Source organism: Leopardus geoffroyi, chromosome A1, assembly GCF_018350155.1.
Source record: "Leopardus geoffroyi isolate Oge1 chromosome A1, O.geoffroyi_Oge1_pat1.0, whole genome shotgun sequence".
Taxonomy (NCBI): domain Eukaryota; kingdom Metazoa; phylum Chordata; class Mammalia; order Carnivora; family Felidae; genus Leopardus; species Leopardus geoffroyi.
In genome coordinates, this window is record NC_059326.1 from 6,991,351 (window position 1) to 7,119,820 (window position 128,470).

General features: G+C 49.6%; 2 protein-coding genes and 3 long non-coding RNA genes across 10 annotated transcripts; 4 read left to right on the forward strand and 1 right to left on the reverse strand.

Moving 5' to 3' along the window:
- Positions 1–28,169: 28,169 nt before the first annotated feature.
- Positions 28,170–31,072, forward strand: LOC123590537. Its single transcript, XR_006708847.1, has 2 exons — positions 28,170–28,478; positions 28,779–31,072. It is a non-coding gene; the product is annotated as an uncharacterized LOC123590537 (long non-coding RNA).
- Positions 31,073–46,226: 15,154 nt separating this feature from the next.
- GTF3A (general transcription factor IIIA) lies at positions 46,227–58,577 on the forward strand (the record flags this gene model as incomplete). The annotated part of the gene is made up of 9 exons (XM_045464318.1): positions 46,227–46,427; positions 48,618–48,718; positions 52,541–52,637; positions 53,025–53,113; positions 54,834–54,907; positions 56,106–56,186; positions 56,706–56,935; positions 58,024–58,083; positions 58,315–58,577. Coding segments are annotated over 9 exons (1,098 nt in total), but the record flags the coding sequence as incomplete, so codon positions are not given.
- On the reverse strand, positions 58,521–75,577 carry MTIF3 (mitochondrial translational initiation factor 3). Of its 5 annotated transcripts, none has more exons than XM_045463986.1 (6): positions 75,475–75,567; positions 67,421–67,496; positions 66,213–66,313; positions 62,762–63,222; positions 59,726–59,883; positions 58,521–58,780 (listed from the first exon to the last, which is right to left on the reverse strand). In XM_045463986.1, exons 3-6 carry the CDS (start codon positions 66,272–66,274, stop codon positions 58,562–58,564), a joined length of 900 nt encoding a protein of 299 aa, XP_045319942.1. In that variant the 5' UTR covers positions 66,275–66,313; positions 67,421–67,496; positions 75,475–75,567; the 3' UTR covers positions 58,521–58,561. The 5 variants fall into 5 exon arrangements, with proteins under 5 accessions (XP_045319942.1, XP_045319853.1, XP_045320093.1 ...); XM_045463897.1 differs by having other exon boundaries at positions 66,213–66,325; XM_045464137.1 differs by lacking the exon at positions 66,213–66,313.
- Positions 75,578–75,686: 109 nt separating this feature from the next.
- Positions 75,687–81,143, forward strand: LOC123590843. Its single transcript, XR_006709006.1, has 3 exons — positions 75,687–76,390; positions 77,569–77,667; positions 77,989–81,143. It is a non-coding gene; the product is annotated as an uncharacterized LOC123590843 (long non-coding RNA).
- A 13,263-nt stretch (positions 81,144–94,406) lies between these two features.
- Positions 94,407–98,367, forward strand: LOC123596215. 2 transcript variants are annotated; one of them, XR_006711871.1, is made up of 3 exons: positions 94,407–94,553; positions 95,999–96,088; positions 97,875–98,367. It is a non-coding gene; the product is annotated as an uncharacterized LOC123596215 (long non-coding RNA). The 2 variants fall into 2 exon arrangements; XR_006711678.1 differs by having other exon boundaries at positions 95,999–98,367.
- The last annotated feature ends 30,103 nt before the right edge of the window (positions 98,368–128,470 follow it).

The window sequence follows — 128,470 nt, forward strand, 5'->3', positions numbered from 1 at the left end:
GAACCTCCAAAGAAACGTGATCAAGGTTGCATGGAAGCAATATATTGAGAATGTATGTGCTGACGGATTTGGAAAATTTAAATATCACACAAGAGGGGGCTCAGCCATCAGGTTTCACAGCACTTTTTTTGGCATTTGTTTTTATTTTATAACTCTCTTCCTTTATCATAACACAAAGGAGTGCTTGGCAATAAGTCATGACTGCCTTAAAAATATTTAAATCTATTTTTCACATTTTTAAATTTTGGGTATTTTACACAACATGTATTCTATATTTATTTTATATATTAATTCATTCAACGTTCTTACTAACTCTGTAAGATATGTTATTGGCCTCGTTTTTAAGAGGGAACTAAATTTCACATAAATAATAAACAACGCTGAAAACCATGAGGTACAGAAGTGAATATTTATTTAGAATCAGAAAAGAAATCATAAAAATTGTAAAATAATAGAAAATCAATACCATAAACACTTCAAAAATCCAGGAAAATAACATAATGTTTAATGAACGAACTAGCTAATATACCTCTATAACACTTCTTCCTTCATTTAAAAAAATTATAGGGGCGCCTGGGTGGCTCAGTCAGTTCAGCGTCTGACTTCAGCTCAGGTCATGATCTCGTGGTTCGTAGGTTCGAGCCCCGTGTCGGGCTGTGTGCTGACAGCTCAGAGCCTGGAGCCTGCTTCAGATTCTGTGTTTCCCTCTCTCTTTGCCTCTCCTCTGCTCTCTCTGTCTCTCAAGATAAACTTAAAAAAAAAAAAAATTGCAGTAATATATGCACAAGATAAAATTTACATTTTAACCGTAGTTAAGTGTATGATTCCGTGGCATTAAGTCTTTTCACACTGTTGGGCAACCGTCATCACCATCCATCTCCAGATACTTTGGGTCTCTGTGAATTTACCTCCCCTAAGGACCTCCTAGACGTGGAATCGTACAGTATACTGGCCTTTTGTGATTGGCTTATTTCAATTAGCATAACGCCTTCAGGGTCCATCTATGTCATAGCCGGTGCCAGAATTCCCTTCCTTTTTAAGACTGAGGAATAGGGGCGCCTGGGTGGCTCAGTCGGTTAAGCGTCCGGCTTCAGCTCAGGTCACGATCTCGGGGTCCGTGAGTTCGAGCCCCGCGTCGGGCTCTGGGCTGATGGCTCAGAGCCTGGAGCCTGCTTCCGGTTCTGTGTCTCCCTCTCTCTCTGCCCCTCCCCCATTCATGCTCTGTCTCTCTCTGTCTCAAAATAGTCCAAAAAAAAAAGACTGAGGAATATTCTGTTGTAGGATTGTCTATTCATCCAGCCATGGACATCTGGGTTGCTTCCTTTCGGCTGCTGTGAATAATGCTGTTCTGGACTTCGGTGAACAAACACCTCTTCCAATGCCTGCTTTTACTTCTTCTGGGTATACACCCGAAAGCTACATTGTTGGGTATATTCCTGAGCGGAGAGGACTCTTATTCAGCTCGGTGTCTCTGCGAACCAACTTCTCCATTGAAAATGTTATGTGCCTGGTGAGCAAAAGAATGTTTCACCTTTGCGTCCTGATGCTAAGCACATAAATACAGTGGGAAGTGAACATATCGTTCAAAGCCATTCTTGAACCAGGAGAGCCAGCAAAAACTTACGCAGAAGTAAGTACACAGTACTGCACACAGAAGTGACTGGGAACCACAGAGATACATCTGGTAAACCCAAATAAAGGTATCCCTACTCAACTTCTCCTTAGCAGGACCCTCAAAGTGCCTGTCCCTATTCCAGTGCTACCCTACATTAGGGGGCCAGACAAGTGGTCTGTCTCTTCTTGTTGATCCGTGGGAGTTCTTTATATATTACGGATACATGTCTTATCTGTTATTTGCTTACAAATATCATCTTATACCCTTGGCTTGTTTGCTTTTTCACTCTCCGTTATGTTTCGATGAACAGAATTTGTTTTTTTTTTTTAATGTTTATTTATTTTTGAGACAGAGAGAGACAGAGCATGAACGGGGGGGAGGGTCAGAGAGAGGGAGACACAGAATCTGAAGCAGGGTCCAGGCTCCGAGCTGTCAGCACAGAGCCTGACGCGGGGCTCGAAGTCACGGACCACGAGATCATGACCTGAGCCGAAGTCAGACGCTCAACCGACTGAGCCACGCAGGCACCCCAAACGGAATTTCTTAATGTTAACATAGTTCAACTTATCTATTTCCTTTATGGTTTGTGATTTTCCTTTAGGGTGTCCTGCTTACAATTTTTTTCCCCCTAGCTCAAGGTCAGGAAGATATTTTCCTGTTTTCTTCTAGAAACTTTGTTTTATTTTTCACATTTAGACAGCCAATCCATCTGGAACTGATTTTTGCGTATGGTGTGAGACAGAAGTGAAATTTGTTCTTTTTTTTTTTTTTAAATATAGATATCCAGTTGTCCCAGCACTGATTATTAAGAAGACCATCCTCTCCACTCTTCTGGGCTGGACCTTTTGACATAAATCCAGTGACTACTGATGTGTAGATCTTTTTTTTTTTTTTGGACTCTGTTCTGTGCCATTGGCTAGTTCTCTATTGTCCCATCAATAGAGTCCCACATCATCTTAAATACCGTATGTTTACAATAAGTCTTGACCCTTGGTAGCGTAGAAACTCCAGTTTTGTTCTTTATCATTGTCTTAGCTATTTGGGGGCCTTTCTATTTCCACACGAACTTTGGAAACATCTTGTCGATTTCTAAAAGAAAATGAACCGCTGGTGTTTTTGTTTCGATTATACCGATCTATAGATCCGTTCGCGGAGTGACTCGTTTGCCTTTTCTTTTCCCAGATCCCTCTTCTACAAAAACAAAACCGAAAACCAAAAACCAAAACACAAGCCAACAATACTCGCGGAGCAATCCTGAGCGTGACAGGAGACCATGCATTCGCCAACTGAAAACAACAAAACTACTACAGAAATGCAGGGCTTTTCTTATACCAAGAGAAGAAACGCATGCAGGCACTGGGGCAAAATCAGCCTACATGGGTTTCAAAATGTTGGAGCAACTCTGGAATCTGGTCACGGTAGGCTCCTCCTTCCTTGACGCTGGCTTCCAACTCAGGGGCCGCAGTTCAGGGAGAGGGTGAGAAGGGGCCGCAGAGACGTTCGTGTGTTCGCCTGCTCACATCTTTCACTTCGTAGCCTGGACACTGAGGACGGAATCGCACGACGATTTAGTTTTCAACCACGCCTGCCGTGTGCCGGGCCCAGTTCTGGGTAGATCTGTCCTCGCACGGGTTCCGTGGAGAATGTCCCAGCCGGAGAGAAGGGGACCAGGCGCTGCCCGTGGGGAAAGGACTCTCTTTTCCCACGTGACTGTCCCTCTTCTGTTCCCTGGAGCGTGTTCTGAGTTGAGCGGGGGCCGTTTGTGTGTGTTCGTGGGACTGGGGCCCACACGACACAATCCTCTTTCTCTCGGGGTCAAGCTTGGTTAGAAACCTTGCGGGTCTGAAGCCTCCTCTCCATACCCTCACCACCCTCAGCCCTAGACCCTTCTTACAAACGCCCTCTTTTGGACTCTCTTGAACAAATACTTTCTGCTAAAGAGGAATCCCCAGGCTGAAACAAAGGGAGGTCGGTGGGACCCTACAACATTTCCTTTTCATGGGTCGTTGCCTTTCCTTCCGTCTGCATCCTTGGGGCCCCGGAGGCCCCCCCCCCCCGCCCCGCCATCGGCATGGTGGGAGGTGTCCCCCAGAGCCACAAATGCTACCCAGGTCCACTCTCCCAAGTGCTGGTGAGCCCAGTGACCCCAGGGAACTTTCACATCCTCCGACCCTCAGGTTCCCTCAGTACCTTCTGTCCTTTCCGCCTCACCAAGAGGCAGCCCAGGAAAGGGAATTCGCACTGATCTGAAAGCAATCGTTAAGGCCAGTTCACGACTGGAAGGATGGCCGGCTTGGAGCCAGTTTGCAGCTCACTCCGGGGGGAGCCTGTGCCAGTGTCTGCGACAGAGGCTGGGTGTCCCCACCATGGGCACAGTCCCCAGCTGACCTTGGGGCAAGCAGCTGAGGGGAGCGTGGGTTTGCTAGGATAATGAGGGGACCGCGTCGGGCTGGGATGTCTGTTTATGCAGGCACGTCTGGGCTCCCCCAGGCAGCGGGCAGAGATGCCAGAGGTCCCCCCCCCTCCCCCACCTCGACTGGGGGCAGGGCGTGCTGGAGCCTGACCTCGGAAACATTCAGGCTCCGGGGCCTTTTATCCGCCACGTCCTGTCACAGCCGCCAGCCTGCAGCTGAGGGGAACCAGACGGGGGTGGTGGGAACCCCCTGGCCAGCAGCTGCTGGAGGCCTCTCCTTAGAAGACCGGGTACCTGGCGGTGGGGGGTGGGGAGGAAGGAAGCCGGTGGGGGGAAACTGAGACAAAGGAAGGCCACCATAAAACCAGCAGCATGCCTATAATCACGAGAGCCCTTTGTTTAGAGCTGGTTTAAACAAGTTGCGGTCCCTTGGAAAGAGAGGCCATAAACCGAAGTGAAAATAAAAGTGTTTACAGCGAGGGAGAGCGGAGGGCTGCGGGGCTTGTTTGGCCAGGGCCGGCGGGGGGAGTTGTGGCCTGGGCGGCCTGGCCTGCGCTCAGAGAAGGGGCTTCCGTGGGCCCCTTCCAACATCACACACGGGAACGCCAGGCAGATGCTGGGGAGGGGGCGGGTGCTCCTCTCCCCCCCCACCCCCGCCCTGGGGGCCGGTCCCCCATTTCGACCTAGGGGAGCAAAGAGGGCAGGGTGCCGGGCCTCTGTGACCTCCAGAGAGTCATCGCCTGGGGCCAGGCGAGCTCAGTCAGCTTCTCCACTCCTCTGCGAATTCCTTTATAATGGACTCGAGGGGGTTGCATTAATAAGAGGGTTGCAGGGCAGTTCTTTCTGGAAGAAATGCCTCTTGGGCCCAACGTATCAGGCAGGAAAGGCGTAAGGTGGGGAGTGTGGCCCCAGGGAACGACATTCCTCAGGGCAGTCTCTCGCAGGCTGTGGGCCCTGAGGTCCAAGCAAGACGTGTTTGTGAAGGCAGAAGGTGGTGATGCCTGAAACGGGCTGAAGGACCTCGGCCCGGAGCGGGCCTTGAACGCCTCTTACCGGCCTGCATCCCCCGCTCTGTGTACCGGCCTGCAACACATACACATCTTGTAGTCATTCATTCACCAAATGCAATGGCACACGAACCTTAGGCCAGGGAGTCGGGGCGGGGGCCACGCGGGTATAGGACGCGGTCCCTGACCTGAGGTGGGCCATCCCCCGCCCATATGCATCCCGGGTTTTTTCGCCCCAAGAACACTTGCGTCCCTGTCATCTTCTTTTTGGAGAATGGCAGTGCTAGACAAAGCCAACACGATTCTTGGCGGTCCACTGTGCTGTCACACTCACAAGGGAAGGCTGCCCGACTCTTCTGCAGAAAAACCACGCTAAGGGGGTGCCTGGGGGCTCAGTCGCTCGAGCGTCCGACTTCGGCTCGGGCCGTGATCTCGCGGTCCGTGAGTTCGAGCCCCGCGTCGGGCTCTGTGCTGATGCCTTGGAGCCTGGAGCCTGTTTCCGATTCTGTGTCTCCCTCTCTCTCTGCCCCTCCCCTGCTTGTGCTCTGTCTCTCTCTCTCTCACACAAATAAATGAACATAAAAAAAAAAAATCACACTGAGGTCCCCTTCATACTAAGGGAAATGAGTCACCAGTAAGATCCATTGGGTGGGTCCTTTTTCCCTTTACACGTTTGTTGTAACCCTTCAGCTGACAGCATGTGTTCAAGCTGGGTCCCCCCGAGAGCAAGAGGCCGGCTGAAGAGGTCTCTTCTGACCCTCGTGTACTTTCTCCTCCATTCCTGGCTCAGTCCTGCCACTTCAAGAGGGGAGCCTTGTTCTGTGACGCTCAGGACGTTCTCCCCATCAGGGGAACCGGCAAAGAAAGTGGCGACGAAGCGTGTCCTGTCTGCCGCATGCCTTCATTTTCTGTACATGGAGTTCAGACGCTGCGCTGTTTTCCCCAGGACTGCCTTTCTCACTTGTAAACTTGGCTGTTCTATGATCTGTGGGTTCCCTTCCAGGAAACAACCAAACCGAGCAAGGAAGATTCTGAGTAAATAAAGGAGCGAGACTGACTGTACCGGAGGGGGGGGGGGGGGGATCACCGTATGGCCACTTGGAGGAGGCATTTCACACCCTCTGGGCATTGGGTAACACACAACCGTCCCTGGGGGCCTGGCGGAAGCCGGACGGACGGGTCCCCACGTCTCAGGGCTTGACACAAATTGTTCTGCTCTCCCAGAAGTCAGCTACCCCCGGGGGGACAAGGCCCCCGAGACCCTCCCTCCCTAAACTGCGAGGTCCAAAGGGTGCCGGCAGCGGTCTCTCCGGAGGGCACCGTCCGGTGGGTTTCACGAGGGGCGGCTCCCGCGGGGCCTTCATCCACGAGGCCGAGTCATCGAGGTTTCCTACGAAAGGTGTGCGGGGATCCAGGACCAGGTGGCACAGGCGGAGAGCCGCCGACCAGGGAAGGACGCCACCATCAAGAGGCCCTGCTGGAGGTCGGCTCACCGGGCTCAGATCTTAAGAGAAGCGAGTCCGTGGGGATCGTGCCCCCTCAGTGCCGACAAATCAACTCTCTGTTGGAGGAGGACACAGCGCAGGGGAGAAAGGCAGGGGCTTTGACATCAGAGAGCCGGTTTTGAATCCCATCCCCTGGACTTAGTAATGGGACAAGTTACTTAACATCTCAAAGCCTCTGTTTTCTCATTTGTACCAGGAGGGCAGTCATACCCTCCTCCGGGACCCAAGGTCTCATGAGGATTAGGTGAGATGATGTAGGCGAAGCTCCTGGCGTTATGGCTTCTCCCTTCCCTCCTGGTTCCCTCCCTCCCTCCTTCCCAGTGAAGGAAAACTTAGTGTCCCTCCCCACAGATGGTAAAAAATGAAAAATGATGGCAATCGAAGTACCAAATGCAACGGGTGAGCCCTTCTTGTCTGTTTAGGAACCCTTCAAATTCCCTCATCAGTGAGATCGAATTTCACTCTCCAGTAAAATCCGAACGGAATTGGTTTGGGACGTTGGTACCTACCTTGTGCTTGTCCTGATGTAGAAAGTGGAGATACAGAACCCTGACACGGCCCCTAACCACAAGACAAATGAACGCAGAAGCAAAATTTCTTTAAAAAAATTTTTAACATTTATTCATTTTTGAGAGAGAGAGGGAGCATGAGTGGGGGAGGGGCAGAGAGCGAGGGAGACACAGAATCGGAAGCAGGCTCCAGGCTCTGGGCTGTCAGCACAGAGCCGGATGCGGGGCTCGAACCCACGAACCGTGAGATCATGACCTGAGCCGAAGGTGGACGCTTAACCGACTGAGCCACCCAGGAGCCCCAACAGAAGCAAATTTTAAAGGCACAAAGGATTTTGGAGGAATTGGAGCAGAGGGCCACTTTTCCTCGCTTGGGGGTAAAACTGGGGGTGGGGAGAGGGGGCTCCTGGCTAGGAATCTTCTGGAGAAAATGATGCCTTCCGTGCAAAATAAATCTCTAGGGATGCCTGGGGGGCTCAGTCGGTTAAGTATCTGACTCTTGCTTTCGGCTCAGGTCACGATCTCATGGTTCGTGAGTTGGAGCCCCGCGTCAGACTGCGGTGACAGCGCGGGGAGCCTGCTTGGGTTTCTCTCTCTCTCCCCTTCTCTCTGCCCCTCCCCTGATCACACACTTGCTGTCTCTATAAATCAATCAATTACTTACTTACTTACTGAAAAAAAAAAAAAAGAAAAGAAATCTCTAAAATTTCAAGGTGTGTCAAATGCATTATCAGCAAGACTAACTTAGGAACACTTATTGGGAGATTGGGTAGGAATTATTTCAGTTGTAAGTTCGCTTGACAAACCTTAGCCGGATTCCCCTTTTTGAAACTGCCCAGATGTGGAGATGTGGTGCCGAGAGAGGGAATAAGAAAGTGACCTTTTTCTCATCGGGGCTTGAGTTCTAATAAATAAGTAAAAAGCTGACTGGAGAGCCAAAGCTGCTGGTGTTGTGTTGGCAGCACCTAAAAGGCATGGCGAGGATACGCGACTTCTCATTTACAGAGCTCCTAGTGTTTGAGCCACTAAGTTATTTTAGGGGGCACCCTCCTTTGCAGGCCGGTATTCTTCCGCTGACCCTACATATAGACCATCAGGGCCACAACATTTGGGTCTCGTGAGGCAGCAGCGACCTTTCTCTGGGGAAGCTTTGGACTAGTGCTTAGCAGAGCAGTGAAACTCTCTTCCTACAGAATTGACGGGGGAGTGGGGTCAGGATGAGCAGGTTAGATGACAACTTCTGATATTCTTCTTTTTTTTTTTTTTAATATTTTTAACGCTTATTTATATTTGAGATAAAGAAGGAGGGAGACACACACACACACAGTGTGCGAAGGGGAGAGGGGCAGAGAGACCCGGACAGAATCCGAAGCGGGCTCCAGGCTGAGCTGTCAGCACAGAGCCCAACTCGGGGCTCGAACTCACGAGCCGTGAGATCACCTGAGCCAGAGTCAGATGCTCAAACAACGGAACCACCCCGGCACCCCCGATGTTCTTTCTTTTTTTTTTTTTTTAAGTTTATTTATTTATTTTGAGAGAGAGTAGGGCAGGGGGAACTGGCATAGAGAGAAGCCCAAGCAAGCCCTGTACTGTCAGCACGGAGCCCGAAGCTGGGCTCGAGCCCACACACCGCGAGATCACGACTTGAGCTGAAGTTGGATGCTCAACCGACTGAGCCACCCAGGCGCCCCAGCTTTTGATATTCTCAAGGAGGCTCGAGACCCAGAGGCGTTGCCTCACGTTGGCCAACTTTCTACCATGTTTCGCATGGTGATTTCTTTTCTTGAGCCTCCTCTGGGGGTCCCGACCTGTGCTTTGACCTCCGATGAGCTGCAGGGGATAGAAGGAAACAGAGAGATTCAAGATTTAGTGAGATCCAATATCTACCTCTGGCAAGCCAGATGCGATCCCGCTTAACTGTCACATGGACCCTGGCGATGGGGGTGGGCCTTCCTATAGTCGGCGAAGTTGGGGCTTGGAGAGAGCTGTCCCCAAGACCTGGTGTGTGAGGGGCAGCTGGGGAGCCAAGCCCAGACCCTGCCTGCACAACCTGCCCAGTGCTTCCCGAGCGGGGCACTGTCTACTCCTCAGGATATTTGTGCCATGGGGTACTGTGCCGGGGACCCAGAAGCCAGCCGGCTAATGACGGGGTGAATTTCCACGAAGGATTTGTAAAATTAACTTTTGATTGATTCTCTTTCCATTCTGGCACATGATGTAAACTTACATTTTATACGAAATCACACATACCTATATTGCAGACTGGAATGCCACGTGAACGTGACTGTTAAAAATGAAACGTAATCTGGGGCGCCTGGGTGGCGCAGTCGGTTAAGCGTCCGACTTCAGCCAGGTCACGATCTCGCGGTCCGTGAGTTCGAGCCCCGCGTCAGGCTCTGGGCTGATGGCTCAGAGCCTGGAGGCTGTTTCCGATTCTGTGTCTCCCTCTCTCTCTGCCCCTCCCCCGTTCATGCTCTGTCTCTCTCTGTCCCCAAAAAAATAAAGGTTGAAAAAAAAAATTAAAAAAAAAAAAAATGAAACGTAATCTTTCAAAGACAGTTCGAGTTCTCCTGGCGCCCTCCCAGGCTGTATCCTTCTCTGTACCCGAAGTGTGTTCCTGGTCCCCCGCTGTGGGACCTCTGAGTCAGAGCCATCGGCCCACACGCTCACTGGGCCTTGAGCATCGCAGGACACACACATCAGCAGGGATCAGGCGTGGAGGTGACTTAATCAAGAGCTGAATGATGTGAGAAACATTAGCAAACCCCAGGGGACTTTGGAGAGCAAGAGATCTGGGGGTCAGCAATCATAAGAGCACTCCCCAGGGGAGGAGGGTGATGCGAGGACAGGCGGGTGGGCATTCTGGGTTGGAGGCAGCCTTCTCATCGTGTAATGTGTGCCAGGGACCGTAAGAGGCAGGCTGCAGGGGAGAAAGGGCTGTTTTGCAGGGGATGGGGTGGGGGGACGGGGGGAGATGAATGGCTAATGGCCAAGTGGGGAAGCCGGGCACGGAGCTGGATTTGGTGAGGGCGGCAGTGGGGACCCGCCTCTGGCCACGGGAGTAGCGAAGGGCTGGGAGCATGAACTCTGGACGAAGCCTGGTTCAAACCTTGGTTCCGCCACTTTCTGGCCATGCGACCTTCCAGGACCTCCCTGGGCCTTACTTTCCTCGTTCCTCAAAGGGTCCCTCAGCGGCAGGCTTGTTGTGAGAATAATGAGTGCTCATTGCTCTGTGGGTTAGCAATTCCGCGTAGTTTACCGAGTTGTCCAACGTCGTCGAAATCACAGGATGTGTCGCCAGCTTCGTGTCAACTTCCGAACCGTGCGTGGCCGATGTGTCGTCGTATTAGCCGGCTCGGGCTGCCGTCACGAGGTGCCACTGGTCGGATGGCTGACACGACGGACATTTGCTCTCTACACAGTTCTGGCGGCTGGAAGTCCAAGATCAAGGTGCTGGCATGTTCTGTTCACGCGAGGCCCGTCTCCTCGGCTTGTAGGTGGTTGTCTTTTCGCCGGGTGTCGTGAGATCGTTTCTTGGCTTGCATCTGTGCCCTCGTCTCATTAAGACATGAGTCACATGGGATTGGGGCCCCCTCGTGACCCCATTTAACTTAATCACCTCCTGAAAGACTTATCTCCAGATACAGTCACATTGTGAGATACCGGGGGATAAGACTTCAACGTGCCAACTTTGGGAGGACACGATTCAGCCACGTAACCATAAGCTCTGTGGGTTGCAGCCCCCAGTGTGTGACGATCAAGGAGCTGGGGCAGGGGAGGGGGGGAGTGTCATGTGGGTTGTTTTTTTAAAAATCTTGATTTATTTTTGAGAGAGACAGAGAGAGACAGAGCACAAGTGGGGGAGGAGCAGAGAGAGAGGGAGACAGAATCCGAAGCAGGCTCCAGGCTCCGAGCTGTCAGCACAGAGCCCGACGCGGGGCTCGAACCCACGAACTGTGTGATCATGACCTGAGCCCAAGTCGGATGCTTAACCGACTGAGCCACCCAGGCACCCCTGTTTTTTTGTTGTTGTTGTTTTTTTTAAGCTGCTTTCTGCCTCTGCCCTGCCTGGCTCCTTCTGCATTGACAGCAGTGGGTGTCTGCGGCCCAGAAGCCAAGGGCGGTCTTGGGGACACATCCTCACGGCCTCACGCTGCTCCCTTGGAGCCCATAGGGTTCCACTCCAAGTCCTGAAGCATCTCAGCGTGGCTTTCCTGATAATTTGTAACATGCCCGTCCCAGCCGCAGTAACACCAGTAGCTTTAAACGCACACTCACACACACACACTGGAATACTACTCAGCGATGAAAAAGAATGCAACTTTGCCATTTGTGACAACATGGATGGAACTGGAGGTTATTACGCTAAGCGTAATAAGTCAATCCGAGAAAGACAGGTATCATAAGATTTCACCCATATGTGGAATTTGAGAAAGTCAACAGATGAACATAAGGGAAGGGAAGGAAAAATAAGACAAAAACAGAGAGGGGGCAAACTATCAGAGACTCTTAACTACAGAGAAGAAGCTGAGGGGTGATGGGGGGCCGTGAAGGAGGGAGGATTCAACGGGTGACGGGCATTAAGGAGGGCCCTTTTCGGGATGAGCGCTGGGTGTCATACATAAGTGATGAATCGTTGGGTTCTATCCCAAAGGCTACACTGTATGTTAACTAACCTGAATCGTAAAAGAAATAAAAACAAAAATAAAAAGCGGGCGCCTGGCTGACTCCACCGGAAGGGCACCCAACTCACGATCTCAGGGTCTTGAGCCGGAGCCCCACGTGGAGTGTAGAGATTACTAACACAAATGAATAAACTTAAAAAAAATGAATACATGAAATAAAAAGGGGAAGGAAAGAAAAGGGAGACAAACAGATGCTGGAGCTGAGGGGCCGAGGCACCGTTCCTGGACAGCAGAGTCCTCCCCTTTGATCTTGGACCCTCAGTGAAACATGCTAAGGAGAAACAGACACACAGAGAGAAAAAGGCTGAGGAACAGAGACCTGCTCTCGGGTTTGTAAAAAAGGTCCTTGAATATCTTTCCCTGCTGCCATCTTGGCTCAGGACCCGGGTGTGAAGGAAGGAGGGGAGGGGGCCGGGCTATGGTGCCCCTGCTGATGTGGGCAGGGGGTGTGAGTAAAGACTGGGGGACAGAGAGAGGGGAGAGGTGAGGTGGGGGAGAAGGGGAGGAGGAGAGAGAGGGGGAAGAGGAGGAGAGGGGAAGAGGAGGAGAGGGGAAGGCGAAGGCATAGTGGGGAAGACTGGGAGTGGGGAGAGGGGGAGGGGGAGGGGAAGGGTGGAGGTGGGGGGTGGCAAGCACAGTGGAACAGAGGCAGAAAGTGCTGTTTCTAGCACCTAAAAGCTGAAACCGAGTTTTTGGTAGCTATTTCTAAGGCAACTTTGACCTATTTTACCTCATCTGTAATCAGCTCCCGTATCTAAGTAACGCATCTCAGTGGCTGAGCTGAGATTGTTATCCGAGCAGTGAAGGCTCTGTTATCTCTTGATTGAAATATGCTAAGTGGGCTTCCCATCTCCAACCGCCCCCCCCTTGAAGGTCATTCCTTCATTCAATATTTGTTTGTATGTGTATCGATCAGGCTCTATGCTGGCCCCCAGGGAGCTCATCGTTTGTAAAGATTTTAATAAGTATTTCTAAATCATAAAGACTCTCCAAGAACATAGCTACAGTAATATTATATCTACATCGTGAATAATAATCCCCCAGTATCTTTCAAATAGGCAGTCAGTGTTCACATTTCTCTGACTCCTTGAAAATTCGTTCACAGTTTGTCTGGTTTGGGATCCACGGGAGGTCAGTGCATGGAGATACCTCTCTTAAGTAGCTTGTAATCCGTAGGTCCCCACAACCTCTCCTGCCCCTCATTTTCTTTTCCTTGTGAAATGTCACTAACCATCGATGACCACTGTCTAGACTTATTAACTTATTTGGAGTTGTAAAACGCTGTTCAAATGCTGTCTTTCCTTCTTCTTGGCGTACTACGAAGTGAAACCTCCCCCATCAACTCTTTGGTTATCCTGAGGTCCAGCTTATGTAGGAAATAAAGGACAAATGCTTGGTTCTTTCGCAGTTCAAAGGTGAATAAAGATATGGTTCCCTAATGTCATCCAAAAGTAACCACTGGAGTAGTTACTGCTTTGGGCTTTTGTGACTCTGTGAGCTCAGGGACTTAAGCATATGGGACCTACTTCAATCCACTGCACTTTTCATCCTTACCAGAAATATTTAAACTGTCCGATCTTTGGCCAATGAGAGCCTTTTCAACCTTGGTTCCAAGCACTTTGATGTCACCTGAGTAGACTTTGATAGCTTCTTTGCTTTCTGATATGAAAGAATAGGGTCCATTTTCTGTCCCAACCCTGCAGTTGGGTTCCTCGAGGATTCGTGGTTATTTTTAGTGGGTGAGTCTACGTAGAGATTACAGTCTGAGTGCTGGGAAAGCTAATTCCCCCGGGGCAGGTTTTTGTGTCCAGTCCTTTCCTATGGACAGAGCTGGAAGACTTGTACTCTTTATTAAAGATTAACCACAGGGGCGCCCGGGGGGCTCAGTCGGCTCAGCGTCTGACTTCAGCTCAGGTCATGATCTCATGGTTCGTGGGTTCGAGCCCCGTGTCGGGCTCTGTGCTGACGGCTCGGAGCCTGGAGCCTGCTTCGGATTCTGTGTCTCCTTCTCTCTCCGCCCCCCCCCCCACTTGCACTCTGTCTCTCTCTCTCTCTCAAAAAGTTTATAAACATTAAAAAAAAAAATTTTTTTTTTAATGACAGCACTTAAAAGTCCCTTTGGTCCTCGTTCCCTTTTACCTTCAGTTTCTCAGCATTGGTTTTTGATTTGTTTTGTAAAATTACATAAAATATTTATAACTCCAAAATAAGTTTTGTAGAACTTGGCGTATGAAAAAAGTCGACGTTTATCCCTGCATTCTACAGCTTATCCTCTCCCTGCCTTTATTGGTAAACGTTGAAAATTGATGGCTTATTCTTCCATCAAAAAATTTTTTTAAATGTTTACTTATTTTTGAAAGAGAGAGACAGAGCGAGAGGAGGGGAGGGGCGGAGAGAGAGGGAGGCACAGAATCCCAAGCGGGCTCCAGGCTCCGAGCTGTCGGCACAGAGCCCGACGCGGGGCTCGAACTCACGAGCCTCGAGATCATGACCTGAGCCGAAGCCGGACGCTTAACCGACTGAGCCACCGGGACGCCCCTATTCTTCCATTTTTACATGCTTTTATGTGTATTTTTTGGTTAGAGCTGTATTGAGATATAATTTACATACCACAAAATTCATTCTTTTATAATATATGTGCGTCGCCTTTTCTTAAGCGGCGCCATATAACAAACACTTCTCTCTGCCTTGTTTTTTGTGTTAACGATGCACCCTAAGGATCCTTCTGTGGTGGTAGGTACGGAACGTCCTCTTTCGTTTGCACGGCTACACTGGCCCAGGGTACCATAATTCCGTCAACCAATCTCCCACTGGTGGACATTTGAGTCATTTTTAGATTGTCGCTGTTACAAATAGTGCATATATATTTTCGTTTTTTTGACCGGTCTGCTGTTGGGATAGATTCGTAGAAGGGACATTGCTGGGTCAAAGGTAAACGCGTGTCATTTTTTCCCCACACATTTCCCGAGCCCCTCCCACCGTGAGTATAGGAGAAGCTGTTTCCTCACAGCCTTGTTAGCATTGCATAGTGGCAAATGAACTTCTGCTGACCTGCTGGCCGAGAGATTATATCTCAGCACCACTCAACTTTGAGGTTCTCTGCATACGAGGGAGGTTGGGGGCCGCTGGATGACTGAGAGCCTCTTGAGGCTCTTGGGAAACGAGTTCTAATTTCCCCTCCATTTTCCCATAGACTTGTTGGCCTCTAAACCCTCTGGGATATGGGTGTAAATGTTTTTCCTTTTGTCTTCTTACTTTATGACAGGGTTTCATGTGACGTAAAAAGGATTTTGTTTTTGCTGTTATTTTGTATAAGCAAATTTACCAATCCTCTAGTACTTCTGGGTTTAAATCAGAGTTAGGGAACTTTCTGGCTTGTGGATGTGAGATGTCTCCATCACAGTTGGCTAAGTTCTCTTATGCAGTTGGATCCGTGTCTGAATTTTCTTTCCTACTTCTTTGGTCTGCCCACCTATTCTTGGCCCCAAGTTAAAACTGTTTTATGATAGAAGCTTTATAATATACCCTACTATATGGTCAGGCTACCCTTGTCTTCTCCCTAGTGTGGATCTTTTCCAGTGTTTTCCCAGTTATTACTGCCTGGGTACAAACCATATTTTTAAAAGTTTTAACAAGGATTTGCATTATTGCCATACACGGATCTTGGTTAGACCCTCACTCAAACAAAAAAATTATTTAAAAAAAAGGTTTGTATCAAAACCAGGGGAATGCCCATGCTGTGCATTTAATTAAGTTAAGAAGTGTGTGTGTGTGTGTGTGTGTGTGTGTGTGTGTAAGTGTGTGTGTGTGTATGTGTTTGATAATGGTTTTGAGAAGCTATTTTTTTTTTTTTTTTTAGTTCTTTTCCTGTGATGACAGATTAAATCATGATTTACATTGGCTTCCAAGGAATCCTGGTGGTGGTGGGAAGGGAGATAGATGAATTAAGATGGCCATAAACTGATGCTTATTGAAGCTGAGTGATGGGTACTTGGAGCTCACTTTATCATTCTATTAACGTTTATGTTTGCTTAAAATTTCCCATAACAAAAAGCTTTAAAAAGAGAAAGGGGTTTCAAGTTCTGAATTTTTTGAAGCGTGGAACAGTGTAGGACTTTTTTAGGGGCGCCTGGGTGACTCAGTCGGTTAAGCATCCAACTCTTGGTTTTGGCTCGGGTCGTGATCTCACGGTTCGTGAGTTCGAGCCCCACATGGGGCTCTGGGCTGACAGTGCGGAGCCTGCTTAGGATTCTCTCTCCCTCTCTCTGCCCCTCCCCTGCTCATGCTCGCTCTCTCTCTGTCTCTGTCTCTGTCTCTCTCAAAATAAATAAATAAACTTAAAAAATATATATGACTTACAAAAATCAGATTTAGCAAAGAGTGGGCACTTTGTCTAAGGAAATTTGCAGTCAGAAGTGGGTAGGACAGAAGTCGCAAGAAGAGAGGAAATGCTTTGCAGTGGGCAGAGTACTAACATGGCCCAGGGTCAGGTACATTTGCTAGTTGTTCTCGCCATTAAACATTTACCTGTAACTGAACTACATCCTCTCCTGGGACTTAAAGGTCCAATACAGGCCTGCCAGAGGCACACACCCGATGGGCTCCCGAAAAGCTGGGTTTAAATATTCTGTTAGCCTAGCATGTGGCCCAGACGTTTGCTTTGGGTGGTCCTTGAAGTTTGTAAGTGTTTCAAAAGGACAGAACAAATAAGATGTCATAAGTGTCACTTTTATGGAACTCCTTTTACTTTTCAGTGACGTATTTTTTCAAAACAAAGAGCTATCATAGGCTGTAGACCGTATACCTCCTAATTTATCCTTTCCACACTTCAGCACTTAGGTGATTTTTGTTCAATGTTTTTTTTTTTTTTTTTAATGCTTATTTATTTTTGAGAGAGAGAGACAGAGTGCAAGCAAAGAAGGGGCACAAAGAGAGGGAGACGCAGACTCCGAAGCAGGCTCCAGGCTCCGAGCTGTCAGCACAGAGCCCGACATGGGGCTTGAACTCAAGAACTGTGAGATCATGACCTGAGCTGAAGTCGGGCGCTCAGCCGACTGAGCCACCCAGACGCCCCAATTTTTGTTCACTGCTTAAAACCAGCATTTAATCCCACTGATTGGTACCCTCTGTCCACTGCATAGTCTGAGGACTAGGAGATTGAGGTCTTAGCTCGCCAGAAGTTAGCACTTTGCCAGTCCTTTTCAAAACTTAAGAGATTGTGTGAGGAAAAAAAAATACAGATGAAACTGGATGGTTGGAATTAGGGAGGAGGGAAATAAATACATTCCCTTTGATTCCTTTTTAAATTTAATCCTGGCTACATATATTACCTGTTAAACAGGAATAGATATAACTACTTTGAGAAATAGCTCTGTATTGCCTGGTAGTGAAGACAGAGATACGATGACCCACAAACCCAGCTCCTGAAACACACTTTGAAGATGCAATATAAATGCAACGAAAAGGATAAATACATACTTGAATATTGATGCATTGGATGAACGTGCAGCAATGAGGATGAATAAACCATGGCTACACTCAGTAACACGGATCCATAGTACAAAAGTGATGTTGGGGGAGGAAGCAAGACAAACAAGAATATAGTTGAATTATTTCTGGACCAAGTTGCTGGCGGATCACGCAGAGATGTTACAGTAGGGAAAACAGTGATCAGAATACTGAGAAATAGAAATGTGTTAAACTCTATAAGTAACTACAAAGGATGTGATCATCATAGAAGACAGGATAGTGGTTGTCTTGTGGGGAGGGGGAGAGAAACCAGAAAGGACACATAGACACATCTGGGGTTCTGGAAAGGTCCAACGGATCATCCTGGTTGGCAAAGGCATGGGTCTACAATGTAAAGAGACTTATTAAACTGAACATTTATTTATATGCACCTTTGTGGATATGGTTTGCATGTCTCAATTAAAAAGTTAAAATAGGCAGTAGGGGCACCTGGGTGGCTCAGTCGGTTAAGCGTCCCACTTCGGCTCAGGTCATGATCTCACAGTTCACAAGTTCGAGCCCCGCATCGGGCTCTGGGCTGACAGCTCGGAGCCTGGAGCCTGCTTCGGATTCTGTGTCTCCCTCTCTCTCTGCCCCTCCCCTGCTTGCACTCTGTCTCTCTCTCTCTCTCAAAAATAAACATTAAAAAATTAAAAAAAAATAGAAGATGAAAAAGCCAGCTACAAAGTGGGAGAAAATATTTACAAACCCTAGATCTAAACAAAAGACTACTATCTATAATACATAAAGAGCCCCTACTACTCAACGGTGAAAAAAGCAAACAATCTCCTTGAAATGTGGACAAAAGACATTGCACTGAAGGCGTACAGATGGCAAATAGGCCCACGGGAAGATGCTCAACATCATTAGCCGTTAGGGAAGTGCAAAGTATAATCGCAGTGAGATCCCACGCTGCATTTGCCAGGACGGTAAAAACGAAACGCAGTGCCAACACCCAATGCCGATGAAGTTGCAGAGAAACTGGATCATTCACCCACTGCTGGCGGGAACGTAGAATAGTACCACCACTCTGGAAACAGTTTGGCGTAAGAACTAAACGTGTAACTCACCTATGACCCAGCACTTGCACTCCTGGAAATCTATCCCGGTGCAATAAAGACTTACGTTCACGCAAAACCCCATACGCCAACGTCTATCTGTAACAGCCCCAAACTGCAACCGACTTGGATGTCCTTCAATAAGCGAACAGACAAACCGGGTACATCCGTATCGTGGAATTCTACTCGGCAATAAAAAAGGAATACACACAGCAACTTGGATGGAGCCCCAGAGATTCATCTTTTTTGGTCAGTGACCTACCCGGCTTTTTGCCACTTCCCCGGGCTCACTGGACTTCTCCAGTCCTTCCTTCTCTGTACGTCATGTGTCTCTGATTTCAGGCTTATTTTCAGGCTTTGGCTGTCGGGAGCCTGAGGAGAAGTTTGAGGAAACGTGCCACGGTTTTGTCCACCGTCTTAAAAATGGAGATGTAGAGCAACGAGCCACGTTTCCAGTGAAATGTTCTCGAGTCTTTTTCGTGCGCAGTGCTGAAACTATTTGGTCTCGGGACCCCTTTAGATCCCGATAGGTTACTGAGGACCCCAAAGAAGTTTTCTCTCTATTGGGTTCTGCCTACTCATATTTACCATATTAAAACAAAAACCAAGGCATTTAAAAAATATTGTATTAATTCGCTTAAAACTAACAGGACTCAATCCCTTACAATGTAGCGTAAGTATTTTTTACCGAAAAGAGTTCCATTTTCTGAAACAACCTAACGTTTAGTGAAAAGAGTAGCTCTGCTTTCCATTTGTTTCCCATTTTCCATTTTTCCATTTTTCCAAGTCTCCTTAAGTGTCTTGCTTTCTAGTTTGCAAATCTCTTTTAACAGCTGGGTTCTCGTGCCTGCGTCAATCTCTTCTAATCTGTTGGTTGGGTTGATATATGTAAGGAAACCCAACCTCCCACTGCCATGCCGTTGGAAAAGGGGGGACACCCGGAGGACTCCCCAGAAGTGAGGGCTCCCCCAAGGATCCGTGGACCTCACTTTGAGAACCACGGATCTAGCGGCTTTCCTCACGTCTCATTTATGTTCTTCTTTCCTCCAAGTTGCAAGAGCGCACGAGAAGCTTGACTTTTCGCTCAGGTCTTTAGAGGGCTGTGTCCTCTTAGGCAGCGCAGGGGATAGCACACCGAAAATACGGTGATGAAGGAAAATGGCACCTCCTTAAGGCTTTTTTGGTGGGGAGAGGGGGTGATGTCTGTTTTTCCTTAAAAAGAATACTCTGAAGACGAGGTCTGAGTGAGCCCAGGAGGCCCCAGCATTTGGCCGAACTGAACAATGCCACGAAACCAGCCCGAGCCCCCGAGGGTGCACAGGTGACCCAGTCCTGGGAAAACGGGGCGTTTTAAGCAGCTATGTAAAAGCAGCGTCTATCTTAGCTTTCCTTTTAACGAGATTAGTCTTGCTTTTCCCCTCCTCTTTATTTCACTGTCGGCAGGCCACCTCTTGGCTCTCACGGTAATGTGATTAGCTGGCCTGTGGCCCACACCGGGACCACTGTCACAAAGATCTCTGCTTACTTGAGTGCACCTCTTTCCTGAATGCAACATCTTGGGTTTATAGTCACAGGGGTATTGTTAACTCTTGGATTCCAATAGAATGGGATATTTACGACCTCCTCTTACCTCCCCCACCCCCATAAAAGTCGATTCAGGGAGACATTTCGGGAAGAAACAGACAGAAGACAGATGTGTTTCCTTCCCCAGATGCTGAAGAGCCTCAACTGTTCTGCATACGTAATGACTTTTTATGGCTCCTTGCAAATGCCTCTTCTGACTTTTAAAAAGGTGCCAAAGTCAAAGTCAGATATAGGTGGTTACTGAGAACATTTTAGCCATCTCACCGGACGCTCCAGCTGGCTAGAACCCCTCTGGCTGAGGATGTGTAATGAGCGTGCGTGCCTTTCACATTTTCCCAAGGTTAACTGTGATTTCTTCGCGTTTATATTTAAGACTGGGCACGTCACCGACGAAACGGTACGGCGCCTTATTCGGCCACCAGCTCTCTTTCGTAAACGTATCATGGGTTCCGTAGTTGTTTTAAAAGCCGTTTATGTAAGTAAAGCAAAAAGGAAAGGAAATTAATGAATGTGGACCCTCACGTTTGTTTGCTTTCACAGATAGGTTATTATCGTGGTTCTGATTTTGTATGGCGCTTTACAAGTTGTAACTCTCTTTGACGTACGGTCAGCTCACGCGATCTTTGCAACAGCACTGTTTTGAAGACGCTTCTTTTCTTTTAATGCAAATCGTTAAATCCGATCATCTCTGAAGGGAGAGTGTGGTTTTAGTGATTTTGGTAATTTGGGTTGAACTGAACGGAAAATGTCCAGGAGCGGGAGAATTTTTTTCCGTCCGGAGCGCTGCATTTTTTATCAGCTCTTTGCTGTGTTCCTCTCACCTTCGAGACGGTCCGCTCATAGTTGAAAGCACTTTGATCCCAGCGCACAGGGTCTTCAATGAGCACTTCTGGCTTGATTTCAGAGGGATACATACAAGAGTTTTGGGTGCTCCAAGATCTGTTCCTACTGGCATTTCTCCTTCAGAGCCGAATCAATCAAATCCATCATGGATAAAAAAAAAAAAAAAAAAAAAAAAATGGCAAGAGAGAGCAGAGTCCATGAGTAGGTTTCGCCAAGAACACGTATCATTCTGCCTACAAGATGCAGTTCAAATATCCTGTCCTCGGTGAAAGTCCTCGATATCCCCCAGTCCAAAAATGCTCTTTTCTGATCTCTTCAATTACGTGTGCTCACTGGTAGGCTGACAAATGTCTAACAACCAGATCTTGGCGGCAGTGGGGGGGGGGGGGGGGGGAGGGAGGGGGATGGGTAGAGAATGAGCCCTGATTTGTAGTGTTTGTGATTCTCGTGGAATAAACACTCTGGCTGACTTCAAACCACCACTGAGACGTCGCCGAACCCAGAGTTGATAAGATGGGCTGTCGCCCACCCAGGCCCTTGTTCCAGCACATTTCTGCGCGTCCTTGTGTTTCTCCTGCTTAAATTATGAGTTAGATGCCCACAAGTTTGTCTCCCGGGGAGATTTATAGTTAGGGAGAAGACGAAGAGAGTGCCCTATGTTTTTACACGATCCATTGTGCCTGGCACGGTGCCCCACAATAAAAACTCCCTGTAAATTGTCCCTTAATTGCGTCTTTACTGTTTTTAGTGTTGCTGTTGTTATTGTGAGTTCATATGTATCGACTTTAAGTTTACTCTTAGGAGACCTTCTTTCGTGTTATCTCATTTGCTGCCGATGAATACAAGGATGTATGAGAGACTCCGAAAAGCGGTATGGTCGTTTCTCAAAAAATTAGAGACAGATTAACGCTACTGACCTGTATACTTAGAAGTTGTTAAGTGATAAATTCTATGTTATGTGGATTTCTTTTTTTTAACCACCATTAAAATTTTTTTAAATAGAATTACCTTATGATCCTAGAATTGTACTTTAGGGTATATCCCAGAAGAATCGCAAACATGGGCTTGAACAGATATTTGTACACCCATGTTCATAGCAGCATTATTCATAAGAGCCAAAAAGTGGACATAAGTCAGTTGTCCGTTGGCAGATGAACGAATAGACAAAATGTGGCACATACACAATGGAATATTTATTATTCGGCCTTAAAAAGAGCATTCTGACACACGTACCTCATGGATGAACCTTGAGGGCATTATGCTCAGTAAAAGAAGCCAGTCACAAAACAACAAATTCTGTATGATTCCACCGCTATAAGTACCTGTATACTTTTTAAATGTTTATGTATTTTTGAGAGAGAGAAAGAGACAGAGCGAGAGTAGGGGAGGAGCAGAGAGAGAGGGAGACACAGAATCCACAGCAGGCTCCGGGCTCCGAGCTGTCAGCCCAGAGCCCGATGCGGGGCTCGAACCCACAAACCGTGAGATCGTGACCTGAGCCGAAGTCAGACCCTTAGCTGATTGAGCCACCCAGCCGCAATCTATATAGGTGTCCAAAGTAGTCAGAAAGGAGAATGGTGATTGCCAGGGGCTGGAAGGAGGAGAGAATGGGGGACTTCGTGCTCACTAGACGCGGGGTTTCAGTTTTGCAAGATGAGAACGTTCTGGAGGTGGTTGGTGGTGATTGCTGCCCACGATGTCTGGAGCCCAGCGCGTGGTGTGAATTTCCTAATCTCTCCTCCTCTTGCTCTTTCCCACTCCACAGAACATCTCTCCCTCCCCGCCCCCCTCATCTTCCGCGGCCGTCACTCTCCTCCGTTCCTTGTTATGTGTGTGCGCACGCAATCCCCGGCAAATACTTCTCAGTCACCAGGGTGATAAAATGCATCATCTCAACTACAGTGATCAATGGCTTCCTTCTGCAAAAACCCACCTTTTGTGGGTCCCGTTTTCAAGGAGTCGGGGGTAGCCCCTGTAACTGTCTCCGGTGAAATCCATTGCCCTCCTGGCTTGGATTCCCAGGACAGCGGACACAGGCTGAGTCAGAGGGGGTGCGGGGAGGACCACATCTCTTTCGGGCCCCCACCTGCCTGTGAGGGATCTCGGGGGAGTGCTTTTGAAGCACCCCCGAGGCAGAGTGGGCAGTTCAGCGAACCGGAAGCCGGGAGATGCGGGTTATCATTTCGGCTCAACCACAGAATTGTGTGGCTCCCGGCAAATCATTTCCCCTACATTCATTCAACATTTAAGAAAACCTTCCGTATCTGAACTTATTTATCTATAAACCAGGAATCATACAGGTTCTCTAGTTTGTCTTTTTTTTTTTTTTTGTATAAAGTGCAAAGGTATGGGGTTGTGCATTAAAAGCACAAAGCGTGATATATGCCCACATATGTAGAGAGTGTGAGAGCCCTATAGTATATCCTGTAGACACATCGATGTGAAGTATTATATTTCTTTGCACCTTAAACTGGTGATCTCGTGGCGGCTAGAGACCTATAGGTACTTTACCATGCTGATCCGAATGTAGAAACACTTATTGTTATCATTAGCATGAAAAACGCATGTCAAATATTTATTCAACTTCCATTTTGGTTGTGTGCTGGTCCTGGTAGTCCGGGTGGTTATTTGTCTTTGAAAACAGGGTGGCTCAGTCGGCTAAGCGTCTGACTCTTGATTTGGGCTCGGGCCATGATCTATCTACTCCTAATGTCACAGGAAAGGCTCTCAATTCCAAGTCCCGGAGGTGATGTCTCACCTCACATCTCCCACGTTTCTGAGTTCCGAAAAGTTACAGAAATCTCCGGTGACCCTTCAAGTTTTCTCCCCCATTTTTATCCATCCAGGCCGTTGTGGGTATAATACATCGTCTTATCCTCAGAGGTGAAGTCTGGCTAACATGTAGATGGGAACATTTCAGTAAGAATTTTCTTCCAACTACTTTAGCCATTTGATCTATAATTATTGAGGGCATATGTTCAGAGGACAGGTTTCTCCCTCGGGTTAAGGATTATCGAGTCAGCAACTTCTTTCTCTCTTTCTTTCTTTCTTTTTTTAATGTTTATTTGCTTTTTAGAGAGAGAGAGGGCGAGCAGGGGAGAGGCAGAAAGAGCGGGGGACAGAGGATCCAAAGCGGGCTCTGTGCTGTCGGCAGAGATCCTGATTCGGGCTTGAACTCAGGAACCATGAGATCATGACCTGGGCAGAAGTCCAACGTTTGATCAACTGAGCCTCCCAGCCAATGAGTCAGCAACTCCTCGTTAAACAAATGATGTTTTAGGATTCACAGCTAGTCCCCCCAAGGCGCTGTTAGTAGACTGTTCCACTCAGTTCCACAGCTGGGGAAGGAGTTCCAGCTTCCCCCTCCTCCTCCTTACCCACCAGCCTCCGAAGGGAACTTGACTTCTGGTGTTTAAAGACAAACATACTGGGCGCCTGGGTGGCTCAGTTGATTAAGCATCTGACTTCGGCTCAGGTCACGATCTCGCGGTGGTCGGTTAGTTCGAGCCCCGCACCAAGCCCTGTGCTGACAGCTCAGAGCCTGGAGCCTGCTTTGGATTCCGTCTGTCTGTCGGTCTGTCTGTCTCTCTCTCTCTCTCTCTGTCCCTCCCCAACTCGTGCTCTCTCTCTCTCTGAAAAATAGATAAACATTAAAAAATAATAAAATAAACACATAAAATGTTAAAAATAAAAATGAAAAAATAAAGACAAAATACCAATTGGGGCCCAACACTAGACAACTGCATAAGCTCACGAGTCCTTGTTCAACTAGCTAGTTTTCCGTTCTTGGCCAGTTGTAGAACGCCCCCCACCCCCGCCTGGGCTGGGGCTGCGGGAAATCCAAGAAAGAACGGAAGCCATAGTTTGTTTCAGATGATGCATGCCCACACACCCTCTCCTACGGGTCTCTCACAGCCTCTCCGGGAACAGGAGGGAAGCGACTGCTGTGTTCGGGTTCCCATCAAACAGATGACACAGAGGGGGCAGACCCAAGTGGGTCAAGACAGGGAGGCCCAGGGAGATGTGTGCCCTACAAAACCCCTCACTGCCTGTCCCCTGCACCCTGCGCGCTGGTCACTAACAATAGGACACGAGTTGAGAGCTAGATGTACTAGGAAAAAAGGGGACATTTAAACCTCATCAATTAAGCCCAATGAGGAACGCTTCCTCCTAAAACCAAAATGCTTTTGTCGTCAAAAGACCTTTTCGTGAAAGCGGTTATGTCAATACGCCATCTGGGCACAAAGAAACGAGTTCATCCGAATGTACGTAAATGCTATTCGTGTTACAGTTATTCAAACTGCAGGTGACAGTTGTGTTCAGCCAGTGCTGCCTGCATTCCAACCTCTCCGGGTGCCTCTTGGAAACCAGATCATTCTATCTCAACATTGCCGTTTCCCCTAATAAAAAAAAGGAAGTTTTGAGGCTGCCTACTTTTCTCCGGGTTCTTGGGTCAAGTAGAGTTTGCTCTTATTTTCGTTTGTCCCACCTGTTACGAAATATCAGTTCTGGGGAGAAGGTGCTTATAGCATAGAATTACTTATTAGCACGAGTATCTCAATATATTTTTCCCCTCGTGCCTTTCAAAGGGCAGAGTTTAGTGCTCAAAACTCTAGGATGGCTTCCAAATCAATAATTTGTTTCTTTGAACTTTTTTCTCCCAAGAAGGTCAGGGTGAGGGTTCTTCTGAGAAGAGAACAGTTTCTTTTTTTTTCTTTTTTTTTTTTTTTCAACGTTTATTTTTGGGACAGAGAGAGACAGAGCATGAACGGGGGAGGGGCAGAGAGAGAGGGAGACACAGAATCGGAAACAGGCTCCAGGCTCCGAGCCATCAGCCCAGAGCCCGACGCGGGGCTCGAACTCACGGACCGCGAGATCGTGACCTGGCTGAAGTCGGACGCTTAACCGACTGCGCCACCCAGGCGCCCCGAGAATAGTTTCAAAGTCTAGGATACTTCCTTACCGGAATGGGGGTAAGAAGGGAGAGTGGGAGCAGATCTAAAACGGTCCCAGATGGGAGGAGGGCAGGGATATAGCCTCCGCTGGGATCCCCAGAACCCTCGTTTGTTTCAACAAAAAATCAGGGGTGGGGGGGGGTGGAGAAATGCTTTTGTCTTGTTATCTTTTTAAGCGAATGGACCCTTTTCGAAAGGCATTTCAGGTCATCACTGAGAATTAGATATTGTGAAAAATGAAAAGCAACAAATTCCACACTTGACCGATAAAAGCATTTTTTTAAAAAAAAAGAAGGACATGTTTGGTGATTTGATAAAGCCTTACAAAAAAAACGTAGAAGTCATCTGTGTGACTTCTGTCATATGTAGAAGACATATCCTCAGACATGTCCCCCGACACTGGAATTTGGGGTTTTACGATCTGCCTGTAATTGAAGTTTTTGGTTCAGTTTTTAAGGGAAAGAAAATTAAACACTTTAAAAGCCAACACCTTGTTTCTCAAGACATAACCCGGGGCAGATTTTTATGGCGGCACTAGGCTCTTAGTCACTGGCTGGCACTCTCTTCCTAATTCTCAAACTGCTTCTAACACTTCCTCTTTATGGTGGGGGGCTGGGCTTCCGCCAGGGCGCCAGTGCGGACCTGCCTGGGCCCATGTCCCTGCAGAAGGGTTGGCTGCAGCCCTCGGGGAGGGGGGGGACCCAGGGCCTCCAAGTGGGGGGCTGACGCTGAGGGGCGGGGTGAGCCCAGGCCTAGCTGCTGGCCAGATTACAAACTGAGGGAAGCGAGAACGAAAAATACAATCACTGTGTCTGAAAACAATAACTAACCTTCCTTAAGTCACAGCCGTCTTCCCGCAGGACATTCCCTGGTGCGCCAGGACGGCTGGTGGAGGCTCGCAGGAACCTTCCGGCTATCAAACCGGTTATTGAACATAACCGATATTGGGGACTAAAGTACGTACAAACAAAGGACAAACAATACTCAAAGATCATCACTTCCTGGTTGGCTTTTGCTACATTTTACTATCATCTGTGTCCCCCAGGTTGTTTGGGTCGCTGTGGCTGTACCGTAGACACCTTCTGAGGGTGGATAAGCGGGTATCTTCCCACCCGCTAGTTCAGTGACGTCACGGCACCGTCGATCGAAATCAGCCACGATGGGAGCGTTTTCGCCATAGAAGTCGGCTAAATGCTGTAAATCAGAGCTTGGTTTATTGTTTCTTTGATCCTCTAGGCTTAAGAAGCTGACGGAGAAAGTGCCAATGACGCAGATCAAACTTAAAAGTGTGTCAGTGGGTTAGCCGTGCAGCTGTGGATAGCTGAAAAATTAAAAATCTGTTCTTCCGGTATTCGAAAACGTCACCTGATGTAGCAGTCACACGCATCCTTGGTAAATGACTGACACTTTGACAGTCTTTGTTGTTTTACTCCCGTCTTACCCTTAAAGCCTATCAACCAACATGTATGTTGGAACCGCCTTTGTTCGGTTGCGACTACAGCTTGGCCCCGGGTACAAGAGTTCAAGAAACATCCACTGAAAGCTTTCTGTGAGAACCCACCAGCTCTGTGGAATTTCCGATGGAGAGTGCTGTGTGTTTCCTTATTTGTACGTTGGGGTTGTGTACCACACGTCTTCTACATCGGTACCGTTTGTGATAAAGCCATATGTGGAACGTAGGACGCACACCCGTGCACGCACACACACACACATACACACACACGCACACTGGAGCAGTGTGACTCCGGACTCCCAGGACAGTGGCTTGAGAAACTTTTGGACAGCAGCCCACTTTGACAAGCGAAAGAACGTGGCCCGCCCACTTCAAACCGTTTCCGCACGGTATAGAAAAAGATCTCCTCGAGTGCGGTCGGCAGAACTATGCGCATTTTTGATTTAGCAATCGGGACATGGGTGGTTTACATTTGAACCTCAGCGCATTGACGTGTGTGCGTGTAACTACTGGGAAAGTAGAGAAGGATGCTGAAATACGCCCACCCCACACAGCCCGGCTCATCAAACAACCCACAACGAGCCAAGTTGACGGTAAGGAGGCGAAACCAACAGCGGGTTATAATTGAAGAGCAAGAAAAGTGCGGCACTTGTAAAGCCTGACCGACTCAAGACATTGCTGATAACAAAGCGTGCGTCCCCCAAACTGCAGGAATCCCAGCTATGCGGCCCATGCTAATCCCTGCTGGGCAGCCAGAGCCCTGGGGAGGAGCCGAGGGGACCTGTCAGTATATTCCAGTCCTGTGCTAATTTTGGTTCGTGAATGACAAACGATGCGCGCTCCTCGTGACCCGTGGCGTAGATCACAAATTATCAGGCGTTAGTCATCTATAAAAACGTAAGTGTCTTGGGGCGCCTGGGTGGCTCTGTCGATTAGCCACCCGACTTCGACTCAGGTCATGATCTCATGGTCTGTGAGTTCGAGCCCCGCGTCGCGCTCTGGGCGGACAGCTCGGGGCCTGGAGCCTGCTTCCGATTCTGTGTCTCCCTCTCTCTCTCTGTCCCTCTCCCGCTCATGCTCTGTCTCTGTCTCTCTCAAAAATGAATAAATGTTAAAAAAAAAAAAAAATCCAAACTGTAAGTGCCTGTCATTTACAAGTGAGAAAGGAAGGGACAAAGGAACTGACTGGTCACCTCAGTTCCTGGCTTAGCACAAGGGCCACGTGACAAGGTGAGCCCAGACGTCCCGCATCCTAGGGAGCCCTGTGGCGTCCGAGATCATGCTCTGTCCACCAAGGGCGACTCAGACTTTGGAGTCCTCGTGCTCTGTTAGGATCCTTGCTGGTAGTTACTGGCAGGGCGTGGGGATCTCTGTGGAAACATCAACTCCGTCAGGCCATCAGAGAGTCAGCTGGTGCTGGGGCCAAGTCCGAGAGGCCACCCTCTTCCCCAGGCAGGCGGAAGGGGACCCTCGCTCCGGTCACCACAAAGGCCCGGGTCCGTGCCAGGCGCTTGGGCAGACAGGCCCCTATCAGATGAGGGCCCAGAGGACGGTTATCTCCTCTTGGGAAATTCTGGGTCTGCTTCATTCATGGTGCTCTTTAAAGAGCTTATCTTTCTGTTTATTTGTTCTCCTGATGGAAGGAGCACTGGCCCAGTGACAGACAGCACCCGGAACTGACCCAGCGGCCCGATCTCCTCAGCCTCGGTCCCGGGTTGATTTGGGGGTTAAAGGTTATACTTTTTGAGAAAGGTAGTAAAACATTAATGGTGAGTAAAGTTCTTTCTCTTTCGCCCCGTAAGTTAACTGGGTGATCCTGTTTGCTCTATAAAGTGAACCGTATTTGCCAAGGGTGATGTGAACTCTGAAGCAGAAATGACCTTGATTTCCTCCTGCTGCTGGGCTGCTGGGTCGAGGTGAGCGCCGCAAGGTGTTATCCGGCTGCCGGAACAGCCCTGTCATGCCCAGGACCACTCTCATCACATCCCTCCGGTAGGATGATTTGAGACCAGAGGACCCAACACGTCAGCAAGGCACTGACTTCCCAGAGCCCATCCCTCGCTGCCAACGGGCTGATTGATGCGTGTACATCATGCACAGTGGTGCCCGCTGAGGTTGAAGGCTGACTCGCTTTCATCATTTGGAGGCTCTGGCGTTGTTCCCGTTGTCTGGCCCCTGGACTCTCGGGTGTCCTTGGACCGCGCCTCGGGTTCTACATCGTGGTTCGTCGTCTTCCCACTGGAACGGAAACTCCGTGAGAGCGGGACGTTGGCCTGTTTTGTTCATCACGGCCATCCCAGCGCTTAGAGCGCGCCTGGCACAGAGCGGGCGCTCGGTGAGGACTTGGCAAATGACCAGATGAATCCTCTCACCCGTTTCACACTTGTTGCCCCCCTGTCTTTGCGGCACTCACCACCCCCCCCCCCCCTTCCCAGGCAGCCACGGGTGTTCCGGGGCACTCGTGAAACAATGAGACGGCAGGATGAGACCAGCAGAGCCGGGAGCTAACACATGGGCTGGGCTGGCACGCCTTGGCAGGAAGTCCTCGGGCTCAGAGGCCCTCGAGGGCCAAGGGCTGAGGTCAGGCAGGCGCCTGTGTGTCTGCTGGGCAAAGATCAGGTCGGTGCGGGGTGGCGGCTGGATGAGCTCAGATGAGCAGAAAATCCATCCTAGGTTGTCCTGAGGACATGGGGAAAAGTGCCAGTTTTAAGGATCGCGCCGAATTCTGTCTTCGCTGACGTCAAGAGCGCGGCCAAAGCCATTTCTAGAAGATCATCCCCCATCTGGTCGGGGGCTGTTCCATAGCGCCTGGAAATGTCTCTCACCATGCTGAGGCTCTTATGGTGCTGCTGTGTGTGGTCCTGAGTCTTGGCTTTCCTAAACACAGCCCAGAAGCTGTCCTTTTCCCAACGCCGGGCAGGCTGCCGAGACATCGCCCAAATCGGCGGAAGCACGTAAGCAAGTTGAGACAGACCCTCATCGATCATCGCATTAAAAAAATAAAAAAATAGTCTCTCTCTGTGTCTCTCTGTCTCTCTCTGTCTCATTGAGCATCCAAGATGGGAGCATCCCCCCCGAGCTTGGGCAGGAGGCTGGTTGCTTCCACGGGGCCTGAGGTTTGAAGGCGGAAAAGCGCACGTGCGTCCGCAGTCACAGCTGATGACCCGGCGAGGAAGCCCTTTGTCGCCATCCTGGCCTGTTCACAACAGCCCTGGAGACGCAGGTGAGACTTGCAGCCGCGGGTGGCCGGGCTCAGGAAGCACCTGCTTGGCCGCCCACACTCCGAAAGCCCATCCCGGCTGCCGGATGTCGCGCTCCACGCGCTCTCAGAAGGCAGCCGTGCGTCGCTGCTGTTCGCAACGTGACAAAAGGCCCGCATGAGATGACCGGGGCGTCCGGAAGAGGCAACAGGAATCCAGGCAGCCTACAAACGGACACCCGTGCCGTGCAGCCTCTGACAGATTAGGCTTATCCTTGGCACAGAGGGGTGGCTGCACGGCGTTTGGCAGGAATCGGACTAACCTCTTATTTCCTAACAATATCAAAATCAAAACCGCATGGCTGAGGCTGATAGCCAACCTTTCAGGACCGCGATGACGCGATTTGGCTGTTGACTCTAGTCAAGGCACAAACTAGTGATCAACTTTGGATTCGATGATGTGCCTGTAAAGATAACCGAGGAGCCGTCGCAAGTGACGGTCCGTCAAAGGCTTTTCGGACAATAGCTGGCATTACAACATGCCAATTACGTTTTTATCAGGTAGTTAAGATAATTACCTGTGGTCACTGTGCTAGCGGGACAAGTACAGATTGCTGTAAACGTCTGCTGACCGCGTTAAAACGCTGCCTGCCCGCCTGGGAGCGATCAAGGGTACAGGACTATGCAGGTGTATTCCCACCAGCTGATGTCATAAAATCCGGTGGTTTTTCACCCGGAGCCTGTGTGTCTTTTCTCCACCACCAGATGGCTCTGTACCGTTTCTCCTTAGGAGCAACACGAGCTCCAGGGCAAAGTCAGGGGGGCAAAGAGGGCGAGCCCTGGGCGGTGGGTACCATTATCAAAGCTGGACAGGCAACTCGAGCCAGTGAGTGACCTCAGCCCCCTTCCTGGGCGAGTGAAGCCCCATCAGAAATCCCTCACTCCAGTCCCCGATGCCCTGGGCTTCCCTCCACGTGCTGGATCCGTGTTGATTCCATCCATGTGGCATCAGCCCCCAGACGGGGGGTGCACTGCCTGAAATCCTCCCCCCATGTACAACGGTGGTGAAACTTTATATATAATTTTGAATATACAACTTACTCCCCTTGGCTGTTTGTATGAAGATGGTCCTTTCCCCAACCCCCCCCCCCCAACTTAACGTGATTCACAACGTGCTTTCCATTAGGAATGTTAGCCTACCCCCTCACTCCTCCGCCTCCCCCCCGCCCGGTTCCTAGACGGTGCCCACTGGTACCCGCCCTTTTTTTAAGGAGGTCTGGATTTATCTCATGATCTTTCTCTCTCAGCCTAAGAGCCTCCAAAATGGTTTCACTGCATGTGACCGTTCTGAGGACTTACCCTGCATTAACCCACCTAATTTTCCCTTTGGCTTCTTGACTGCCGAATCAGTCACCAGCCAAATTTCTTGCCTCGCAGCATCCCAAATTTTGTGGCCGCAATCTTGTCTCTTGTTCTGTTGTCCTTCTGGGGTAATGTGCTTTTGGGGAAGATGCCCGTTCAGTCTGTTTATTAGGGTTTCAGAAGCGAGCGGGAAATGCTCACACTTCGTCTACCCTCTTCCTTAAGAAGCCCAAAGTGAGCCCTCTCTGCATGTAGGGACTCATGTACTTATGTACTCGTCACCATAACCCTGTACTGTTAATGCTCCCGCTTCTCAGATGAGGAAACTGAGGCACAGAAAAGTTGAATAACTTGCTCAAGGCCACACAGCTAGAAGTGGAAATGGAGCTTGAATCAATTGCAGGCTGACTTTACAGCATTTCTGTCTACCTCTGGAAGAAACGGAAGAACTGACTGACGGTCTGTTTAAGAAGCAGTCAGGGGGCGCCTGGGTGGCTCAGTCGGTTGAGCGTCGAACTTCGGCTACGGTCATGATCTCGCAGTCCATGAGTTCGAGCCCCGCGTCGGGCTCTGGGCTGACAGCTCAGAGCCTGGAGCCTGTTTCAGATTCTGCACCCCATTGGTGAGGGAGGGATCCGAACAGCATGTGATGGCTGAGCACGTGACACTTGACCCCCTGACAGGGGGGGGTGACAGTAGTCCGTTAGTCACATACGCTCACTGCTCGGGAGAGGCGGACACAGCCTGCCATGCAGGGCCATACAAAGCTTGCATCAGGGGCAGAGTGAACCAGTAGAGACAGCCTGTGCGGTAACAAGGGGCGGGGTGCCCCCCGCTTCCCACGGGAGGGTATGATTGGTTTGTTTAAGTCACGGGCTGGCAAGGAGGTGAAGTCAGGTTGAGAAATGGGTAGAATGTGTCTGGTCTGGCTGGCAGGGGATCTCGTCGAGGTGGGGGGGGTGCCCTTCTTGGTTGGTGGGGGGAACATGCCTGGTCAGAGTAGGGAAACTTGCGGTTAGAGCTTTGGGGCCCCATGAGGCTCTAAGATGTCAAGGCAGCGTATGAAATTTTAGGTCTTACAACACACACGTGCACACACACACACACACACAGAGTCGTCGCTTTAGGCAATCTCCCCTTGCCCCCTGCTCCATCAGAAGTGTGGAGTTACACCCAATGAAGGAGGAAACATAAGGTCTCTGGATTAATGGGGATCTAGCACAGTGGAGGGCAAGGGAGACTGAGAGAAAATCTGTCTAGTGAACAGGGAGATTCCCAGTCTTGTCCTCCACAAAGCTTCTGGGATTCTAGCAGCCGGAAGCACCCCGTCTGCAGGCATCTGGGGCACGTGACCAGCCTGAGCGCAGAGCCTTCCAAACACCGGGCTTCCCCAGTTCTCCATCATCATCCAGGCACACAGGGATTCAACTGGCTTTGAGCTGAATCAGAGAGGGCAGCCGAGGATCGCCAGGCAGCTGAAGAAACTCTGTAATGTAAGACAAAGACCGACACAAGCAGAAAAAAGTAGAGTGGAGAAGACAGGCTCTAGATAGGGAGATGAATATCCTCAAACAGGTAAGACAAGATACCTTATGCCTGAAATAAGAACAGGATGCTATTTTTTAATAAACCCAGAGGACACATTAAAAAAAATCTTAAGGGCGCCTGGGTGGCTCGGTCGGTTGGGCGTTCGACTCCGGCTCAGGTCATGATCTCACAGCTCGTGAGTTCAAGCCCCGCGTGGGGCTCTGTGCCGACAGCTCGGAGCCTGGAGCCTGCTTCCGATTCTGTGTCTCCCCCTCTCTTCCCCTCCCCCACTCTCAAAAATAAATAAACATTATGAAAAATTAAAAAACATAGTAGCAGAAAGTATAAACACATAAAAATAGTGTAGAAAAATTTAAAAACCCGGTAGATGGTTTAGAAGATAGAGGTGGGGAAATCTTCCGGAAAAGAGAGCAAAAAGAAAAAGAAATGAAAAATAGGAAAGAAAAGGTGAGAACACGAAGGCACTCAAGGGCATCATTTAAGAAACAATTAGAGACGAAGACTTCTGACTGCAGATCATGGGTTTCCAGAATACGTGAGCCCACTCCGCCTGGTCCAGTGGTAAAACAGGCCACAGCAAGACACAGCGCTACATATCCCCAGAAAATTCCAGAACACTAGGGGGAAGAAGAAGATCCTAAAAGTTTTGGAGCCCTTGGGGATTACAAAATCCATGCCTAAAGGATATATATATATATATATGTATATGTTTATTGCCTGATGCGGGATTTGAACTCATGAACCGTGAGATCACGACCTGAGCCGAAAGCAAGAGTCGAGGCTTAACCAACCGAACCACCCATTAATAAGTTCTATAGAAGAGTAACCTAGTATTGTTAGTTTATAACCGTTTAGGAGAACAGAAGGAGAAGTGTGTGTGCACGTGTGCGTGTAGGTGTTAATCTTCATATTCGGTTTGGGAAAATCAAGAGAAAAGGAAACAGCTCTGTAAGACCATGATTTAGAGATGTCATGTAAATGAACACACCAAAAAAAAAAAAAAAAGCTAAGATGAGTGTAAAATAGTTGCTTCTGGAATACCAGAAATTGAAGGGAGCCTGGGGGTGGGGTAGGGTTCTCCATGCCATTCAGAGGCATGTTGCTTTGTTAAATGCAAGAAGCCTTGTTAAACGATTAGCTCTCGGTTCCCCAGAAACAGACCCTGAGACTCGGACTTGTGGGCCGGATTTAACAAGGAGACACTCCCAGGGGAACCAGCAGGGCAGGGGGAAGTCAGGGCCAGACTCAGCCTGACCCTGCGGCAGGCAAGATCCCTGGGCTGGTCTGTCCCGAACCGCTGGCTGGGGGCCAGGGTCTCCCACGGGCCCACGGTGGGGGAGGCTCCCGATGCCCCAGGGTGCGCCTCTGGGGAGTCCTGGCTGCCAGCACCCAGAAGGATGGTGTCAGGCCTCAGAAATGTGAAAGGACCTGGGTGGTGGCCTTTAGATAGCTAGAGGTCCTAAAAATAGAGTTCAAAACTCTCCAAGTTGTATCTCCAGCCAGACTTTTCCAGACTTCGCTGGGATGGGCAATAAACCCACCTGTTCAATTACAGGGGCTCTGGAGGGTGCTGAGACAGCCTTCCAGGGAATATTTGCCGTTGTTGTTTTTTCGGGTACCCCGATACCTCAGTGTGTACTTTTAAGCACGGGGTCGGGTTCTTCCTCGAACCCCTGAAATCACTCCACGGAGACGGCTATGCCTTCCCCGCTGGTCTCAGCGCCGTGAGTGGGCCGCCGCTCAAGAAATTTATCCTTATTATTTTTATTTTTATTCTTTCTTTTCTTTATTTTTAAAAGATGTATTTATTTGGGGGACAGCACAGGTGGGGGAGGGGTGGAGAGAGGGGGACAGAGGATCCGAAGTCGGCTCTCCACTGACAGGCTAACAGCAGCAGGGCTCGAACTCGCGAACCGCGAGATCATGACCTGAGGTGCAGCGGGACGGGCAACCGCCTGAGCCACCCAGGCGCCCCAGTTTATCCTTACTATTTATTTTAATTTTTTTTTTCAACGTTTATTTATTTTTGGGACAGAGAGAGACAGAGCATGAACGGGGGAGGGGCAGAGAGAGAGGGAGACACAGAATCGGAAACAGGCTCCAGGCTCTGAGCCATCAGCCCAGAGCCCGACGCGGGGCTCGAACTCACGGACCGCGAGATCGTGACCTGGCTGAAGTCGGACGCTTAACCGACTGCGCCACCCAGGCGCCCCTATCCTTACTATTTATTGTCATCTCCCTGAAGCAGTTTAAATAGAAACAACAGTGCTTACGTAACTCTTCGTCGTTATAATATTCAAACAGCACTTTTTGGCAAAGACAACCAGCCACCAAAGGTTCTTAATGGCTCAAGGTGATTTGAAAGAAAAAAAAAAAAAGTCCTTCCACTTTCTCCAGAGGACACTGAGGCCCTTTCTTCCGGATTTACATACTTTCGTTGCTTGCTAAATAGAAGCTTAATAAAAAGTGTGTGTGTGATGATGATGGGATTGAAACTCACGGAGAGCCTTTTTTCCGCAACCCGGCTGTAAGCAAGGGGAAATCTCACGCCGATGTTTTTGTGCCTTTTACCACTAAAATGGCACTGGCCCAGGTGGCCCGACTGTGGCTGCCACGGCATCTCACACAGAGATCCCCAATAAATATCTGAAAAAAACAACCTGAAGCCATTACGAGCAGGCTCACTCCCATGATCACAGATACTATAAACACGTGTGGCTCTGTGGTGATTATGCGGTGCCAGATGGTAAATCTCGGCAGGGGGGGAGTAAGCAAGCCACGCGTCTATGGTCAAGATTTATTGTCACACGTGATCGCACAGGAGAACGTGCTCCCTTCTGAGATGACGGTGCTTCCTCTCCTGGGCTGCCCGCCCTTTGGGATGTTGGAGGACGCCACTGAGCTGGAGGCCAGCCATTCGAAATAGTCACTGACTCCAGGACTTAAGACGATGGCGACGACAACAACAAAAAAACAAGGGAAGGGGCGTCTGGGTGGCGCAGTCGGTTAAGCGGCCGACTTCAGCCAGGTCACGATCTCGCGGTCCGTGAGTTCGAGCCCCGCGTTGGGCTCTGGGCTGATGGCTCAGAGCCTGGAGCCTGTTTCCGATTCTGTGTCTCCCTCTCTCTCTGCCCCTCCCCCGTTCATGCTCTGTCTCTCTCTGTCCCAAAAATAAATAAATGTTGAAAAAAAAAAAAAAATTAAAAAAAAAAAAAAAAAAAAAAAAAAACAAGGGAAAGATCGAAAATTCTAAACCAAGTGTCAGCTGCCCTAAACATCACTTGTGAAAAATCTTTTTCTATTCACCCTCTGGAGCAAGAAATTCTTTTTTTTTTTTTTTTTTAAGTTTATTTAGTTATTTTGAGACAGAGAGAGAAAGAGAGAGCATGAAGCGGCGGGGGTGGGGGGGGCGTGGGAGCAGAGAGAGAGAGAATCTCAAGCAGTCTCCGTGCTGTCAGCCAAGAGCCCGATGTGGGGCTCAAACTCACGAACCGTGAGTTCATGACCCGAGCCGAAACCAAGCGTTGGACGCTTAAGCGTCTGAGCCACCCAGGCGCCCCCCAGAACAGGAATTCTTAACGTGGGCTCCAACTCCATGACTCCATGAGATTGTTGGACAATTGTTTTCTGCTCAGATGTGTATTTACTTGGGAGAGGACCCGGGGGACGACCTCCCGGTGGTGGTGGTGGGCAGGAAGGCGACAAAGGGAGAGTTTTTGGTGAGCAGTGGAATATGTTTTTTGTACATTTGGTGGAGGAAATACCCGTATAAATCAGCTCCCTTAACCTCATCTCCAGTGGGGGGAAAGAATGACAAAAGGCTGGAAAAGCCAAGCAGAACCATCATTTCATCCATTCTAGCTGCAAACGGATGAAGGCATTTCTCTTTATATAGGAGCAGGGACCTAGGCAGGAGAGGCGACAGCTGTCCCTACCTGTGCTCAAATCCCTATGCCTCCCGAACGCAGGGGACAGGTAAGTGAGATCGTGCACGTAGAGTGCTATAGAAATGGGCCAAAAATTGACCCCAGTGATTGAGAAGAAGAGGCGGGAATGGTATTTCAAAGTCAACGTACAGGACACAGGGAGCCCACGAAGCACGTGAGGGAAAGGTAGAAGATGAAAACGTCGCCGGCATGCTAGAAAAGCGATAGTTTCGTCTTTTAAAAGTTCAAGGCAAAAATTAACGTTTCCTATGAACTGCTTTCGGGACCAAGAGACGTTCCACTGAGCGAAATGTCACAACACGTCCCGCTGTTGTTTCTGCTGCTTCTTGGCATTAGTGGGAAACACACTGAGTTAGCTCGGAAGCCCCCGTTGGCATCTACGACGTGCCCGATGGCAAGAAATAAGGCTGGGAGGCTTCTCTTGCAAGGCTTGAGGCGTTGGGACTCTGTCCCGAAGCTAAGGGACACCGCGGCGATCCCTGGCACGCGGGAAGGACCCGTTGGCAGTCACGCGGAGGAAGGATTGGGAAGAGTGAGCCTGGGTGCAGGGCGCACCTGGAGATCAGGTGAGACGATGGTGGGCTGGACCGCGAGGCTGGCAGCGGTGGTGAAGAGAGCGTAAGGAATTCTGCCCCTAATGTAAACCCCAAACCCCCGAATGTGTGCCGCCTCACCTCTGCCACAGGTGTGTCTGGTGGGGCAGTGAACAGAGCTGGTGGAAGGATTTATCAAACACAAAAACCTTGCATTGGGCTGTGGGTGGAAACCGCAGTGCTCAAGCACCTGTCCCTGTGGGTAATCAGAGGGCAATTAGGCGTCGCTTGTCAGATGGAATCTGGCCACTCCAGACTAGAAAGGATTTGAAGTGAGAGGCGGTGATTAAGCCTGGCCTGTGGCGGTACCCCGGTGGGCCAGTCACAGCTGCGGGAACACTGATGGTCAGACGGAAGCTGGAGGAGGGCGAATTAGAGAAGCCAGCTTGGAACGGCATGGTGTGCCCACAACCAGGGAGGAGAAGGTACTGGGTTTAAGCCCTGAACACTGGATCGCTCCAGGGGGACATGCAAAGAACGGGTGCCGAGAGAGGGCAAGGAATCTGTTGGCACAGCACAGCTGGGAGCAAGGACGAAGCTACAGGTGACAGCCCGGGGGGACCTCTTTGAACTGGCCACTTAGACAATCAGTGACTCCTCAAGGCTCCTTGGGAGACGGCCAGTAGGGCGAGAATGTGGCCGAGGGGTGGAATCTCTCTTGCTCAATCCGAAGGCAAAGCGGAGGGACCTTTGCCTAACCATTGACTTCCAGCTCGCTTTGGGTTGACCTTGGCCAAAGGAATGGTGGTCAGCCATCCATTCATTTTTTGTTGGAGCCGATATTTGAGAACCCAGTGTCAGGTTACGGATGTGTAGCGCTTCGTGGTGTTCACACGGATCGCAGGAATGATGGCGACAAGAGCTAACATTCGCTCCGAGCCAGGCGTTTGGCCACGTGCTTTATATGCGTTTTCTTGTTTAATCCTCACAACCTGTGAGGTAGGTACTGTGGTCCTTAATTGACTGGTGAAGAAACTGAGGTACGGAGAGGTTAATTAACCTGCCGAGTTCTCCTTACAACGGCCCCGTGAGGGAGGTAGGGCAGGGTCTCCTCTATGTTATAGATGAGGCAAACTCTTCTTTGGGAAGAGTTTTCCAAAGTCAGACTTGAGTGGTTAGTGGTGATTGGGGCCCAACCCAAAGGTCTTTCTCACCACAAGCCTAGAAAAAGAAGAAAGAGAATGTGGTTCTACTTCTTTAAGTTGAAGGTATGTTTCAGGCAGGATGTTCTGGTTCCTTGCCTGAGCCAAAGGGCAATGGCTCTAGCTAACCACCTTGGCCGTGCTGGACCGGTCCAAGAGAACTCAACCCTGAAGATAAGGGTAAAACTGGGATAAAAAGAACCATGCATTGAAGGTCTTCCAGAGCGGGACACATTTGGGCTATTTTGTCCAGCTATCACCACAACTACATCGATTCTTGTCACACCGTGCATCTGGCTTGGTTAGGAAGAGATTGTACGATGGCTGGATGCCGTGTCGAGGCCCCCTCTCCGGTCAGGACCCTCTTTGTTCAGATGCTCTCTCCTTGTGTCAGTTCGGGACCACCAAGCCTAGAGTAATCTTGTGCGGTGCAAGATTCCGACTCTATGTGTTGGTTATACTGCATAACAAATTACCCCCAGACTCAATGGATTAAACCAACACCTATTGATTATCTTACAATTTCTGTGGGTCGGGAATCTAGGCATAGCTTTACTAGGTTGCCTGCTGCGGGGGCCTCTCCCAGGCTGCAGTGAAGGAGTCAGCCAGGGTTAGGGTCTCATCTGAAGGTTTGACCAGAGCAGGATCTGCTTCTATGCCCGTATCGTTGTTGCCAAGATTCAGTTCCTCTTCAGTCCTGTTGGACTGAAGGCTTCAGCTCCTACTCAGCTGTTGGCCAGAGGTCACCCTCAACTGTTTGCCGTAGGCTTCTCCAACATGGCAGTGTGTTTCATCGAAGTGTACAGGCCAAGAAAAGGAGGAGAGCCTGCTGGGAAGACGGGAGTCCCAATATTTTGTAACCTCAACCTATCCCATCACCTTTGTTTTATTCTTTGAGTTAGAAGCAACCCACAAGGTCCAGTCCGCACTCGAGGAGAGGGGTAATTACCCAAGGACATGAATACCAGGAAGCAGTGATTATTGGGGGCTATCACAGAGGCCTGCCAACCACAGGTGTATCTTGAGGGTGAAAGGCAGAAGTCAGCAGCAAATGGGGGAAAAAATTAAAGACTGCTATTTTTGGATGACCTATTATGTGCTGAGCCCTGTGCTGAGCACCACACAAGAATTAACTGCCTCATATAATTCTCACAACAACCCTGTGGCGTATATATTATTATTCCCATTGTACAGATCACACAAAGTTCAGAGGGATTCAACAACTATCTTAAGGTCAAAGAGGAAATGGTAGAGCCAGGATTCAAAGTTGGATCTGCCAAACTACAAAGCCCATCCATCACGGAGTTTCCTTTTTACCTGTGCATTCAGATGTCTCCTACTTGTCTCCTTGTCTCTGGTCTCATGGCCACCCCCTTGAGCCCGGACCTCCCGCTCTGTTGACAATAATACACCATAGGGTGCGCCTTTCTGACTCCAGGACTCTCCCTTCTAATCCTACTCTCTTTTGCTTTAGTACCATATTTGTTAGTGGTAGAAGGTCTGAGTATCGCTGCAGTAACTGAAGGAGAACTGGGGAGATCTGGAGGAGTTTGGGGGAAGAAAGCTCTGAGCAGAATTCTCTCCCCGTGGTTGGGGCGTGGCCCAATTTGATCCCCAAATACTCTTCTTCTGACGGGATCGTAGCTGACCACGGCAACTAGAAGGATCAGGGCCTTCCTTGGCCGTAACTGAAGATGGGAAGGTAAAATCAACGTTGATGGGCCATTTAATAAGTGCAGGGGGTGAGAGAAGGGAAGAAGCCATGGGTTCAGCCAGCTGGGGGGATGGCGGTCCCATTCATTGGGACCAGAAGACCCTGGAGGAGGGGCAGGGGAAGAGGAGAGAAGTTTTGAATATGCTGAGTTTGAGGGTCTGTGGGTGTTAGACAATTTTAAGGGTCTACTGTTCACTTTGCTGGGTATGATAATAGAATGAAGATATAATTACAAAATTATAATAAGCAGGGTGCCTGGGTGGCTCAGTCGGTTAAGTGACTGACTCCTGATTTCGGCTCAGGTCGTGATCTCACGGTTGTGAGACTGAGCCCCACGTGGGGATCTGTGCTAACCCTGTGGAGCCTGCTTGGGATTCTCTCTCTTACCCTCTCTCTCTGCCCCTCCCCTGCTCTCTCTCTCTCTCTCTCTCAAAATAAATGAATACACTTAAAAAAATACTCCAGCAGACTCTGAAATACAGAGAACAAACTGAGGGTTGCTGGAGGGGTTGTGGGTGGGGTGGGGGATGGGCTAAATGGGTAAGGGGCATTACGGAGGACGCTTTTTGGGATGGGCACTGGGTGTTATACATAGGGCCCAAATCACTGGAATCTACTCCTGAGATCATTATAGCACTATATACTAACTAACTTGGATGTAACTTAAAAAATAAACACACACATAAAAATAAAAAAATAAAGAGAAGGTCAAAAAAATACTCTAGCCAAAAAAAAAAAAAAAAAAAAAAGCAGGGGGGAGGTTGGGGATGGGGGCAGTTAGCATGGCAACAAATGATGGCTGTCACAGCTGGGTGATGGGTCCATTGGGGTTCTCTGTACTCTTCACTCTATTTTAATGTAGGCTTGTAATTTTGATGATGATGAAGAAAATGATGATGGTGGTGATGGTCAGGGAAAGAGGAGGAAACGCACAGACTCTTCCTTTAACTTGGCTGTGAAGGGAAGAAGTGAAATCATGCAATGGTCAGGAGAGGCATAAGGGCACAAAGGAATTTTGTTCGGTTGGTTGGTTTTGTTGTTTTTTTTAAAAAAAATTTTTTTTAGTGTCTTATTTAATTTTAAGGGAGAGAGAGAGAGACAGAGTGTGAGCAGGGGAGGGGCAGAGAGAGCCAGAGACACAGAATTGGACGCAGGCTCCAGGCTCTGAGCTGTCAGCCCAGAGCCCGACACGGGGCTCGAACCCCCAAACCGCAAGATCATGACCTGAGCCGAAGTCGGACACCTAACCGACTGAGCCACCCAGGAGCCCTGGTTTTGGTTTCAAAGATGAGATACTGGAGCATGTTGATTGGCGGAGGGAAAGGGCTCGTGAAGAGAATGTACAACTCAGCCATTGCCGCAAAATTGCTACCTAATAACTCATCCCACGACCCAATGGCTCGCAATCATTTACGGCCAAGATGCGTAGACCGGCGGAGGGTCAGCTGATGGTAGGCTGACCCACGCTGGGTTCAGCTGGGATGACTCAGCTTTGTTCCTCACGTCTCCCTTCTCCCTTGCCAGGCTCAAGCAGAAACGTCCTTTGTGGCAATGGCAGAAGCCTGAGACGGCCACACACAAGTTCTCTTGTGGCCCAAGCTTGGAACCCGCACGCTGTCACTCTCAACTCAGAAGGCCAAAGCAAGTCTCCCAGCTGAGCTTAGGTCGAGGAGAGAGAAAATGTCTCCAGCCCCCTTCATGGGAGGAGCAAAGCCACGTGGCAAAGAGTGGCGAAAAAGCTGGGGCCAGTGAATGCAATCATTTAGCTAAAACAGGTATATCAGAATTCTGTCTCTGTTACCCTTTTGGCTTGACCTACAAGAGGCATAGTCTTATCCCTTCCAGGCTGACGCCGTTTGGGCTTGGGGAAGAGAGCCTGAACGTCAGGTGGGCCTGAGCTTCTCTTTCGGGAATGAGTAGCCGTGGGGAGAGAAGGGGCCAGACCACGTAAGGTCGGGGCTGCTTGGGTTGTGCCAAAGCCTTTGGAAAACCCCAGTCACGGGGGCAGAAACTCAGAGTCTCATCGAAGAGCTGATCTGCAGAGAAGAGTGAAGAGGCATGCAGCCCAGAGACATGGGGCTGTGAGGGCATGAAGCCTCGGAGAGACAGGGGGCAGGAAAAAACATGCACACACGGGCACGCTTATACATAGGTGCACACGCAGGCACCCACATCCACGGGAAACCAGTAGTCTCCCGGACTAGTCTAACAGATGCCCGGAGAGAGGCTAAGGAGGACAGCAGACCCAGGGAGCGACAGACTGAGAAACAGACTGCAGATGACTGCGATTCTTGGGCCTTTTTCTTTTTTTTTTTTTTTTTTTTTTTAATTTTTTTTTTTTTTAATTTTCCTTTTTTTTCAACGTTTATTTATTTTTGGGACAGAGAGAGACAGAGCATGAACGGGGGAGGGGCAGAGAGAGAGAGGAAGACACAGAATCGGAAACAGGCTCCAGGCTCCGAGCCATCAGCCCAGAGCCCGACGCGGGGCTCGAACTCACGGACCGCGAGATCGTGACCTGGCTGAAGTCGGACGCTCAACCGACTGCGCCACCCAGGCGCCCCTCTTGGGCCTTTTTCTGCAGCCAGTGCGGAGAGATTCCCGTGAACGCTTTCCCTAAATCTCTTTTCACATAGATTAGTTTGAGTGGGATTATGTTCCTTGTGCAGAAAGATTCCTTGGTGAAGACGTTCATGCCGAACCTTTAAGATTTCACTTTAGGGCGCCTGAGTGGCTCTGTCGGTTGAGCGTCCGGCTTCAGCTCAGGTCATGATCTTGCGGTTCGTGGGTTCGAGCCCCGCGTCGGGCTCTGGGCTGACGGCTCGGAGCCTGGAGCCTGCTTCGGATTCTGTGCCTCCTTCTCTCTCTGCCTCTCCCCTACCCATGCTCTGTCTATTTCAAAAATAAATAAGCATTAAAAAAATTTAAAAAAAAAATGATTTCATACAATGGTTCATGGCTGTGCCCATTTAACTAACAAATAATGTTAGCACCCAGGGCACACAAGTCACCTTGCCACTGGATATTCAAAATATGATTCGGACTCTGCCCTTATGGAGATTAAATCAAGATGGGGTAGCAGGAAATTATATGCCTGAATAGTTAAAGATAACCCAGCACAGTCGAGAACTGTCTACTCAGTGCTACAGAAGGAAAGGGTTGTAGAAGTTCAAAGGCAGAAAATATGGGTGGGGGCTTGAGTTATTAAATAAGGCTTATCTAGAGGAAGTAGGATCTTATCTGGGCTGAAAATTGTGTCCAAGGGAGGAAGGAGCCTGCCGGGGGGAGGGGGGGTGGGGGCTGAGCTCAGGGCCCCCATTTCCCACCTGAGTGCTGTTACTTGAACTACAGGCATAATAGCTAAGAGGACTCAAAATGCTTTGCAATTACCAGTCTTGCACACTGAAACCCATAAAATCTTAGATGTTTTAGGGAGGTGATGCTGGCAGCCTCATGAGAAGGGGTTTAAGGTGCCTAGGTCCAGAGCACAGAAAAGCTAGACAGAGCATGAGAAGGGGAATGGACAGGACAGGTGTATAAGTCAGCCAGGCCAGTGACAGGCGGAGAAAGGAGGATGACCTGGGACTCTGATTTCACAAGCGTGGGTGGAGACCCCAGCTGTCATCATTTCCAAAAGCTCCTGGGTGACTCTAACGTGCAGCCAGGGTTGAGAACCACTGTTCTAAAAAAAATATTTTTTTTATGTTTATTTATTTTTGAAAGAGAGAGAGAGAAGTGGGGGGGGGGGCAGAGAGAGAGAGAGGAAGAGACAGAACCCGAAGCAGCTCCAGGCTCTGAGCTGTCAGCACAGAGCCCGACACGGGGCTCGAACGCATGAACCGTGAGATCATGACTGGAGCCGAAGTCAGACACTTAACTGACTAAGCCACTCAGGCACCCCGAGAACCACTGTTCTAAGATTTCATGAGTGGGAGACAGAATTCTACTACTGTTGCCTGGGAGAGAGAGAGGGAAGGAGGTGTAAACAGAAGGAGATGGTAAGATTGTTTGCTTGGTGTTAAAATAAAAAAAAAAAAGTGCATTTGTCACTTAGAAATGTGGGATGTTGGAAAAAACGCATTGGGGAGCAAACTGCAGAGAGCAGGAGGTAGAGCAAAGGATCTGTTCACAGGAAAGAAAGAGACAGAAGAAACAAAGGCATGGCCTGGATCCTGGTAGCTGCTTAACATGCAGTGCTGTTGGGAGAACTGAAAGTTGGTGGTAAACGGGGCTAGCACAGGGGCGTGTAACAAATGCAACTGTTGGTTCATATAATGTCATTCATTCCCAAAAAGGCGGTAATTAACAGTCCACTTGAAAGGCGAGAAAGATTCAAAGAGCTCAGGGAGGTACCCTGCCACGCCCATGCACAGTAGGAGCAGAAAGCCAGATCCAACACAAAGGAAACCATTTGAGACTCTGGGAGTTGTCAGACCGAGGAATGTGTGTGACCTTGTCCCATGGAGCGGGGCTAGAGCGGCAATCAAGAAAAGCAACAGGTGCACCCACTTCCCGGACGCCCTGCTACAGTCCTCAATGACATTCTGAGACAGGCGTTATGATCAGCATCTTCACGGTACAGATGACGCGACTGAGCTCAGGAGCGAGTACGATGTGAGGATCCCAGATCAGGGCTGGGCGGCAAGTCCCGGGCTTGTTTTCAAAACTGCGCTTCTCTGCAGAGGTCTGTGCATCACCTTCTGATAAGGACCCGCTTAACGATTTGGAATGACGCAAGATGTGAACAAGCCACACCCGGTGGATCATCAGACGATCCATCCTGTCATTGTTACCCTCATCCAAGGACATTCTTAAACAAGTGATCCTGGTAAAACCAAGACACCTCCATTCTCTCAAGCCTCTGAAACAGCGCTTCTCAAATTTGAATGTGCACCACACCCCCTGGAGATTGCGCTGATTCAAGTAGGTCTGTGGTTCTGATTTCTCATGATGCTGCCCGTCCGCAAACCACACTCGGAGCAGCAAGGTCTCAGGGCACTGGTTCCCCAAATTTCCTGCACACCGGAATCCCTAGGGAGTTTCCAAAAATTGTGGCTTAGTTGGTCCGGGGTATGTTCTGGGCTCACAATTTGTAAGAGATTCTAAACGTGCCGACAACTTTTGGAACCAAGTAGAAAGCATGCAAGGAAATCTATCCATAAAAAAAGACAAACTAATAATGTAATTTAAGTTATGCTTTATAGAGAGTGGTGGCGGGCGGAAAACAGGTCACAAATCAGCTGCGCTGGGGAAGCGGGCTCCTTAGAGCCCATCAGGGAAAAGCACCTCTCGCTGGGGAAGAGGAAGCCGCGGCCGCAGGCACCGCGAGCAAGCTCCACCCAAAGTGGGTGGGCGCGGCCGGCGAGCGGCTCCCTGGAGCATGCGCAAGTGCGGCGCCGGCGCGGGGCGGGGCCTGTTGTGCGCGCGCGCGCCGGCGCTCCAGTCCCGCCCCTCCGGGGTCGTGCTCCCGGAAGTCCGGCGGGGTCGCGCGTGGGAGCCTCCGGGAGTGGAAGGAGCGGGGTCCGGCGGCGGCCGCGCGCAGCCGTTCGTCGCCCGTGGCTCGGCACGTGGCTGAGCGCCCGCTGAGGCGTCCTGGAGCCGCAGGCCTCGGTCGCCGAGGCGGTGTCATCCCTGACCATCGCCGACGCCTTCACCGCGGCGGGCGAGAGCCCCGCCCCGCCGCCCTCCGCGCTCAGTAGGAGGTTCATCTGTTCCTTCCCCGACTGCAGCGCCAATTACAACAAGGCGTGGAAGCTAGACGCGCACCTGTGCAAGCACACGGGGGAGGTAACGGGGCCGCAGGCCCGGCCACGGAGGGGTGTGGCGTCCGGGCCCGGGGACTCGGGATGGGGTGGCCCGCCAGCTGGGCTCGGTCCCAGAGGCCCCGGGGCAGCGTGTGGCTGCACAAGCCTGTGCGAGACTATGCATTCTTGGCAGCCTGGATCACAGAGGCGAACCAGCTCTGCCTTAGGTTAGGGAGCAGCCGAGGAGAGAGAGACAAGTTCTGAGACCCAAAGACAGCCTTGCCATGGGCTCCAAGCACCCTGAGCCGCTGCTTCTCCTTTGATCTTGAGGCTTGGTCCGTCACCGTCTCCTGATAATCTGTAAATCGGTGCAGAGGAAGGATTCATTTACTCGCATGCTTTCTACGCCCTCGACCCCCAGCAGACACCTGCCTTAATCCCTGGCCTCCTGGAACTGGAACGGGGGGGCGGGGCGGGGGTAACGTCTTAGTACTGGAGGTTCTGCAAGCAGCATGCGTTCATTCCTTCACAATTCAGTACCTTTTTAGCTCTGACGGGAGTAGTCGACAAAACAAAAGGCTCCTGCTGTCACCGACCTTGTCCTTGAATGGGGACAAAGTAAGTAGGAATGAGACGCAGTAAATTGAGGGCTCCTGGAGGATGGTCAGGAAAGGTCTCTTTTGACCTGAATGAGAAGGAAGGGATCCCGCCGGGAAGACACAAGGGAAACCAGTCCCGGTGGAAAGAAACTGCAAAAGGAGCCTGTGATTGTGATTGAGTTGGGGGCCGAATAAGAGGAGGTCTGAGAAGCAGGTGTGGTGGGATCATTTGTAGGCCAGGGTGCAAATAGGGTTTGGAGTTTGGGTTTTCTTTTGAGGGCAGTAGGAAGCCTTTGGAAGATGGCAGTTGGGGAAAGGGAAGCTCATGGAGGCCAGGGAACCTGCCCAGTTTCCCAGTGTCAGTTCCCAGCTGACACTGCCTCAGCTAAAGCCCTTTCCTTCTTAACCCAGGGACCTGCAGCCCCCGCCTTTGCTCCCAAACCTACCTAACTTCCGGGCCGTTCCTTCGTGTGACCTCATGGCTCCCTACCCTCTCTGCCATTGGAAGGTTGACCATTTCCTCCAGCTCTTTTCTTCACGGACCGTTTGCACTGCTCCTTTCTGTCCCGGACTTTACCCGTGCCACCAGCTGTCGTGGCAGTCTTGCCCAGTGACTGGCTCCCCTCGGAGCAGCCGTTGTGTTCTCCTTCCTGTCCTTTCTCTTGCCCATTCCGCCCCTCAGCTTCTGGGTTCTGAAACCAGTATGTCCAGGGAGAGAAGCACGTGGTCACTTTTACGTCCCGCTCTGAGAAACCCTGGGGCAGCGTGAGCCTCCTGTCCCCTCTGTGGATTGCCCCCAGAGCCATGGCCCAGGGGAAGGACAGATTGTGTCCTCGGGGCATGGGAGCGGTAGCCCTGCACCCCCCTCCCCCAGCTGTGCCTCTCTCAGACAATGAATTGCACTTTCTTTAAACCAAAAACAACGACAAGAAAGAAAAAAGAATGGCAAATATTGTGCAAAATTCTGTGGATCTTCCCCTGGTAATTCAGTTCCGTCTTCCGGTCTACTTGCTGTGTGACTAGCACTGACATTTGAGGCCTCGGTACCTCCCCCCTGGACTGCCATGGGGCTATGTTTTTCATAGGGAAATAAACCACACCGGTGTTTCGACTTTTCCTGTAGGTTCAGAACGGAGACCCCCTCCTCCCACCTCCTGGGTCCCAAGCGGTGGTGGCCGTGAGGCTGCGAGCGTTTTCCTATGGGTGTGTCGGGCCTTCTCTTAGCACAGACCCTGCGACTGTCCGGGATAGGGAACCCGCACCTTCCTCTGCCGTAGGCTTTCGGCGGATAAAAGCATGCGGTGGTGGCGGTCTGTGCACGTCGGCCAACGCTAACAGCACACAAGTCATCTGTAAGGGGCTTGCTGTGGACGCGTGCTGTCGGGTTGGGAGCACGTGAACGGTGCTGTTCCCGTGAAGGCCACCCGCTAAGTTCGCGTGTGACTGACAGGGCAGGATCTGCTGCACCGACTTCGGGAGGCAGTTGTGGCATTTGTGTAACTCAGTGGAAACCATCCCTGGAGGCAGAGTCCCTGCCTGGCGAAAATGTCCCCTGCGCGTTTTAGGTCTTTAAACGGTACCAGAGATACGAACTGGGGCAGGAGTGACATGTTTTTTTCTTTCCTTCCTGCTAGAGACCGTTCGTTTGTGACCGTGAAGGGTGTGGCAAAGCCTTCATCAGGGACTACCATCTGACCCGCCACGTCCTGATTCACACTGGGGAAAAGCCATTTGTGTAAGTAGAGAACAGTCTTATGGCCTTTAAAGAGGTTGCTTTTGGCATACAGACCTGGTAAGAAAGTAGATGGTTAACTCGTGAGGCCAGGGATGTGCAGTCTCCTTCATTTGCACTTCCTGGTACAAGAGGAGCCTGGGTTTCGAACGTGTGGAAGAGAGGAGGGGTGTGTGGGGCACTCGTGAGAACTTCAGGAAGGAGTCTGTCTGAAGTTCTCTTAAGTTGGCATCCTCTCTCCTCCCTTTAACGTGTGTACTAAGTGGGACACCCTCCTCGAAACACACTCCGTTCAGACTAGATGGGGTCATGGTTCCCTGGCAGATTCTTGGTCCTGCATTGAACAGGGTCTTTATGAACCAGTAAGCTGCTGGGAGAAGAGACAGAAGCATAAAGGAGTAGAGCTTTTAATAGTTGATCTTGTATTTCTTCAGATCGAGCCGCTTCACCTCTCCCATACCGGGCTTAATTGTGTTTTCCTTGGAGTTGCTGATTATCTCTGAAAAGGGTGGAGGTGTTGCTTGTCTTTTAAATCAGCCTCTTTAAAGTAGTGGGTCTCAAATATAGGGAGTGTGAGAATCGCCTGGAGAGCTTGTCAAGAAAAAACACAGAGTGTTGGATCCCACCCCGGAATTTCTGATTCAGTAGACATGGGGTGGGGCCTGAGAATTTGCATTTCTTAGCAAAGGCTCAGGTGATGTTGATGCCGTTGGTCTGGCACCCACACTTTGAGAACCACTGGACAAAATGTTCCGTGAAAACACGGAGTTTTCATTGGAAAAAGAGTAACGACTTTATAGATCCCCAGAGCTCCATCCAGGAGGCCACGTCGAAACATAGCTGTATGGCACGTCCCGCAGATGTTAGAATTTGGTGTCACAAGTGTGTTCTATGAGACAGCTCCTTCAGCAGTGAGGTTTTCTAATGATCTGAGTTCACTGCTTCCAGTTTTAAGAGGATGACGAATGTGAAGTGCCTCACGTCTCACTAAGGTCCAGACAGTCTGAGGAAGGGGAGCTGTCAGTTGTTGGCACGGGATCGTCTTCACTGCCCTTGTCCATGTGGAGAGCCACCTCCGTCTGACCAGCGTGCTGGCCAGCGGGAACGGGACACAGTCCTGAGGGGGCAGACGTGTTCAGTTCAAGCACACGGCGTATCACCGAAACAGATGACCCTGAGTGAAGCTTGATGTATTTCAGAATGTGGTCCGACCAGCCCAGCAAAGAGTAACGAAGCGTGGTCTGGAAAATGGGGCCGGGAGAGAGTCTTTGGCCTAGAAGTTTCGCTTCGGGGAATTTATTCTACAGATACACTTGTGGCTGAATTAAATGCCGCTACGAGGTTCTGTGCACAGCATTGGAATCAACCCGAGTGCTCATCAGGAGGGACTGAAAAGTGTATCAACACGGTAGAATCCTAGACAGCCGGAAAAACAAATGCAGGTACCGTCTGTGAAGCCGTGAGTGAGTGTCCAACGGCATATTCATCGAAAGACCACAGTTCAGAGGAGTGGACAGAGGGCTGCCTTTTTGTGCATAAAAAGGAGGAGGGAGAAGAAGAACGCAGGAAGAATCCGCATTTATATTTGATTCTATCCGTATAAAGCCGAACAGGTCGCCTGTCCTGGCTGGGAGTAGTGGGGAGTCCCGGGTGGGGAGGAGGCAGGGGTGAGGGGTGGAAGGAAACCTGCAGCTGTGTCCCTTTTTGTGCTTCACGGTTTCTGAATTAAGCTACTGTATGCTCCTTAAAAAACTGGACCTTCAAGAAGAACTGGGGCTGGACAGATTCCCAGGGTGAATTGGAAAGGGAGGGTTCCCTCTGGAACAGGGCAGCTCGTTGTTGCTCCCTTCCGGCTCTCTCTCTGGCCTCTTAATTCCACGTGGCCCAAGTCTCTTGAAGCAGCCTGAGCTCTGCTTCCTTCGGCCTTCCTGTCCCTCGTTCTTGTTGGTGGCATCCCTGTCCACCCGATGGCCCTCCGCGAAGGCGAGGCAGCTCCCCTGGACGCCCCGTCCTCGCGGCTGTCCTCTGCAGCCAGCGGGTCGTCAGGTTCTGTCCCTTCTGGGCCGACCCCTGCCCCTCCCCCCGCGGCCGCGGTCATATTTCGGGCTCTGACTCCGACCTGAATGGTGTTGTCTCTGCTCTAGACGGCTTCCCTTCTTAAAGCTGTGCAGGGTTTAAGTGTTGCTTTCATAACGAAGTCCAGGGTCTTAGTATATTGTGCACATGACCTTTGCGATCTGGCCTGTTTGTGATCTTGCCCCGTCTGCTTGACTCTCAGACATAAAACTCGGTCCGTGCACCACCCTGCAACTTTGTCCGCGTCTTCTGTGCCCCTGTGCCTGCTCTTTGCTCCCGGTCGGGACATTTCTGGGCCCTGTCCTCTTGCCCCACACTGGTGTTGGGTTAGATGCCTGTGTCAGGATTGAAGTCAAGAGTGACAGAAAACCCAGCACCACAGAGGCTTAAACAACACCGTCTCTGTTTCTCTTATGTAACAGAAACGCTGACATGGACAGTTGGGGGTGTTCCACAGTCAGTAGGACCTGGGCTCCTCGTGACTTGTCACTGCCGTCCTCATCTTGGGGCTTCGACGTCGCGGTCCAAGAGGACCTTTGGAGTTCCAGCCATCATAGGCGTTCCAGCCACCAGGATGGGCGAAGGCGCAAAAGAGGCGTGCCCCGTTTTAGACACTTCGTGGTCGTTGAGCCGGATGGGCCAGAAACGGCCGTGTGGCCACCCCTGATTGCAGGGGAGGCTGGAAAAAGTTCTATTTCTGTTGACCACGGACCCAGCTCAAAGTCAGCCTTCCGTCCCTGGGGTCAAAACCACCACCCGTTGGCGTCCGTCGTGTTCTCTGCCGCAGCCTCCCGCACGCTTCCAGTGGGATCTCCCGCTGCCCCCGCTCACAGTCAGCCCCCTGTAGACGGCACAGCGCCCGACATGTCACCCCATGTTTACTGGTCCGTGATGGCTGAGATTAGGGCCGTCATAGAAGTCCTGCTGAGGACTCTCACAAGAAGAGCACACGTTTAAAACACAACTTCACAAAGAATTTGGATAATTCAAGGGCAAGATATAGAAACACTCATTAAGGGGAACTAGGATGGCTTGGTGATATGCCAAAGGGCATTATGGTTGATGGTTTTGCTCTAAATACCCATTTCTACCTCTGAACAGAAGCTAAAAGTAGTGTTTTTGAGGGTTTTTTTTTTTTTTTTTTCCTTTGGAAATGCAATTTACTTTGACATTTCAAGCAAAATGAAGGTTTTCAGATTCTAAATTAAAAAAACAATTTCGCTTAAACATGGAGTTAAGCCTGAGCAGGGTTTGGGCTTTTGGAAGTAATGTCTTGCACCTTCTGTGTGCCCGGCTCATAAAGGACGTGTGACGAACGTGCTTGATCTCAGAAGCCTGGGTGAAGACGCATCTCGTTCCCTGGTAATCCCGTCAGAGTGAGGCTGACGCTTCGGCTTTAACGCTTTGGAGTTGGTTAAAGTCTGTTTTATACTGTACTTTGGACAGTAGTTTCTTTAAATTTTTTTAATGTTTATTTATTTTTGAGAGAGAGAGAGACCGAGCACAAGAGGGGGGCGGGGAGAGGGAGACACAGAATCCAAGGGAGGCTCCAGGCTCCGAGCTGTTGGTGCAGAGCCCGACGTGGGGCCCGAACCCACGAACCGTGAGATCATGACCTGAGTCGAAGTCAGACGCTCAACTGACAGCCACCCAGGCCCCCTGGACAGTACTTCTATAAAGGAGGAGGATATATACATCTTAAAACTTCTCTTCCCTCGGTTTGTTAATATTTTGATTTATTTCTTACAGTTGTACAGCTAGTGGCTGTGATCAGAAATTCAACACAAAATCAAACTTGAAGAAACATTTTGAACGCAAACATGAAAATCAGCAAAAACAGTATGTAGTAAGTATGAATGATTTTCTATGCTTAAACTCTCTGCATATTTTTAGGCTTATTGTCTAATGTTTCTAAAGGGCTCATCAACCAGATTTTGTCTGGCAGATACCTGAATTTAGCCCAACTACTAGCTATCATAATAATGGCTTATTTGGAAGCATACTTTTTTTTTTTTTTTTTGCTAATGAAGTTTATGATGGTAGACTGCCCCAAATGAAACCGTTTTGCTGTTTCCAGTGTGTTACATCTTTAAAGCTTCCTGGCATGGGATTTGACGGTAACTCGGGGGGAGCAGGCGGCAAGTATAAAATCTTCACGGCGTGTTTCTCCTGAGGGAATTCTCTTGTGAACCACTCTGATTTTTCCAAAGTCTAACGAACCTTTATCAAACAGTGCACTTTTGAAGGGTGTGAGAAGGCCTTTAAGAAACACCAGCAGCTGAGGACCCATCAGTGCCAGCACACCAGTGAGCCACTGTTCAGGTAGGTTCTCCACATGGGTGAGGTCTCTTGCATGTCAGGTGGCAGGACGATTGACACGCAGGGGCGCCTGGGGGCTCAGTCCAACTCTTGGTTTCAGCTCAGATCATGATCTCACGGTTCAGGAGTCTGAGCCCCGGGACGGGCTCCGTGCTGAGAGCGCAGAGCCTGCTGGGGATTCTCTCTCTCTCTCTCTCTCTCTCTCTCTCTCTCTCTCTCTCCCTCTCTCTCTCTCCCCCTCTCCCTCTCTCCCCCTCTCCCTCTCCCTCCCTCCCTCTCTCCCCCTCTCCCTCTCCCTCTCTCTCTCCCTCCCTCCCTCTCTCCCCCTCTCCCTCTCCCTCCCTCCCTCTCTCTCCCCCTCTCCCTCCCTCCCTCTCTCCCCCTCTCCCTCCCTCCCTCTCTCCCCCTCTCCCTCTCCCTCTCTCTCTCCCTCCCTCCCTCTCTCCCCCTCTCCCTCTCCCTCCCTCCCTCTCTCCCCCTCTCCCTCTCCCTCTCTCTCTCCCTCCCTCCCTCTCTCCCCCTCTCCCTCTCCCTCCCCCCTCCCTCTCTCCCTCTCTCTCTCTCCTCCCTCTCCCTCCCTCTCTCCCCCTCCCTCTCTCTCCCTCTCTCTCCTTCTCCCTCCCTCTCTCTCCCCCCCTCTCTCTCCCTCCCTCTCCCTCTCTCTCCCCCTCTCCCTCTCCCTCCCTCTCCCTCCCTCCCTCTCTCTCCCTCTCCCTCTCTCCCTCCCTCCCTCTCTCTCCCTCTCCCTCTCTCTCTCTCTCCCCCCGCCCCCCTCAGCTCATGCATGTGCTCTCGCTCTTTCTCAAAATAGATAAAAAGTAAAAAAAAAAAAAAAAAAAAAAAAAAAAGATTGAAATGCAGAGGTGGGATACAAGCGTTCTGAAGCCACGTCTTAACATTTTTCTGTGCAGCGAACGCCCACGTCTGTATCGGGGGCACGTCAAAAGTTTAATTTGGCTTTTATTTGCCAAAAGAAATAGCTAACGTGTTCCAGAATAATTTGTGAGATCGGTACAGTTGTGGTTAAGCTTGAAGGGAGCGCTGAGAAGTGGCTTTATTCAGTCGTATGAAATGTCACGGTGCAGACACGAAGCGGTCCCTTCCGACAGAGCCACAGCGATCGGGCCCGTCGGCCTTGCATGCGAGGGGCCTTCAGGAGGGACAGGAACGGCGACGGGACACACGGGGGTGGACTCGGGGAGGGTGCGAAGGAGCACGGGCTGGCGGTGCCCCTGGCCCACGCGGGGCCGGTGGGTGGCCGCCGAGGGCTGTCGCACGGAACTGGGACGTGCCTCTGCCCCGGTCGCCAGACGGGTGCACCTGACGCTGCCTGTTCGCCACGCCGGCCCTCGGCCGCGGCGTTAAAACTCGCAGAGACCATGCCCAGGGCCTTAGGGGTTCACCCAAGCCGTGTTTTTGTAGCCAGGAAAACAGTGTATCTTTTCAGAAGCATAAAGATGAAAACTATTTAATTTGATCACATCCTAAAAAAAAAAAAAAAAAAAAAAAGGTGCTGGCACTTTTCTCTAAGTTTATTTTGTCTCCAGGCTGGCCAGTCACCTGAATTTCATCTGTGATTCGGTCTCAGTTTTAAATCTCCTTTTTACGATTGGTTTGGTCGTGGGGAGAGACTCTGGGAGCGGAAAAGGACGAAGCTCACGTCGACCCTGAGGGGCTGCCCCCGGAAACGGATTGGCTCACGCCTCGTGTGTCGTTCGCCCAGGTGTGCCCATGAGGGATGTGGGAAACACTTCGCCTCCCGCAGCAGGCTGAAGAGACACGGGAAGGTCCACGAGGGTGCGTACGGGGGCCCCTGTGGCACCAGCTTTGAGTAGACACTAACCGCGACGCGTGCCGGCTGGCCTAACGCTTTGAGCGGAAAGCGCCTTTTCTTCTGTTCCACGGCCACGCTGAGAAACTCGACACTGTCCAGGCGGGGGCGGCACGCCGCAGCCCCAGGTGTTAGGCTCTCGACCGGAGGCCCGCCTGTCGCCTGTTCACGCGCCGCTCTTGTCGCCGTTGGGAGCGAACGCTTCATGCCCTGCGCGAGTGCCTGGCGGTGCATTACACTTCTGAGTGCAGCGCTCCAGCCGAGGTTGGCTTCGCCACCACCATTTAAACGTCTTCACGACCTGTGTCATTCTTTTCCTTACTGGCACTCGCAGGGCTTGGGTAACAGTTTGAGGTTCCGGAGGAATCAGGTCGTAACTTCTTTCAGAAAGACTGGATCAAATTACCTGAATCTGTTCTCGGTTTCCACGAGGGATGCTTTTATATCTGTATTCCGGTTTTCTGAGTAGAGAATATGTTTTTAAAACGAGAGAGTAGTAGGTGAAGCCTGAGCGGTGGCCTCGCTCCTTTTGGTTTCACTCTGGTATCTCGTGGGTGAAACACGGGCTGGCTGTTACCCTGATTCTTCCAGCTGCGGTGCTTTGCACAGTGTCCGCTGTCGTCCGCAGCGTTTCCTCTAGGGACTTATTTTCTCCCTTAGTCGCAGCCCGAGTCTTTTCTGCAGTGCAGAACCTACCAGATGGTAAGACTTGAGGCGGCCAGGGATGGGCACACAACCACCGAGACTTAGTGTTGGTGGTCTGGCGAACGCAGAGGACCCCAGAGCTCTGAGGAAAACAAGAGGCAAGCCCAGAGCAGGGAAGGAAGGGACCGTGAGCCAGCGGCCAGGGAGTGACGGCAGCCGGGAGCCCACGCGCGGTCTACCCAGCTCACTGACCACAGCGGGAGAGGGCACGGCATCCTTCCGTGGAGTCTGCTGAGGTGAAACCCTACGTGCAGTGAACACCTTGCTGTGCGATCGTTGGGTTTTACTGTAAAACAAACCTTAGTTTTTATTCCCACCTCCAGCGGCTGATGGAACAGAATGGTATTGGGAGGTAGGAGGGCAACTGTATAGGCTTGTAAGTTTCCTTTCCAATGACGAGCGGTGTTTACGCTGAATATTCACAGAAGGCGATGCGCCAATCTGCTTTTTCCTATACAGGCTATGTGTGCAAAAAAGAATGTTCCTTCGTGGCAAAAACGTGGACAGAGCTTCTAAAACACATGAGGGACGCCCATAAAGGTGAGGCAGAGGTGCGTGGCACAGTGTGACATTTGCCCCTACGGTTTTGGAGAGTGAAGTGCTAGGCGTGTGCCTTAAGACAAAGGCGTTCCCGTGACGTTTGTGAAGCTGGTACCTCGGTGGCCCGGCAGACGCGCGGGAGCCGGGGTCCCGGGTCGGGGAGGAGCCGCCGTGCACTTAGCGGCCGGAAAGGCTCCGGCGGGGGGGGGCGGTCTGGGAGGCGGTGCCTTCTGTACTGGAGGCCGAGGAAGGACACGGGTCTACTTCATCTTGTCCCCTGCCCACGGCCACCAGGCTGAGAACTCCTGCTCCCTGGTAAGGGAACGGAGTGACTCCACGTAATACCATCACGTGGGAGCATCGAGACCGGCTTCCAAGCAACAGACACTGCAGCCGGTGTTCGGATTTATGATCATCGTGACCTTTTTGGCCCCAAATACCTGCCTTACAAGCTCAGCGTTAATTTTCCCACGTGGCGATACCCAGGGAAACGGGTTAAGTGTGTGTCTGCTCCACCAGAGGCCATAAGATGTGAAGTCTGCCAGAAAACCTTTAAACGCAAGGATTACCTGAAACAACATATGAAGACTCACGCCCCGGAGAGGGAGGTGTGCCGGTGTCCCAGGGAAGGCTGTGGTAGGACCTACACGACGGTCTTTAATCTCCAGAGCCACATTCTCTCTTTTCACGAGGAAAGGCGCCCATTCACCTGTGAGCACGCCGGCTGCGGCAAAACGTTCGCAATGAAAGTAAGTACTCGCCCTCACAAACGCGGTCCTCTAGACAGGCGGCCTCCCGGCGGGGTTCCTGGGAGCCCTGGGTCCCAAGACGGTGTCCCGGGGCCTGCCGATGGGGAAAGCTGGGTGACCCGGACCTTCCCCTCTCGCCTCAGCAGGGGTGGTTCTGAAGTCCGCACAACAACCGGATTCACCCGTGCCAGTGGTTCTCAAAAGTGTGGCCCTTGGCCGGGAGCTTCCGCATCACCGGAGAACTTGCTAGAAATGCATATCCTTACCACCCCCCCCCCCCACCCCGAATCAGAAACTGGGGATGGGACCTGGTAATTTGTGTTTTAACAAACCTTCCAGGTGATTCTTACGTACCTACATTTGAGAACCAGTGGCCTGTGGTACCACATGCCTATTAGGTGTCCTTTTAGACTCACCATCTAGGGATTGAGAAGTGGGCATCAGGACATGAGGGACCTTAGGACTGGGGTCTAGTCTAGATCTGGGCGAGATGTGAGCACATGACACTCACTGGAGGGCCCGTGCGGTTCGGCAGGTTCTCTGGCCGGTACTCTTCCAAGCGTGTGCCGTGCGCCATGGTTAAGACGGAACACACAAGTGAGGCAGGCCCAGCATGGCTGCAAACCGACAGCAGCTCGGAGCTGATCGCGGTCAGCATCATTATCAAGGGCAGGGAGACCGGTCAGGTGTTCCGTTGGTGTTTGGGAATGCTGCTGCCTAGATTCAGTTACAGGAAGCTTCTTCAGCCTGGAATAGCTCATCCAGAACTGGCTCCCCCTCCTCCCCCTCAGGAAGCAACTCAGAAGCCACTGGGGGAGCGGGGGGGGGGGGGGGGGGGGGGCGGCGCGGCGGCGAGACTGTCTAAATTCTGAACCTGGGTCCTCGGGAAAGGTAGTGATGAGGTGTAGGATGTGAAGACGAATTCTGCTCTGGTGGGAGAATCTTTAAGTAGAGGTTGAGTCCCTCAATGGTATGTAACAGAAAGAAGGTTGACAGTTTATTTAAAGAACTCGTGAAGTTCTCGTATTAATAGGCACCCAAATGGCAGCGTTTCAAAAACATAACTTTTTCTTTTCCCTTCATTGTAGCAAAGTCTCACTAGGCACGCCGTTGTGCATGACCCTGACAAGAAGAAAATGAACCTCAAAGTAAGTTAACTGGGGCCCGCTGTGGGTTTCAAACCCAAAGTGCCCCAGCCGGATGCAGTCTCGGGTGCTTTCGGCTCGTCACTGCTGTGTGAGCTGCTCTACTGGGAACGCGATCGCTGGGCTTCACTTTCTTCTAAGGGGGTGCTGGGTGCCTGTTGGGGGGTACAGCTATTAGGTTAGTTGGATAGTTTGATTTTGCGTTCTCATTGTCTCGCTTTCTTATTTCCAAAGGTAAAACCGTCTCGTGAAAAACGGAGTTTGGCCTCTCGTCTCAGTGGATACATTCCTCCTAAAAAGAAACAAGCACAAAGCTCATCTCTGCCTACAAATGGAGAGTCACTGAACTGTACTGAAGGCAGGGTGCTCTCGACGGTCGCGATACTTACCCTCAACTGAACACCAGATTGCTTTGCTTAAAGGACCACAGACCAGCCAGCTCAGTTCTTTCCTCCCAGAAGCACATTTTTCTTTATTAAAATCACGGATGCACAACATCTGATTCTCTGTGGTTTCCATTTCCTTTGTTCAAAGGGTCCTCTTTCTGGGCTCCTTGAGTTTCTCTATATGCATTCTCTTCCTTTTTGCTTAAATGACGAAGAACACACATTACAGCTTTCCCTCCCCTAACAGGTTGTGGGCGGGTTGAGAAGGTAGCTATTCCGGGCATAGTTTGGAGTATTTGATTACATATCTCCTCCTAGAAGGGGAGAACGGCCAAAGATTAATTTAAAACCAATGTCTTCGATTCTTTCTAGTGCTAATGCTCTAATACCCATACAAATCTGCATTCTTGATTGAGTTGCTGTTATTTAAGTGATTAGCTCAATCAAACTGTGCCTTTCTGGTTAAGCAGTCATTGAAACCTGTACCATAACCAGGCAGTTTTACAAACTCCACGTAACTATACTCCTGCACTAAAAGTCGATAGTTTAAAATCCCCTGTGTCAATGGCCCTGAGGGCCTGTGTTTGGCTCCAACTACCCTCTCGGAAAAGAGAAGTATAGAGCGGTGGGTTTGGGCATGGGCAGAGGACCTCCTCATCCCCACAACTGTCAGTCCTGTGCGGTTCCTAACACTCGCTCACAGAGTCATTTGGGAAACACACCCAGTTCCAGAGATCCAGGATCAGCTGGGCTGGGTCCTAGGTCTCGGAGATTCTAACACGAACAAGGGTGGAAACCACTGGACTCATGCTGCCTTTTAGCTGCTGAGTTCTCGGACTCTAAAAGTGAAGGAGATACTCTAGACTTGCCCTGGGAGTGTAAACGGATACTTTTCATAAAGACCATTTAACTTTATACGGAAGAATTCTCAGAGGCATTCATAAATCGTAAATAGACTTTAAAAAAATGGATCTATGTTTTTCTACTTAAATGTTAGATACCGTACAATTTGTCAAAGAGAAGAGTATACGTTACTCTTTCACTAGATTACGAAGTGCAGCGTTTTCACATGACGATACTTCTCCAGTGGAAAAAGCAGATGGAGCGGATGTTTGCCTTTTGAAAAGCGAATTGGGAAGCTACTGCCGTCACGGTAGAATTCGCCAGCTACTCTGCCTTTACGTTACCCAGACTTTCTACGACTGTTCTTTTAGATCAGCAAACAGAATGAGCAGTTTCTCAGACCTGCTTTCACTTACCATTTTATTTTCTGGCTCCTCTACGTTCTTCCCTTTCTTTATAGTAATTTGAACTCTGTATTTTTTCTCAATCCATTGCTGAATCTGTTTACTCTTTGTGTCCAAATCATGTTGTCCGATATTTGAAGAAAAAGTTAGCTCCTTTGTCAGGGTAGGGCCTAGTTTAAAACAGAGACTTTTTTAGGACTGTTGACTGGTCCCTTTGGGGGACCTGAGCTGGGTCATGCACACTTCGTGAGATCTGCGGTTGCCACAGGGGCCCGGATGCTCCTCTTCCTGACTTAGTCTGACAGACCGGTGAACGCTTTTTAAACAAGGAAAATAGACATAAAGGTACCAGTTTTTACCTGTCAAGTATCTAGATATGAAATGCTTCCATTTATTAGTACCCTCGTTTGATGACAGTACAAAAGAATGGTTCTTTAAAAGGAACAAGTTTAGCTTTATGATAAACTTAATTGGCCTTATTTTTCTTTCTGACTGGAGCAGTGTTTAGGAAGTACTCCTTTCTCAAAAATTTTTTTAAAATGTTTATTTTTGAGAGAGAGAGAGAGACAGAGCATGAGCCGGGGAGGGGCAGAGACAGAGGAAGACACAGAATCCGAAGCAGGCTCCAGGCTCCGAGCTGTCAGCCCAGAGCCCGACGTGGGGCTTGAAACCCCAAACCATGAGATCATGACCTGAGCTGAAGTCGGACGCCTATCCGACTGAGCCACTCGGGCGCCCCTGGGAAGTACTCTTCTCATCTGACTCCTTTAGTGGTGCCCTTCTAGTGACAATGGGGTCACCCAGACTGCATCAGACGAGAGCGAGCTCTCTATGTCCTGTATCCAGCAATGGAAATCCTGACTTAGAAAATTACAGGGAAGGAACAGATTCCTCAGTAAAAGCGTTGGAAGATTCAGAGTTTTCCCACGGGGGAAAAGTTAGGTTTTAATCCACACAACAATCTCCCTGGGAGCACTGACTGCATGTGAAAAAATACAACTTTAAAATAGAAGAAAAGACCGGGTATGTTTGTGACCTCAGGCTAAAAGGATTTTGTTAAGGGACGGCTGGGTGACTCGGTTGAGCATCTGACTTCGGCTCAGGTCATGACCTCACGGTGTGTGAGTTCGAGCCCCGCATCGGGCCCTGTGCTCCAGCCTGGAGCCTGGACCCTGCTTCAGATTCTGTGTCTCCCTCTCTCTCTGCCCCTCTCCTGCTCATGCTCTGTTTATCTCCCTAAAAAATAAACATTAAAAAAAAGAAGGACTTTGTTAAGGAAAAAAATTGATAATTTCCTATATCAAAGACACTATGGTGTAATTTTGAAAAGGGCAAAAAAAAAAAAAAGAAATCTAACTACGATAAGGTTTTTTTGCATCACACAGAGAATCTTATAATTGGCGGGGGTGGGAGGGGGGACCACGCAAGTAGAGGAAGAGGGCATGTAAACAGGCAGTTCACAGAAGAGGCAACTCAAATGGTGAAATGAAACCCAAAGAAATAATAAGATCGGGTTTCTCACCCATTGGCAGGACAAAAATTAGATGAGAGTACCAAGTATGGGTGAGGATATAGAGAAAGAAATTTCACATATTGCTGACGATTTGCCCCACAGACTCTGGTGACACTGACAGACATGCCCTTTGGTCTGGAAACGAGCCAGCTTTGGTCTGGAAATGAAAGGCTGGAAACGAGCCCAATGCCCACGGAAAGGCCCTGACCAATCCACGGTATCTGGTACATTCTGAGGATTCCATTGAGTAATTATAAAAAATCAGCTACAGCTGTTACATACACCTAGCTCTTGAAGACAGCATGACACAATTGTCATGTGTACAGAATCATGCCATATACCACGGATTTGTACGTCACTGAAGTTTAACAGCACAGACCCACATTCATGTCCACGGCGGCAGGGAGGGAGGACGGCACAGGAAAAGGGAGCACGGAGACTTCGACTTTCCTGTAATGTTTTGTTTCGTTTAACCACCTTTAGTGCAACAACGTTAATGCTTGTTCATTTTGGATGGTGGGTAACAGGTGTGTATAGTTTTCGGTATGCTTTCTAATTCCCAAAAGTAATTTTCCTAAAAGACCTCCTTTTAGGAACACCTAAAAGCACCTCCTCGCTTCCTTCAAGCTCCCGCAGCTGGTCCTACGTCGCCACCGGAACAAAATTAATGCCTTTACCACCTCAGCGCTTCAACTATCTCTGCAAAGAGCACCCCCGCCAAAGCTCTCCAAGCTTCTCGGTGCTGTTCTGCGTTTTTTCTGCGATGCAATGTGATGCCCTTACCATCCCGGTTGGCCTCTTCTGAAGACTTTTTGTTTCCCAGCCAACATCCTTGTTGAATGTGGTGCCACACAACTGAGCCACAGAGAACCATGTGATTTTCCTAAGACACACAACCTCGCTGTGGCAGCTCTGGGACCCGTCTCCTGCCCCTGCCCCAGAGTGTTTTCCATAAAACAAGCTTTCGTAACCGTCAGCACTTATTAGGACTCATGAAAAATTTTCACTTGATGTCTAGTTCCTGGCTCCCTAAGGCATAAAAGACAAGGCCGTGGTAAGGTGATCGGTAAATGTGTAAATGAGCCTTACTACCAACAGGGTGTGGAAGATGCTCTATGAATCCCTTCGGAGATCAGAAAGGGCTTCCGGCCAACTGGCCAGGCGCCTCCACGTTAGAGACGAGCGGGAAAGAGGGGAACAGGGACCCCATCCCACCGCTTCCGAGGCTCATTTCATTCTGGCCGCCAGAGATGCTGCCACCCCCGGGCCAGGCCAAGAGGAAAAGGGGTCCCGTCATTCTGGGGTGCCTCCCTATTTCCCCCTCGTTTTACACGAGGAAGCGACGCTGACCACAGGGCATTGAGGAAAAAAGACGAGAGGAGGAATGGAAGTGAAGCGAGAGCTGGAGAAAGATGCGGGAGATGGTGGGGAGGCCGTGAACTACCCCACTGCTCACACCCCCGCTGTCACCAGGCACCTCGGCAGACGCCCTCTGCGGTCCCTGGGGCTCGGGGCGTGGGCAGCAGGTCACCTACCGGGTTTCGGGTGGGCCTTTCCCAGCTCCCGGAGTCGCAGGCGCTCCTCGTGGATCTGTGCCCCCGTCAGGAGCTGGTACCGCGGGGGCTCCGCGCCGCTGTCCCTTGTCACGAGCCTCAGGTCCCGCTCGTTCATGAGCCTGATCACGTCTGCTCGGTGCATGTTGCCCAAGTCGTTGCCCGCCTCATCCAGCACGTGAATAACCCGCTCGTGAATTTTTCTTCCGATGCTGCTAAGAGCTGGTTCATTCTTCTTTTTCTTCTTCCTTTCGTCCTGGGTGTCTGCAACGGTACCGAAAGCTTTTGCGTGAATCGGGCAGGACAGTCTCGGGCCAGAAGCTCGGAGGGACGGCCATGCTGGTGCGGTCTTGTGCAGGGTGTATGTACCAGGACATCTAATGCAATTATTTCCAGTCTTTACGGTATGCAACGTTAGCCTCTTTAGAAGAAGAGTGGCCATCCTAAAAAGTAGGGAGAGAGGTTTGTTACCGTGCCATCATTTCATCCCCGTGGTCTGATACGGTGCACGGAGGGCGTGTGTGGGGCTGCAGGCCTGTGTCATCTGCAAACATTGTGGACCCGTGCACAGGAAATTTCCACCAATGACATGGACTGTCAGGTGACTGTAGTCACACTAGGTCACGGTGGTCCCGGCTCCAGTGCAAGTTACTGTCAGAACAAGCCGTATTTGCACAGTGCTTTCGTTTTCCATCGTTTCCTCCCCCAGTGCTGCCGCATTTGATCTATTTCCCAAGGATCTATTTCCCGAGCTGCCTCATTTGATCCATTTCCCAAGCACTACAGTGCTGACTCTGAGAGCAAGTATCATCCTACAGGTTTATTTAGAAGGCAGTACATAACATCCTCGGCGATTCATAAATACCAAGTCATAAACTGTGAATACAGTCAGCTGTTGAGAACTTATCAGTGTATCTGGAGGTATCCAGAACACAAAAGCACTATTCTGGGAAAGCTGGGAGCACTCTGGGAGGACTCTCAGAGAGGAACTATCCCGACAGGAATCAAAGTGCCGCCCTCATAAACCGAACGGATGACTCACGAGGTAATAAGGGGTGACGACCAAGCGTTAACTAAGCGTTAGGCACACGGGGTGAAGCTGGTTTACTGCATGGGAATAACTGCTGCTCTTACAAACGGCATTTTGGCTTTTCACTTGCTTCTCTCGCCCACTAAGTGTCTCTCTCCTTCCATTTGCACGTTAGGCCAAGCCCAGAGGTGCGGGCTAGAGGGATGAGAGGACCCACTCACATCCTCTGGGGTTTGCTGAGTAACACAAGAACTCAGGGAGGGGGCCCTGTCCACGACAAAAGAGGAAAGGACGAGGTGCCTTCAGCAGTGCTTCTCAAAGAACGGTCCCTGGGTCACCTGCAATGAGAGTCACCTGGAGTGTTCCCTAGAACCGGAAACCCCCTCTGGTGGCTAGCTTGGACCTCACTGGGCTGTACGACCACCGATCCTGCCCTCATCACCCCCGCCTCACGCCTCTGGTGGCAAGTGATACGACCAAAAAAAAAGACACGGTAAATCGAGTGAAAGTGAAGGGATGCACGCCATCTCACCGTCCTAGCTGGATAACACCTGCCACGGGCTGCCCTGGCTCCGGCCTCTCCCCTGACTCCCCAACTTGTAGAGTTGCCTGCCGCCCAGACCTGTCCGCTAAGATATCGGACGTCACCCACAGGGAACACCACCGCCCCCGCGCTCTCACTCCTCCCTCGGTCTTCCCTAGCTCATAGAAAGGCCGCGTGCCCTTCCAGCTGCTCGAGGCCCCAGACAGCAAAGGCATCCTTCCCTCGCCTTTTTCTCTCAGCGATTCGTCGGTCCGGCTCTGTTCACCCTCTACAAACCTCCGGGATCCAACCACCCACCCCTTCCCTGTTGCTATCACCCCGCTCCGAAGACAGCATCCTCTCTCACCTGGTGTATGGGTCCTGGCCCCCCGCCGGCACTCGGCTTCTGCCCTTCCCCCCTGTAACTGATCACCTGCGTGAGCCCAGGGGTCCTTTTACAAGGTACACGGCAGATGATGCCCCTCCTCTGCTCATCACCCTCCACCAGTTTCCATCTCACTCCGGGGGAGAAAGCCAACCCCCTGAAGGGGCCGACAGCGGGCCCCCAGCCACCTCTGCCCGCAGCACCTGCCCCGCCTCCGCGGCGCGGTTCCAGCCTCGATGGCCTGTGAACACAGTCTTCCTCCGGGCGCATGTAACGCGGGTAGATCCGCCCCGCAGCCGGCTGTGTGCTTCGTGAACCCGGGGGCTCGGCCCCAGGGTTACTGCTCAGCAAGGCTTCCTCCCTGCTCTGTAGAATACCGCACGCTCCATCGCATTCAAAGCCATTGCCTTGCCTTTACAGACGTCCCCTGCCGGACATACTATCTGGTTATTTGCACACATGTTCACAACCAGTCCCATTCTGTTCGCGGCTGCCTTCCGAACGCTAGAGCCCAGAGCCCAGCGCAGCCTGGACGTGCTCAGTGAATGTCTGAGACAAGGGGAATAGCCGGGAGGGACCTCTGCGCGTCACTCCCTAGCACTGTACAGGGACGCTGGGGTCCCCCGGCTTCGCATTCTGGCTGGCACTTCACGTGTCCGCTGACCTTAGTGAGATCTACGGCCAACGCTCCACCCCCGGTGAATGGGATGAATTCCCTTTCGGTCATTACCTGGTTGGGGACTCCCCCCGCCCCCGTCCTTGTGCTAAAGGCTCTAAGACAGGAGCAAATTGGATTTTAAATAGCTGCCAGAGCACTGTTTCACCAAAAAGCCAGGTATTTGTTGCTGGAGGAAGCCCCCAAACCCAAAAAGCAGGACAGTCTGAAGAGACCAGAGATGACCTTTTTTCCATTTATCGTCAGGAAAACAGCGGCAGCACCAAATTTCACAGTGAGTTAGGGCGGCCCTGGCAATAACACATGAAAGCTGAGGCGTCCTGTGTAATGAATCCTCAACACATTAAAACAGATAATATTAATTCCAAATGTAGGATTTTTGACAAGTAAGCAAATAACAGACAAGGCATAGGAAAAAGATGAAAAGAAATTTAGGAAGACCCTGGCTGTCTGTGGTCGAAGACCCAAGTGATTTTGTCCCCCTATCCTTCTTGCAATTTTTTTCCTCAATCTTTTACAGGGAAGAAGTATTTCTATTTATGTATTTAGTTTTAATTTTATTTTAAGTAGGCTCCACGCCCAATGGGGGCTTGAACTCACGGCCCTGAGATCAAGAGTCACATGCTCTACCCACGGAGCCAGCCAGGAGCCCCTGGAAGAAGTATTTTTTATACTAGTACATTTATTTACAAAATAAAGACTATTTCAGAATAATGGTGGGGAATTGTTTTTAAAGCTTTAAAAACACTTTCCAAGAAGAGGAAAAGGTAGAGAAATACCGTAACCACGTTTTTCTTTAAGTTCTTTACCATTACTTACATTTTAGAGAGTTTCAAATTTCCTGGATTTACACAGCAATTAAGCTCCAAAACGAGCTCCATTTTGGCTTTACGTCAGCAAAGCTGAACGGGTACACATTCCTTCAAAATAAGCTTTTCATAGATTAAAAACATAAATACGCAGTTAAGAAAAAAGAGCTGTGAGATTACTCAATCTGAACTGCAAATCCCACCTTAGGTTCAAATAATTAAAAAACTTGTCATTAGGAAAAGTTCCAAACATGTCCCGGAAGAATAGTATAATCAAACCCTAAGCATCCCTCACGCAGCCTAATTAATAGAATGTGGCCAAACCCGCTTCCTCTCGGCCTGGGCTATTCCCCTCCCCCCACCCCCCTTGCCAGCCACCCATGAAACACTTCAAGGTAAATCCTATCTTGCCAACAAATACTTCAATATGTCATTCAATATGTCATCTCTAGGAGGTTAGGACTCTTTTATCTGTTTTTAAAATTTATTTTAGAGAGGGGGCGCCCGGGTGGCTCAGTTGGTTGAACGCCCGACTTCAGCTCAGGTCATGATCTCACGGTTCGTGGGTTCGAGCCCCGAGTCGGGGTCTGTGCTGACAGCGTGGAGCCTGGGGCCTGCTTCGGATTCTGTGTCTCCCTCTCTTTGTCCCTCCCCTGCTCATGCTCTACGAGTGGCTCTCTCTCTAAAATAAACATAAAAAAACATTATTTTAGAGAGACAGAGAGCTCTTGAGTGGCGGGGGGTGGGGGGGGGTGGGGGAGGGGAGAGAATATCTTAGGCAGACTCCATGCTCAGGGCAGAGCCCAATGTGGGCCTCGATCCTATGACCCTGGGATCATGACTTGAGCCGAAGTCAAGAGTGGGATGCTTAACTGACTGAGCCACCCAGGCGTCCCTCTTTTATCTTTTTAATAACCATGATAACGCTACCCCAACTAATAATCATTCCTTTAAATATCCAGTTTTCTGATTGCCCCGATAATACTTTAATATCGTTTGTTGACGTTTCATTCACAGGTTGGTAGCATGGACAGACCCCCGCTGGCCAAACGTGCGGTAATTTCAACATTAAAGAATAATGGCTGAAAGTTATTTCAACACACTGAATACGCAAAAATCTATCAAAAAGAAAGATCGTTTGCCAGAGCCCTGCGTGACTATTACCCTGACTCCTCACTGTGAAAATTGGTCAAGAAAAAGAACGAAGCGTCATCCTACCTCTTTAGGAAGAACTACAATCAGTAATCATCCCCAGTTGGTGAAGGAAAAGCTCTTCGTTAGAGGAGAATGCCAGCTAATAAATGGAGAAGAGAAGTAATTTACAAATCACCATTTTGCCACCTTCAATCAAATCACGGATTCGGGCAAGGACGGAGGCAAAATCATGAGGTAAAAAGCTAATGAGGAAACGAGGTATTCATATGGTGCCGAAGGGCGGCGCAAAGATTACCTGCAAATCGAAATGGGGAAAACACACTTTGGCCGTCACCCTGCCTGACCTAAGGTCAGACTCAGCATCCCGCCGGTGGGAAGAAGCCAACATCCTAGGGCATGCCTCCTTGTGCAGTGTGGCACCTGTTCGGTGCCTTCTGCAAAGCAGTCCTGCTGGAAAAGGTCTAACAGGAACCTGGTCTAGCCTCTACACTTAGCTTCCAGTTTCCAAGGAATACAAGGGCCAGACTCAGAGAGGAACAAATCAGATGACAGCACAAGGAAACAATCGGACAGATCCAGACTGTAGGACAAGACAACTGGCTCGGTGTCTTTAAAAAGAAGTCAGTGTTATGGGGAATGAAAAGGGAGGGGGGGCCTAATCTTGATTTAAAAAGACAGAGGAGACATAATGATAAAATACAGTGTGTTTGAAAAAAGCAACTGAAAAGGTCTGTTGAGATATAGGGGACAAACTCTCACCGCTGTTGTTTAACATAGTGTTGGAAGTTCTAGCATCAGCAATCAGACAACAAAAGGAAATCAAAGGCATCAAAATTGGCAAAGACGAAGTCAAGCTTTCACTTTTTGCAGATGACATGATACTATACGTGGAAAACCCGACAGACTCCACCAAAAGTCTGCTAGAACTGATACATGAATTCAGCAAAGTCGCAGGATACAAAATTAATGGACAGAAATCAGTTGCGTTTTTATACACCACTGATGAAGCGACAGAAAGACAAATAAAGAGACTGATCCCATTCACAATTGCACCAAGAATCATAAAATACCTAGGAATAAACCTAACCAAAGATGTAAAAGATCTACATGCTGAAAACCATAGAAAGCTTATGAAGGAAATTGAGAAAGATACAAAGAAATGGAAAAACATTCGGTGCTCATGGATTGAAAGAATAACTATTGTTAAAATGTCAATACTACCCAAAGCAATCTACACATTCAATGCAATCCCAATCAAAATTGCACCAGCATTCTTCTCGAAGCTAGAACAAGCAATCCTAAAATTTGTATGGAACCACAAAAGGCCCCGAATAGCCAAAGTAATATTGAAGAAGAAAACCAAAGCAGGAGGCATCACAATCCCAGACTGTAGCCTCTACTACAAAGCTGTCATCATCAAGACAGCATGGTATTGGCACAAAAACAGACACATAGACCAATGGAATAGAATAGAGACTCCAGAACTGGACCCACAAATCTATGGCCAACTAATCTTTGACAAAGCAGGAAAGAATATCCCCAACGGAAAAAAGACAGTCTCTTTAACAAATGGTGCTGGGAGAACTGGACAGCAACATGCAGAAGATTGAAACTAGACCCTTTCTTACACCATTCACAAAAATAAACTCAAAATGGATAAAGGATCTGAATGTGAGACAGGAAACCATCAAAACCCTAGAGGAGAAAGCAGGAAAAAACCTCTCTGACCTCAGCCTCAGCAATTTCTTACTCGACACATCTCCAAAGGCAAGGGAATTAAAAGCAAAAATGAACTACTGGGACTTTGTGAAGATAAAAAGCTTCTGCACTGCAAAGGAAACAATCAACAAAACTAAAAGGCAACCGACGGAATGGGAAAAGATATTTGCAGATGACATATCAGACAAAGGGCTAGTATCCAAACTCTATAAAGAACTCACCAAACTCCACACCCGAAAAACAAATAATCCAGTGAAGAAATGGGCAGAAGACATGAATAGACACTTCTCCAAAGAAGACATCCAGATGGCACATGAAAAGATGCTCAACGTCACCCATTATCAAGGATATACAAATCAAAACCATACTGAGATACCACCTCACGCCAGTCAGAGTGGCTAAAATGAACAAATCAGGAGACTATAGATGCTGGCGAGGATGTGGAGAAACAGGAACCCTCTTGCACTGTTGGTGGGAATGCAAACTGGTGCAGCCGCTCTGGAAAACAGTGTGCAGGTTCCTCAAAAAATTAAAAATAGATCTACCTTATGACCCAGCAATAGCACTGCTAGGAATTCACCCAAGGGATATAGGAGTGCTGATGCATAGGGGCACGTGTACCCCAATATTTACAGCAGCACTTTCAACAATAGCCAAATTATGGAAAGAGCCTAAATGTCCATCAACTGACAAATGGATAAAGAAATTGTGGTTTATATATACAATGGAATACTACTTGGCAATGAGAAAGAATGAAATCTGGCCATCTGTAGCAACATGGATAGAACTGGAGAGTGTTATGCTAAGTGAAATAAGTCAGGCAGAGAAAGACAGATACCATATGTTTTCACTCATATGTGGATCCTGAGAAACTCAGCAGAAGACTAGGGGGGAGGGGAAGGGGGGGGAAAAAAGTTATAGAGAGGGAAGGAGACAAACCATAAGAGACTCTTAAACACTGAGAACAAACTGAGGGTTGATGGGGGGTGGGGAGAGGGGAAAGTGGGTGATGGGCACGGAGGAGGGCACCTGTTGGGATGAGCCCTGGGTGTTGCATGGAAACCAGTCTGACAATACATTGTAAAAGAAAAAAAGAGAGATACAGGGGACAAGCTGGATATGGACGAGATTCCTGATGGACCAGATGCTATCAGAGAAGTCCTGTGCATGGTCTCAGGGACAATGCCATTCTTGGGAGGGGACTTGGTTGTTTGCGGGGTAGAGGACTGTGACATCTGCCACTTACTCTGACAGGATGTGGCGGAAAATATACGTGCAGTATGGCAACACTTGCTGAATCTACGTTATGGTTACACGGGTGTTCTGTTACCAGTCTTACAACTTCTCTGTATAATTTTGTTCATAATTAAAAAGTTTTTAGGGGCACCTGAGTGGCGGTTAAGTGTCCGACTTCAGCTCAGGTCATGATCTCACAGCTTGTGAGTTCGAGCCCCGCATCGGGCTCTGTGCTGACAGCTTGGAGCCGGGAGCCTGTGTCTCCCTCTCGCGGATTCTGTGTCTCCCTGTCTCTCTGCCCCTCCCCCGCTAATTCTTTCTCTCTCTCTCTCTCAAATAAATAAACATTCAAAAATTTTAAAGAAAGTTTTTAGAAGAGAAGCAACTGTCCACGGGAAGGAAAAAGTCCACTAGTCATGCAATTATGACTGTTCCAGTCGAAACAGGCTATAGATTTCACTATAATTTAATCAGTTGGCATTCTGGCTTTACGCACCTTTAAAAAATGTTCTCTTCATTAGTTTCAGTGCTGTATCTAAATGAAGCCTATGTCTAGAGACTTAACAGATTTAAAAGTCTGAAGTTTTTAATAATGCAGATCGCCTTTATTTCTCCATCTAGTTTTCATCAAAGCAGCCTGAAAGTGTCCCACCGTCGTAAACGGAGATGGTTTCAGTCTGAAGTAGAACTTATACGATGCTAACTGATTAAAAGTTAACATGTTTTGGAGCAGTTTTTCTCAGAAACCAGAGGCCTACCAGCATCATCTGGGGATGCTTTTTCAACACACGAGGTGTTTCCTTTTTCCTCTCTTGTCAAGAACCCCTGGGTCAGGGGCGCCTGGGTGGCTCAGTCAGTTAAGCAGCCAACTTCAGCTCAGGTCGTGATCTCACGGCTCGTGAGCTCGAGCCCCACGTTGGGCTCTGTGCTGACAGCTCGGAGCCTGGAGCCTGCTTCAGATTCTGTGTCTCCCTTTCTCTGCCCTTCCTCCGCAAAAAAACAAACACCCGCTGGGTCAGGACCCTCTCAAAACAAGACGACATAAGGAAATAAGTAATAAAACATTATTATTTTTTTTTTTAAGTTTATTTATTTATTTTGAGAGAGACAGAGAGTGCAAGCAGGGGAGGGGCAGAGAGAGGGGGAGAGCCAGAGAATCCGAAACCAGGCTCTGTACGGTTAGCACAGAGCCCCATGCGGGGCTCCAACTCATGAACCTTGAGATCACAACCCGAGCTGAAATCAGGAGTTGGACACTGAACACGCTGAGCCATCCAGGCGCCCCAAAAATAAAACACGATAATGTTAAGTGGGTTCAAATAGTTTAAGCTATAGGATGTCTGGGGTTATGAGAACAAGGTTAAGAACCCTTTCAAGGTGGACGTAAAATAGAAAGCCTTGCTCTCTCATAAGATTTCTGATTAAATGTCTCCGATACTCTGTCAAACAAACAGTAGGCTGAATGAGCCAGCGGTCTAAATCGAAATAGAAATGCTTACATTCTCATGACAATATTGGTGCATTTGGTTACTTTCTGCCACAGCTATCCCTTCTGAGACATCCAAAACTATTTTAAAAGCCAATTATCTTAAAGTCGTTTACTTAAATCACACAATTTTATAGTATGGGTATCCATTTCTGGTCTCATGGTAACTCAGACCTTACTAAGATCATCCTAAAATGGGGGGATCTGCATCTAGTTGTAGTTTTTAATTCGGTAGCTAACTCTACCTCTAGGGGGAAAAAAACAACCATATAATTTCCTTTTTTTTTTTTTTTTTTTTAATTCCTTATTTACTTGAGACTGGATCGCCCAAAATGTATCCTGCAAGCACTGGAGGATAAACTGACAAGTGCCCTCAAACCCCTTCACCCCTACTAATTTCGGTCCTCTCTCCACTGCTTGGATCTCTTCAACACCATCACTAACCTGCCTGGGACCACGGGAGAAAAATGACAGCTGCATTATTCCAAATGCACACAACGCGGAGTAGATTTAGTGTTTGATGCACATATTCCATAAGAAATTGAAATGATTTTAAATATTCAGCCATAAAGCAGGACATTATGAAATAAACATGTGGCTACTTCCATACGCTGTGTATTTCTGGTGAGCTTAGGGCTGCGTTATCTCTTCACATTGGTCTGCAGTTGTTTAAAATGAACGATATTCTTTGAGGACTAGTTTCTTCCCATTTTTATTACGAAAATGTTTAAACATACAGAAAAGTTGAAAGACTATACGGTGAACACCCAATACCCATTCATCTAGATGCTACATGTTGCTATCCTTGTTTTATTTATCTATTTATTCCTTCTGCCATCCATTTGTGTTTGGATACATTTCAAAGTAGATTGCAGACATTGGTACACTTCATCCTCAAATACTTCTGCACGCATACCATGAACTAGGGTTCACTATTTGTTTACGATTCCTTTCACTTTGGGGCAAAATTTACATACAATGACATGTACAAACCTTAACTGTATCTTTTAATCGTATCGGTTTTGACAAGTACAAACATCTCTGGAACCAAAACTCCTGCCAACGTGTAGAATATTACCATCACCCCAGAAAGTTCTCTCATGCTTCTTCCAAGTCAGTCTCCGTCCCCAGCCAGGGGCAAAGACTGTCCTCATATTTTTCCACCAGTCTGCCCTAAGATTTCATATAAAGGGAACCACGCAGTATGTACTCTTTGTTGAAAGGCATCTCAGCATGTTTTGGGGACTCAGCTGTGTTGTTGCAAGTATCATCAGTTTGTTCCTTTTTATTTCAGAGGATTGTCCCAGTGTATGAATATACTCCAGATTTTAAACCCAGTTTTCTGTTGAGGAACATTTAGACCGTTCCTAGTTTGGGGCTATTATGAGGAAGGTTGCTAGTCATATACAAGAAAAAAAAAAAAAGTGGCCAAGTCACTACTGCTCCAAAGGACAGCTGCATTCCCCTTGATAGATTATTTTGCATTACTTTTTGTGGTATCTCTTCAGAAGGTACTGTCACGAACCTTCTGGGAAAATGCTTTAAATATGTGGTTATGATATGTGGATACGATACAGGTTATGATCCTGTCCTGTAAGAGATTAAATTGCTTGCACCCTCACTGCTTTTCTTTCTGATTTTGCTGATATTCACAAGCTCGTATTTACTGACGTTATTTCCAGAGAGGTTGGATCAAAGTTACACGGAGTCTTGTGAACTAAGTATTTGTGAAATTAACTTCGCCAATCCCTAGGGCTTTAAGAAGCCTCTCACACCTCTCACAGGAGTTTCACAAAGTCCTTGCTTCTGCCTGTCGACCTGCCAACTATTCATCTTTCCCCTTCCAACGGGTTTGAGTTGTACAGCTTTAATCCCAGAGGACTGAAACATGGTCACTGAGCTTGCCCGCTGCTGTCCCTTGGCTCTGGTTTTGCTCTTCCATAAGGAGAACAAAGTACTCTCCATACTCAGGTTGGCTTTTTAAGAGCTAGAACATTGATTTGCAACACTGGAAAAAGCCAACACATGTCTCTGGCCAATTTCTTAACCACATTTCTTTAGCTACGACATTTTTCATTTATTTTATATTTTAGTTATTTTATTGAAATAGCTTAATAACCAACCATCCAGGAAACTTTTTTTTTTTTAAAGCTTTAAAATCCAGAGCTACAGACTCAATATTAACGTCGGACTTATTCCTGTACATGAATCTTCTACACGGTCATTTCCTCTTCCACAACCGTCATCTCAGGGACCAGCATCACAGTCCACCCAGAGCCACATCGTTTCCGTTTTTGCTCTCCCTCACTCTCCTAGCTAACCCAACACCAAGTCTCACAAATTTCACTTCCTAACACCACTCAAAATCCATCCACTTCTCTCCATAGCCACTGCCACCCATCTAGTTCAAGACATCTTGAACTTGGACATCTCTTGTCTGGATTCCCACCAGTCTCCTAACTACACACTTGAACCCTGCAATCCCTTCCCGTCTCTGAGTTGCTCTCACCACACCCCATGCCCTCCTCACCTCAAAATCGCCCCAAATTACAGGCCAACATCGTTCATGAGGCCAAAGCCTCTTGCCACGTCTCTAGCATCGTTCTATACCAAACTTCTTCCTTGTCTAAACGACACTGGCGGTGCAGGGTTGAAACGCTCTTCCCTTAAGCTTAGGAAACGCCAGATCATTGCTCAGTGCTCCCTTTCTCTGGGCATTCTTCGGATTACCTTCCAAACTACGCCCGTCAGCCACTACTCTCCCTGCTCCCTCATCTGTTTGTGGAGCTCAACATCAAGTGCTTGTACAGTATAGTTTATCTGTCCTTTATGACCCTTATCGCAATTACAATTTTGTGATTTTCTTACTGCTGTTTCTCTCCTTTACTAGACGGCAAGTTCTCGGAGGCTGGGAACGAATCTCAGTTATCTTTTACTGTATCGTCCGCGGCACAAGAAACAGTCGTTGACTTTACAGACTCCCCTCCACTCTCTGTACTTAGACGGAGGCCTTCCACGAACGTGGAACTGAGGCTTTTCAAGTCGGAAAGCTATTTACTTCTTTCAAGAGTCTTAAGCCACGGAGCCTATTAAACAATAAATCGGGAAAACCGAGATCCCGCAATCGCTCAGTAACCCTCCCCGCCACGGCCTCCTCCGGAGGCTACGGGTTCTAGAAAAGGCATGTGGCCGAAGCCAGGGACTACAGTACAGGACGCGGAGCGCTTCCGCAGAACGGACCGCGGTCAAGTGTTTCGGGTGCGGCCACGCCCACGCCGGGAAGAGGGGGGGGGGGCGGGGGGGTCTCTCGGCGCGCCTCTGCCAGAGAAGGGGCGTGGGGACGTGGGGCGTGCGTGCGTGCCCGTACGTGCGCCCCGATGGGGGGGCGGGCCGCCCAGGGGAGCGGGAGGAGGCCGGCGTCCAGTCTCGGTTTCGCGGTTTCCGACCGCAGGCAGCGTCCCGGTCCCAAAGACGGCCCTAGAGGCCGGCCGGATCCCCGGCCCCGCGGCAGGGCCTGCGGCGCCCCTCCGCGCTCCGCTCGGCGGCTAGGGCGGCACTGACCTTCCAGGGACACGGCCGAGCGCGAGGCCGCTCCCTCCACAGGTCTGTGCCTAAGCCCAAGCCCTCCTGCGACAGGCCCCCTCACCCCCTCGGCGCCCCTGGCCTTTAGCTGTACCTGTGCCGGGCCGACGATTGGTAGGTCTGGCAGAAGAAGCCGGGGAACGGCCCTCGCGGGGAGGCCCTCTTCGCCCTCCGTAGTGGGCGGGGCTTCGGCCCGCGTCTTTTAAAGGAAAGGTGACGTAGGGAGGAGCGCCTTCCAGCTGGCGGGCAGAGGTCCTCCGACAGAAAGTGCAGAGGGCGAGGGGCGGTTCCTGCGCCTCCTCTCTTAATTTAACGTTGACTAAAATATTTCGTCAGTGTTCTTATAGTTACCGTGATTTAAGGAACACTGCCCCCGGTTTGCAGGTGAGCAAACAGATCCGGGAAATAAAAGATCGTGTTAGGTTCCCGAGCGCTGGGTCCCAGGAGACAGATCCGGAGATGGGGCCGGGCGTGTGGGATTCAGTGGATGTAACTGGGAGAGCTTCCGGCAGGCCGTCGGTTTTACGAAGGCAAAAACGGGCCGGTGGTGGTGAAGTGGTTTGTCCGGAGTTCGTGGGGCGGTCCCAAAACTCGGGTGCAGTCGGGTGCTCCCGGGTGTCATCTGCTTGTCCGCGAGGCTGCTCTGTGGGTGTCAATTTCCTGCCCTCTCACCTCGTCTTCGATCGGAAATTCCTCAGCGCCCAGTGGAAATCTGCCGTCGTGACTTAGTGAAGCTACATCGTTAGGGAATTTACCGTATTGCGAGCAAACCACGTTTAGAGGATGTTACAGCCCCGCCAACACATTGCTCTATTCTCGTTCAATGACTTCTTGAATCCGATTTTACCTGCTTTATTGCAGATCAAAACACGAGTTCAGCTTTAAGTAGCTCCTTGAGATTAGAGGCCCAGGTTTCTGTCCCAGTGTCTGGCATCTTACGTGCTGACTATTTTGTTGAAATAGTGAAGTGGGAAACCCAGAAACAGCGTGTAGGTGGCCCGAAGTCCACGGTTAGTATTTGCATGTTGGCCATTTCCAAGTTACACCAGAAGAGTTAGAGATTCATGTTACTCTACCAAAATTATTCCATAATACCAAGATATGAATTTGTTTAGTGTAGATACGGGGATAGAGTGACTATGAGATACTGTGGGTAGGTGCTCAACAATTATGCATATGCCCATGTATAGAATTTACCTGCCAGGCACCGTTCTAGGCATTTTACTTCTCTCAAATCACTTACTCCTCAATACAAGCATCTCACCCTGTTCCACAGATGAGAGAACTGAAGCATAAAGAGGTTCAGCCAAGGTCATGTACCAGTAGCAGAGTCAAACGTCTGGCTCTTGACCTTGGCTCAGGTCGTGATCTCACGGTTGGTGGGTCTGAGCCCCACAGCGGCACAGGATCTGCTGGAAATTCTCTCCCACTTTCTCTGCCTCTCCCCTGCTCATGTGCTCTGTCTCCCTCTCAAAGTAAATAAACTTAAAAAAAAAAAAAAAAGAATAAAGGAATGCAGGCAGCCTGAAGCCAGAGTTGGTAGTCTTAATACCAAATATTCCTTCCACTGCTAGACTGAACTAAGGAAGCAGGAGGGTTACAAGTCTGTGAAGGTGTTTGTGAAATACGTAAGATTAAAGGGCTTTAGTGCCCAAATTAAGGACTTGAAATTTTTTTTTTTTTCAACGTTTATTTATTTTTGGGACAGAGAGAGACAGAGCATGAACGGGGGAGGGGCAGAGAGAGAGGGAGACACAGAATCCGAAACAGGCTCCAGGCTCTGAGCCATCAGCCCAGAGCCCGACGCGGGGCTCGAACTCACGGACCGCGAGATCCTGACCTGGCTGAAGTCGGACGCTTAACCGACTGCGCCACCCAGGCGCCCCAAGGACTTGAAATTTGGTAAGGTTGCAATTTGAATGAATTCACACGAAGTAATCATTAGGTAACTGGAGCTACCTGCCAGGACCCCATTGGTATCCCCTCTTTGAAGGCTGTGTGTCCGGTGTAGATGATTCGAGAAGTTTCCTAGACTGTCATCATCAGATATCTCAAGGAGGAGGTGCTTGAGTGTTCCTGGAAGCAGATGAGCCGGAAAATACACACATTGCAGACATGCCCTCAGAGGGAAGCTTTTTTGTTTGTTTTGTTCTAAATCTCTTCTCTTGAACTCGGCCTTGACCTCCAGCTGAAATGAGATGCGGCAGCTTTTAAAAAGTCATTGGGAGTCGGATTCAGCTCCGTGGTGGCAGATTTTGGAGACCCTGGAATAAAAATAGTAAAGCAGGTAACTGGCTCGCTTGGGTCCCCTTCCTGTATTTATGGCCTCTAGGGCTCTCAGGAACTTACACACGTTTTCAGTTGCTATTGTTTCTACCCATAATTTACAAAAACCAAAACCAAAAACCCAAACAGAAGTAATAAAACTCAAATCCAGGGGACTCTAAAACGTTTGCATTTTCCTCCAGAGAGTAATTTCCCCATTAATTCCCATGGTTGGTCCCCACATGACACGGTTTCTCACACAATGTGTACATTGGTGTTTTGCTCTGAGAAAGGATTAAAGGGAAATTCCACCCCTCGCCTTGAAAATCCCCTCTCTCCACAGGCATGGTGGGAATCTTTGGAACAGAGAAGCCCCTGGAGACAGTCTCGGCCTGAGGTCACTGAGGCACAACGTACCCGCTCCACAAAGTAATTATTCTGCGGGCGATTTCTTCAAAAAGTGATTAACACTCGACTCTGTCGTGATGCCACCGTCACTACAGACAATAACTTTAAGAGGCTGATCTTCCACTAACGAAATCCTGCGTTTACTCTGAGGTCACACAGGTGACTCAGAGCCTGCGCGGCTTCCCACATTCAGCATATGCTTCGACACCTAGTTGTTAACGGATCACGGCTAGCTTGTGTATCCCCTCCAACATTACATTGTGAGCTCTCATCAGGACAGTTTGGTGAAAATAGGGGAATTGAAGTCCATCGTGTGTGAGATCCTACGTAGTCCCTACTAAATCCAGCTGACGGCAGTTGTCTTAAGTGGCGGCAACTTTCTCATTACGGTGCCTTCTTAACTGCTAAGAGGGTCCACGCTTTCCTTAATCTATGTTTACAAGCTTGTCAAGAGGGGCCCGGAAAGCAAGGTGCGCAAGGGGGTGTGGCTGAGTGTGAGCTAACTCGTCAAAGACACCTTGAAGATACCCTCGGCCCAGTACCATGTGCCCATTATCACAACACACAAAGCTGGAAACCTTCTCACCGGAGCTCTACTGGTGACCCCCAGGGGGAACTGTGATTCGTCGATTCCAGGCGCGTAAACGTTCACACGCTTAGAAAACTCCGAGGCAGGGAGATTCAGCCTTCCGTAGGAGCTCATTTCACTCTTTTGAAAGACCGAGGGAATGAATCTCTTCCTTCAACCTAAATCCGTCATGGGGCTGCGTGTGCCGATTCCCCCAGAAGAGCCGGAGAACATCTGGTGACCGCATCTGTGTGAAAACCCTTTCCGTCCTCCCCAACTGTTGCTAGATTCAGAATACGGTGACCACGTGCAAAGTTTCCCATAACATTAGACTCCAGACCAATCATTCCTCTTGTCAGAAAATGATGGCACCAATTATTAAAACGATGGCGGTTGCGAGCAAGGGAGATAAATTCATCTACGATGAATGGCCTGTTGTAATAAAGTTTTGGAAAGCTCCCAGGTCTGCCGAATAAGAGAGAGGTCTATCGGGAAGATCCATTTATCTTCTGTGAAAAGTCTTGTGCCACTGAACGAAGCAGAAAATAGCCTCGAGAGACCCCACTGGAAAAACGAGACCCTTAACGCACGTAATTCCCATTACCGTCATAGGACGTGATGCTAAAGTGCCAACAGCTGGCATGGGAAACTTTGCAGAAGGTACAATGCATACTGGGTAAATCCAAGCACAACAGGACCAAGTTCTTAGCATTTTACATTTTAAATAACACCCACTAATGTTTGCCGACACGTGAGATTTTCTAGCTAGGCTCTTTAGGGAAGGCAGGACTGCCGGCAACTACAATGTTAGTAACGAGATTTGTCCTCTCACTTTGAGAAGCTCGTCAGATGTGAAGTTTTAACATGCTCACCGGGTCGGGAAGATTTCCACTGTACGTTTCATTGTTTGCCTGCCCCCCCCCCACCCCCTCCCTTAAAGTTGCTAGGTTCTGCTGCAAAGATTTTCGGGGCTGTTTTGTTGGCAGCTTAGGACGCATCCGTGACCTTACCAAAGTGGAAGTGAAAGCTCTCAGTATTTCTTCTTTCTTTCTTTCTTTCTTTTTTGCAACAGTAAATCTATTAATTTTACAGTCAGTTGAACAGCAATAGGTTAATTTGTTTAAAGTCTGCGTTCACAAAGAAAACCTGAACCGCGGTGGCTTGAATGCCTGAAACTGCTGCGTGGTGGCTGAAGGGTAGACACTCTTACAGCTCGCTCGGGACGGACGCTGGCGGTCCACTGTCACCTGCTTCTCCGCACAGGTGCTGACCCCTCGGTTGATCCCGGGCCTCCTGGCGGGGTAGCGGGAAGGCTGGGCCTTTTGTGTGCTACAGAGAACGCTTTTCCAAGGACTGGGCCCGTTGTCTCCAGCAGCCACAGGAAGCAGAAGAAAGAAGAGGTTAAGGGCCACCGTGAGGGTCAGGATGGGTTAAATTTAGTTAACATCGGAGGTTATAGCTTTTAACAAGAGCCTCAAGAAAACTTATTCGAAGATGCAATTTGTCCCTTCTTTGTCAACGGTTATTATTTTTTTTTTTGCCCTATTGATAGTGACAGCCTAACAAAGTTTTTATATGCTGGAGGTTTTCATCCTTTATAGAGAAGAAAGGACTGTGTTCCTAAAGAGAGGTGCAGGTGGGGGACTTTATAAAGCTTCCGTGATTTTCAAATTGGGAGGCTTTAGAATAGGCTCCCTGCTTGGCTAAGTCAAAAATAATCTGTGAGGGATGTTGAAAAAAAAAAAAATCCCCATTAGAAATGGAGGAATGCTTCAGCAGTCAGATGCACGGGCTCAAGTTTCTAGAAGCTTCTTTGTGTGTGTTTACTTTCAACCATCCCAGCCTAGTTTTCCCAGTTGTTTTTTTCAAAGTTACCAAAGAGGCCCCCTCTTAAGTTTCCACGTGTGTGTTTCTTTCCGTTTCGAGCATAACGCCGGGCATCACTAGTTGTGTTATTTCTCCGTGCAAGCAAAGGAGGTAGCCATAGTTTTCTGCATATGTCCTTCGCGCCGTTTTCATTCTAGCACTCCGTATTTTCTCTCCACGGACTGAAATCTTTCGGAAATTGGTCTTTGGGAAGAGAGTCCTGTCAACTCTAGCCTTTCAATTGGAAACACACACCTTTCAATAGGTACGATTTACCTAGAACTGATGTTGAGGGTCTTGCGACACGTGAAGGCTTCAGGTATTATTTAACTGCATTTCTACGGTAAGAGGCTCGACTTCTTTTTAGTGAGTTTTATACATTCATGGGGCTGAGGTTTTAGAATACTGAACCTGGGTTGCCAGAGCCACGGTTTTGCTCTGATGGTCGGAAGGGTAAGTGTAATCAAACAATCTAAGTGCTGTACTATAATATGCATTTGACAACATGTTTGCCTTAGGTACAGTGAGGACTCATTTAATTATTATTCGGGAAATACGATGTTTTGCATGAGAGAATCTTCCAGATACCTAAGCATACCTTCCAGAAACACACAGAACTTCTAACCACTTTGAATAAAAGCGTCTTATATAACGTATTACAGCGTATTGCATCCTGAAACATGGTATGATGAGTTTCTTAAAGAACAAGGGCATCGGGCGCCTGGGTGGCGCAGTCGGTTAAGCGTCCGACTTCAGCCAGGTCACGATCTCGCGGTCCATGAGTTCGAGCCCCGCGTCAGGCTCTGGGCTGATGGCTCAGAGCCTGGAGCCTGTTTCCGATTCTGTGTCTCCCTCTCTCTCTGCCCCTCCCCTGTTCATGCTCTGTCTCTCTCTGTCCCAAAAATAAATAAACGTTGAAAAAAAAATTTTTTTTTAAAAAAGAACAAGGGCATCATTATGACCGTCCATTGTTATATGGTGCTGTGTAATACAGTCGTGCCTGTATCAAGTGCCACTGTACCAAACTGCAGTCGTTTTGAACTTGAAACTTTTGCTTGTCATAGGTTTTCTCACTCCTCTCTTGCCATAATACTGTCAGTGTCCCCTTATTGTTGGTACCCTGCCACCTAGCTTTCTAGTTCTCCCCACCTTCTCACGTTCTGCTCAAAGTCAAGTTCCATCTCACCTGGCCTAATGCAGGGGTTGTTTAAGGAGACTGCTGCTCTCCAAATGTCCTTGTTCCAAATCAGCCCTCACACTGCAGCCGGGCTAACCTTGTTTGAGTAAAGCTTCAGCGCCCCCCCCCCCCCATTTCCTTCTGGCGGGTTCCCTCATCCACCAGCTCAATTGGATTGTGAGCGTCTGCTCTAGCATTTACCACCCTCTTCAATATATCTGTAACCTCCTGGAGTTGACAGGTCAGTCAGTTTGCCTGCTTTGCCCAGGCCCCTTCCTCCGCCCCTGAAAGGGGAGCCATCCAGACCCAAATTCCTGCCCTCGTTCCCTCTTCCTGTCCACACCTGGTTGCACTAGGGGAGAAGACTGACCTACAAGAATCTCGTCCACAGACTGTGACAACTTACACATTCCAACCAGGGAATTTGCTGGGTGTCAAAGGGTACTTCTGGCAGAGACAGATACTAATTGGATATTCATCCTGCCTTTTCCCGGGTTCCAGCGGGCACATGGCTGCACGGGGTAAGGAGGGTATGTGCAGCCTCCCTGACAGCTGCGGCCACGCGACCAAGTTCTGGCCAGTGGAATCTGTGTATACCTGCTCATATATAACTTCTTCCCCGTAGCTGCAGGGGGGTCCTAGTTTATGCCTGCCATCCCAGCATAAACCTCTTTCACTCTGACCTGGCACATCCCATGGTCATCCTAAATAAGCAGCTGTGGTTCGTGCCATTTCCAGAAAGTGTCCTCAGAAGGAGAGTGTGCTCTCCTCCCCTTCTTCCCTTCTGTCGGCTGAAAGGTGGACATGATGGCTGGAGCTTGGATGGCATCTGGAGCAGGGGGGGCTTGTTGCAATGGAAACCACGCCTGGCAGAGCAATGAGATAGGAGGAGCCTGGGCCCTGACACCCCAGCACGCCGTGCCTCTGGATTTACTGACCGTGCGAGAGACACAAGCTTTTATATTGCTCCTGACAACACGTGACTGGGACAAAAAGTCTTTCAAAGTTGTTTATTTCACAAGTCAGGCTCACGCCACGCGCGTGCTGGCGTTCTTCATGCCGATGGGCTGGTCTGCAGAGAGAGGCAGGAGGGTGAAACAGACATGCAGGAAGAACCACGCAGAAAAGCAGGAGAGAGTGGGGCTCCGTGGAAAATGGGGTAGGAGCCTTCATTTCTAACTTCCCAATTCCGGTCCCCGTGGAGTCCACCGGTCTGCATTTCCCGTCTGCAGATACCTGTTAGGTGGATTTTCTTACGATAACGTTCTGTTCAGTGCAACCAGACATGTTTGTAGCTTGACTCTCCCTCCTCCACCACCACCGCCGACTTGCTGGTCCCGAACCGCATTTTGTGCTGTCCTGCCTCTGTGCCTGTTCGTGCCCTACTTTCTGCCTGGAGTACAGAGCCACGTTTCCAGCCCTAGCCCAAATGCTCCCTCTTCCATGAAGCCTTCCCTTAGCACAACTGGGTGACCCCTGCCATCTGATGTATGTTTATTCTGTAGCATGCATTTTTCTCTGCCTCCGCATACAGTTGCTTGAATACTTGGCATTTCCTGCCCTCGACATTGTCAGCCCCTGAGAGGCAGGGACACACCCTTGCCGAGGTTGTTCTAGCGCCAGCCTAAGGCCCGCACCCCTTTAGTGTGCATTAAATATTTGCTGACTAGTTGCGGGCTGTCAAATACACAACGGAGCCTTTTCAAACAGTCTCTGGAATCAGAGAAAGCAGACTCTCTTGGATAAGGTGTATGAGCTTTGGTGCAGGACTTCGTGTCTCGTAGCGGCTTCCCTTCCCTTTTTCTCTGGCTCCGAGGTGAGAGTACTTAATAAGAGACTGCTAGGTATTTTATTATGGTTGTAGGAGGAGCCTTTCTTTTTTATTTAAAAAAAAAAATTTTTTTTTTCAACGTTTATTTATTTTTGGGACAGAGAGAGACAGAGCATGAACGGGGGAGGGGCAGAGAGAGAGGGAGACACAGAATCGGAAACAGGCTCCAGGCTCTGTAGGAGGAGCCTTTCTAAACCACTATGGGAAGCACAAAAGAAGGAGGCATCTTTTGTTGAAACAAACTTCCGTGCTTGCTACTGTAGTGATTGATTTACCGTTCCTGAATTAGAAGCGGAGAAAGTCTGGGGGCGCCTGGGTGGCTTAGTAGGTTAAGCGCCTGACTCTTGATTACGGCTCAGGTCATGATCTCATGGTTTGTGGGTTCGGGCCCCGCGTCGGGCTCTGCGCTGGCACGGCAGAGCCTGCTTGGGACTCTCTCTCTCTCCCTCTTTCTCTCTGCCCTCCCCAACTTGTGCTCCGTCTCTTTCTAAATAAATAAACAAGCAAACAAACAAGCTTAAAAAAAGAAGCATAGACAGTCTAAACAATCTGTGAAAAATATCATAAAAGGATAGTAACCACTGTCTTAAAGAGGAGTAACAACGGGGGCTTTGAGTTTCCTTGTATTAATTACTACATTAGGGGCTCTATCATTATAGCCTACACCCCATATAATCATCATCATTACTTTCAAAAGGATTATTAAATGATCACACATGTGTAATGTTGGGTTCCCCTTGCTACCTCTAAGGCAGAAAGTTCCCAGCACAGTAGAAAACCCAGTCTAACGATTTCTTTAATTTTCTGTACGTAATTGATGCCTTTTATGACTGACTTGGTCAAAGGTTTTGGTAGTAACGCTCACGGTGAAAAAAACCAAACCTGACATCATAAAATGGACCCATGTGTAATTATAACTGCAACTTTATTATAGTTTAGAAGTGATGCATCATAAATATGAGGCATGCAACAGAATAATGTGGGATAATGGAGGTAAAGGTACGTGTGCCTCACATTTCTTTTTTTTTTTTTTTTTTTTAATTTTTTTTTTTCAACGTTTATTTTTGGGACAGAGAGAGACAGAGCATGAACGGGGGAGGGGCAGAGAGAGAGGGAGACACAGAATCGGAAACAGGCTCCAGGCTCTGAGCCATCAGCCCAGAGCCTGACGCGGGGCTCGAACTCACGGACCGCGAGATCGTGACCTGGCTGAAGTCGGACGCTTAACCGACTGCGCCACCCAGGCGCCCCAATCCATTCTTCTTAATACGTGTAGCATTGTGTAATTTTTTTAGGCTTTCTCTGATTGAGTGAATCTTGATTACAAGTAGTCTATGGATTTGTATACCTTTTGTATTTCATATCATTTCAAGGCAACAGAGTTGATGACTTCAAAATGGGAGTGTGATCCCCTCCCCCCCCCCCCAAAAAAGCATTCATAAAGTCTTAAATGTTGACCTTGGATGAGTTTAAGGATTCAAAAATTCAGGGAGAAATACAAATCAAAACCACAATGAGCTCCCTTTTCTTACCCCCTGGAATGGCTAGAATCAAAAAGAAAACGATATCAAGTGTTGGCAAGGATATGGAAAAACCGGTACCCTTCTAAGTTGCCGCTGGGAATGCAAAATGGTGCGACTACTTTGGAAAACAGTTTAAAAGTTCCTTTAGAAGTTAAACATAGACTTACAACAGGATCCAAAAATTCCATTGGTTAGGTGTCTAACCAGGAGAAATTAAAACACACGTCCGCACAAAGACTTGTACGTGAGTGTTCGTAGCAGCACTATCCACGATAGTCCAAATGTGGAAATAACCCGAATACCCATCAACTAAAGAATGGTTAAACAGAACGTGGCATATCCATACAATGGAATAGTATTGAGCCGTTAAAAGGAACAAAGGACTGGCCTGTGCTACAACATGGATGAACCTCAGACACGTTATGGTCAGTGAAAGAAGCCAGACAAAGAAAAACACTTACCATTTTCCTATTTATATGAATTACCCCCAAACAGCAAATATTCAGAGACCAAAAGTTGAGTAATGGTTGCCTAGGGCAGGGAGTGAGGATAGGGAATAATTATCGCTAGAAAAGGGTTTTGATTTTTTTTGGGGTGATGGAAATGGTCTAAACTTAGATTGTGGTGCCAGTTGCCTAACTCTGTACATTTGCTAAAGCTCATTGAATTGTACACTTAAAATAGGTCAGTTGGATGGAATGTAAGTATTATGGTATGTATCAGTACTATATATCAATAAAGGTATTTTTTAAAAAAAACAAAAGAAAATACTGATTTAATAATAAAGTAACACAAAGACTTCTAGGAAAATCTTATGTAATAAGATTGTCATTTTACCAAATCTCTGTTCTCAGTATGGCATTTACTTTGTCTCGATCAATTGTGAAATACTTCCTGCGGAATTCAATAGGAACGGCATTTCTATTTTCTAAAATCACTCTTGTGCAGAAGCACTGCTTATATTTGTTTCAATTTCTGTGTAGGTAGGTAGGTAGAGATGTATTTTCCCCAGTGTGTCAGTATCTCGTGGGATCGAGGGCGCTCAGATTTTATGCTTGGCCTTAGTAATTAAAAAAATACAATCATAACGGTAAAGTATCGTTTTGGCCACCGCTGATAGACTATTATGTAAAATGAAGACCAAAACACAGCTAAATTTCGCGTTAGGCTGTCTATGAATCGATTTCGGTGACTGATATGTTGTAATTTCAGCCCGTGTGTAAATGGAATCTCTTTTACAAATTAACCAGTATGAACTTACCAGTATATATATAACCGGTATAAAGCTTACCGGTCCATTACTCCCAACAGGAAAGCTTATTATTCCATTATTCTAATAAGAATAGAGGTTTCTTATTTTTACCAATGGTCTGAAATATTCTCACGAGAGGAGGCCGGGTCAGAGCTGACCCTTCATGTCCAAAGTGCTTGAGTGTCTGAGATGTCTTGTAGAAGCTGGAGGTGGAGAATAGGCTTCTAGAGTCCAGGATTTCAATTCTGTCGCTCAACTCTTTAAGGAAAGGCTTGTCTTGCCGGTTTAAGGGTTTCAGTCACAAGACGGTGTTACTATCGAATTATTTTTATACGCCCTGAAGATACGATACCGAACAGGAGTCAGGCTCCTGCGGAAAGGACCCCAACGGGGTGGTGCATTCTGTCCTTCATTCTGTGACAGGGGACCCCTGGGTTTCCTGAGGGGGGCAGCACACACAACCATTAGGAAAGCTGCAGAGCAGAAATCTGTGCGGAGTTTGCGGCACCGAAGGCACGGAAAGGATTTGCCAGTCAAGCGCTAGCAGTGAGAAAAAGGTCCCGGGGCCAAGTGAGGACAGGACGGGCTGGAATCGAGCCCGGGAAGTGGCTTCCCAGAGCCGGGTACTTGGAGCTGGTGTACAGATGGCTGAGACCAGTGGCACGCCCTCGGAGGCAGCCTGGCGCTGTGTGGAGTTCTCGGACTGCCTAATTTTCAGCCTCAGTGCCTTCTTGGGAGTGATGCTGTAACAGTCAGTAACCTGGCTGACCGGCCAAGGGCTGGTATCACGGCAGGGGGCCGGGGGGGGGGGGGTGGAGAGACAGTGAGGTGCTCAGCCAGCAAGAAGTGGCTGTCATCTCCCGTCCTGCTCCTCTGGCTGTCCGAGCCACGCTCTCCCCAGGGACCCTTGGGCTCTTGACCTACCTCCACGACAAGGGCTGGGTCAGAGATGCTTTGCAAATTCTCCCTTAATCATCCTTTTCAAGAATGACTCCTCTCTGGTCTTACGGACGGAGGGATTCTATCTTGGTTTTGAGAAGGACAATTCTGGGTCAGAAAACTGAGCCTCAACACCCAGGAGTCCTAGCCTGAATGAAGGCTCCCCACAGCTCCCACTTGACCCCAGCCTGGGGGCTGAATGCCTTCAGGTCACGTGTCAGCAATAATGGCATAATATGTACCAAAACGCACACGTATGAACCCACATCTGCAGCTTGTCAAGCGGTAGCTAAAATCATATTGTGGTATGCTATTTATTAATAATGCTTTAATGGTAATTTATTACTAGTATTAAACTGATTGTATGACTAAATCTTGCTTAAAGTGAAGGATAATCTCAGAACTTCCTTCCCCTCTCACAAACACTGCTGGGAAGGCCATACTGCAAAGCAGTCAGCACGAGGTAATCTTTATATCACTACTTACTTTATGCCGAAAATTCCCCGTGTTCAGTGCGGAGGACTTCCAGCGAGGGTCAGGGGGCCTGGATGTGTTTCCTGACTCCGTATTTTATCTGCTGTGCTTCCTAGAGCAATTGATTGTGATCCTTTAGACCCTTGCTTCTTCATCTGTAAAATGGGCTCATGATGTCACAGACTTGCAAGGATCCAATGAGACCTATCAAGACATGTTTGAAACGAGAAAGCAATCCACAAAGGTGAGCTATCATTAATCTCCTGATCCAGGTGTTCGTTCCCTGGAAATACTTCTGAGTCTTTTCTCACTTCTGGGTGTGACAGCAAGAGGAGAGCCACTGCGTAAACCAGCCCTACTCAAAGTACGGCCTGTGGACCAGCAGCCTCTGGGATGTTAGAAATGGGATTTCAGGGCCCCTTCTTTTTTTTTTTTTTTAATTTTTTTTTTCAACGTTTATTTATTTTTGGGACAGAGAGAGACAGAGCATGAACGGGGGAGGGTCAGAGAGAGAGGGAGACACAGAATCCAAAGCAGGCTCCAGGCTCTGAGCTGTCAGCACAGAGCCCGATGTGGGGCTCGAACCCACGGACCGTGAGATCATGACCTGAGCCGAAGTGGCCCACCAACTTTGCAGTGCCTGCTACTGCCTGCCCACCCCGGGACACGGACAAGCTCACATGAGAGGCTCCGATTCCCGCTTTCTTAGAAGGGGGAGCCCCGAGCAGTTCTCCTGGCTCAGCGTGTCCCCACCAAAGCGGAAAAGAGCCTGGGCTTCAAGCCTGGCCAGCTGTCAGCTGTCACGTTGGCCAGCGTGTTGAACTCATCTGTCTCTGCTCGTTCCTCTGCCCGGTGGACATAAAGAAGTTTAACGCGTAGCTGCAACGTTGCATAAGTATTAGATGTCCGCCCGAGAAGGAAGCCTGAAGCAGGACGGCAACCGAGGTGGCAGTGGCTGGGGCCGGGAGGGGGGCGCAGCCACGTGTGGTGGTCCCTGATGTGGCCTCACCACCGGGGCCACGGATCCTCTCCCTGTCGTCCCGCCGTCTTTCCCCCCTAACGTGTCTCACCTTCTCTCTGCCCTTGTACATCCCGGGAGAATTTCAGATCAGCAGAGGGGAGGGGGATTGGTTAATCATGGGAACTCTTCTTTTTTTGTTTCAAGTTTATTTATTTATTTTGAGAGAGAGAGAGAGAGAGGGAGGGAGGTCACATGTACGCATGCGTGTGTACATGGTGGGGGGGCAGAGGGAGAGGGAGACAGAATCCCCAGCAGGCTCTGCGCCATCAGTGTGGGCTGATGTGGGGCTCCCATTCACAAACTGTGAGATCACGACCTGAGCCAAAACCTGAGATCACGACCTGTGAGATCACGACCTGAGGAAGCTTCACTCGCTGAGCCACCCAGGCACCTGCTTCTCATGACATCCTTAAGCCTCTGCTGACTTCCTAAAAGTAGGGCTGACACCAGAGCTCTCTGCGAAGTCCCCCCATTCCTTCCAGAAGTTCTCACCGGAGAGCCCGGGACGGTGGCCTGCTGCTGGAGACCTTCTGGAATTGTAGTTGAGCTTTTCCTCCTCCCGCTCTTTTGTTTGGAGGTGGGAGGTGGGAGGAAGCTGGCGAAAAGGAGGTGTGAAATGTGGAGGGAACAGCGCAGCAGAGGGCGGGGACGGGGCCGGCTGATGAGACAGAATTATGTTTCCAGAAGCACCGAGCCTCATTTGAAATAGGGATTCCTCCCTGGAGGTCACAGCCCAGCCTTTGTTGTGCTTTCAGAGGGGCTATTTATACATTTTTGGTCTCCGTTTCAGAGTTGCCTCCTCTGTTGGTGACACTCCAGCTTTGCTGAAGTGGTGTTTAAAAAAGGAAGTAATTACTGACTGCACACCCAGATGTGGGGATCAGAACGAATTCGGAACAAAAGCTTTCACATGAGCTTTCTACTCCCACTGCTTCAGGGGGAAGCTGGGATCCTTTTCATTTCTAGCTAAAGCAAGGTTCTTGGAATAAATTACATAAGGACTTCTGCGCCCTGGGAATCCGTCCATGTCTTGGGGTTTGGGTCCACACTCTGACTCTTGTCTGTGATGCTTTATCCCTCATCCCTCCCACATAACTGGGGGTGGGGGGAGCTGAGGGGAAAGGTGTAGATGGAAATGTTTGAGCTTAAAAGCAATCTTTAGGGGCGCCTTGGGTGGCTCCGTCAGCTGAGCGTCCGACTTCGGCTCAGGTCATGATCTCCTGGTCCGTGAGTTCGAGCCCCGCGTCCGGCTCTGTGCCGACAGCTCAGAGCCTGGAGCCTGCTTCGGATTCTGTGTCTCCCTCTCGCTCTGCCTCTGCCCCGCTCATGCTCGCTCTCTCTCTCTCTCAAAAATAAATAAAGATAAAAAAATTAATATTTAAAAGCAATCTTTCCTGCTCTCACGTCTGAGTTCTCCGCCTTCCTCCCCATGCCTCGCTCAGCAGTTTATTTGCCAGAAGCCTGGAGATTTCACACCAAGTTCTCAGGACATGCCCAGGTGCTTGCTGACTGCAGCTGAATGGAAGGCCCCAAATGAGACCAGCAGAAGAACCATCCAGCTGAGCCCTGGTCAGCCCTCAGAACCACGAGAAATAATGACATGCTGGTCATTTTAAGCCACTAAGTTATGCGGGTTAGATTAATATTAAGGAAGTGGAGGGCCGCCTGGGTGGCTCAGTCGGTTAAGCATCCGACTTCCGCTCAGGTCATGATCTCATGGTTTGTGAGTTCGAGCCCCGCGTCGGCTCTGTGCTGACAGCTCAGAGCCTGGAGCCTGCTTCAGATTCTGTGTCTCCCTCTCTCTCTGCCCCTCCCTGCTCACGCTCTGTCTCTCTCTGTCTCAATAATAAATAAACGTTAAAAAAAAATTTTTTTTTAAAAGGAGCAAAAAACTGTATGCCTGAAAAGTGTTCATTGTCGCATGATTTTTGGAAAACTTACAAACAACGTAATGGGGCAAGAATTAATGACAGCAAAAATCAATTATTGTACTACATTATGATACATGGGAATATTAACTTGCTTTTTGAAGTGATACAAGGGAATCCTTCCCCTGTAATTCAGTTGGAACCAGAGATTTTAAAAAATACGTATTTCAAATCCAGTATTTATTTTTACTTAAAAAATCCAGTTACATTTCTTTAAAAAAAATTTTTAATGTTTATTTATTTTTGAGAGAGAGAGAGAGAGAGAGAGAGTAAGCAGGGGAGGGGCAGAGAGAGAGACACACACACAGAATCTGAAGCAGGCTCCGGGCTCCGAGCCATCAGCACAGAGCCCAATGCGGGACTCAAACCCACAAAATGTGAGATCGTGACACGAGTCGAAGTCTGACGCTCAACCGACTGAGCCACCCAGCTGCCCCCAGTTACTTTTCTTCGCAGCCTTTCCTGTGGAGTCCAAGCCTTTTTCTGAGCACGAGCCACTGCCTCGAGAGCCACATTGTCCTGTGTGCAGCCACGTTCACTCCACATGTGCTATGAGCAGCTAAAGCCATCTGGGGAGGAACAGGAATGCGGAATCATCTAGATCCCTCCCACCCCAGGTGTTTATAGTTATCTCACTACATCGATTTCAATAGCCTTTATTTTTAGTGACTCACTTTTACGGAGATTTTCAACTTGGGTTTTATTGCCTTTTCTGCGGTCGTTATTTCAACAGTTGTATGTAATCTTTAATTAAACCGTGTGATTATGACATCAGGTGTGGCTGGCAAGGACGGGATTGGGGACAAACCAGCTGCCTCTTGTCATGGTCTCTGCAACATGGTGGAGGCAACTCTAGGGTCCGCATCTGAGATTCTCGAGGAAGAGCTGGTGTCCCCGGGTGAGGTCACTGGGTCCAGTGGCATTGGCACCCCCCCCCCCGGGGGCTTGCTGCAAATGCAGGCCATTGGGCTGTCCCCCAGAGCTGCAGAATCGGAATGTGTGTTGGGGTGTGAGAAAGTCTGCTCAGGACTCACCTGGCGGGAGGGTCCTACCCCCCCGCCCTGCTCTCCTGGGGAGCAAAGCACAGCCCTTTGGGCGAGGGCTGCAGCATCATCCTTCCACGGTGGTCACCAGACCTTCCAGAATGGCTGTCTCTGGACAGCCGGATGCCCAAACGCACATTAACCACCGGTGTCTCTGTGGGAACCCCAGCCCCCAGGAACGGCCACACCGTGGGTCGGGGAGACCCCAGAGGTGAACGCTGCCTTGTTTACTGGAAACAAGACGCTCCTTCTGAAGTGGCCGCCCTTGGGCTTAAGCTGGGAGCCCGGCTTTGTGGGCACAGAACCCAGGAGCTGAGACAGTCTTTTCACAAGAGAAGACACTACGATTACCTGGTGGAAAGAGCTTTCGATCTCATCTGAAGAAGGATCCGCTACGTAAGATCACTACTACTGGTGATATCTGCTCCTTTTGAGTCAGTTTCCTACGCCCCAGTTTTGCCACGCGGAGCTCTGTAGTGCATTTTGTTTTAGGACGATGGTCCTCAAAACCCACTTGAACACAAGAAGCCCCTCTTAACCTGTACGTAAAGCTAGAATCTCTCCCCCAATAATGGCAAACGATAATAATATTAATCACGATTCTTATTCTTCTAATTCTTATGTCGAGCCATCACGCTCGAAGTCCACTGTGTACGGGTGCCGGGTCCCTTCCACGACATTTCTCATCCTTATGAGGGGCCTGCCAGGGTCTCCGTTTTGCAGATGAGGAATCGGGGTTCAGACGTCACAACACCAAAAGCAATGGCCTCAGAATTCTAAGCCCACCTCCGTCCAGTTCGCAAGCCAGCCACTACCCCACACCCCACACCCTCTCCTGGCAAAGTCAGCATCCGTGGGGAGACAGGAATTCGCCTGGAACATGGAGGAAGCAAAGTCCTTCCGGAGATGCTCAGGATGTCCCAGCTGGGGGAGATGACTCAGTGGAGGGTTTTCCGGCGTCGGGGTGTAGGGACAACCAGCTGGCTTGGGGCGGGGAGTGCAGGACCCCTGGCCACAGATGAGAAACCGCAGCCCCCAATGTGACTTGACCTACGCGTGGTCACAGAACGGGGTGGTGAGGGACTCAAGCCCCCAGACTCCTCTCTCTCCTCAGCAGAATCGCTCACTCACTCCCCCGGTGCACGGAAAACTGCCTCTGATTGCTCACTTTTCTGCTAAATCTGGTGATTAAGCCTTGCATTCTTCATGACCTTGGCCCTTGAGACACACATGCTTTGGTTTCTGAAATGGAAAGGCAGGCACGGACTCCTGGAGGCTGTGCGTTTCTGCTGGTTCATCCACCCCTGAAACAAAGAGAGCCTTGTGGCTTTGTCTGAATGGGGAGGGGTGCAGTTCTAAAAGGAATATGCTTGCTTGTGAGTCCGAACATTATTCTTCTATAAGAACAGGCCTCATAGATGTACTCACCCCCCTCTTCCCCTTACATAACTGCCTCACTGCGCGGAGGCCAGCCTCAGTGCTCCCCACCGGAAGAGCCTGGGGAAGGGGCCACCATCAGGACATGCCCCAGACCTTGATCTGGTAAAGTCAGGGGGAGGGCCCTGGGGCACGTCTTCCTCCTGGAAGGAGACCCAAGAAGGCCTGGTGAAGGGTGGGGAAGCCAAATCTCCCCACGCCCACCGTGCACTGGGTCCTGCCCAGCATCCTTCGGCCATTTTTCACATTTACGTCGGCAAAGCTCGACCCCTGCAGAGAGGACATGCCCCAGGTGACTCGTGGGGGATGGTGGCCACAGGCTGGGTTCCATCCTCGAAGGTTTCTGGCTCAGATGTCACACAACTGTGGGCTTCACATTGCAGGCAGCAACCCTCCCCCCCCCCCCCCCCCCCCGCCCCACCGGTGGATCTGTACAGAAGCCCACCACAGTCCTCATCAAGACAAACATGAGGCAGACATTCTGGAAAATTCCCCTGGTGAGTTTTAGGCGGAGAGGTTTCCGGCCAGGGGGATCCCTGAAGTAGCACCTCTGACCTGAACGACTGAAAAGCTGCGTAGCTGTCCCATCGTCCTTCTAATCTGCTCTCCCTTGGGCACTTGGAATGTTCTTTTGTTTGTCTGTGGTAAAGTCCACAGTACCCGAAACTTCCCATTTAGCCACATTAAATGCACAGTTCAGTGGTGTTAGACACGTTCAGCCACGTGGCCACCACGCATCTCCAGCACTGTTTTGTCTGCCCAAACTGAAACTCTGTTCCCATGAAAGAAGGACTCCCCACCCCCTTCCCTCCCCAGCCCCTGGCCGGCAACATCTTCCTTTCTGTCTATGAATTGACTGCTTTGGGTATCTCAGATACGTATTTGTCCCTTTGTGACGGATTTATTTCCCTTAGCGTCACGTCCCCAAGGTTCACCCAGGTGGCAGATGTCAGATTTTCTTTCCTCTTTACGACTGAGAAACACGCCACTGTGTGGATGTACCACGTTTTGTGGACCTGCTCGTCCGTCAGTGGACATTTGGGTGGTGTTAGAATGTTCTTCCTGAAGTGCTAATCTGCTTACATTCCTGAAAGGTGGGACAACCTCCCAAATCTTTAACAAGCTGGTGAGGCTGTGCTCCCTCTCCAGAACTGTCTCACTGACCCTGCGTCCCTGGGACATCACCCCTGGGGCCCGCTGCTGAGCTCACTTCCTCCAGGTACGGGCGGGGTCTCTGTCTGGGCGGCCGTTCCCGCCCTCCTCCCCTGGGCCACTCACCCTGCAGTCCCTGCCATAACGTCACCGCCCCTGGGGTCCCATCCAAATCAGGAGGGCAGCTCTCCTCTCGCAGGGCACCTTCCGGTTCCCGCTTGGTGCCATTTGCACCTGTCATCACGCATCTGGATCCGTGTGAGACTGGTTTCCGCTGCTAGACTGCAAGGTAGGGTTTTGTTTACCTCTGTCTTCCGGGCGCTTTGTGGCACGCCCGGCAGGCGGTAGGTACTCAGCACGTGAGAACAGAATGAAGGAAGGACCCTGGGAGGGAGCCCTGAGGCACGCGGGCTGCCGCAGACCTGACCGGTAGCTTGGATGACCTTGAGCTTTGACCTTCGGATGACCTTTGAGCTTTGAGCTTTAGCTTCCTCCCCTGCAGCAGCATGAATGTGGCAGCTGTGTTGGGAGAATCAAGGCCACAAAGCGCCCGCCAGCTGCCCCCGTAGGAGGCGCCCGGCCGTGGCATTGCCCTTCTTGTCTCCCAGTCTAAGGGCCCGGACACGTTTGCTTCTATAAGCACCCCCAAATCATCCTAGCTCGCATGAGAGAGAGGATGGCGGGAAGGCTCTGAAACTCTGGGCACCTTAGGAGGTCCAGAGGCCCCCCTTTGCAAGTCCTGAACCCCCTGCCTGGTCTCCATCATCGATTCCGTTGCTGGACGCTATTCCCAGCCTTGGATGCTGATGTCAGCCGGGGACGGGGTGGAGAAGTAGAGGGTGGGAGGGAGGCTGGAAACCTCCCTGGAGTTTGGCACCTCGGCACTGAACTACTGCCTCCCTGAGGAAGGCTCCCCGTGACTGGGGGAGGCAGCCAGCGGTTGGCGACACCCTTCCCTGTTCCCCCCTGCCCCGCGTTGGGCAGGCTGGGCCCGAGCCCAGAACTTCCCCGGGCTCCGCGGGCTCACTGGGTGTTACTAGAGCAAACATTAGTGCAAACACACAGACGACCGCGGAGCGATTGCACGGATCGCCCACGCTGGTGTGGGGCCTTGTGAGCGCTGGCTGGGGGACAGGAACGGCCAAGTCGTTTTTCTAGATTCAGACGCTCCCCACCCCCCCTTTCGGGGCGGACAAAGGAAGGCCCATTATGTGGGACATCTCCACTGGGACTTCCTCTTCAAGCATCGGCTGGGTCAGGTTCCTTCTATGCAAATCGTTTCGAGCATTTATCCTGCTTTTCATTAACATAATATCTCCCGGGTCATCCCCCTGGCCTCCCTCTGAAACATTTCACGGAAAAGAAAAGCTCTCGGTGGGGGGAGGGGGATCCCCGCATCTTTGTCAAGGAGGTGGGATTTTTATTCACCTCTCCTCTGGCTGCTGCACATTGCTGTTGGCACTATCCACATCTAAGAGGCTTTATTTATTTATTTATTTTTTTTTCAATTAAAAACAAAACCCACACGAGATGAAGCTGAGATTAACTCCAACTGGATTAAGAAGCCCCGGGATCCCAAGGGAGTTCTCTGGCCTCTGTCTGTAGCACACTGGGCGCACTGCTATGCTTACTACCGGGGAGATGGGCCAGGTACTAGGTAGAACACAAAATAAACCGCGTAGAGGACGCGCTCGTGGCAAAAGACCCTTCTTACTGAGGACCCGTGTCTTCCAGATGGGGGTGTATTCTGCTTGGGAGAGGCCGGAGGCACGGTTTCCACCCCTGCCTTCTCTTCTGGGACAGCATGCTTTATCTCTATGCCAGGTAAGAACGAGGCAGACGGGGGGGGGGGGGGGGGCGCGGGGGCGGGCACCCCCATAGCGCTATTCCACTTCCCCCCAATGCCGTGCCTTCCGTTTGTCACTTGATCTGCACGCACACACGGGCCACTCTTGCGGATTCTGTATGTGCTGCCGGGCAGTCTGTCTCCAAACCCATTCTTGCGTTGTACCAGCACAATCCCAGCCCTTAGGAGGGAGCGAGCGCTCAATCGGTGTTCGTTACCTTGAGTAAATTTCACGCACTGGGGGTGGGGGGGGGGGGATTTTCCGGCTTCCAGGAGTCTTTGTTTCCCAGGCGATAAAAGCGAGGGCACAGAACCGTATACAAGCGATAAGCACACATGCTTGTGCACACGGGCCATCAAAGAAAAAAAGGCTACACGTGGTCACCATAGTATTAAAGAGGTTCCCTCTGAATAGCTGGAATTATAATTGATTCTTACTTTCCCTTTTACATTCTTTCAAAACACCTATAGGAGACCGTATGACTAAGCAGGAAAAAAAAAAAAACCCCATTTTATTTCCTCTATAAAAGTTCTGGAAACTGGCTAATTCTTAAGTAATCATCAGGCAACATTTTCAGAGGAATTAATGAAGAGCCAGCTCAGGACAAGGCCTCGGAGAAGTAGAATGTGACACCAGTATCTGAGGTTGGGAGGGAGGGGCAGTGGGGACAGGGAAGAAATGTCACAGCGCTCTTTCTGATGTCTTCCTGGGTCTCTCACGCACAGCCCTCTGCGGTGTCCTGGGTCTGCCTCTGAGAGTGCTGGGCAGCTGGAATGACTCCCCTCTTGGGCTCGAAGGCGACCATTTAGCTTTATTACCAGTCAGGCTCCAACTAGGAAAGGGGACACATCTCCAAGTGTTGAAAACAGAGGGAAATAAATAATAAGAAACTGGTTTCCCTGGTGAGGGGGTCAATGGCAAACTGTGGAGTCACTGAGAGGTTAGCACTAGCAAAAAAGTCGTCACCACCTCCAGGCTGCAGGGACAAAGGGAGTGGTGGAGGGGCGTGGAAGGCGAGGGAGGAGAGTCCTGGCTTCTCCCGTCCCTTCTCCAGTCCTCTGCCAAGGCCTCCCAAGCCAAACCCTACTGGAAGCAGGCGAACCTGATGTTGGCGGGTTTCAGCCCCAGGGATACTGAGGGGAGCAAGGGAGGGGGGAGGAAAGGGCCTGAGGGCAGAGAGGCCACAGAGTGGCACCCTATCTGTCCTTGGGCCCAAGGAACCCCACCCACCCCCACCTCCCCACCTGTTAGCAGCATGTACCTGAATCAGGCCAGGTAAGTATTTCCTGGTCTACGTAACCTACCAAGTTGCAAAGACGGAAACACCGAGTCAGCGTAAAAGGACCTTCTAGATGTTTTGTAAATGAGGGCACGGTGGTGGTAGGATTCCCATCACTCGTTACCCTGGCTTCTACCGAGAATGGCTCCAGGGCCAGAGGGTCAGAGGATGGGCTTTAGAAGGATGAAGCTGGCTTGAAAACTAGCCCACATCTGGACAAAGTGAGGGCTTTTCTCTCCCTTTCCCAAAGTCCCAAACTGAATGTCCCCCCACTTAGCAGCAGCTGGAAGAGTTGGGAGAGCAGCCCCCCCCCCCGCTCAGGAGGGGGTACGTGGGGGCAGGAAACCAAGGCAGAGAGAACATTCCCCTGAGGGCAAACAGATCCAAGGGACAAGAGAGGAAGCCTGGGGCCTGGTCTTGTTTTGAGGTCACAGTGACCTTACCCGTACTGTCGATGATCAGATTCTTTTTCACTCCCTCTAAGGGCGAAGCATCCTTTGTAATACCTCCCTGAGAGGTAAAAATGTAGACAGAAGATCCTATCTTGGGTGCCGAGGCAAGAAGTAAAGGAAAGAAGGAGAAAGATGCCTCCTCTCACCCCTGCTGCAAACCGTGCGGAAAACAGGGTGTTTGGAGGCCTCGGCCCTGAAGTTTTTGGGTGAAAAGGAGGCCAGTGTCACTGGCAGGACTATATTCAGCAGGAGAACAAGTGAGAGCTAATTTCTAATTAACTTCTTGTTTATATTTATTTTCATTTCCTCATATGATGTTACTTTTGACAGATAAATATAATAAAAGTGATCATACATATGGACCGTTTTATATTCTGCTTTTTAAAATTAACGTATATTTTTAATCTCTAAGTATTCTCTTAAAACATTGTATGAATAGGTTTATAGTAGTCCATTTAATGGTTGTCCAAAAATGCAGATGTAGATTGCAAGACTTACTCTACACAGAATAAAAATACGGTCACACCTCTTCTGTATTCTTTTGGGGGGGTGGGGGGTAGAGAGAGAGGGAAAGAGAGAATCTCAAGCAGGTTCTATGTCAGCATGGAGCCTGATGGGGGCTAGAACTCCTTCGCCAACCGTGAGATGCTGACCTAAGCCCAAATCAAGAGTTGGGGTCTTAACTGCCTTAACTGACTGAGCCACCCAGGCGCCCCTCTATCTTCTTTTTTAAGTTAATTGCTAGAACACCCTAGGCCCTTTACGCAGTCCTTTGCATCCCTCTCAAGATTGCCTGCCTGTCCACCTCCCCGCCAAGTTCTGCAAGAACACTTGATCTTTCCCCACGCCAAGAGAGGAAAGGACTCCGGATATGCAGCCAACAGAACTGGGGACCCAGCTCGCCAGCTCTGCAGTTCCTCGGGCCTGCCACAAGGTGTCGCTGTTGAAGGGTAGTCCTGTATCCACCAGCCGGCAGTAACCTTCCGCCCAGGACATGCTGGTCCAGCCCCTTAGAGTTTATATTCCCACTCTTCAGCCACTGTTCTGCGAGTCACAGCCACCGGGAAAGACGTATGGGTCTTGGGGCACTTCCTAGACGAGCCACATACCGCCTGAAATCGGTTCCTCTACCAATACTCAGGCTTCTGTTACGAACTTGGAACATGAGCCTTGGGTCTCTTCCTTCAGGATAACTTTATTCCGGGGTCTTGTTCATTTTCTTGCCATGAGATTTGAGTCGCCCCCCTCCACCCCCACCGTCTGTTATTGATAGGTACGCCAATGTCACATTTGGGGGAGCAGTGGCTGAGTCGTTGAACCCTGGGCTTCTTAGGCAAACAGACTGGCTTCCTCCCCAGCCAACAGCTCTGCAGCTCAAGGAGCGTGTCAGCTCTTGCTAAGCCATTTGGGAAGACAAAACGTTTCGTTTCCTCCTTTCTTCGGGAACACGGGTGCCTCCTTGCCCTGTGTCTATTGGAGACTGTTGCATTGTTGTTGCAGATTTCTGCAGTTTGAAGATCTGCTTCAGGGTGATTTTCTCTACCTGCCCTGAAATGTCTTTTTCCACATTAAAATCCCATCCTCCAGACGGCCGTGACCTAACTAGTGTCCTATGGCTGGACGCTCGGTTGTGGCCATATTTTAAAAACTATGATAAATAATGTTGGTTTGAGGTTTAAAGATAGAAAATGGTCACGTGTTTATCTCCACTCTCTCTCACTACCTTATCGGAATAAATAACAGCACAAAAAAAGTAAACGATGGGGGAAAATGTGTGGCACAGGTACCTACTAGGAAAACATACCGTAGGTAGAAATGTTGAGAAATTCTGATGTGATAATAAAGACACTGAGAGCTCTGTGGTCTTCCTACATACCCAGCGCTGTGCAATGCCTGTCCACGCATCGTGTCATTTTATACGCATAGCAACCCTGAGAGACGGTCAGGGCGGTGGGGGGGGGGGGTGGGGGGTGGGGGGGGGAATCTATAAACTGGAAGGAACTGGGGTCACCGGAAGGTCAAGCCACACCCAGCCTCCTGTTTCACATGGGGAAAGAAAAGCGGAGCTCTCCCGAGGAACCACTGGACCGTGTCCCCAACCAGCCCAAGCTTAGTCCAGTCATGGGACAGAGGTGAGGGTGGGAGGAGGTCTTGGAGGGCAAAGGTGTCAGGACCACTCCCAGCCCCTCCCCAAGGGCAGAGCCTCCCCAGGTCTCCTCCCCAGGCCTCCTTCCCCAGGTCTCCCCAACCATGAGGGGCTTGCGGAACCCGCCTCATCCAGGCCAGACTCCAGCAGGACAGGGGCTGGGCTCGGGAGCTGTCTGGGAAGCACCGGGCCGCGTGTTTTCCACCCGGGTTTCTTGCAGGGGAGGAGGCGGCCACTTCTACAGCCCATTCCTCCCCCCAGCAGGTGCCTGCACCTTCTGCCACACTGTTTTACTTGCCCAGACCAGGGGGGGACTCCTCTTCCTGGCCTTCGCCTTTTTCTTTATTCCCATGAGCCACGTGGTGAAGATTTCAGATTCCATAGACCAGCAAGAGGCTCTTCCTGTTTTTGTTCTTATGCTTCTTTATGTTCAATCCAAAGCAACACTACGCAGCCGTCTGCCATCACCCACCCTGGCCCTGCTCTCTGCTGGAGAGAGAGCCTCCACGATGCACAGATCCTGATCAGCTGCCTTTCAGGGGCGGCGCAAAGGCTTTGCTGGCAACCAAATGATGGCCTCAAAGTGGGGGAGATGCTGTTACCCCTTTTATAACCTGTCCCAGGGCATAAGTGATCATTAGTGGCGAGATCCAGCCCTAACACCACTGCCCAGTCGGGGCACCTGTAGTGGACATACCCCTTCCGTTCTTTGGTAGCAACATCACACAGCTGTCTGATGCCGCTTTTGAGCAGGAACTTTACAATCATGGCGTGTGCAATCTGTTTGAATAATATACACATAAGCCTGGGTGTAATGTGGTTGTTAGTTACTTTGTGTAAGTTTCTTCTTTGCTGCAAAATAGAAAGTTACTATTCTGAGTGGAGGGCTTTCAGGCTTGTTAGTTATATTTTGTAAGTTTCATCTCTTACCGCGAAATAGAAAGTTACTATTTTGAGCCGAGGGATTTCAGGCTTGCAAACAGGAGCTCTGCAAGCATATTAAGAACAAAAACCAGAGCAAAATCTGCTCTGTGCCACCTGCAGCTACGCGTGATATGAGTTGTTGGGGGGAGCGAGGGGTCCCGTTGGGGAAGCGGAGGGGTGCTGAGGGAGGTCTGGACACTTGCCTATCATGGCACGTGATCTATGGCAGCTGACAACAACAACAACAACAAAAAGTCATTGGTTATTTGGGAACACTCAGCACCTTGGAGGAAGGGAAGCCTCCAAGCAATCAAAATAAATGCCGGCCTCCAAATCTAACACAGTTGATTGAGGAAGCAAGAGGTAAAAAACTGTAAGCTATTATTACATCCTCTGAATATTCAGGCAGATTTTCCTTCAGTAAAGCCAGAGCTTTACTGGCAAAGCATCCTGGAAAAGAGCCATTCGATAATAAGACAGAAACACATTTTGGAAATTAAAACACTGAAATGGAAACAATGTGTGGTAGAGCCACACAAGGAAATACTGCTGAGCAATAAAAAGGAAGGAACCGTGGTGGGACTACAGTAATGGTCCAAACATCCAGCATGGGTGAATTTCAAAGGTATTAGGTTGAACTGACGAAGCTACACCCAAAGAGTTCACGTGGTACGGGTTCATGTATGTGAAAGTCTGCAATAGGGGCAATTAAGCTATGGTCGTAGAAACCATCAATGGGCTTCTGGAGAGGGTCGTGAGTTGACTGGGAAGAGGCGCGAGGAACTTTCTGGGGTGATGGAAGTGTTTTCTATAAATCTTTATTGAATGGTTCCACCGGTTGTATGCATGCACTTGGTGCAATTGACCTGTGCCCTTAAAAAGCGTGTGTTTTGTTGTAAGAATATTACACAGCAATTTAAAAAAGATGTGAAAACCAACATGAATGGACGCCGTCTCAAAAACAAAAAAAAAAAAATCTACTGAATGGACACATTGACCTCTAATTCAACTGAAAATTGAATCTGTGAATTAGAGAAAAGTGTTAGAAATCATACTCCTAGGAAGGAATAAAAAGATGAATCCAGAGTGACCAATACGTGAATAATAGGAATTTCGTGAGGAAAGAATAGAATGAATAGGAGAAAAAGAATCCGTGAAAATATATACCTTTTTTACCAAGTGCAGAGAAAGGGGTCATGGAGTGCCAAGTCGGAAAAAAATAAAAAACAAACAAAAAAACCACTGAGACATTGTCTGGTGAAATTTCTCAATTCCAAGGTCAAATGGATACATTTATCAGCTTCAAGACAGAAGAAGGAGCGCCTGAGTGGCTCTGTTGGTTGGGCACCTGACTCTTGATTTCAGTCCAGGTCATGATCCCAGGGTTGTGGGATCGAGCCCCGAGTTGGGCTCCATGCTGAGCATGCAGTCTGCTTGGGGTTCTCTCTCTCTCTCTCTCTCTCTCTCTCTCTCTCTCTCTCTTTCTAAAAAAAAAAATAATAGAAAAACACGGAAGACAAAAAACAAACAAACAGAATAATTAAGAAGAGAACCAAAGAAAAGAGAACCGAACGTCTTGCCTACAACACCACATGCTGGAAGATCATGGAATGATGTTCCCGGATCCCGAGAAGAAAGAACCGCGAGCTGGAATCCCACATCTGCCCGACTCATCCTTCACGTGTGAGGGTAAAGGGTGGCGTGGTCACAATGTCACCGTCTCTCCTCTGTTAAAACAAAACATAGACATTAAAGAACCTCTGGGAAGTAGGAGACGATGGACCAGAATAAATACTTCAGAAAAGATGGAGAGAAGAAACAGTGAGAAACAATAGAGGCTGTAGATGAATTTAAACCGTTAATGGTAACAAGATCGTTAAGTGTAGTCGATTTTTAAAAGTGTTCTTAAAATATGCGGCGCCTGGGTGGCTCAGTCGGTTGAGTGTCCGACTTCGGCTCAGGTCATGATCTCGCGGTTTGTGAGTTCGAGCCCCGCGTCGGGCTCTGTGCTGATGGCTCGGAGCCTGGAGCCTGCTTTGGATTCTGTGTCTCCCTCTCTCTCCCCCCGTCCCCTGCTCATGCTCTGCCTCTCTCTGTCTCTCAAAAATAAATAAATGTTTAAAAAAAAAAAAGTATTCTTAAAATCGAAGAGGCATAATGTAAAAATTAATGTTAGCATAAACTCAGACATTTAGATGATTTTGACCACAGCTGAAATCCTGGAGAAGGGAGGAAGAGAAAAAATATAAAAGTGTACTAAATATTGCAGCTTTTTTGAAACCGGGGGAGCTACACATATTTTTAAATTCTTAATAGTGATGAAAATGCATATTCATATATGTTTGTTAGAAATAGGACTTAAAAAAAAACCCTTCTGGGGTGCCGGGGTGGCCCAGTTGGTTAAGCGTCTGACTCTTGTTTGCAGCTCAGGTCACAATCTCAAGTGTTATGAGTTTGAGCCCCGTGTCGGGCTCTGTGCTGACAGCTCGGAGCCTGCTTGTGATTCTCTCTCTCTCTCTCTCTCTCTCTCTCTCTCTCTCTCCTTGCTCTCTGCCCCTCCCCCCACTTGCATGGTCTCTGTCTCTCTCAAAATAAAAGTAAATAAACATTAAAAAAAAAAACCTTCCAAAAACTATGGGATGGAGGGAAGGCTGCATTACACATTTTTCTATATTTAAATAATTATTTACAACGAGCCTGCATTATTTCTGCAAAAATAGTTTTGATTTGTTTTCTCTTATGATTCTTTTAAAGATTTTTAATGGATTGTTAATTATAAAAGTAACACATGCCCTCAGAAATATGTGAATTTCTTTTGTCTCAGGGAAGAGGCGTAAAGGTATTTTCATTAAAAAAAAATTGTGAAAACCATTCTTTAGGTGTATGCATCAAGTTTTGAATGCATCTCTGATTCTTTCATCAGGAGAAATTTCTTGAAGTGTTATTAATGAGGTCAAATGGCAGAAGCACTTTTAAAGCTCTTGGACGGTCTTTCAGAGAAGTTGTGCCAATGTGTGTATTTTCATCGGCAGTGTATAATAACCATCCCATCGTGTCTTCACCAATACTTGTATTTTAATTTAAAAAATGTAGCCAACTTGTAGAAAAGTATTTGAGGGCAGCATTTCATTAATGATGAACTGAAACGTTTTGCCTGTATGCTCATTTTTGGCTATTAGTTCCATTTATTTAAAACACTAAAATGTATATAGAATGGGGTGTGGGTTTTTTTGGCTATTTACACATTTTTCTAATGGAGACTTAATATTTTTCTTGTTGATTTTTATGAGCTCTTTATATGTGAAAGATAGTAATTCCTTCTCCTACTTAATTTAAGTATTTTCCCAGTTTCCAATTTGCTTTTTCAACTGTGATTTTTGGCCTGCGTTCAAAACCTTTTTATTTTTTTATTTATTTATTTTTTTTAATTTTTTTTTTCAATGTTTATTTATTTTTGGGACAGAGAGAGACAGAGCATGAACGGGGGAGGGGCAGAGAGAGAGGGAGACACAGAATCGGAAACAGGCTCCAGGCTCTGAGCCATCAGCCCAGAGCCTGACGCGGGGCTCGAACTCCTGGACCGCGAGATCGTGACCTGGCTGAAGTCGGACGCTTAACCGACTGCGCCACCCAGGCGCCCCTCAAAACCTTTTTAAAAATGCTTTACTTTATGCTTAAATAAGTTTCTCCCCCAGCTTTATTGACATAAAATGTATGTAAGTTTAAGATGTACAACGTGATGATTTGACACACACATATATTGTAAATGATAAAACCCCAATAAGGTTAGTGAAATCTCCATCCTCCCACACAATTACCATTATTAAATTTTATGTGGTGATAATATTTAAGATCTACTCTCTTAAATTTCAAGTATATACTACCATGTTGTTCATTACAGTCCCCATTAAATAAATTCTTACCCATTTAGAGATCAGGTATGTATATTTTCTCATGTTTGTTTATATTTTACCGTGTGTTCCATGTGAAATTCAGTCTACATTGTCAGGTGAGAATGTAACTTTCTGCCTCCAAATAACTATTAACTTGCAAAACACTGAGCTGAAATCCTGGCCCAGGCAGAAATTCCTGGATGACCTCAAGCCGTGATTAAATGACAGAATATATGCAAAATTCCATACAAGCAGCCTGTTGTCAAGAACCGTGAAGAGTCTGAGAATTTACCCTGCTTTCCAGCTAATAAGTTACCTGCCACACTTTCAAGGATGCTGATAGAAGACACAAGACTCCTGTATCAGAGACAAAGGACTTGTTACTCAGCAGCAGGAGCAGCCCATATTTGCAGCAGTCCCCTGGCCCCAAGTCCCAAGTACCCCCCCCCCCCCGCCCAAACTAATCCCAAGTGAATAGTAGGCACAGAAGGTTGCCTGTACACACAGTGGGTTGCATTCTAGAAAAGGAACCCTGAGTTTAGGGAATCCAAAGCTTCTATAATGTTCAGGAAGCATGCCTGCCCTTTGCTTTAAGGGATCCCTCCGTCTTCCAAGGCTCTTTGCTATATGGTCATCCTTAAAAAGATGGTCTGGAAGAAAGGACAGTTAGTGCCTCTTCTGCAAGACATTCAGAGAAGTGGGAGACCCAAGGAGAATTGTCTCCCAGCACCTGCATATAGAAAATGTGCGATAAAGACAATCAGGTTGCTATCACCTACTGGTACATATTGTGTTTATTGTATATGCTTTGGCCTGTCTCTGGGCTCTTTATTCTCTTTTATTCTTTTATCTGTACCACCTCGATTTAGCTAATCTTATATTCTATGAGAAAAACCAATGTCAATTTTAAGAATCACTTTGGTATAAATGCTGAACAAATCACTTAGATAAAATTGTGAATCGCACAGCTGTTTTGGTATCTGTCAAGGCAGAAAAATTGGTTCACACGGAAGCCATCCCCCACTTCCTTCTGTCCTCCAAACACATTCAAACGATAGACCAAAACATCTAAAAAAATTCTGAAACATCTTAAAACAGGTGACGAATAACCGGCTCAAAAACAAGAGAGACACATCTTCAAATCCGACCCAGGATAGAAACATGAAGGTATCATCATGTAAAGTCACAGGTCTACTTGGCTCAGGGTCCAGAAACAGGCAGGCCATAGGACCGCCCGGTGACAGACTAGGGGGCAGCATTCACGTTGGTGTCTGTGTAAATGGCTTCCCAGGGGGCCAGGGGGCCAAAAGGGCTCCAGAAGAGGATCTTCTAGAAAACAGTGGGAAGAGGCTTAGAACACCGCTCAGGACTGTGGATGGCATTGAACTGCGTGTCTGCTGGAGTAAACACTTGTTATTTGTGGCTGCTTACTATTTTGACCACCCTCTCCGCATTGTGATGATTCTCTACATTAAGTCTTGCCTTTCCAAAGTGGAAGCCAGAAAAATCCACATTCCGGGAATTCCTTGAAACTAGGCTCCATATGCATATGGCCTGGTCTCTGCCAATCAGGCGAGTCCCCATGAGGCCTGGACACAGTATTGAGCCAGGTGTTAGAGGATGAATTGTGTGCGCCCAAAATTCACAGGTTGAAAAACTAATCTAAACTAATGTGACTTGTTTGGAGATAAGGCCTTGGGGAGAGAATTAAGGTCAAATATGGTCACAATGGCGGGGCCCTGAGTCCTCATCGGAAGAGGGAGAGACACCAGGGACTGGAGACCGGAGAAGCAGCCATGTGAGGACACGAGAAGACGGTCATCCACAACCCAAGGGGAGAGACCTCAGGAGAAACCAATCCTGCCAACACCTCCATCTTGGACATCCAGCCTCCGCAACTGTGAGAAATAAATTCCTGCTGTTTAAGCGCCCCCAGCCTGTGGTGGTATTTTGTATGGTCACATAAGCTGACTTACAGGCAAAGTAAGGAGGCGTCCTGTGTGTTGGCCGAGGCACCGATTTCTTTTGGAGATGGCAGCGGTGAGGGGGCTAGAGTCGAGAAGCCCCCGCTGTCTTTCTCCATATGTCTCACTGCCAGCATTGGGCCACGTGGCCAACCTCAGCGAACACAAGGGCAAAGGGAAGAGGAGATTGGTAAGAGACCAATCACAAGTCAGCCCCCATGACTGAGCAGACCCCACTGACCAAACGGGGTTCTGTGGATCAAGAAGAAGGAGGAATGACTCCTGGGGCGGGTAGCCAACAGCACCTGCCATTGTCCCCTCAGCCCTGAGTCGTTTTCCTCAATGCCTTTTCCTTACAGGTGGACCAGGCTTCCCGAAAGCAGCAGAGGTCTTTACTGTCCCCTTTTGCAGTCTGCTCGAGTGGTCTGTCCAAAGTGCGTTTTAAAAAAATATGAAGCCTTGTGGAAGACTATCGATATAGGCGGAACAACACAGGTGACCGTCAGATGATGTTGAGTGAAGGAAGCCAGACACAAAGGCCATACTGCACGATTCCACCCATACGAAGATCTAGAATGAGCAAAAATACTTTAAGGTGAAAAAGGTCAGGTCAGGGGTTACCTCTGAGGACGTGGGGATCACCCGCGAAAGGATACGAGGGAGCTCTCTGCGAGAAGGGCGATATTCTATTCTGTGACAAGGTGTGGGTTACAGGGTGTGTCGTTGGTCATAGTTATCCTGCCAAGCTGTGCGCAGTCCAAGTAGCGAGTAGGGGTAAGAGGGTGGACGTGTGGAGATGAAACGAAAACTACAGAATGTGGCTCCTTGGAGCTGGTTGATGGGAAGGTGAGGTTCGTTGCCTTTATCCCGTTCAGTTTAATTCGTTTTACAAAATGAGAAAAAAGACCATTTTCTCCTCTCTCCTTCACTCCAGCTGGGTCTTTAGTTTGTATCTCCCAGGTAAGGGCCTTGTCAGCTGCCCTTGGCTGCCTTCTGGAGCCTGGTGCTCTAGCTGGGAGCACCTCGGTCCCTGGGCAGTGGCCCGGGTGCAGACTCCACCCCCACACTCCCTGAACTCTGTGTTGCAATTTGCCATCTTTGGACTCCTTAAAGCAGAGATGGCCACTCTCCCTGTGTGCCCAGCCCCTAGCACAGAGCCCTGCTCAGAGTGGGTGCTCCCCAAATGTCTGGTGAGCGAACAGACGAATAACAACTTCGCGGAACAGTTGAGCCAAATGGATGATCCTTGCAATAGGCTGTAACCCTTTCAAAAAATAAGTGTATTGGGGCGCCTGGGTGGCTCAGTCGGTTGAGCGTCCGGCTTCAGCTCAGGTCATGAGTTCGAGCCCCGCGTCGGGCTCTGTGCCGACAGCTCGGAGCCTGGAGCCGGCTTTGGATTCTGTGTCCCCCTCTCTCTCTGCCCCTCCCCTGCTCCTGTCCTGTCTCTCTGTGTCTCAAAAATAAGTAAAAACATTTAAAAAAATAGTAAGTCTGTGGTAGACAGAACCTAATCTATAAACGGCCCGGACTCCAAAGATTCAATTGTCAGCCGCTTGGATCTCTTGGCGAATTTCTCCCAGACCTGCCACAAACGATGGTGACTTAACCTCTTCTGATCACAGCGCGGAGCGCTGTCTCCGTGCAAAAGTGGAAAAAGACCTTCCGAGATCCAGCCTGGAAAACCGGTCTTTAGCGGAAAGCTAGCTGCAAAGCGTGCGAACGTCAAATAGTCCATTTGTACTGAGAGGCGACGACCCTGAGCGAGGCAGACGGACGAAGGGCCACCTAGAAGCACCTCCTCTTCCAGCCTGGGTGGACGTTCGCTCCCTCCGTGCCCTGCACTTCCCATCGCTGACGGTGGCTGCAGAATTTCCACCCAGAAAGGGCTCTGAGGCCTGGTCCCGAAGCCGTATTTGCTTTCGCTTAGATTACAGGTATAATTGGGATCGCTTAGAGGGGCTGCGGAAGCCCCCCCCTTCCCCGCTTGCCTTGGGCTGTCACCACACGCACATGAGTAGTCATAATTGCTAATTTAACTAGTATTTCTCCTCCCCAGTGAAATGTCTGCCTGGTGGGGGCAAGCCTTGTGTCTGTTTTTCTTGCCATTAACCCCCCCCCCCCCCCAGCACCCGGCCAGCACTCAGTAGCTATTGCTGGATGTTGAACGAGAGCATCATGCCTGAGAGTCAGGCGACTGGGTGTGGTGTGCACGTGGGGCCTGCAGGTGTTTCTAGACTCCCAGAAGAACATCCCCGACCTCTGCTGGCTGGCCAGCACCTGGCCTCCTGGGGGTGGGGTGGGGGGAAAGGAGGCTTCTCCCTCAGGATACTGAAGGAGACTGTAGGATCTCTTCCCTACTGAATGTCTCCCACGGGCCGTGTGCTGGAGGTGTGATATACGCGATCTCGGTTTACCCTCACGAGTTCCATAAATATCCCCACTTTACAGATGGGGAAACAGAGGCTCGGAGCAGGTTCTGCATGGAGATAATAAAGTGCACTAACTCCCTCAAGATACCTAACTGCCAGTGCCTCAGGGTCAAAGCCCCCAGCGCCGTCCAGGTAACTAAATGACTCCTGCGCCTAAGTTCAGGGACTGTTAACGTTGCAGCTGCTGCTGCGGGTGCTAAAAACGCCACCTGTAGGCAGCCGGCCTGTGCGAGGCAAGGAGGTCTGAGCGTGTCATCGGGCTTCCACGCGTGCCAACGGGGGCTGGCGCGGCTCCCTTGCCAGCCACTCGAGGAGACCCGTGTATTTGTTTCCTGCGGCTGCTGTAACTTACCAACCCAAACCAAGTGGCTCAGAACAACACACATTGACTCGGTTACAATTCCAGAGGCCAGAATTCAGACATCAGTTTCCCTGAGCTAAAACTCAAGGCGTGGGCAGGGCTGGTTCCTTCTGGGCGCTCTAGAGGAGAATCCTTTTCCTTGCCTTTTCTGGCTCCGTCTGCCCGTCCCTCCAGCCTCTGCTTCTGTCATAGCGTCCCCTCCGTGACTTTGACCTTCTTGCTTCCCTCTTCCAGGATACTTGTCTCTGAGCATATTTCGAACAAGCCAGAATAAGCTCCCCTATCTCCAGAGCTTCAGGGTAGTTACATCTGCAAAGTCCCTTTTGCCAGCGGAGGTGACCTTTTCACGTTCCTGGTTTTAGGCCATGAACATCTCGGGGGACCATGATTCAGCTGACCCCTACCCCGCGTCTCCGTAAGGATCTGGTACGAGTGGGCCAAAGGGACAGGGCCAGCATGGCAAGCAGACAATTCACTCGAAAATGTAAGCTTCGACGTTATTATTTGTAAAAGTACGGAAGAGAAAAACCACCCCACTACCTCTTGGGCAAGTCAACAACTATTATGTTTCCTGTTCTCCTTCCTGTCTTTGGCTAAATACAGACATCCTATCACATAATTGCTGTCAAAGGCTTAATACAATTTCTCTTCTGCCCTTTTCACTTAGTACACTATGTACTTTAAAGTGTTTGTGGGGCGCCCGGGGTGGCTCGCTAGGTTAAGCATCCAAACCTTGATTTCAGCTCAGGTCATGATCTTGTGGTTCGTGGGGTCCAGTCCCGCGTCGGGCTCTGTGCTGACAGCACGGAGCCTGCTTGGGATTTTCTCTCTCTTCCTCTGCCTCTCTCCCCCACTTGTGCTCTCTCTCTCTCAAAATTAATGAATTAATGAATTTAAAAAATAAAGTATTTATAACTGTAACTGATAGCTTCTTTTAGGTTATTCTTCGGTGCAAAAGAGGGTGTGGTAACTAACAGACTTCTTTAAAATACCAGGGGGCCACTGAGATGAACAGGTGTTCCTGGCTTCAGTTTGCATCACGCGTTTTTCCTCAAAGTCAACATTAGGGGCCGAGGCCCGCTCCCTGGGCCCCTAATGCCTCGCCCCCCCCCCCAGGACAGCTTAAGATGCTTTCAATTGACCTTAGAAATGTCTCTACCCACCCCCACCTTTTTATTTATTTATTTTTTTAATGTTTATTCCTGAGAGAGAGGGAGAGAGAGCATGAGCAGGGGAGGGGCACAGAGACGGAGACACAGAATCCAAAGCAGGCTCCAGGCTCTGAGCTGTTAGTCAGCACGGAGCCCGACGCGGGGCTCAAACTTATGAACCGTGAGATCATGACCTGAGCCGAAGTCGGACGCTGAACCAACTGAGTCGCCCAGGTGCCCCTATCCCCCCTTTTTAAAAATTATGTGCACCCCCCTTGGTTTCTGCTGCAGGGAAAAGACCCATGGGAACCACACGGGTGGTAGGGAAGAAGAGAAGAGAAAGTGCATGGATGAGAGGCCCATCGAACAGACACTGACTTGTGTAGCATTCCAAATTTATTTCCTCACTCACCCCAGCCCAGCAGCTGGGCTCTTAGAAGACTGCCGTGTTGGCTAGACATGCGGGCCTCCCTTATTCTGGAAGGATTTCTTGCTGAGAAGGCAGCTGCGGATGCCTCCCACAGAGAAGGGAAAGACAGCCAGCGTGAAAGTTTATTCAATTCCTGCGTCCAAAGGTTATTCTGATCCTGCCATCTTTTCTTTTTAAAGCCTATAAAGGTAAGGCAGGAGCAGATTTTACCGTAATAGAAAAAAAAAAAAAAAAACAACCCAACCAACCCTTGGGCCTGTGGTTTCAGTAATTAGCTCAATGCGCGAATGAGAGTCTTCAGGGAGAACAGCATTAATTAATGGGTGAATTTCACTTTAATAAATGTATAGGCAATTTTCTAAATGCATATGAAAGAGGGTGCTCTGATGGCTCTACCCAGAGCCACTCAATATGGTGAGTGTCTGGGGAAAGTGGTTAATTTGTAAAATGCTTCATGATCCTGATTAGAAGAGAAATAATGCTTATGTGGGCTTTCCAATGTATTATTCATCCCTCCCAGGCTCACAACCCATCCTTCCCCCACATCCATGGTGTTCTTTTTGTTGATCCTACTGTCCTGAAAGGGAAGACGCCTCCCTCCGTCCCCGACAGCCCCCTTCCCCGTCCTGAGGGCTTTCTCTCCCAAGGCCAGCCTGCCATCTCTTTATCTCCCCTACCTCTGAGTATCAGAAAGGGCCAGAACGTGGTCCAGGCAAGATCAACATCGCTGTCTCAAGGAAGGCATCTTCCGGGAAGCGTAACGTGCCAAAGTCATCGTTTCTTTAAGAAACAGTTAGCTGGTTCGTAGCTGGTTACGGACACTGAGAAACACCGAGTCACGACAGGGAGGTACGAGGGGTGAATTCCTCTCCTGTTGTAATTAACCTTCTGGGTCTCGTGTATCTTCCTCCTTCACTGTCAAGTGAACCTGGGCTCCGATTTACAAGCAGGCTCCCAGGCCTTCAGAACCGGCTCTTGGCCGCAGGATTCCTTAGGCACTTTCTTGGGCACTCCTACTGGGGAGTCAAAAGTACAACAGAATTAAACTGCTCTGGGTCAATAAGCTTGAAAAGTCACAAGAAGTCAAAATTCATTGCAACCATTATCTTGACAGTGAAATCTCAGTTTACCAAATTCGCTATGAGCTCGGATCGAACTAATTGGAAAGTCCGGTTAAATGGAAATGACTTGTCCTGTGACTTAGCCTTTTAAGAGTCAAAACGGGAGCCTGCTCCATGGTCATTGCTACTGCTTAGGAAGAAGAGATAGATGACAAGATCACCCGCTGTACAGGATCAAACTCCTCCCTCACTGGGCGTTTCCCACCCTCACTGGAGACTCTGTCACGATCGTAGACCCCGTAAAGCTGTGTCGACATTCGGGACGTGACCCTGAGGGACAGCAGGAGCCCCGGAACAGAGCCCACCCTGCACACCTTTGCACGGCACCCCCTCGAGGGCGAGGGAAACCACCACACTCCAGGATTGCTTCCCCCTTCACCCCATGAGAAGTCATAAACTAGGTGAGTTGGATGTTATGTTCTCATAAATAGATTCTGAATCCAGCACAAAAATCCAGTACGATCACAGAATCTGTATGGTCCTGAAATCACGGGTGTTTTTCAGGAACCAGAATGGAACTGGGGGTTATTGAGTGTTCACAGAGCAGATGAGAAGGGTTGGGGGGGGGGGGGACGTGCTCAAAGCCAGCCGGATGGAGTAGAACGAGGCACAGCCCCAGCTCCCAACCTACAGATGACAGCACCAGCCTACGGATGAAAGCCGGGCCCTGCCTGCGTGCTCTGTTCTTGCCAACCCCTCAGTATGCCCACTTTGACCCGGCCATTAATACGCTGGCATTGTCACCCTAGGCTTGGCTGGATTCTAGTCTTGGGAGTAAACAGGCTGCTAAATTTAGACAAATGGAGCACATTTAGCAAAGTCAAGAAACCAGCATGGCCACATGAGGATACACGACAGCCTTAGCCAGATGTGACTGATGTATCTGCTGGAGATGCCCTCCTAATTCATGGACCTTGGGAAGGCAGGAAAACAGTGATCCACGAGCCATCATACAAGCGAGCTGGAAAGCGAAATGCATGCCTGAGTCCCTTCCATGATGTTGGTTATTGAGACTTGGGCAGTTTTTCAATTTTTTTTTTTTACATTTATTTATTTTTGAGAGACAGAGCACAAGGGGGGGGGGGAGGGGCAGAGAGAGAAGGAGACTCCGAAGCAGGCTCCAGGCTCCGAGCTGTCAGCACAGAGCCCGACGCGGGGCTCGAACCCACGAACCGCGAGATCATGACCTGAGCTGAAGTCGGATGCTCAACCGACTGAGCCACCCAGGCGCCCCAAGACTTGGATGGTTTTTAAAAATGTGCTTAGAAAATTCTTGCTTCGAGTTAGAAGAGTGCGTGAAGGGCCAGAGACATATGCACCCCTCCTCACTCCGGCTGGACCCTCTTCAGAGGCTCTGACTGCGACCGGGCGTGCGCCTTCCTCTCTGCTATGAGAAAGCAAGGATCATGGACAGTTGGCCTCCATGGCGGGGGCTGAGTCACTGCTCAATGGTCTGTTCTGAAGAACCCACTCGCCCACGTGAGCCCTGAGAAGGAGACCATTTACTGATCCACGCTGAGGGCAAATGTTTGAAACTACCAGGGGAATTGCCTAGACCCCGTCCGTGACCGCAGCGGAGTGCCCAACTGGTGATTTTCATCTCTTAAGCAACTCATTCATTTATTCCACAAACCTTTCACCGGCCGCCTCCTTTCTGCCAGGCCCTGCGTGGACCAGAGCAGTCCTTTCCTTTCGGAGCATAGGGTTTACCGGCAGAGAGCCAGTGAAATAACAATCCCCACAGTAAATCGATTAAGTCACTAATGTCCCCTTTGCCCTGGCTAGTCGCTATCCCCAGTGCTTTGTTATGGTGGCTCTTGGGTCACAACGGGTTAGGTCAGACTAGCTGAGGCCGGGACCAGGAGTCCAGCTAGGCCACAGGTTCTAAATGGCAGAGAAGTCAAGCATGCAACTTCTGAAGACGGACCGTCCAGACTCCAGTCCCGTCCCTGCCACTCACCCCTTGTGTGACCTTGGATAAGTAAGTCGAGCACGTCCGAACCTGCTACCTCCGTTGTGCAACTGGGCGTTTTTGCCTGCCAGGCAGGGCCACCGTGGGCCTCCGAGGGAACGATGTTCCAAGGGCCTGGAACGTGTAAAATGTTAGCTGTTGGCTTGTCAAGAGTTCTTGGCCAGAAATTCAGATCGTTGAGAGCAATTCCGTTTCTTTGATTGACAATGACACCAACATAAGCAGCAAAGAGTGTCTGAGAGTTCAAAAAGCGAGGCCGATCTGACACAGGTCAATGGGCTGCAGCGAATTGAGCTGTGGCCGGTCGTGACCCTAGGGCTGACCTGAAGGCTCTTTCTTACATTTACTGTGGCAGTGACACAGGGACTGCGGCAGGATCTAGGGTGCGCGGGGGATCCAGGGAGAACTACTGTGAGTCCTGGAGAAGGAAGCGTTTCCTAAATTTTCCCTCTCACTCACCTTCATGCAGAACCAGCTCAGGGAAGGTCACGTTCACTCCCGCTTGCGAGCCCGGCTCTTCGGAGGAACACAGGGCCCCATGTCGTTTCCTGCCTTGAGTTTCACTGGAAGCACGAGAAGCGAGGACGCCTGTCCCGAGCCGTGTCTGCAGGAGAGTTTAAGTTCATAGTTTAGGTTTTAAAACTGCAATTTGAGCCCATTAGAGAGATTGGGCTGTGCTGAGACACGCGGGGACCAGTGCATTAGCCTACTTCCTTCCTGTAAAGACCTGTAAAAGCCAGTGTGATTTCTGCAGAATGAGGTCACTGCCGCCAGTCATCGGCTCCGGCAGCCCCCGAAGCCCTGAAACCCACCAGACACGGGGGCACCGAGGGTTGGGCTGGCCGGAGTGGGAGCGACGCTCCCGGCCCGGTACATCAGGTGAACCGACTGATCTGAACGTCCGCAGGAACCAGACAGGGTCGCAATCAGACCAGTTTCACGGATAAGGAAGCTGCCGCTGTTCAAGGTCAAAGGGGGAGGAAGTAGGAGAGGCAGGATTCTGCTAACTCCCATCAGGGGTGGAGAAGCCTCAGAGGGAGAAAGCCTCCGGGGAGAGCACAGAGCCTCTCAAGCGGGACAGACGGACCTGGGTCACAACCCTGCCTCTGCAGCCACGAGCCACACGGCCTTGGGCGTGTTTCTTCACTTGTGTGACCTCGGTTTCCTCCTGTGCGTAAACCTCCTTCACAGGGCAGTGCGGACGATGAAAACAGACGATATGCAGGGTGCTTAACCCGGCGCCTGTGTCTCACTCAGTCTGTCGAGGGGAAAAAGAACAAAGCATCTCAGAGCCTTCTCCCTGTCCCCCGGGACCTCGGTGAGAAGCTTCAGGCTGCACATGTACCCCTCCAGCGACTCAGCGCGGCCCCGCGCGCCTGTACCTCCGCGGCGGACAGCTCAGAGGGCAGCACCCTCCAGCCCGTTTCCCGACTCTTGCCTTTTTGGGTCCCTCGGCTTCCTCAGCTAGAGGTAACGAAGCGGGCCATCCTTTCGGGGAAACTTTGAGAATAATTAGTGTGCTGATTGAGAGTGCTTTGAGTTCTTGGGGGTTCAAGTTTGTCACCATGATGATCGTCCCTGGGATAGTGCATATACTTCACTCATCGTGTGTCTTCCCCAAGAACCAGGTCTTTGAAACGCAGTATTTGTAATCTGACCAACTGGATGGCCCCATCCTGGTCAGCAGCCAGCCAGGTAACTTTGGAAGTAAGCCCAGGAGGGTCCCGGGCTGGCATCCCCAGGCGTCCCCAGGGAAGAATGGGGACAAGCCACCTCCTTGGGGGGCCTTCGCTCCTGAGTCAGCAAATGCCACAGCAACACAGACTTCAGAACCCAAGAGGGATCCCGCGACAAGTAGGTCTTCCTGAGCCGTCACTGCCAGATGGCTCGGCATCCGACGGAAGCCCGCTTCTCTCCTCCTTCCAGGTCCACGGCGCACCTGCATCCCACCCCCCACCCCCCCCACCCATGTCGCTGCGGTCAGAAACCCATCCTCGACGCTCTTTGAAAGAGCGCTTACGCATGGAATGCTAGCTCTGTTCTAGGTGCTGTGGAAGATAAGGAAGTTAGACATTCTCTCTGCCTCTCCTGGCGCTGATTATGGCTGCGGTCGCAGAGGGGGAAGGGCGGCAGACCATTTGAGGTGGGAGATGGGGGCCCCGGGCGAGAAGGGAAGGGGACTGTGGTGGCTGCAGTGTGGATCTGAGGGCTGCTGAGGGCCCCCTTGCCTTTCTTTTAGGGTCTCGGTGGCCCCCTGAGGCACGAGTCATGCCTAGTCTCCTAGGACTCCCAATTTCGCAGTCCTGAAGCCGAAGAGGTCCACCAATGGCTATGGTTTGCGATCAGTGAATGTAAGGGGCCAAGGGCTGCTCACGTCGGGGGGGGGGGGGGGGGGGGCGGGGCCTGGGGCCACACGCAGGCGCACATGCACATACAGGTTGCATGCACAGGCCCCTGCAGATCCCCGCCCTGTTGTGCAGGAGCCAAGTGGTCCTGTAGGAAGGATACGGGTGAGAGAATCGAGATACCAGTGATGGGCCCTCACCTCTGCCTCTCGGCTGGCCATTGGAAGACTTCCTGTCTAAGTTCCCTTCTGGCTGATTCTGTATCCGCGCTCCCCCCCCCCCCCCCCGAGCAGACATCACGTTATGAAGCTGATACGAGCCAAAGCTCTTGTGTAAAGGGGTTTCTGAGATGCCTCCGGCATTGCTGTGCACGCTGCACCTGTTACCCTTCGGGCCCTCCTTTTGGTCTCTTCCTGGTAGTTCTGCTGTTGCCTGAACTTCTGTGCTCTGGGTTCCTTGGAGATCTGACACGCGTGTGCGTGTGTCTCACATCTCCCGAGAACCCGCAGGCTTCCTGGGCGGAGCTGAATGTTGGCACCCTCCTCTCAGCTGGAAGAGGGGAAAGACCGCTGAGACCGGCCAACGGGCCATTTCTGAGTGGCATCCACAGAGCAGTCCGCTCACGTTCCCCCCAACGGGAGGCACCACGGCCCGGGAGCACCATGGGCTACCCTGAGGGGCTCGTGAATCCCACCTCTTTATTAACTGGGCTGCTGCTGGGCGCAAAGTTTACCACGCGACGAGGAGCTCACGAGAGCAGGATTACGTGACTATTTCTTCCTAAAAAAATCACTCACTGCGTTGTCAGGGACAATGCTTTCCCACTGATGTCTGACTGAGGGACAGCAGACCACTGCTGTGGACAATCTCTGAGTCATTTGGTCCTGAGAGGGCGACCCAGAGGCAGCCAATGGTACAGCCCGGCTAAGGGAAACGGAGCCTTTCATGATGGGGCTTTGAACAACTCAGAAACCATGGGCGAAGCAGTGGGTCAGACCAACAAGGTGGTCCTGACACCTCTGGGTGGCGCTGCTCTGGGGGGGCCGAAAGGCGCATGCCCGGAGGTCCTGCCCCGCGAGGCATCCCACCCCCCGGGGAGGGACGGGAGTCCAGTTGGTGACTGTCCAGCTCGTCCGAGGGTGTTCTCTGCAGAGTCACCTGTGTGGTTGATTATCCTGTTTGGAGCTCCTTTAAATTAAGACAATCCACGCCAGCGCGGTCCTATCACTCTTGCCTCTGGTCTGTTTACTCCCAGCTCTCTGTAGGGAGGAAAAGGCTGGAAACTGCCTCCTAATGGCCCAATTAGTCCTAATGCTGCATAGTGTTGACTGTTTGGTTAACACCATATTGTGTACGGAACTAATTGTGGTGAAAGCAAATGAATGGTCAGGAAACAAACAGGCTACTAGAAAATAATTACTTGGAGTGTCTCTCTTTAGTACCTGTGCAGCGGATTTCATTATAGTCAACAGCCTCTAAGCTGCTCGAAATAGTGGTATTTGTCATTTTCATAGAAACTTGATAATGACATTAATTTATCTTAATGGCCCGTTCTATTGTTATAAATAGTAAAATTAGCTTAAATTGTCTTGCTTTTGCTGGTTTTGGATGGCTGCAGAGGGCCCCGCAGCAGCCGACGAGTAGATAATTTGGTGTGCTTGACAGATTTCCAATAATTTGTTATGTGGAGCATGAGTAATGCTAGTACCATTAATGTTCATTTTCCTCTAAATTCATTACTGCCCTTTTCCCTTTTATCTTTTTTAATGTCTGGGCCATTTTTCTATATTTCAAGTGGAGCCACAGAATCTATTCATATTCAGCCAGCTATTAACATTCTGCACATAGCGAACATCCTGCAGAAAACAACTCTTTATGAAATGATGAGCCCGGTCGCTCTTTACGACAGAAAAACAGACAAAACGGGGGGCTTGTTGCTATCAGGGCCTGGGCATAATTAAGTCAAATGTAATTTTAAAGAAATTTAAATGTTTTCATTTTATGGCAAAGGTAAAACATACTCAAGGGAGACTCTAAGACGGCGTAAATGCATTCATCATAATCCCACCTCCTTTTTCACGCCACTCGTATTTCGACCTCACGTGGCGTTTTATCAGAGGTGCGTATGCAACGGTCCCTACGGATTCGATTCTAATTAATCCCTAAAAAAATGTTACGACTCATTTCATCCCGGCAAACAGACAGGTTGCCATAACATCTGGAACCAACGTAAAGGCTCTTTGTGGTGAGAAGAAATCGCTAGAATCTAGTGTATTTGCTCTCGGGTCCAAATCCTTGTCCGTATGGCCCCGGGGCTGGGGGCAGACCGCAAAAATCCGCTGCTTCTGCCCCTCCGCCTCTCCTGAGTAAGTCTCCCCTTCTTCCACGTGATAAGAAGTCTCCCCAATAATGAAACGGCTGATGAGAGCTTCTCATAATTTTAGCGATGTACCCGTTTGGGCTAAGAAACGCGAAAAAGCGTGCAACGCTTCTCCCGGACAAGGGAAAGAACGTGGCAACTCAAAGCCGCTCTCTCTTCCTCATCTCGGGCAGAACTCATTCTTAGCCTGAAAGCCACAGCCCCCCCCCCTCACCGGCACCGTGTGGGGCACAGTGAAAACATACGCAAGTTTGGTGAGAAATCGGCTTTTTGGGGGGGGGGGTAAAAGTTTTTATTCAAATTCCATTCAGTCAACACGCAGTGTTATGTCAGTTTCAAGTGTACCATCTAGCGATTCAACGCCTCCAAACATCACCCAGTGCTCGTCAAGCAAAAGTATTTCTTTTTTCCACTGATACAAACAGATTTTAAAAGCAGCCTGTTCAATAAAATCACCCAAATGTACTCCTGAGTGTCTGCCCAGGCCCTTCAAACCTTGGGGAGGAGTGGAGGATAATGTACTAATAATGTGATGTATCAGAGGGGCAATTCATAAAATATTTATCCTAAAGCAGAAAATGTGTCTGTCTGCCTTGTTCATTTATGAAATAATAGTTTGGGGGAATTAGGTACCAGCTAAATCCCTTAGTCAATGTGGTTGATTTCACCCAGAGTCCATTAGACTAGGTTGTGTATCTGCTAAGGAAGACGCAGCCTGTCAGTGATGCATAATGGATCATGAAAGATAAATGGAATTAGGCAATTGAATAATTAGAGTAGTGCCCACTGGAGAGGCTCTAAGTAAAGGGCTGCCCGGATTTCCATTAGAAACCTCCATTTCCATGGTTAGAAATCCATCTGGGAAAATTTGGCTGGTGCTGAAAGTTAGCGCCTGGTGGGGGAACGAAGGGGAAAGAATCTACCCCGGGGGGCATGCTGGCACCCAAGAGCCAATGTTGTGTGATTCAGGAAGGACTTGAGCCCGGCACCCTCCCCCGACTAAACTGAGTCTCCCAAGCGCCAGATTTGATGGAATTGAGCATTTCCCTGGACAGGCTAAGATCTGATCTGCTCCTCTGTCCTCCAGCTTGGAGCACTCAGCCATGCCTGCGGGGAAGGCTGCGCCGTGAAGGGTGTACCCTCAGATTGTGCAGTATACAACCTGCACAACTGCTCAGGCCACCTTTCAAGGGCCACATCTCTTAACACAGCACACAGCACCTGGCAATCGGAAGCTGCTTACCAGTGTCTGATAAGTGAACAAATGAACTACTGTGACCTTCACTGAATCCAATGAGAAGCAAGAGAAGGTAAATTGCAAACGAAGTGGGCCCCCGGCTCGACCGAGGGTGCAGCTTTCTACAGATGCATTAGAAGAGAATCAAGCCTCTGGGCTGTTTTTAGGAAAGCCAGAATGCATTTCTTCACTCGGCAAGTATGCACTGAGCAGCTACCTTGTGCACAAGCATCGAAGCGCCTGTTTGAACTCCACAGGATCTAGCTCTGTCCTGAACACCACTGCTGGACAGAAAAAAGGTTTCTGTGAAAGGTGTCACTGCACGGAGTGGGAAAGGCAAAGTCGCCCGAGTCTGAGCGTGGCATAACCTTGGGCAACGCTGAATGCCTTCAAGCCTGTGTTTTGTGGAACAAAGTCTGTGTGGCTTTCGTTCGTGAGTGCGTATCTTACCAATCATCACACACATCTCAAGTCCGTCGCCTTGGCCCTATTTGACACGGGAGGGGAGCGTGACTTCAGAGTGCTCGGGAGTTTGCTCTAATTCGATGGCTGGTGGCTAGTGACACGGGCAGGGCTCAGACTCCGGTCTGCCCGGCACACGGGCCCTGGGACAGAAGGCTTGGCTCGTCCTGCACAGGAGGGAGGGCTCGACACACCAGGAACACGCTGGCCACACGCGCGTGGACACAGCCTCCCATGCACGTCCCTGCCTTGTAGAGCTACCCCGGGGGACAGGCACTCCTGAGGAGGTTCTGCTGGGGCAGCTGTGTGACGAGGCATAGCTCCAAGGAGCACGTCCTGCTCCCGGCTTCCTGGGAGGGCCGGATGCCCCCCGCCTGCTACCCCAGTATTTGCTTTATAGATATGTTTGCCCAGAGTCTGCTAGGCATGATTCAGTACCTCTCGGGGTCCTGTTCGGTAGAGACACGCTTCCGCTCCACGGTTTCTCCATCTTCGTTCCTCTCCACCCCCCTCCTCCTCCTCCTCCGGGAAGCCCTCCCGTCACCACGCTCCTCTTTCCCCTTGCTGCCTCCGTGTCCTGGCACCATCAGCCACTGGTCCCTTCTCCATCTCAACGGGCTCTTCCCCCAGCTTCCGAAGAGCAACTTACACGGGTACCCCATCCACCCAACCCCAAAAATGGGTTCCTGGAAGGACAATCACTCAGCCATTCTGTTCTGTTGGTCCCTCAGCTACTGCCTTGACTTGCTCATCTCCCAAGGCTGCTGCTTTCCCGAGACAATGTGGTGTTGTTCTGCTCCCACCAGCTCCCTTTCCGTCCCCTTCGACCCCAAGCATGCCCAGTACTCGGCAGTACACCCAGTATGCCCGGTACCACTTTTGCTGTGGTCGCTGATGACCTCCTGGTCCACATCCAAGGTCGTCAACCCATCTGCAACATGGCGGTGACTGCCGTTGTCCCCTTTCGCCCAAAGCTCTCTTCTGCCTCAGCCTCCCCCCAGCGCCCCTTCGTTCTCTTCTACGTGCCTGTCTACATCTACGGTGATTCCTCTTCTCCTCCAGCCATCGAAGATGTGGTATCCCCAGGGCTTTGTGACGCGTGCTCGTCATGGGCAACCTTGTCCTTCAAGTATCGTCTCTCTGCCGGTGACCTCCAGGTCTGTGAACAGAGGCCACTGCCCTCAGGCTCTCCCTTCTAGTACTTTCTTGCCTCCTTCTTTCTTTCCCCTCCTAACATTTCTTTGGCGCCTGCCATATGTCTGGTCCTGTGTTTGGCTCTGGGTACAAAGAAGGGCCGGAGGATGGTCCGCTCTAGTTTCAGACCCGAATGTTCCTTCTGCGGGCCGCCCCCTCCGCCAGGAAACATGGGATCCCCCGGGCACCTCCCCGAACCTGTGGAAGCCTCCTCACTTCCCACCTGTCGCTCGCACACCTCCTCTCCTCCACACCAAGCCCATTTGGCCTGATTTCGGAGGCCTGTGCTCCTCCCTCTGTCGTTGCCCTGGTGCCTCCCTCCCGTATCCCCCCCCAATCCGGGGCTCCTGCAAAGTCTCCCCACCGGTGTCTCTGCCCCAGCTTCACCCTTCATTCTGTTTTCCACACTCCGTCCCCTCAGAAAAACTTTCTCAAATGCAAAGCGCATGATTTGTTCTTTCGAACCTTTTTTCGCACACCTGCTCCCTGCCAGACGTTGTGCTCGACGACGCGGTGGAGAAGCAGGCGGAGAGCCCGCCCCCCGGGTGCTTTCAGTCTGGGGGGAGAGGACAGACCTCGTAGTGGTGGCGGATTTCACAAGCGAGGAGTGCCCTGAGCCACACCCTTGTCCGGGAGCCAGGAGCCAGCTGCGGCTCTGCTCCGTTCGAGCCTGAACTGCTTCCGTGACGGTCCAGAGGCTTCGCCATCCGGCTCCCGCCTACATTAGCGGGGCTCACGGGCTCCCATCCATCACTCGTGTCCTTTGCATTCTCCCCACACCGCGTGTCACCATTCCCCGAAGACACCAGGCTCTTCCGAGTTTCTGAGCTCAGGTATGCCCTTTGTGGCCAGGAAAGTCACTACTCCTTCTATTTCGCGAAGTGTCGCGAAATACACCTAACGTATAGTTGACCATCTTCAAGCCTTTTAAGCATACAGTTCAAGAGTGCTAAATACACCCCTGTTGTTGTGCAGCCAAACTCCAGAAATCTTTTCGTCCCGCGAAACTGAAACTCTGTGTCCGTTAGACCACACCCCCACTCCCCTCTCCCCGCAGCCCCTGGCAGCCACCATTGGGCTTTCCGTCTCTGTGAACTTGACTCCTTGAGGTACCTCGTGTCGGTGGAAATCATACGGTATTTGTCATTTGATGCCTGGCTTACTTCTCTAAGTATGATGTCCTCATGGCCTATTCACGGTGTAGGCAGTGTTGGCATTTTCCTTCATTTTAAGACTGAATAATATTGCGTTGTACGGATACACCTTAGTTTGTTTATCCGTTCGTCTGTGGACCCTTGTGCTCCTTCGGCCTCTTGGTTATTGTGCATGATGTTGCTATGAATGTGGGTGCACAAATACCTCGTCAAGAACCTGCTTTCGATCCTTTGGGGTATATACCCAGAAGTAGCATGGCCGGATCTGGTTGTATTTCTGTTTTCAACTTTTTGAAGAAATTCCACACTGCTTTCCATACGGCTGCCCCCTTTTACATTTCTCCCAACAGTGCGCAATGGTTCCAATCTCTCCGCATCCTTACCAATGCCTGCGATTTTCTGTTTGTTTGGGTTTTTCTTGATAGTAGCCATCCTAACGGGTAGGCGGTTGTATCTCACTGGGTTTCTACTCATCTCTTAAGACCTAGCTTCAACCTCTTCTCTCCTGCCAAAATTTCTCTAATTTCCCCAGAGTTAGCATCCTGTGTGCATCGTGACACCTGTTCCCCACTCAGTCACGCTTTACGAGACTCGGTATTTATTGGCGTATCTGTGTCCCCTGCAGCATTTGAGTCCCTAGACGGTGGTCCTGTTCGGTCAGTGAGGTGTCCTCAGCTCCCAGTTCACAATAGGTACTTCACAAATGTTTGGTGAATTAAAAGAAAGTTCTGTCTTTCATATTTAGCTTAACATCGCTGTTGATTTACTGGCTTTACTTGTTATAGAGCTGTGACTTACATCAATGGTGCAGGTTGGAAGTGTGCAGCTCAGTGAAATGCAAGTTTATACTCGTGTAACGACAATCCGGGTTAAGACAGAACATTTCCTTGGGGCGCCTGGGTGGCGCAGTCGGTGAAGCGTCCGACTTCAGCCAGGTCACGATCTCGCGGTCCGTGAGTTCGAGCCCCGCGTCGGGCTCTGGGCTGATGGCTCAGAGCCTGGAGCCTGTTTCCGATTCTGTGTCTCCCTCTCTCTCTGCCCCTCCCCCGTTCATGCTCTGTCTCTCTCTGTCCCAAAAATAAATAAACGTTGAAAAAAAAAAAATTTAAAAAAAAAGACAGAACATTTCCAGGACCCTACGAATTCCTTTGGGTCTCCTACCAAACACCCACTCCCCAAAGTGACTCTGTAGAATTTTTTTAACCACCAGTTGCCTTGCCCGTTGTTGCACATCATATAAATGCAATCACACAGTAGTTATTCTTCAGAGTCTTATTTCTTTCTTTTCACCGGGTATCCGGAGATGCACCCATGTTACTGCATATGTCCGTGATTCATTCCTTTTTCTCGCTGAGTGGTATCTCATTGTCTGAACACGTTACAGTTCACTTAACCATTTCCCCGCCGAGGGACATATGCGTTGTTTCCAGCTTTTGGTTATCGTGATTAAAGCTGTTAAGAATATTCCTGGCCGCTGCAAATAAAGAGGCTGTGTCCCGTACATGTCTTTGGAGGGATAGAAGCCTTTCATTTTTTTGCTGGGTCACGTTCCACGCGCCTGTGTGGCTTGAGCAGTTAGTACCAAACGGTTTTTCACGGCGGGTGGATGAATCTGCAGCCTCACTGAACAATGTGTGAGAGTTCCAGGAGCTCCCTGGCCTCACCCACACTCGATATTGTCAGTCTTCTGATTTCAGGCGTTCGGGTGGTTGAGCAGAGTTCCTTCGTGATCTTTTACCTAACTTCAAATGTTTCCTCTGCAGCAAAATGTTATTTATTTATTTATTTATTTATTTTATTTATTTTTTTTCAACGTTTATTTATTTTTGGGACAGAGAGAGACAGAGCATGAACGGGGGAGGGGCAGAGAGAGAGGGAGACACAGAATCGGAAACAGGCTCCAGGCTCTGAGCCATCAGCCCAGAGCCCGACGCGGGGCTCGAACCCACGGACCGCGAGATCGTGACCTGGCTGAAGTCGGATGCTTAACCGACGGCGCCACCCAGGCGCCCCAGCAAAATGTTATTTTTACACAGATATTTAAAAATGTATGCCTCACGGTTTTTTCCTTTTATTGTCAATGTATTTACTTCCTTCTGCATTTGAGATAGGTATTTAATTTTTTTTTTTTTTTTTTTAAGCAGGGCTTTTCAAACATAAAAATTTGAGCAGTTAGGGCAAAGCTCAGTCTTTGTAATGTGAGGGGAGCAGCAGGGGGGGGGTCGGGAGGGCCGACCCAAGTCTGTGCCTTGACCCTGTGACCCCGTGAACCCGTGACCCCGGGTCTGCCACTTCAGCTGCTTTCCAGCTTTGGGCAAGTTCATACAGGCTCTTGGTAACTCAGTTTCTTCATGCAATTGGATGCAATTGGAATAATAATAGAACATGCCTCATGACGTTGTTAAATAAATTCTTGCTTAGAGTAACCCCTGGCACAGAGTTAATACTCGTTAAATAGTAGAGGTAATTGTCACTCGGTTTCTTCAGTGACACTTGTTAAAAGTTATTTCCTTTCCCATTTTTTTCTTGTTCCGGGTTAATCCTGGGAATAGCTCTCATGAAATTTAGGATACACCTGGAAGCGATGCTTCATTTTCTTGAGTATTTTTTCTTCTTTTTTTTTTAAACATATATTATTTATTTATTTATTTATTTATTTTTAAGTTAAAAAAATTTTGTTTTTAATGTTTATTTATTTTTGAAAGAGACAGAGACAGAACGAGAGCGGGTTGGGGCAGAGAGAGAGGGAGGCACAGAATCTGAAGCGGGCTCCAGGCTCCGAGCTGTCAGCACAGAGCCCGACGCGGGGCTCGAACTCACAAGCTGTGAGATCATGACCTGAGCCGGAGTCCGACGCTCAACCGAAGGAGCCACTCAGGCGCCCTGCTTTATTTATTTATTTTTGAGAGAGAGAGGGAGAGTGGAGGAGGGGCAGAGAGAGAGGGAGGCAGAGAATCTGAAGCAGGCTCCAGGCTCTGAGCTGTCAGCACAGAGCCCAGCGAGGGCTCGAACTCAGGAACCGTGAGATCGTGACCTGAGCTGAAGTCGGACACTTAACCGACTGAGCCACCCAGGTGCCCCTAATTTTCCCTGTACTTAAGCCAATGTCAGACATCCCTATTAATTATCATTTGATAATATATTTTATAATGACCTGCGAAGTGAGTTCTCCTGATCTGTTTTATTCTCTTCCCCCAGTGCAGTACTCTAGCCTATTTATTTATCTGTCCAGGTGGATTATTAGCATCATTTTTGTGAAAATCTTAGTTTTCGAGCTCTATCTCTAATGAACTGAAGGAGTTTTCTGAGCTTTACCACTCCAAATCGTACTAGCCTGAAATCGAGCCCCAAATCCCAAATTTCGATTCTTCCTTTGTTTCTCTGATAAGAATTTTATAATTAGAAAGTGATGGATTTTGTGGATTCGTGTTATGCGCATCCCTTTTGGGGACCCACTGATTATCCCCAGTAATTTTCTGTTTGGGGACGGAGGTGGCAAATGACAGTGGGAAGAACGCTGTAGGTACATCTTGTCTCCTCATCTGTGTGGGACACTTGGGGCAAGCTGCCATCTTCCCGGAGCCCCAGAGCCTTCCCTGGTGACAATACCATGCGGTAATAATCCTCGGGAGGGCTTGTGCTGGAATTCTAGAAACTTCTTTCTTTCTTAACAATCATAGGAGCTGAGGCGCCTGGTGGCTCCATTGGTTAAGCGTCTGACTCTTGGTTTTGGCTTAGGTCGTGATCTCACTGTCTGTGAGATCCAGTCCTGAAGGGGGCTCTGTGCTGACAGAGAGGAGTCTGGGATTCCCTCTCCCCACACACCCCCACTCTCTGCCCCTCCCCCGCTCACGCCTGCACCCCGCCCACCTCCTCTCTCTCAAAACCTCTTATGAGCCACTGGGTATATACTCAAAAGAATTGAAAGCAGGGTCACGAAGAGCTCTTTGTAAGCCCGCGTGCATAGCAGCCCTATTCACAACAGCCGAGAGGTGGAAACAACCCACGTGTCCACAGATGAACGGAGAAGCAAACTGTGGCACATCCATTCAATGGAACGTTACTCAGACTTCGAAAGGAGTGAAGTTCTGACATGTTCTATAACATGGGTGAACCCGGAGGACATCATGCTAAGTGAACTGTTGTTGGATGGGGACAGAGTTGCAGCTTGGCAAGATGGAAAGTTCTGGATAGGGATGTTGGCAACGGTGGCACAACCACGTGAGTATACTTAATGCCAGTGAAAACTCTACACTTAGGGATGGTGAAGATGGTCAATTTCATCTGTTTGATCACAATTTAAAAAAGAGTTATATTTTAGGGGCACCTGGGGGGCTCAGTCGATGAAGCGTCTGTCTCTTGATATCGGCTCAGGTCATGATCTCGTGGTAGTGGGACTGAGCCCCAGGTCAGGCTCTGTGCTGAGTGTGGAAACTGCTTGGGATGCTCTCTATCCCCCTCTCTCTACCTCTCCCTCTCAAAATAAATAAATAAACATCTGGGGTGTCTGGGTGGCTCAGTTTGTTAAGTGTCTGACTTCGGCTCAGGTGAGGATCTCATCGTTTGCGGGTTCGAACCCTGCGTCGGGCTCTGTGCTGACAGCTCAGAGCCTGGAGCCTGCTTTGGATTCTGTGTTTCCCTTTCTCTCTGCCCCTCCCCTGCTTGTGCTCTGTATGTTTCTGTCTCTCAAAAATAAGCATTAAAAACTTTTAAAAAATAAACATTAAAAAAATAATTACATTTTCAAAACATTCAAGATGGAGTTGGCATTCTGGAAACACCCTTAGCAGGTGGGAATTATCGGTGCAAATGAAACAGACACTATGTGCCCAAAACCAGTAGGGTTCAAAGGCACTAAGAAATGTTGAATTGTACGTGTTTTATATCTCCTGGCATGCAGTAAAGGGAATCGTATTTGCTCCTTTCTTTTTTTTAAATCTTTTAAAAATGTTTAGTCTTGAGAGAGAGAGAGAGACAGACAGAATGTGAGCCGGGGAAAGGCAGAGAGAGAGAGGGAGACACAGAATCCGAAGCAGGCTCCAGGCTCCGAGCTGTCAGCACAGAGCCCCCCGTGGGGCTCGAACTCAGGAACTGTGACATCATGACCTGAGCTGAAGTGAGACGCTCAACCGACTGAGCCACCCAGGCGCCCCTGATTTGCTCCTTTCTCCAGTTAGCATGTTGGAGGGAGAATGAGTCCTTCCACAATCTCCATGGGTGGTTGTGGGGGTAGGAATTGCACAGCTGCAAATGCAGAATAATCTTGCAAATCTAGCAAAATTGACAGGGAGGGTCTAGTGAGGCTTGGTGCTAATTCTGTCATCATTATTTTATTTAATACTCGTAGCAACCCATGAGGTAAGAATGATTCCCATTTTCCCAGCAGGAAAACTGAGGCTTAGGGAGGTCAGAGAAGAGAGAAGCAGCAGGAGATTTTGCCGTTCCTGCAAATAAGCTTCTTCACT

What these genes read in the sequence shown, in the direction of transcription:
- MTIF3 (XM_045463986.1), bottom strand. Translation starts at nt 66,274, where the DNA reads ATGGAGCTCGTTTTGGAGCTTAATTGCTGTGTAAATCCAGGAAATTTG. An exon ending in AAAGGCCCACCCGAAACCCG is followed by an intron (nt 59,884 to 62,761) that starts GTAGGTGACCTG and finishes GTTTTAAACTAG; the next exon opens with GCCCTACCCTGACAAAGGAG. An exon ending in AGGAGCCAGAAAATAAAATG is followed by an intron (nt 58,781 to 59,725) that starts GTAAGTGAAAGC and finishes CTCCCCTTCTAG; the next exon opens with GAGGAGATATGTAATCAAAT.